The sequence below is a fragment of the Drosophila teissieri genome, chromosome 2L (assembly GCF_016746235.2).
Source record: "Drosophila teissieri strain GT53w chromosome 2L, Prin_Dtei_1.1, whole genome shotgun sequence".
NCBI lineage: Eukaryota > Metazoa > Arthropoda > Insecta > Diptera > Drosophilidae > Drosophila > Drosophila teissieri.
The window spans coordinates 3825258-3949330 of NC_053029.1; the positions used below are offsets into that span (position 1 = coordinate 3825258).

Here is a 124073-nt window from a genome sequence, read left to right on the forward strand (position 1 = left end):
TAAGACCGTAGCTATTTCGGACTGGCCTCAATCAACAGTTGGTTCTAAAAGGGGGGAAATGGGGGGGAGGTGGGTGCTGCCCAAGTACTCGGCTGTTTAGTGGTTTTATGGCAGAAGAGCAGAGATTTGCTCTCGAACAATTTTTTACTATCCCCCCACCACCACAAGCTGCCCGGGTGAACTAATAATCCATGAAATTTCAATTACAAGTCAAAAATTATATCCCCCTCGCTCTAGCTTCATAGCAGCTCTCTCTTTCGAACTCTTATCTAGCCATCTCTCTCGCTCTCTCCCTCTCTCTCTACATCTGGTGTAAGTTGTAATCACTGAGAGCTTTTATGTTGTGCTGGAAAAACTCGGTTACTATATATTTTCGCCGACAATTTGCAGAGTTTTCCAGTTTCCTTTTCTGTTTTCAGCAGGGAAGCGAGTTGGGAAAAGCTCTCTCTCTTTTTGGGGGGGACTCTCACCCAGTTTCTCTTTGGGGGCATCCCCACAGAGAAGTACGCACTCTTCAGGCGAAATCCTCACCGATTTTGGCTATTTTGCATAGAGAAGAAAGCTGTATCTCTTGAACGACCGAAGAGAGAGTGGTGCGGTTTTTGGGGGTGGTGGTGCTGGTGGTGTTGGTGGTGCTGGAGGTGCGGGTGGCTCGGGTGGCTCTGCCGGTCCGGTCTCTTTGGCTTTGGTAGTCGAACAGCGGTTTCAGTTGAATTTCGACTGCCCGACAAGCCAGTCTCTCCATCGCTTTTCTCGCCCGCTCGCGTCGGTCTTTTCTTTGTTCGCATCTCCGCATTTTCCCAGTATCTCGGTATCTCAGCAGTGGTCTCAGTGTCTCAATGTGCCTCCAGTGCCGACAGTTTTCCACCGAAAAATTGTCAAAATAATACAGGAAAAAACGGCGGAAAAGAAGGCAATACATGTAATAAATAAAAAAACCAGCCAAGAAAAGTCAACCGTGAAAATATAAATATAAATTCCTGGCGTCAACTGTCAGCGACAGCGGCATTTTCCAGCACAATGTTGTTTCTGGGCATTCGGCGGCGATTTTAGGTTCGTTATGGGTGCCGTTTTCCCTACTTGCTATTTTACTATTTTACAATATTACAATTTTGCTATTTTGAATATTAAACGCCAAGTGCGAGGACGGACATCGATGGCAATGACGCTGACAGTTTTCACGACCCCCCAGCCGCTTTTCCCCGGGTTTTCCTTTGCCAGCGATTAAGACCAGTCAAAGTTGTTGGCCGTTGCCTGGCTACGTTTACAAGCCAAGAGTCGAGAGATGCCATGCATTATACATAAGCTCTAGTGAGAGGTTTGCACCGCGAAAAATGTTACCAAAAATTTGTCATCACTCTGACAGGTCTCTTACGCACATCAATGGTGTCAAATTAGCCATTTATGCCTTGGCAGTGTGTAGAAAGTTGATTAATATATTTTAAGCCATATCTGCAACTTGCATCTATATTTGCACACCTTACATTCTACACCTACATTCCTACGCTATTTTGTATGTAGCTTACGGCAAAAAAAGAAACTATTTTAACAAGCTAATAAATTACTTGTGTAACTGCCGAGAAGTTTGTCCGTTAACTAGCTTTTACATTTCGGAACTCTGAGAACTTTTTCAAAGTGTAGGGAGAAATACGAGAAAGGTGACCAGAGGGGGTGGGAGAGTGGCCAAAGTGGCGAAACCGAGCGAGAAAGGAGTAAAGTACTAGTAGCTGCTGGTCTCCAACTAGATTAACTGTGAGCCGAGCTTTTATTTTTCAAGTCTTTATTATTAGCCCGGCAATCGGAGTTTGCCTGCCGTGGAAATTGGACACTTCTGCAGCACACTCGTTATATATTAATGACAATTTCCCTGACAAATATTGAATCGATTGTAATGGTTGCTGGCAATGGTAATTGTAACTCGATGCGGTTAGTTAAGGGGTATCTGAATAATTGCGGTGGGCTTTTGGTTTACCGGTTGCTCAGCCGGAAATGTGAAACAGGTCGTATTCGGATTAGATCGAATTGATTGAGATATTGCGCTAATACATAGAAGGTGTGTGCTGTGGAGGTGGAGGTAACATTTTATCCTCACTCAATTTATTCGCATTTTTATGAGAACAAGATATTTTTAGATTATTCTCATAGTAGCTGCGAATGCAGCTGGGTTAGCAACTCCTGCTTTGCCACTGAAATAGATTTAAAATTCAGCAACACGGTTGTATTATGTCTTAGGCACTGGAGAATGAAAAGTTGGATGGCAGGTGCTTAAATTCAACTTTCTTCATCAACTAATCCGAACTTTAACAGCCAAATGCATACACAATTTCCACAGTTTCTGCACACAAAGTTTTTCGCATCCTTATTTATTCATTATTGCGGCAGGGAAAATATAAAAGAGCATATTTAACTTACAGAAGCAGTTTTTCACAAAAGATGCAATTTTACAGTGAACTAAAAATTATAAATATGTAAATGACAACGAACAAAGTTTATTTAACGTTGATATAAAAGGTTCAAAGTGCAATGTTGTTCAAGTAAGTGAAACAATATGCGAAGAACAATGGCAACTGTTTCTGTTCGTGTTTTTTTACCCAAAGTTGCCAATTTTGGTCAGCATGGAAGACCGAAAATCGCTGAATAGCTATAGGTTTACCGGCTTATTCACAAAATACCCAACGAGAGACAACATCAAAGTTTACACAGCACGAAGAGTGACAACCTGACAATTACGCGAAAAACCCATCTAGAACCGCTGATACCAAATGAATGGTGAGGAAAACTTTGGCTTTGGCCCAGCCAAAGTCGCCGTGGAAAAGCCGTCGGAGTTGCTTGAGTTTTCCGTGGCATACTTTCGGGCGAACAGTCCCGTGGGGGGAAAAGCGCGGTGAAAAGTGCTGGCGAAATTGCGGCCATGAATGAGGCAAAATCAGGGTATCCAACGGGTCGAGCCCAGCGTTTAGCGCGATTCTTTGGTTAATTTTTTATGTGATTACCCAGCAGGCAGCTGGCAGGCGGCAGCCTGTAATTGCATTTTAATATTGATGATATATTGATGGCGCGCCCCGCCAACTGGATGGACGTGTGCTCACTTCATTTATGAAATTTACATTTATTTCATTTAGTGACAGGCCACCTTTTCGGTTTTGATTAAAGCGATTCCGCGGGTCACGGAGCCAGCCACCCAGTCAGCCAGTCAGCCATTCAGTCAGAATTCATTTGCATAGTTTGATTTCGCGATTCGCATTTGGCATTTGGCATTCGGTTGCCGAATGTTGACACTAGCCGTCAGCTGGGAAAACAGGCGAAAGGTGAGGTGTTTGTTGAAAATCAATTGAACGGTTAAGTGCCAGGACACTTCACGCGAATTTTCCACTCTCGCTCGCTCTACACTGGCAAACACGTTTTTACAAATAATTGTTGCACTTTAGACTGTGCTTCATATCATGTATTCACAATACTTTATGAATACAGTAGATTAAAATAATTAATGAATATGGTCGACATAGAATTTTAATCCCAAAAATATCTCGAGTTTTTAAACTCCTAAACTTGTAACTCTTCGCACTGTTGTTTCTATTTTTCCGAGTGAGCATTCCATTTCCATTTACAATATTAAATTTGTGTCGAAGGAGTCGTGAGAGCAGAGAACTCGTCCTGTTTCGTCCCTTTTCCTGCTGAACTCCGCACAAAATTTTCCACAGCTCCCCGCCCGCAGACAAATGCATTATTTTTGTTTTTCCCTTTGTTTTTCCCTCCTCCACTCGAATAACAAGTTCATTTCGAGTCCTGTAAACATTGGATTCCATCACAACAAAATTCGTATATGTCAATCGAAAGTATTTCGTTTCATTCCGTCCTGCTGATTCGCCTCAAAAATTGTTTGAAACAATTTTGGGATTCATTTTTTTGTTTTTCCTTTTTTGAGATGAGCTTTTCCCTTTTTTGTGTACAATTGGTTTATCTCAGATTTGTCTATGGATTTCGATTACAGTGAAATGGATATTTTGTGAGGCTGCATCAACAGGACATGCCAATTATTTATTGATTAGATAGATATTAAGATTTATCTTTCAAAAGGGATGCCACAGAGAAAAAAAACCAACAAAAGGGACAAAAGCGTATCAATATCCATGGATTGACCTGTAAGCCCATTGTTGAAACAGTGTTTAAGGCCCTCAGAAAGTCATCGAGTTGAGCGCCCTGACCTTTTCGATTTGCAGCAATTTGCCAGTCGCCGTGGCAGGAAAAAGTTTTTAATTAGTTGAAAGTCATTGGCATAAAGTGCGGATAATTTGCATATTTCTTGAAAATTCACGAAACATTGAATAAGACTCTCGACTAATTTAGTGACTTAAAAAGTTTGAAATTGTTCAGAGTTATGCTAATGAAGACACAGCCTGAAGTTCTCTGTACAATTGCTGAACATTTTCATCTTTCAGCGGATTAACTTTAGATTTCGCTTGTTCAGCTTGATTATGATTCATTTATAAGTTTGAAAATATCTTTTTCACACTGCATAATCTGGCGTTTTGTTATTGATGGATCCATTAAACGCAAATCCTCAAAGCTAATTAAACTAGACGGTTTTCTCATTTACGGTGCTTTACATACTTTGGAATAAATTAGATGAACAAGTGTTTCAACCAATTATTGTCTCTGGTAATTTGTGATTGTATATTGATGAGGAAGTAATGATTTTTAGTAAGTTTACTTTATTTAAATTTATAAGTGTTTTGTTACTTTCCTTTCATTCTTTTAGTAAACCCATTCATTACAGGCAAACATGGACACATTTTCCGTTTGCCTTTCCGCCCAAACCTCTTAAAACTTTCTCGAAAATGGGTCCAAAAGATTCTTTGGCTTTCCTCAAGTATAAATTCTCAACTTTCCTTAAAGCGCTCAAAGCAGCGGACTCCCTGCAGTGTTTAAACCAATTAGTTTGAATAATTTGCCGGCGCTTGTATCATTTATAACCCGAAAACTTCTTAATCAAGCCGCACAAACCACACAAGGGTTTCCCTTGGTTTTCCCCGACTTTCATTTCCCATGGCTTTCCCAGCACTGCTTAATTGTCCCTCGGTGCGTTTTCTTCGCTTTGCCTTGTACTACTGCTCTCCAGAATTTTAGGGTTTAATCCGAAGGAGACTTTTGGGGCTAGGAAATGCGAAGTGCATCTTATCGTAAGCACTAACCAAAACGCATTGACAGCCACTTGATGCTGCGTTTTATTTTCGGTTCCTTCGTTTTGGCCATGGCAGTTTATGGCTTGCAAATCCTTTGTGATTTAGTAGAGTGTCACCCCCTGCAAATCCCTCTCAGCTGTCACATAAACCGATTAAACTTTGAGCAGCTTATGCATTTTGTATCTGTCAGCTATCTCGTATCTGGCAAATGTGCAGCTCTAAGCAGGCAGCGCCAGCAACTCCTTCACGAATGCCCCTAAATCGAATGTATAAACACACACAGCGATGACCATAAATAGAAAATTGAAAGCACTATCGATGGCATCAAAATATTTTGCTTTCAGGCGAGGAATTTGTTTTTTAAGTCTCGGGACTTAAACACTTGTTGAAAACTGAAACAAAAATGTAGCTGCTGCATATCCTAAAAGCTTATTAAAAATCAAAAAATATTATAATCGCCACATGTGTTACTGAGAAAACATATGTAAACTTAAATTACAATTTTAAATATTTTTATTGATAAATATTTTTGTGTTATATTATTTTAGTGCTAGGGATGTTTTCCTTGCTAAACTGTAGAAACAGAATTTCTTCGCCATTATTGGTCGAATATTTATAGCTCAATACTCGAATGTCACTTATTTCAGATTCTCTTGCTTAATGTTTTTGCAATTATCCTTGCCTTGATGACTCCTTTTGGTTGGTATTTTCGCAAAACTTCTTTCATGCGCCTCGCAGGACCGCAAATAAACATGGACAACTTTTCCCTGCGATTTGTTTATTATTTCTCGTTGCTCCTTGAAGCAGCACAACTCATCTCATTGCTGCTGTTCAAGGAGCAGAAGAAAATTTAAAGCATAATAATAAAATAATGGGTATTACACATTTATTGTGCAGCTTGAAAAAGCTTGAACAAAAGCCGCGAAGAACTGAGAACAGCGAGGAAAGTGGAGCAGATGTAAGAATCTGCTAATGTGGGGGCTTAAATGGAACTTCAGTGCGGGAAAAAGCATTTTCACTTGTGCAAGGACAATGGCTTATCTTCTAATTGAAAATTATTAATTTGAACGGCAAGAAAAAGCTTATCTACGCGAAAGTCTATTTAAAGAAAGGGTTATTAAAATGTTTTATTTAGGTGGTTGATATCGATAATAATTTATAGGATATATATGGAAAAACTAAGGTTAATTAAAAATATAAATTCATATTTTCTGAGCCATATGTTACCTTTTTTAATATTATACATTGTATCTACTCGCCATTTGCTTTCACGACCAAAGAGTACAGGAAACTTCAAAGTGCCATTGAAACTTTACCACTTTGTCTACAAGAAATTTCCTTGATTATTTTTCCTTGAGCCCGGGTGCCACTCACTTAATTTATTATTCAATTAAAGCGGCAAAAAGTAAACTTTAATCACAGAGCAGTCATCAGCAAAATACCCCAAAAGACACAGGAACGCACACAGGCGAAGGAACAAAAATGATAAAAATAAATATGGAAAATCGTGTGCCAAGAAAATTGCAGCAAGATTTTCGTGGCCTTTTTTATGCTGATTTTTGGTTTTCGTCTCTGATTTTTCGTTGTTCGTGCAAAAGTTTTTGCAGTTTCTTTTTCCTTATTTTCTTTTTTTAATCGATTAAAAGTGCATGTCAAACTGTGCGTGTGCTCGCATTTTTTTAATGGGCTGCTAAAAACAACAAAACAGCAGTGCGGAGGATATAATAAAAATACAACAACAAGGATGAAAAATAAGCTCGGGCGCATTAACATGAAAATGTGCGATGAAACAGCAGTAGCAACAAACACACCAACAACAAGAACAACAATGAGCGAAAAGCCCAAATGAAAAGCGAAAAAAATTTAAGTGCAGAAAACAAAAAAAAAGAAAGAAAATAACAGATGAGAAGAAAAGCGAAAAAATATGACAAAATTTACGAGCATCGCTCGTTCCTCATATTTTTACATACCAGACGCTCGCTATAAGCCTTGTAAACCCCCCTCCTCCCCCGGGGATACTTCCCAAACAATATTTGCCAGAATATTAGTATAACTTCAAAATTAATTGAAATACTCTAAAAGTTAGTCAACGAATGAATATAAAGGATTTTGTAGAAAAGAAATGGTTTGAAAACGAAGTCAAAATGTAAATTACTAAGTTTAATTTAACTTAAATATATATATATTATATAAATATTAGGGGAAAATAAATGTGGCTTTCCTTATTAACAATTTCGTCTTGAAATCTATCTAGTTTGCTCTACAAAAATTCTGAAAAAACAATAGCCGGATACTATTTTTTCGACCTCGTCTGTGCGTCCCCTGCTCCACTTCTGGCCGCCAACTTTGGTGACGCTTCCTCGTGTGGCTTGTTTTTAGTGCTTTGGCACGTAATGGGGTCGTTCCACAAGCCCGTTCTTCTGCCTCCTGCCGACCACCACCCCCTAACGCCCCCCTCCCCCTCTTGCCCACAAACGCCTTTTGTGTGGCGCCTGTTGTAGTTGTTGTAGTAGTTGTTGTTGTTGTTGGTGGTGCTTGCATGCCGCCTGGTTTTCTTTGGGACTCCTCCAAAAACTCATCGCTTGCCACTTGTGTGCCATGTGACGATGATGAGATGAGCGCCAAGTTGAGTTGAGTTTAACCGGGGCTGAGCTACGAGCCCAGCTCCCCAGAACTAACTGATATGGAAGGGCTGCATAGAGCACTTGGAAAAAAAAGGGAAAACTAAAGATAATGGAGAATGCATAACCTTAAAAGGTGAAAAGAGGTTTTATTACATTGCGAAATTCCTCAAAATAAATTTGAAAGGATTCAGGCAAGTTAATTTTATTGCATAAAATGTTTTAAAAATGTTATGAGAGGAAAGTGATTTTAAGGATGTAAAAAGGTTTATATACATATTTCCCCTTAGTCAGGCCAGTAGAAAGTGTATCTTAAGTTTACTTTCAAGCAAAACAAACTTGATTTTTTCCCGTGTACTTTAGGTAGTAGATGGCGTTCTTCCCGCAAAACTTATGGCTCCTTCCCCTTCCCCATCCTTTTCCCTTCCACGAGCCAACTGTCCGCACTTATCACTTGATGATGATGCCAACTCGGCGGAGTCAAGTTGGAGCTCGGTTGGTTGGTTGGTTGGCTGGATGATTTGGTCCTGGGGTCTGGCGGTACTTGCCTCTGTTTGATGTGATCTGAAGGACCGATTAACGGCATTCAAGAGCCTCCAAACGAAGTCCTTTGGCCGACTTCGTCGCGTACCCCGCCCTCGTCTAACTGCTAACTGCTGCTGGCAGATTTGTGAAAACCACGAAAGCAAATTACGTTGACGACGAGCATCATTTTCCACTTTATTGAATTACCCGCCTCCCGAAAAAGCGGTAAATATGGGGGACAGGATGTGTGCTGGATTTTTCATTGGTCCTGCCCCTGTCCGCAGGACAACGCCAGATAAACAGAATTTCAATTTAAAATAATTTTATATATTTTCCTTGGCAATTTCTCCGCTGCTTCTGCTGGCTTGGCATAATTTTTCGTCTTCGTTTTTAGGAAGGCAATGTCTTTACTTGGCCCCCAGACGTAAAGAAGTTATCAGCATGGCGTTTATGTTTGGAGCTTCAAGGGGGTTGAAGTTTCCCCAGGGGGGGTTGGTAGGTGCTGGATGGTGGGCTGTTTATCCCCATTCGAAAACCGCCTGTCAGTCGGTGAGGCAGTGAGTTTTCCCTGATGCCTTTCATTAGCCGAACGACTGTCGGTCGCTTTGTTTAACTTTTTGTTAGCCCCTTTTGCTGGGCGTCTGTTTGTTTTTTTGTCACAATTTTGATGAGCCCATCACCTACACAAAGCTGGCTGGTCTCTCCTGCGTTTAAGGGCTTCGCACAGTTATATAAATTCACATATATATATATGAATATTTTTCTATGCGCATATATACGTACATCATCATCATTGTAATGCGCGTTTGGGCCACTTTCGCTAGACACCCAACTTTTTGGGGGGACAGTGGAAACGATTTGGGGGTTTTGGATTTTGACAGTTTGCCAAATGTAATGAGGAAACTTGGGTTATTCGATTTGCGGTAATAATAAAGGTCCAAATTACACACAGATGTCTGAAATGAAGCAAGTTCAGCTATTATGTTTGATAATAAGAGGTTACTGATTTCGTTAAAAAATATTTATCTATATAAAAAGTTAGTAGGAAGAAGTTATTCTTTGAAACTAGTTTATTCAATATCAACTATTAAGGATCCTAGCCAACCACTTTGAGCAGAGTTTTTAAATGAAATGCTTGTATCAAAATCCATTCAGCTTTGTTGGAATTATTATTATCTGTTGCGGCTCATATTAACTTTCCGATAAATTGGAGCCACTGTGCCCTGTCAGCCGCATTTCTTTCCCAGTGGGCGCCATTCAAGCTGCGTGCTTAAAAGAGCATTGCCCGCCGGCATTATGTTTTGTGTCAGCACTAAAAGTCGGGGGGGCGGCGGGAAAAAGTGGTGAAAGTGGGTGAAAGGGGGGCGGCTCGGGGAATGCACGTACATTTGTGGGTTAGCAGGCCTTTCATCCTGGCTGCTCCGCTTTCTGCCATCGCAATAAGTTGGCCATGTTGACTATGTCATTTGCTAATTTAGCACAAACTGTTTGAGTCTACTTGGCCTAGCCACACACTGGTTCAACTTGCATTCGCCAAAAGGTCAACAAAGATTGGAGGGGACACAACTCGGACACACACACACACACACACACACACACACATCCCCATCCTGATCGCCAACCTCATCCATTGCAAACGAACATTAATTAAGCAGGCCAACGATGGATGGCAAACAGCTAAAAGGATGTCAGACATGGCACAATGCTGGCCAGCCGAATAATGACCACTCAATTCCATTCATAATTTCCAAGGATGCAGCACTTTTTTCCACTGCTTTTCCCTGCAGCCGTGCAGTAGATTTGGCGTTTTTGTTACCTAGTATTTTTGACACAAGCGAAATCAATTTGTAAAATTTTAGCAAAATTCTCTCGAGAAGATTGATGAGATTCTGGGGAGTGGGCGGTTGGGGGTGGCTGTTCCCATTTTCGTGGCTGCCATTGTGCCCGAGGCAGAAACGGAATCTAAAATCGGTGGCAGCTCTATCAAGGCCCTAATGGCGAGATGTCTGGCTGGGATCCAGACTCCAAGCTCCATGCCTCCATGCCTCATGCCGCATGCCGCATGCTCCGTGCTCCATGCCATCGATGAGCTGACAGAGACTAACGCTTTCTCGTCACACACGTTGACACATTGTTAGTCAAACAAAAGATTTCGCATGCTAATTCGATTCTCCGGTCCAACACAAACACACATCTGGGCTAAGACCCCATTCTTTTTTTTTTATTCGTTTTAGCCACGAGCCTTTTATTTTAGGGAAGCCCAGAAGCCAATAATAAAAATGTTTATGTGGGTTTCCGGGCTCAGCCGCTGACGCTTTTCTATACAGAGCGAAAATATCAAAGGAGCTTAAGCATATATGTTAAGCTAAAGAAAGTAAACAGTAGCAGTTTAAAAATTATTTAAAAATACCTTAGAAGTAACTCGAAACAGATGTGTATTAAACTTTTGAAGTGAAATAAAAATGCTACATACTTTTAGATAGCTCCAACATTAGTTTTAAACTATATTAAGAATTCCGCTGCTCTGATACTTGAGACCAGACTTTTTTTGCAGTGCCATCTTAGCCTAAGCACTGATGTTGATAAAGCCAGGCGCACGACACAGGATATTTGTTGCGAATTTCCCTCGGCCCGCCGGAATGCCTTGTAATTTTCATTGTTTTTAGGCCGGGTCGAAACGAGATGAGACGACGCTTGACTTCCGCCGGGGGTTCATCCCTTTTCCATTTCGCACGCGAGTTGTACGGAAGGAAGTGTCGTTTTTCAGCTAAGAAGGGCTTAACTTTTTCCTTTATGATGCGACTCACGCCTGCCAAAAGAATCAGACACCGCAATTTCCGCATGGCCACCAAATTTTGGTGTGGTTAATTTTTGAGGTCTCAGCACGGTTGGTGCATTAAAAATGTATATTCGGGAATAATATTAATTTGAATGTCTGGCCAACGCCTGGCGGCAAACCTAATTATGCCCGTGATAGGATTTTTGAGTTGGGTTCACGGCTCGTTGGGCACTTGCTCCTCCGATAAGGATAAACCTCGTCTAACCCGATTATTTACGGGGCAGCCCTCCCTTCAAATTGGCTTATTGGGGACAGTGTTTAATGCCATGTACGGTTCAATTCGTAATTTGGCTAAAAACATAAATCCATTAGTCGCCACTGCTGAGTTTTTCTGGGCCATAAAATATGCGCAAACTTACAGAAGGCGCAAGAAGTGTTCGAGTTGAAAAGTTTTCGTTCCTTTTTTTCTTTGGGCAGACTGCAGACTAAATGAAAAAGTATTAATATATCCCTTTGCCGCTGGCTGCATTGCAAATGATTTTGCCCCAGGGAATGCCGAAATTTCTTCGCATTTCGCATACCCACAGCCACACAAAGAGGCACTTATGTACATACATATGAATGTATGTAGTATATATAGGTATACAGATTGTATATCCCAAAAGGAGCCAACAAAAAGACATCAAAATTCGTACCCTTTTCTGGGAAGGCGGCCAAATAAAAGTTGTAAGTGCATATGGCAAAAGAAATGGAAAGAAAGTCGGGTCAGCGTGTTCTGGCAAACAGTTTCACAAAGTTGTTTGTCCCGAAACTTGTTTTGAATTGAAAATGGTACTTCTGATTGTCAAACATATCTCAATATTGTTCGATGTCTGTAAAAGTTTGAATTATTCGATCGGGAAAATGGGTGGCAAGCTACAGTGAAAAGTTTGGCTTCCATGTAAGGTAATCTGTAATGGATGTGAGTTTGTTTTTGAATTACTTATAACTTATAAGCGTACTTCATTTGCAAAGGTTGTTTAGGACCCCTTGAAAGTGCTTTAAATTCGCTGAATTGCAAAATTGTTTTAAGTCCAGTGGTTTGTTAGCCTTTCCACCTGAAACCATTTCCTGCGTCGATATATTACATTTAATCCCAGCTGAGAAGCATTCTATTTTAAATACTTAACTTTTAGCCACCGCGTAAGCTCTTCACGGGACTCCTGCTGTTTTGGCCACGAGCAGAAAACTGTAATTGGAACATGGCCACCACGAAGCTGGCTTCCTCTTATTATCTTCGCTTTTCGCTTGGCGCATTTTATTTACTTCTATTTTTATTTAAGGGTGCTGATGCTGTTTATGGTCTTGCCACTGAATGTTGCTGCTGCCGCTGCTGCTGTTCGCATATTGTCGCGTGTTTATTACAATGCAAAGTGCAAAAAACGGGCAAGAATAAGCAAACTAAAAATGCGAAACCCCGAGGCAATATGATACCCATTATCTGCCGGTTGGGGGCGACAAACCCGAACAGCGTAGAAAAACGCTAGCTGAAAAGTTTAAATAAATTTTATGTGGCCGTTGTCCGCTCTTTTCCCTTTATTTTTTTTTTGCCTCTTTGTTGCGGCTCGCTGATGTTGGCGCATATGTTTAATCAGCAAAGTAAACCGACCCCAGAATGACCCGGCATCCAGTTAAATCTCACCTTCTGGCCGCCCACTGCGCCACGCCCCCTGTAAATAAAAGTTGGCCTTTTTTTTGACACAACCGCACAGACACACGGCGGCAGTTTTTGGTCTCATGCGGGTAGTTACAGTGCGTTTCAATAGTGTAGCACCACTTAGTCACTTAGTCAGGTGCCTAAAAATACCTCTCATTTATACGGATTTTAATTAAATAAAGCTAACAAATAAACTACATTTGCAAACTAGATTTGGGCTTCAGTTATTGAGGATTAACAAATTATATATAATTAATGTTTAATTCACAAAAAACTCAATCAATTTGGTGTAATCCCTTGCGTGTTAATCAATCAGCTTAGACAGCAGTTAAAACATTTAATTAAATAAGCCAACTTCGACTTGATTAAAAGTTAATCCCAAACGGCGGCTGTCAGGTGTCATACAGTTACGAAACGGACTGCATAATTTTGACTGCAGCGTAAAGTTGGTAAAGTCAATGACCAGTTAAGTCAACACTTCGCCAGTCGAGGGCCAAAATGATGGGCGGCGAGTGGGCTCGTATTGAAATCGTTGCCATCATCACCCGGCACTCTCACATTTTAATATTGCATTTTAAAGAACATAAAATTGCTGGCATGACCGAGTCATATTTGTGTCCATGTGGCACAAGGATATTTAAGGATTTTATTGCAACGCACCATCGCAGCAACAAAGGAAAGCCCAAAAAAGCTGTGAAAAGACCAACATCCCACAAAAGAAAGGAAAGTGGGAATCAAATACCTCTTTTTCTTGTATTTTCCTGTACAGGAAAAAACTAGTTTGTTATTTTATAATAATGTTTTCAGGTGAAAAAAAAAGAGTTTTAAATGTAATATACTGTAGGAGAAATGAGAATTGTAAAAAGTTTTTACACGCTGCACTAGTAAAACTTATAGAGTTTCTCACAGCAGCGATATGCAAATTTAAAGGGGTTAAACTATAAATGTAAACTATAACTATAAGCACTTACGCCCGTTTTTTTTTCTGTGTAACCAAGCAGCGTTACGCCGGATAGCATAGGATATCGTAATGTATAGCCTGTTTGCTCTTTGCTACAATGTTGTTAAATTTTATGTTTCCACAGGTAATAGTCGTGTGCGGCATTCCAGGAAAACGTCACCACCCCACCACCCACCACCCTTCGCCCACCTGCTGAGATCCTTTGGAGCGGGTTTTTGATTGATGTTGCTCCTTTTCCTCGACTTCCTTTTCTCGGGAAAGCTTCCGCTCTTGCCGCAATCAATTTAAATGCGCCTCTGTGCATTGTGAGGCGAAATGCGAAAATGCTCGTTGGCCAAATCGCTGGGTGTGCAGCCATAAAACTGGATAACTGGGCCATATGCTGCAGCGCAAAGTTTTCCCAATGCAAAATGCTGCAAGTTTCCCTTTCGGTGCTTTTGTTTTCCAACTCCCCCACGTTCACTTGTTTTCCTACAGATCATTTATCATTTTTATAGCTCCTCGATGGGACATTGGACTAATCTAAATGATACCATCGCTCCTTAATGGAGAAATAGTCAAACAATGAAGACATAAATCAATCAATTTTTTGCGTAAATCGAGGGCTTCTTGAATTTTCCAGGCGATACAAAAAATTCTGTCATTTCTGGTTAAAGTCAACATTGGGATTTGTGTAGGTCCTGAATTTAGGTAACAAATAATTCCGAAGCTCGAAGCTTCAATTAATTCTAAGTTTAAGTTGTATGAAACTTCTTGAAACATTCATAGCTGACATATTTGATGAAGGTCCTTTCAATCACGAGTTTCCTTCTCAGGAAGGTAACTTTTGCGCCCTAATCATGCTGACATATTTCTCAGGAAATTATCTTGTCAAAAACTTTAAAGAGTTATAATTGCAATCAGCGAAAACTCAAAAAGACTATGTTAACAAAATTGGCAAAGTGATCCACTTAAGTATACATTATTGGCCTATAAATAATCAGTAATAAATTCACTACACATTTCGACATGTATTTTCCATATGGCATGACATTGATAAGGGTTCTCGATGTGCAAAATTGACCAAATACTAATTTCGTTGTCATGCCCTACAAAGAGTGCATATTACTTTAGCCATGTGCTGCCAAAAACGACTATTTTAAATATTTAACAGCAAAATCTCTATACACATTCCCCATTGGCAAAACAGCCATAAAAATTTAGAACATTTTTCCAGGTCAATGTGAGCACATGGAGCTGCGCAAATTCCTCGCAATAAGGGACACATTCTTGGAGCAATTTTCAGTTCATTTCCATTGAGGATATTGAATAATTTGAAAAACGCAAATAAAATATGATGGGGCATAAATGTGTTAGACGAAGTGTCGGTCGCAATTTGCCCTAATTCTTCTGCCACAATGACCGCAAAGTTTTCACTTACCCAAGTTCTGTGAGTGCCACGCCCCCACAGTGGGCCAACCGCCCACTCGACCAACATTGCTGGCAGGCAATTGAAATACACGCATTTGAACAACAAATTGAATTATGCATTGCATATGCTCCTTGTTTTGTGTGCTCGTGTGTAGAGTAAACAAATTGATTTTGATTTGATTTATTTATCGACTCCCGCTGGTTCGCTCTCCTCGCTTTTTTCGTACCCACATCGTCTAATTCTCTATCTCCATATTGCTCTGTGACTGTTTGAGGTTTTAGAAAAACTGAAAAAAATATGATATTTCAAAATAAGATATTGAAATATATTTCTATTGATTCCAGTTAATTATAATAATTGGAAATTCTAAATAATTAATGTGCGAAGATCTTTAGAAAATATCCTAAAATCTTACTTATGCTTATTGCTTATTTAATTTTTGAATTATATGTTTTCTTTTTTTTCAGTGGGGGAACTGAGTTTTGCGCTTGGCTTGCGAAAGTAGAGATGGCCCCAAATGGATTCGGTCGGACACTGGCGGCGGCAGCTGCCTAGAAATCCTGGAGAGCTCGCAACCGATACGGAAGCCACAGAAACCGAAACCAAAACCGAAAGAGAGACCGAAAGCGAGACCCCAGACTCGAAAATAATGTGCTGCCGGAGTGGGCACCATTGAAGTTGACAACACTTCGGTGCAGCGGTGGAGCTAAGAGCACAGGGTTAAAAGCAGGAATTTCTTTCGGGGTGGGGGGAGCCGGAGGAGTACAATGGTCATCCAGTGCACATGTGATTGCAACTGCAGTGATAGTAGAGATAACCGGAGCGTTATATCCTGCCTGCTCCCGGGTCGCAGTCAGCCGTACAAGTTGGGCTCCACGTTCGCTGGCGATGATATGGAGCAGCGGATACCGTACTACCGCCGCCTATCGAATACCTCATCGGCGCTCTATGGCAGTTGTCCCCAGTTGTTGCCCAGCAGCAGTAGCACCACCAACAACAACAACAACAACCGTCATTCCTGGCTGAGAATCCCCAAGAATCCGCACGAGAATCCCGAAGCGAATCCCTCAGAGAATCCCTCAGAGCAGCCACGTCAGTACTCTAGTCTGGTGAGGCCCAAGCAACGCAGTCCCGTGCTGTGCAACAAATGCGCCCTGTGACGAAGATACAATCTCAGCTGTGAGCATCCCAAGCAAACTGCCGGGCATCCGGAAAGTGGGAACACTAACGCCCAAACCAAACCAGACAAGGATTCGTCGAACCAGCGATATCTGTGCTACGAGTGTCGTTTCAATAATCAACCGCTGGCCTGGTGGGTCTCATGTCCACGGCTCTCGTATTTACCCGCTGAGCAAACGAAAATGCAGTCCACGGCCACGCCCACACGTCACTGCCACGGAGGCGTTGGCACCCAAACCGCCCATCCCCAAGCCACCAGCACACCACCCACCTTGCCCAGATTCCCGAGCAAACGGCATTGTGACAATTTCGGCAGCTATGCCACATTGCCCACCATTGAGCACCAGATGACCATGCCCATGATGCCCCACTGCAGTCGACACGGTGGTGGTGGCGTCGGTGGTGTAGTGGGTGGTGCAGTGGGTTCTGGCATGGCTGGTGTAATGCCCGCCCCACCGCCGCCCCGCTACGCAAACCCCAATTTAAATGGCTGCTGTTATATGTACAATCCCATGCCACCCGCCCATCAGAGCCACCATCAGCATGACCACCATCATGCGCAGCACCACCCGGTGGCCCAGCACCAGCACCAGCACCACCCCCACCAGTATGCGCCGCAATATTGCCTCTGCGATAATTGGTACCATCAGCCACCGCCGACGCAGCAACAGCAACAGCAGCAGCACCACCAACAAAGGGCCAAGAACGTGTTGGCCAACGGTGGCTGCTATTTTGGTAAGTACACTCATGCAAAATGCACAAGAAAAGGCCATAAATTAGGTTCTAATTGAAAAAGAAAACCCAACAGCTACTTCGGTGGCAAATTTATTTTCCCACTGCCGCCAAGGGAGTAACTTTTAAAAGTCCTGCAGAACTTTCAACACTTGAATTTGGTGCCAAAATAAAATTAATTCTTTATTTTTAATATTACCGGTATAACGAACTAGCAATAGATGAGTTTTCAGTTCGGGTGTACCGCAGCAAAACCAGACCATCATTTAATCATCTCTCAATTGTTTTTCCACCTGCCAGGCTACGAGGCGAATCATCATCCCAGTCTGCATGCCACGCCCCCACATCCCAGCCACATAACCGACGAGGAGGATTCGGCATTTCCCGGACTGGCCGATCGAGAGTTCCACCTGCTGCACCGGAACATTCCGGCACTGCGACGAACCGGCGTGGATACCACACGCATCAGACAGGTGAGCAATGCCGCTGAATGTGGCAAGTGTGCCCAGCAAAAAGGACATGTCAAACAGTAATTGCCAGCCTTTGTCCTGATATTCTTTTTATACTGGAAAAAACTAAGATGATTCTATTAGGCATAGTTAGTTTAGTTTGCAAATATGCTTAATTTATTCATCTTCCTTTATTGCATTTTGGTATAAAAATAAGAGGACTTATAGGGTTGAGTAATTGTAGCATACTTATAAGTAAGTATTAAGGATTATAAGGATTCAGCTGTGATTTTAATATTATTTGACTTTTTAACTTGAGTTTGTAAATATAGAGCAATATTTAATCTATACATTAATAAAATATTTTATACATTTTCCTCTGTGCACTTGCAGTACTTCTATCCCGACGGCGGCTGGGGCTGGATCATCTGCGGAGTGTCCTTTCTGGTCCACATCCTGACCACCGGACTGCAGCTCAGCTACGGCCTTTTGTGGTTCTATGCCGTCCAGTATTTGCATAATACCAGTGGCATAGGTAAGTCATGGAAAAAAGGGGGTGTTGAATCCTTTGGCCAGCTCTTTAATGGGGAACGTGTAATCATGGTAGATGCAGCCCGTTGTTATCTCTCGGTCATTTTCTTGTTTTCCTTCGCATTTGTGGTGCATTCTATTTTCAAGCCCCCCCGTCGAGTAATCAAAATGTTTGTCACTCTGTTTGGGGCCAGAAATGCAAATGTTTGTGAATAATAAATGTTTGTAGGTGTGGGTATTTGCATAAATTTTATTTGCCCATGACAGTGCCAGACATCATTTAAGAACAGTGTGAATATTGTGTATTGCCAAAAGAGTTCGGCACTCTAAAAGCCAACCATAAATCGTAAAAATAAAGTGTTAATACCGTGCCAGCTGTGTGTGCATTGGTTTAGGCGATATATCCGAATGTTGTTTTCCAATTAATTGACTTCGTAATTCATGCCTTTATTTATAAAACATTTTGTTTCGAAAAATCCATTTAAAATACATTCAAAATCCATTCAAAAATCATTCAAAATTCATTCACAATATTTTAAACATATTTTCTTTAACAACTCAAAGTTCATTGCTAGAATGGCCAAGTTAATATTCGAATGATAAGACACAGAACATCTTAAAGTTATGTAATGCAATCGCACTGTCAATTTAATCGATTCAATTAAAAGCTACAACATGAAATTTGATTATGATTTACTAAGAGTAAAGCATGTGTAAACACCAGAATGCCATGTTGCTAATGCGTTCTATTGATTTATGAAATTTAATTTGTTTTAACAAAAGCACCCGCATAATCTTGGAGGTATCAACACCCAGATTTACCTTTGTCGGCGGAACCTTTTCTTGTGACCTTCGTCAAGTTGACTTCTTCGGCGGTTAAGAACATTATCACTCAAGTGCTTAATTTCTGCTTACAGAACTGCTGGGCGCTTTGAGCTGGTCAGTATCCATGGTGGCCACATCGTTTGTGGTGTCGCTGTGCCGCAAACGCTCCATCCGCCTGCTGTCCATCGTGGGTGGACTGGTGATGCCCCTGGGCATATTGTTCACCTCATTTGCCACGGAATTTGGCCAGGTTGTTTTCAGTTATGGTGCGTATAGCCCGGGTGTATGGTTTGTATATAAATAAATAACCTGCCAGATGCCAGTTTGACGGCACCGGAAGTCGCTTATCATTCGCAACCAAGCACTGCGAGAAAAGTTATTGTAAAAATCGCCATATGACTCAAATTATAATACATAAGTTAACCTTTTACAAAAATGCCCAAAAATATGCAACCATTTATTTTAAGCGCTGGGCAAAGCCATGTTTGTAGTTGCACACTTTTAAGCACCTTTCAAAGTATCAAAACTTGTACAGTTGACTTAGTATCGTTAGTATTTTCTCTCAATGTACTGAAAACACCACTCGGATCACTTCCTCAGGCATCGTCTTCGGAGTGGGGGTCGCCATGGTGCGGGAGGCCTCAACCGTGATGCTGGGCAATTACTTTAAGCGGCGCCGTCAATTCGTCGAAATGGTGGCCATGTCCGGCGAGGGAGTTGGCATCGCTTTGTTCTCCGTCATTTTGAAGGAGGGCGTGGGCAAGGCGGGCTGGCGCCTGGGCCTCCAGATTGTCGCTGCTTTGACGGCACTCAGCTTTTTCATGGGCCTAATGTACCGACCCGCCTCCCTCTATCATCCCCAGCGCCGCGCCATCCAGCATCTCAAAAATCAACGCAAAAAGGTGGGAAATTGTGTGTTGTGCAAAGTTTCGGTTTTTTTGATTTGTCACCCTGGCTGCAAACATTTTTCCCCACTTTCAGATGCGGGAGAAGAAGCCGATTCTCAGCCAGGAGGTGGAGAGCACACCGAAGTACTTTTTTCTGGACATATCATCACTGAAATCGGTGACTGTTAAAATTTTACTTATGACCTCCAGCGTGGCCTCCTTTGGCATTTATACACCCATGTTCCTAATGGTGAGTGCTTTTCCTAATTTCTCTAACTTATTGCGTGCATGACTTCCATTATCTAATCTATTCGTGCAAAGATAAAAGCTTTACTGGAGCCGTTTCCTTCTTAAAAAATATGAATAGATAAAATATGCAGTTCGAAAAGTGCGCACTTGTAGCATACTTTCCAGCACCTCATTCAAGGCATAGAGTTAATCATTTGTATCTTTTTATTGAAGCACAAATATCTTAATCTTTTAATCCACAGGCACTCAATGCCGCCGAGCAGGGCTCTGATGTGCAAGAATTGGTTCTGCTGCAGACATTTCTGGGAATTTCCATGGCCCTGGGAGTGGTGATAGCTGGAGCTCTGCTGAGACGTTGTTTTGTGATCAGGCACTTTGTGATCAATACCAAGATTGTCACGCAGGTGCGTTAAAACCATCCAATTAAAGCTATTTACTATGAAAAATGAGCAAATATGTTAATATTGAAGTCTAACCCTATTCCATACTCAACTTAAATGTATTCCCCCCAGCTGTTCCTATCAATTGTGGCCTTGGCTATCCTCTTTCTATCCTTTGTCATGGGCTACACGGGCCTTTGTATACTAAGCTGGTTGTATGGCATTGGCCTGGGCGGCTTTCAATACTCCCTAAAGATTTTGGCACTCGAACGCATCAAGCTGAAACATTTCTCCAAAGCCTGGGGTGAGTGCAGACTTTTAAATATTTAAATTGCGGATTTGACTTTGGGGCTCTTTTCGTTGGCAGGCTTCATTCGGGGTGTTGAGTCAGTTCCTGTGCTGATAAGCGTGCCACTTACCTCGTTTCTGAATGATTACTCCCTGAAATATGGTCGGGCGGGCTATTACATATGCTCGGCGGCGGCTGCCATCTCGGGTATTATCATATTTTTCATCAGCGAGCCGCAGCAGCAGCACCACCAAAACCACCAGCACCACCAGCAGCAGCAGCAGCAACAGTTGCACCATCATTATCAGCAGCGAAATGGTCATTTGGCGACTCCAACGCTGATGCGCCACTCCTCCGCCCGCCAGCATCGCCCCCATTTACCGATGGACTATGGATATGGGGAGTACCCCGCCCCCGATCTCCTCAGTCGCAGCTGCATTAGTCTCAATCAAATGGAGCCCTATCTGCAGACAAACTTCTGCCAAAGGCACATGTTGCAGCAGCAACAGCAGCAGCAGCAGCAACATTCCCACCTGCAGCAGTTGGCCTGTCACAATCTAGATTTGCAGCAGCATCAGGTAATGTTGCACTTGGAGAAACATTCGTTGCAAGTAACAATATATTAATCTCAATAAGTTAATCTTGAAGCTATCTACAAGTGTGTTGTGTAGAAAACTGTACCATACTTCTAGACTCCTTTACGAGCATTCTTTTCTAAAATCAAAACTAAATCATTCTACATTTTATTTTGAATCATGCAGGGGCGTGGAGCCTACCAGCTGGGCCAGGGGAGCATTGGGGCCAAGATGGGCAAGCGCCTGCAGCGAAGTCTGTCCTTCATCCAGCAGCACAGCAACTGCTGCGATGGCCAAATGTACTGCAGTTGGCACAGCACCTACGAGCTGGGCTGTCACAAGAGCAACAAGTGAGTAGACTAGTTGGCAAGGGACCTCTAATCATTCCGACGTGTGCAATGAACCAGCTACCTTTCTATGCAATTGAATGGCAAATCAAAAATCTGTGGGAAATTGTCTGCCAATTTTACATGCTAAGTAGCTATCGACAGCTTACATGAAGTAAATTGCTAAACGTCAAAGGGATTACACCATTTGCGCCAGGAAAAGTATTAAATTAAAGGCAGTGATGCACATGTGCAACAGGAAAGTTGTATGTAAATGGTTTTTAAATCCCAAGTAATATTTATTTTATGTTATTTATCACGTTTTACAAGCGTTTATCGGTATTATCAGGGCTTTAAATTTCACTTACTTAAATTTATTTGCTACATCAGGGCTTTAAATTTCACTTACTTAAATTTATTTGCTACATAAACGAGGTTTAAACGCTAGATTCACTTTATTTTGTGTTATAACCTGGAATGTAATATTCTATGGTTACATTTTACAAGCGCAATTGTAGGAAGATTGAATCAATCTATCGATTCAAAATCGAAGTAGCCAAAACGGAAGCCAACATCTGAATTGAATCGAAAACCAATTAAGAGATTTCCCGCCGAACCAAACAATCAATGGCAATCAGGCTAGAAGCCCTAGGAAGACAATCAATTTGGCGACGTCCTTCGTTGCTCATGCAGGCCGCAAATTTGCCATTTTGCCAATTTGCCACTTTGCCATTTGCGATGCCGGCCTGAGATACTCGTACCATTTTGCCGCACGCCGAAAACAGTGTTGACACTCCGCCTAAACCATGGAAATTGACTTGCCATTTTGCAGGAACCAGCCGGGATCGGCAGACCGTCAGCCATTGATATGCACCTGCAGCAGTCCGAATCGGAATCCGGTCACCTATGGCACTCACGGCCCAACCGGACCACCTGGACCACCCGGACCACCCAGCTCCACCCGCAGCCGCAGTGTTCCAGAGGGTTTATCCACGATGTCGCAGCAGTGTAACTGTCGTCAGGGTCCTGCCTCTGTTCCGGCGCCCACGCGGGAGTTCATCTACGTGCCGCACGCCTACGCCTCCCTGCAAAGGACTCCCCATCGCCATAGCCAGGGTGCGGGGTCGGGAAACTCGGCGTTGCGAAACAATCCACAATGCCGGCTGAAACGATCCCAATCCCTGTGCCGACCCAATGCCGTTCAGTTCGTGGAGCAAATCACCACGTCCGTGTAAGAATACGCTATGTGGCAATAGCACTCGCAGAAAAAGTTGGAGAAAACTCTTGTCTTTCAAAAATACTAGAAACCTATGTATTTCAAAAAAAAAAGGTATCTTATGATTATATAATTCGGGTTTCCAGCTATATCTCGAGAGGTTTATAAACACCTAAAATTATATCTTTAAGTATGCTTTACAGAAAGGTTGTCGTATCTCCCAGAAAGTTCTGGGTTACAAAGCATACTCTTAGACTCCTTTACAAACTGTTTAATTTCTATAAATCACACAATCTGAAAATTACGCAGATTTTTCCACATCTATACTGTCGTGATTAAAAAGGCTTCACTATCACATTCTTCAAGTGTGACCGAAGTCAAGAGAGTAGGGAAAATCGAAGATGCCCCGTAGCAATTGGGTGCTATAAAACTTATATTTTGGTATTAGGCTCCCAGCCACCCACACACACGGCTACGTGAACCGCATGCACAATTTGTCAGATCTCTTCTAGTCTTTTGTCGTAGCTCTATTAGAAATGTAAACTTAAAAACACCAACCAACCAACCAACCGAATGAAGTCCCACAACACCCAAACGAAAAAAAGGAAACTCAATGAATTTTTCAATCCACACTCAACTTTTACACATACGCATGCATAAGCTAGGAATGGAAATTTTACTCATTAGCATATTAATATATTATAGAGATTACGGACAGACGAAAAGCTTTATCTTTGTCTCAAGCAAAAAAGTATTCAACTTGTGGCCAATACATAAATATTTATGAGATAATTCAATCGAGCAGAGAACAGAGACAGACGCAATGAAAACGGAAACAAACAAACTTCTTGAATGGTCCATTTTATGAACGTGCATACAATTTAACCACCGAAAACCGATTACCGATATATACATACATCCATACAAAAGACAATGAATGCCGGCACATGAAGTCGTTCCAATTAAACGACTCTTTTCCCAGAGGAAAACGCTGAAAGGTCCGGAGTGCCGAGTTTTCGTGTCGGCGAACTACTTTATTTTTCAATAACAATTATATATTGCATAATTAAGTGGCATTTAACGGCGGACGACAGCATAAAAATGCAAACCAACTGCCGATGGAAATGAAAATTACCTTCGCCTTATTTTCCAATCGAAATGAGGCATACGAAAACATAATTATTGTCAATATGATAGCCTTCATTTATTGGGCTGAATTTACTTCGTACATGGTCAATATTTTGCAATGGATATCTGGTAGTTTTTCTCACCTGTAAATCCACAATGAAATATTTACTTTTATTTTCACCTTTTGAAATTCACTGAAACTGATAGTTCCATTCCATTTTATTTTCAAGGCGGCATTTTATTTGCATTGTTTTCGATTGGAAACGAACTAAAACAGTTCACAATAAATTTCAAAATAAACGGCATATAAAAAACAGAAAAAATAAAAGAACGCATGCAAAACCAATTTGTAAATCATTAGTAATTCATTCAAATAAAGATCTGCATTTTTAAAAGAGCCAGGTGCATAACAAGCTAAATAGCAGCTCGCATTACAAACCAATTAAAAGCAAATAAAACGTAAAAAGGAAATCGTTAATTCGCCAAACAAAAGAAAAATGGCCAGCGACAAATAAACAGAATAATTAAAATATTTGGAAAGCTTAAAAAACAAATAAACAAGAAAGGACAACATAATAATACAGGAAAACTCATCAGCGGGCGAAAGCTTTCATAAAGCAAATATTAAAATAATCTAGTAAAGTGGCAAACGAAAATAGACAAGACCGACGAATTGCCAAACAAATTTAAACAATATGTTAAAGGAAAACTAAATGCAAATGTCTAACGAAGCGGAAAGCCAATTTATAAAAATTTACAAAACGAATCGAATGAAAATACTTGTATTAAAAACCTTAAAAGAAGCCAAACGAATTTTCCGCATCCCACTTTCTTTGTATATAAATTTCCATTGCTTATTTTTATAATGCACGAACAAATGGACCCAAGTCAAGCCAACTGCCATGAATCGCAATAAAAGAAGAAACGTTTGCATATGTTCAAACGAAGCTATACAATTTTTAAGAAAATTCTTTGCTCTTTCTCGGTCAATAAAATAAAATTAGATATAACTTCGAATCCAACTCTTTTTCGCCAATTGTGTTCAGCGAAAACGATACACTTAGCATTAAATGTTATTACACTCACAAGCATATCTATGTGCCAGAAAAATAAAAAAATACAAGTAAAAATAAAAATAAATAAACTATTTGCAATTTCGCCGGAATAACAAAGAGAACTAACCAACTTAAGGTACAACTTGTAGCTAAAACAATTTTTATCTGATGGAATTTAGATACGTGAAATTTTTCAGCGCAACACCTAAGCGCAGAAACTCATATTTGTAACTCTTTATCATTAGTAGTTTAGTGTGATAAATGTTAATAAAGAACGCATAAACGACAAAAACCCTGTCATTCAATTTCATTCAATTTGTGTCTTCTGCCGTTGAATCGACAAAGACCCAGAAATCGCATAATGTTTGGGTAAGTTGAGCGTTTTAACCCCAAAAACCGGCAGGATTTATGCTTGGCCACAATAAACTTTTCATTTATTACGTGCTAAAATTTAATAAACAGGTTCAACAGCGCCACAGTGTGAATGTCATATTTCATTTATTAATTAATGGCATTAACATAAAGCGTCAATTTGTGCGCCAACGGGATACGATCCATAAAAGAGGCAGCACTCTAAAGCCGAGGCGATTAAAAAGTTTACCCTAGCCAAAGTCAAGACCGACCCTTAATGTTGCATATATTGTGGGCACATAACCCCGGGGGGTCCCCATCACGAAACGTGCCTAGACTGCAAACAGTTGTCCTGGGTAAATCGCCAGACACTCGGCACATATATGACGCATATAGCATACAGCATACAGCATATAGCGTATAGCGTACAGCGTACAGCGCAGCGTCAATGACATGCTCAATTTTTCATGCATTATGCCGGGGCGTCGGGCCACAGTGCGTATGCTTGATATTTGCCTCAATATCAGGCCGAAAGCACATTTAAGCCGCCGTAGCAGGAAAGCCTGAATATTTGCGTAGTAAGCACTGCGACGGCGAGAAACTTCACAGGGCCCATAAGACAATTTGCTGCTAGCTTACTTTCATGCACTGCAAACAATTTTGATGTATAAAAAATGGAATTTTAAAATATTAACATTTTTGAAAGAACATAAAGTTCTCGTATATAGACATTGTTTCATTGTTTCAAATATAATTCTATAATATATGCTCTTAAATTAGACTGTGTTTCTTTGCTGTGTAGACCAACTCATACATATGCACGCCTAGATACACACACACACTAACATTTCGGTTGTGGAAATATAGGCTCGCACTGGGGATGATTTCGTTGGCTTTGGAAGTGTGGACTCCGAGCAAACACCGTGCAACGGAAACTATCGTCGTCTATATTGAGGAAATGGTTGAGGCATTTGGGTCTGGGCATTTCGGGTTACATAACTGATTAAAGATTGGCCTAGCTTATGGGGATATACTCGTACAGATGTGGTGAGTGAGATTGGGCAAGGGCCAACCTCTCATGTCAACTTGTTGACTAAGCAAAGTCAGCCCCATATGAGTTATGATTTACTCAGCTCTTAAGCGGGAAAAACAATGATGCGGGGGAATTGGCGTTCAACGCCTCTTATTTATGTAATGTTGCCAAACAAAATGTATTACGTAGGTCATCCTTACCAAGTGGCGATTCATCTATCAGTAGAAACTAATCTGTTCATACTGCGATAAAACTATCCACTAAGTCAGTAAGCTGGTATTAAATTTAACACTTCAGTTAAAGTGTTCATACATATTAGTCACTTCATACTATTATATGCTTAGCTTGAACTGCAATTTAAGTTAGACCAAAAATGTGACTCAAATGCTGTGGACAACTTTAAGATCATAATAGCCTTAAGTAACCGCACTGAGTTTCATTCTGGTGATTTTACCCTTCCGCCAGATGAATCTCCAAACGTTTTATATATGTCCGAATGCCATAAAACAGACCTAAATTCGTGGTTGCCGTAACTGTTGTAATTTTGTTATGACCCCTGTCCCCTAATTCCCACTCCCCCCAGAAGTATGCCATAGGAAATTTCAGAGTAATTTAGTTGAAATGCTGCAGTGGCGGCAGCTTTGTTTGGCTTTGTTCTTTCATTTTGTGGCAGATATCTCAAGCAAATTAACCTAACTACTGCTAATGCCGGAGCCCAGCACTTCGCCACTCGCACACAAAAACCAATTAAATTCTTCCGCAAAGGCATGAAAGCTTCGTGGCTCCGATTAAAGCTTTCCCGAAGATGATAGCATGGCTCTGCACCGGGAAAATGGCTAAAAGGTTTATACTTATGACAACCTTAATATTTTGAAAGGTTTTAACCATTCGTATCCTTACTCAGACAATCAAGTTATGCACTCAATCATCGTCCATTACCAGCCACTCTGTTGTACTGCCGTTTTATCTTCCCATCTTGGATTTGATTAGTGCTCTTAAGTAAAATTATTTATTGTTCTTTTATAAATATATATATTTACAAATATTCTTAAACAACATTAATGTTCAAGTCATCGAAGTAAAATGGATGTTGTGTTACCGTGTACATTTTGTTAGACATGTTTCTGCCTTAAAGCCAGACATGGCAGCCGTGTGAAGTCAACTTTTGTGGACGCCTCGAACGCGTTCTAAGTGAAATTTAGCCCTTGGCTACGTGACGATGCTGCTGTTCTGTTTCTTCAGTAACTCGCATTTTTTTTTGCCTTCGGTTTCTGCCACCGAAATAGCTGCATGAGGCACAAGGATGTGGCGATGGCGATGACGACGACGATGGCATGTCCTGGCCGACTGTCTGCCTTGTTGACATACGTCCTGCTGGCTTTTTGTGGAGCTGCTTTGCGCAAACGCATGCTCCGTCGCTGCTGCCAACTTCCAGGCGTTTTCATTGTTGCGCTTTTGCAGTCGCAGAATCCGCCGAAAGCCAGAGGACCAAGAAAATCCACTGGACCACCCACCAACCCCCTGAACGCAGCAAATGTTGAACATCTGTTTTATGTTTGCCTCGCTTCCAGCGTGACTCTCTTAAAATTCGTGTGAAAAACTCTTGCGCTCTCGGTGCGTCGGAAAATGCGAATGCTGGCTGAGTTTCAGTTCCAGCATCAGCGCCGTCGAGTGAGGAGCGTGTTTTGGAGACCGGAAAAGCCGTGAAAACTGTCGGGTTACTCAAGCCACGCAGCACACACACACACCCCCAGCCGAAAAAGATGGAGAAAAACCCTGTGAAAAGCAGCCAGCTCAGCGAAATTTAAGAACAATTAACGAGACTCCAGCGTAAACTCGACGAAAAAACATTCACAAATTAAAAGGCAGTGGAAGAACGCCAGCACAAAGCGTCAACTTTGCGTTTTTCCTACGGCTTTTCCATCGTTTTTTGGCCAGCGCGAATATCGATTGCTGACTGCCTTGCATAAGTCCACGAAGATTAGTATACAAACGCAGTGGAAACCGTCTGGATAAGCGATTCAAATGACAACGAAAACAACGCTCCGTACTCGTAGTAATTAAGTTTTTTAATCATCAATATTGAGGACATCATGGAGCAGCTAAAGTTGGAGATTTCAAAGCCTGGCCCAAACAATTGACACGTAAAAAGGGAGGCAGCAAGAAGGATTTCCCTGGATATATATATATATATAGAGAATCTCCTGAGCGTGTGTGTGTGTGTGTGTGTTTGCCCCTGTTTCGCTTTTATTTTCTTTTCCATTTTATTTCCTTTGTTGCCGTTTGAAAATGGATATTGCCTTGCGTGGCACAAACAGAGCATCGTCAACATCAACGACTGGAACTGGTGAGTCCTTGGCATCCCCGGCTCAAAGGCACATAATCACATCTTTTATTCCGCTGGCAAATGAAACAACGACGACCTTTTCATTTACAGGTCTGCATCATGCTGTGTCATTGGGCAACATTGAGGTCTCCACCAAGGTTTGTACTCCCAAGTAGACCACCTCGCCAAAACGCCAAACACAAAACACCACAAAGTGTGCGGCGAGTAAAATTAATTTCTGCCAGGCGTAGGAGGCGCTGTCATAGCGAGTGATTGACACAATTACTTTGCTGCAAATCTGGGGAGCGGGAAAGGACCACTCAGCTACCAGGTGGCTGGGTACATAAGTAGAGCTCAAGACACTAGGATGAAATTAGGGATTTGTCAGGATAAACAAAGTGTAAAGGCAGGGAAGTGAAACAGGAGTACAGAAGCAGGTAAAATAGTCAATTTAAAATTGAAATTGCTAGATTAAATACTTTAGGATTTAGGAGTAAGAAAGTTATAGGCAGATTAGGGAGGTAAACTTGATATACTTTCTACAAACATTGTTTAGTTGTGCAGACTAGGCGTATACGTGATATTATTGTAGAACACATAAAGTATACGACAGGTTGTCCTGTTAAAAGACTACCAAATGATGCAGCTAACATATTTAGTGTTATATTTATCACATAGACCACCTACTCCAGCCACATGGATCGCAGCTACGACTCCGAGGACGAACACACTGGACGCCGAAGACTTCGCCATACGCTCTCCACCGAGCTGCATCCCCACACGTCTGTCTACTCGCGCGGAGATATAAGGGAACAGGTGAAATATTTAAGTACTTTTTACTAATATTTCATATTTATAAAAGTGTGTTATTTCCTAGTACTGCCTCACAGATCGCCAGCTGCACAGCATAGAGCAGCGTCCTAGGCGGGAACGCTTCTTTGGCTGCCTTTCGCGACGCGGTCAAACGCAATCGGGCAGTTTCCTGGGCGGCTGTGTGGGTCGGCGAGTGCCCTCCGATGAGAACTTGGCCGCCTATGCGCCATTTGAAAAATATCCACGGTGGGTGTGACAACATTCCAGCAAAGCCATGGTAACTGAAAGTGTTTTTTGTCCTATTTGACAGCTACCAGAACAGCTACACGGACACACACGAATTGAAAAGTTCCTATTTTCGCCGTCAACCGGCCTCCATTCTGAGCACTGGTAAATCGGGTGAGGCCGATCTGGGTGGGCGTTACACCTGGATTGGACAGCAGCAGGTGACCAACAACAATCCCGACTACCAATCGGACCACAGGTATGGACCGCCTGAAAGGGCGATCGAAAATCGATACAGAAACAGATAACCAAGAACCAAAAAAAAAGAACCCTAATCAAAAACCGTAAAATGCTATGCCAACTGTCGCTTAGATCATGCTTTACTGTCGCACTATCTGTAGTCACTAACTCTCTGTCGCTCGCCAAATTCCTCGACTTTCCCGAATACTATGTATATATATATATTTATATATATTGTTTTGTATAAACATGTAAATCGCTTGCAATGCTTGCCTGAACTTTCCTTTCGATTCATCCATTGCATAAAGCCGCTTTTTGCCTCCAGTTCTTCTCAAACCACTCAAAAAAAAAACCACTGATGAACCACCTACTAGAAATGCTGTATAAAAATACTTTTTCGTGTACTCTTTCGTTATTCATCCACCTGTCCTTCTCTCCTCAAAACCAAAAACGACTATAAAAATCAACCAAAATTTATCAATTGATATTGCCACAATCAAAAACCCCACCAAATACTAAATGAAATGATCAAAATGTGTAAAAAGGGCAACTTGTTGTACAGCACCACTTGAATCCTTTTACCAGGATGTTTTGCTACGGAATTATTATGTCGAGCTTTGCGCTCCACCAAATCCTACACCACCAACATCACACACCAATCAAATCGCTAATCTAAATGTTTGGTATGTAAAGTGATCTAAAATCTAACAAACTACTTAAATAAGATATGTATGCAAAAATATGCAAAAAAAACCAAAAACTTTGATAAAAACAGTGCGCTAATTAAAAACGTTTATTTATGTTATGTGTCTGCACGTGACCAAAAAGCAAAAAACAATCTAGTTGAAAATAAAATAAATAACGAATAAAGAAAATGCTTGAGTGTTGAAAATGCTAAAATATTTGCCAGGAAACTTTGCTTAACATTCCACTAATGTGCTTACTCCACAGCTCGTATCACTGCCCCACATACGCCACGATGCCAACCACACACCACCAGCACCACCACCACCAACAACAGGGCGGAAATGTCAGGTAATTCCTTGCCATAATCCCCTCCAGAAATCGCCTTTCAACCACTCCTTTGTACACAGAACCAAACACGTGAGCTTTGCCAGGTCGCACACACTCACCAGTTTCGACAATGTGAATGCCGGATTCCGATCCTCGGGGCGTTTGAAAACCGCCCGAAGCCAAGAGCGATTAATTGGGGGCAAGAAGCCCATTATTGCCACAGGTTCCATGTACGAAACCCTGCAGCCCCCGCTGCAGGCGCAACAGCTGCAGCAACCGCATCAGATGCAGCCACAACAGAGCTCCACCCTGCCAAAAACTTGGCTGCCACCACCAGTGCAACTGCAGCCATGCCAGCACCACCATGCCCCGATTCACCTGCACCAGCCCATTCCAGGTGAGGATTTAGCCACCCAATTGCCAGCGGGCCCAGGTACGATGAGTGCAGCTCCTATCAGACTAAGTCTTCCCCATACAGCTGATTGTTAGGCACCTCAGGCTCTTAAATCAAATGAAGCTTACTTTATCAGCTTTCTCATTCTTTTGTTCTTATCATAATCACTTATTGCATTACAGACAACATGGTTGGACTGATCATACCACAACCCCTGCCCTTGGCTCTACCACTGCCCAGTCCCGAGGTGCTCATCGTGGAGAAGAAGTTCCGCAATGCCATGAAGACGCAGGCCACTCAAACGGATGCCGCTGCCCGGCGCCAGGGTCAAATTGGCTACAATACCCAGGTCCTGGCCCTGAGTCCCCGGCCACCACATCGCATTAAGGTGGTTTCCCAGGGGGCTCAAACGAACGGCCTGCAGAATGGCAAAAAACTAACGAAAAGCCTCTCCGAAATACCCAATGGCAAGGACGGCACCTCCTCGCATCACTATCAACAGGGGTTAGTTGGGTTTTCTATATATATTTCACTTGAATGTAATGTTCGTTTCCATCCACAGTTCCATATACCCACATGAGATGATCTACCGCACTCAGTCGCAGGATGTGACCCCTTTGCAGACCCTCTCGGATGCCCAGAACAACATCATGTACTACAAGCCGCCACCACCGTTGCTGGATGCCCACAGCTATGGCCTGGGAATGGAGCACCTGAGCCGGACACGTCCCTCGCCATCCGAACAAAGTGTGGAGTACGTGAATGTCAATGCTGCTGCGGTGGCACTGAATGAAAGTTTCGACTACGAGAGCAATAGTTTGCCTAGACGAGCGTGTACCTCGCATACGGATTTCTATTCGAATAGTTTGCCTCGAAGGCACATCAACGAGAGCTCGGATCTGATGATCGATAGTGTTCCGTTGGACTTTAGCCAATCGCATTTATTGCCACCACCAAGTGAGTACTGCAAGAACGACGACGAGGATGTGGAGGAGTACTACGACGAGGAGGAGGATCATCCCCATGAAACGGAGAGCTATAGCTCAGAGGTCTGCATGGAGCAGGCGGCCCAACATCGCCGCATGTCCATGCTGCCCCAGATGATAGACTCCCCATTTCGTCGCGACGATCTGAGGCGCCAATCCATGCCGGTCTATGGTCAAACGGAAAAGCTCATCGATGGTTTTGGTCCCAGGAGCTCTTTTCGCAGGCGCGACAAGGTCAGCTGTTTTCCGGATGAGCCGCCGGCCGTTCAAGAAGTACGCGATGAACAGGAGATATTTATAGATTTTAAGCCGCACATCTCGCCAAAACCGAGTCCCAAGCTGCAGCTGAAGCACCGCAAGCAGCACAAGGCGGAAATCGCCATGAGAAAGATGCAACAGCAACGGATGGCACAGGCGGCAGCATTGACACTGCCCAAGCCCAAGTCACAGCCCGTCGAGGTTGAGGTGAGAAAAGTTGAACATGAGCCCAGCGATGAGGAGGAGGACGAGGACGAAGTGTCCGAGCCCGACGAGGAGGAGGACGGCGAGGAGATCGACGAGGATGAGCACAAGCTGGAGACGGATCTGCAGGAGGACGATGAGCCGCTGTACGAGAACATAACCCCCTGTGGCTGCCGCGTGATCCCTCAGCCAGATGCGGAGGAGATCCAGGACAAGCGCTCGCAGTTCCGCAAGCGCTCCGTCAGCTTGGATGATGACTACGAGGCCAAGGCATCTGAAACTCCAACACCAACTGGCCCAAGGCTGCCATCTACGCCGGCCAGTCCTTGCCGCGATGAGCTGCTGGCCAATGTGTCAACTTATCCTTCCTCAGACTCGCTGGCCAACGACAATACACGCGATCATTCGGATGGCATTTGGAATGAGTCGCAGGTGACCGTCTTGACCGTTGAACAGAGGGACATATCCGATGGCTCCTACAGCTCCAACTTGCTGTTGACGCCCTCTTCGAAGCGAAAGAATCTGCTGCTGCAGCATCAGCAACGAAGCTCAGTGGACACCGATGCCCTGGATTTTGAGGAACAAGTGGGTATATCAAAAACTCTTAGAGGATTTTGATTCTGTAATGTCATCTTCAGAGTCCCACCTATGGCCTACAAACACTGCCGAAGATCATCAAGACGCCCACACCAACCACATCGAGGCCCACTTCCACCCAACCCATGATGCCGCCACCAGCCATCGCTGTAACACCATCTGCAAATCCCATGCTGGACAGCTGCATAAGTTCCCCGCTGCCCAAGAGGAGCATGGTGGCCAGGGGATCGGTTCCGGATGCCCGACAGCTGATGTTCACTGGTGGAGCCGCCAAGCAAAGGTTACTATGGTGTCTCTGATATTCCTCATATTCAGTGTCTGCCCAAAAGTATGCACTGACTTGGGGAAATGCAGCAATTCATATACTAAGTTTTAAAAGCACTTACAATGTGGCCAGGATTTAATGTATTTATTACTCCTTGCCAGACACTCGGATGCCTCGTTCCTGCCCATGGGCGCCAGCGATTACGCGAGGAGTGCAGATATATCGGAGTGCAGCACGAATACAGATGAGTATGCCACCTGCACGGACACCTCGAAACGCACACCAGGTATTAAGACACCGCCGACCACCACCAGTTCATCGTCGACCACACAAGTGCCAGGTTTGGGACCCCCGATCCGATACGTACTCGTACCCGTACTCGTACTCGTGCTGTGTGTGTTCCTGTGTCTGTGTGTAGAACTCTTGCCAAAACATCAAGCATAATCCAATCTTAATCTTGATCCATGAATGAGTGTTAAGATATCAACATCGAATTGTGTTCGTGGCCACCACTCCACCGACATTGCTCCAAAAACCACTGCCACTCTTTCACCGCCTCCTCGCTTATCGCCCTAGTGTTATACAGCCTATAGCTAATACTAGACAGTAGACTCATCTACCTCATCTCAACTTTGTCTGCCTCTCTATCTCTCTCGCCTCCCTAGTTAAATGTTGTTGATGCCTGATCAAATGCCTTGCCCGCAATGCTTTAGCTGTACCTAATACCCCACCTCAAGAATCCCTCTTAACTAAGTGGTAAACCCCTGTTTTATATCGACAGTTTCCACTCAGAGCTCGCAGTTGGAGAAAACGCACGCCGGCAGTTCCTTCGAAAGCGCCAGTTCCCTGTACTCCATGAGGGAGGATCTCCTCCAGCACGACGAGAAGGAGCGGGATAAGCAGTCCACTCTCACCAAGGCTCAACTGAAATCACCCATAGGTTCGGTGGCTGAGCTGACCAGGAAATCGCCATCGCACTCCATCAGTAGTACCACCTCTTCGGGCAGCTGTCCAGTCTCGGGAGCAGCCATCAAATCCCCAGCCAAGGAGAGTCTGCCCCAAACGGTGGCCAGTTCGGGAACGTCGCAGATGAAAGTCAGCTCCGCAGAATGCATACCGACTGGTGTTAAGCCCAAGCCAGATTCCATATCGGAGGATGAGCGCAGCGAGGTGCGGTACTCCTCGTCCGGCTATTACGAGAGTCCCCACGAGGAGGATGACGAGGAGCAGGGCACCAGGAGCAAGGCTCGCCGACTGCGACAGGAAGACGAGCGGAAGAGGCGCAAGACGAGCATGAAGCTGGACATTGAGAAGGAGAACATGCGCGCCCTAACCAGTCCCATTAAGAAGCCCACGGGTTCCAGCAAGATCACATCGCCGGAGCAATCGATTTCTGCCACCTTGGACAACGGCAGCAGTCCCAGCAAAATGAAACGCTTCCGTCCCAAGATACGCAGGCAGCTGCGAAAAAGTTCGCGCGAAGATGTCCTGGCGGCGGCAGCGGTGCGCAGGAGTCGTGCCACGCCCACCATTTTCGGCCTGAGCAGCGGAAGTGGAGACACTGAGTTGCTGCTAGACGCCAGCATGTCAACTGGCGCGCTGGCAGGCACAACCACCACTGCCGTGACATCCGTATCCGCGCCTTCATCCGCATCCAAGCTGCCAACATCGGAGTCCTCAGTGGCCACACAACCGGAGGCAGTGGTCGCCTCATTGCCGGCGAAGAAACCACACAGTTGCGCCACGCCCACATCCCTGCTGTCGCCCAAGATGCCCACAACCAGTGGCACGCAATCGAAGTCCACGTCGGACACGTTTCAGCTGAAGGCCAAGTCCATTGAGTCCTTGCGATCGGTGTCGCCTGGCTCCGATTCCGTGTTCTACAGCGAAGCCGATGGCAATGCGGCCAGTGGCGAGCAGAGTCACTGCCACCATTGCGGCAAGGAGATGGAGGGCAAGCAGCAGAGCAACACCATCAGCGAACTGGCTGGTGACTCCGTCGAGTCCATACCCTACATCGAACAGGACATCGTCAAGCCGCCTTCGGATTTCGCCGACTCCCCGGTGACCACCAAGACCACCCAGCGGTTGTACAAGAAGATGGACAAGCGATTCCGGTCCGAGGAGCGGTACCACGGCGAAAGGGGCAGGCACTACAAGACCAGGCAGGAGAACATTAGGGCAAAGGTGGGGCACTCTTTTATCACACTTTCAGACACCTTAATCAATTAATTTATAAAACCACTTTATCCCACCGTAAATGTTATATTTGAATGATTATTTCTTTGCAGAGCGAGGAGCGTGGACGCATTCCCAGTCTTCCCAATACCCCCGTGCTTCGTCCTGCCGGCTCCAGTCCTTGTGTCCTGCCCGACACGGAGCAGAGTCAGCACGTCATCTATAAGGGACACTACGACGCAGGTCGCTATACACGACTGACCGATGATGACTTGTGGACTCAACTGGACCATCAGTGTTTTGGTGAGTAAAAATAGGGCCATTATATTTAACAAAGTAAATATTATACCTTAGGGGGTAAAGTAAAGTACCAAAGTAAATATTATACCTTATAACTTACAATTTTCCAAAACTAATAGGATTCGACACAGTTGTCTAGTAAAAAGTTCCTACTCAGGGCTTATTATCTCATTGCAAAGGTTTAACTTAAGTATATTCATATGCTCCAAATGAAGATTTATCTTTTTATTCTCTCACTCGCATTGTGGCTTGTGAATATCTTGGCCCTTAAGGATCGTAAGCAGTAGGTGCAAATAACATGTTCTTAGCTATAATTCCTTTTTTTAGCCATTTGCGGTCGGAATCGTAAGGTTAGTAAATGTATAGCGCGGGGAAGGGAATCTCCAGTGTTTTATGGCTATAATCAAACCAGTGATGAGTGTTACAAAATCAAGAATCCCTGTCAAAAGTTCGTCAGAAGATTCGCAACCAAAGAGATTTGTGAGCAGATATGCCAGCAGAAGAAGGCATACAACTAGGAATATACAACTAGGAATATCATGTTTTGTTTTTAACAGAAAAACGATAAATATAATTGTAAAGCTTTGTTTGTGCTGAAATGGTTGCTATTATCAGGATACTTATTCTTTCCATCTTTAGATCGCTCCAGGGAACGTAGAGCTTCAACGGAGTCGGAGAAGGGCTTCCATGCCAAGTACCAAGTGATCCTGCATCGCCTCGTCCAGCGACGCTGCACCCTGGAGATGTACCACCGCCAGAAGCACAACAGCTTTCGTAAGTCCCATGCTCCCACGTGGAGCACCCACTTGGAGCACCCACTTGGAGCACCCACTTGGAGCACCCACTTGGAGCACCCACTTGGAGCACCCTGTTCGAAGAAACAAACAATATTCTAATTTTGGCACAACGTGCGCGCTTTTTGAATGAGAATTTGAGAGAGAGAGAGAGATTTTGGGGGAAAAGCGCCAAGTGGGAGAACTTTAGAGATAATGAATGGCATGGCGCTCCGCATTTTCATGACCGGCACTTGGCATACATCGATATGTGTGTAGAAAATATGTGGCAGACCGAAAAAACAACCCATAGTTTTTTTGGGCTCTATTATCGAGAATAGTTGTGGTGCGTGCTTTGTTGTGTGCCGACCATAAAAAATCCGCAACGCTTCCCGTTCGGTACTTCGGTTTGGGCCAAATGTAAAGAAATAAGTGCGAAATAAGTTTTCGGAATATTTTTTGTAGTATTTACACAATACTCAGGCCAAATGATTGGTGAGTAAACAGTGCAAATCAAACGTAGCCGTTGAGGGTTTTTTCTTTTGCATTTTATTTTTATTTGACCTTTTTGTTTTTTGCATATTACCAAACAGAATTAATAGCGTCCAATTCCACGCCGGATTCGATTAGACGAAAGTTGGAGGAGGTGTTGAAACTGATGCTCCTGGTCTGGGCACGCGAAAGTTTTGTGATATCCAAACTGAGCAGCGGTGCACATGGTAAACGATGTCCGGCTGAAATCCGGAAATAAAATAACACAAATCACTTAAATCTCTCTCTCTCTCTGCCTCTAAAAATAATCCTCCATGCACTAAAAGAAAAATTGTGAGAAAATTATAATATATAAACAGTTTTGCCAGAAAATTATACTTATAAACCTGTTGAAGTAGAAGTATTCTCAGTTTAAACCATATATTAACTTTATTTTTTTCCTAGGCGTGGACAAAACCGTGGTGGTCAAGAGCGATTCCGGTGAATTTGGCTTCCGTATTCACGGCTCCAAGCCCGTGGTAGTGGCCGCCATCGAACCGGAGACTCCGGCGGAGAGCTCTGGCTTGGAAGTGGGCGACATCATCATCTCGGTGAACGGAGTCCAAGTGCTGGACAAGCACCACACCGAGGTGGTGAAGATCGCACACGATGGCTGCGAGAAGCTGGAGCTGCAGGTGGCCAGGACCATTGGGGTGCTAATGCACGAGCAACTGGAGCCGCCAAGTCAGCCCATATTCAGTGGATACCTGTGGCGCCAGAGTGGCCAGGCCAAGGGTGCTCCGAACTCCAAGAAGTGGGTGCGCCGTTGGTTCTCCCTGAGACCCGATAATTGTCTGTACTACTACAAAACTGAAGATGTGAGTATAGAAAACCCTTATTTATATATATGGTTTTTAAATGATTTCTTAATGCCGCAGGACTCTCAACCCGTTGGCGCCATGATCATGGCCAAGCACACTGTGGACCTCTGCCCTGTGGATGTGGGCAAACCCTTCGCCTTCAAAGTGGACGCCGGCGAGGGCATTCCCATGTACGTGGCGGCCGACTCCGATGAGCTGGCAAACAGGTGGCTCCAGTTGCTGCGACAAGCGGCCTCGCAGGACAACCAGTGGCTGGACAAGAGGTTGGGGGACATTGATCTCGGAGACGGCGGTTTAACTGATCCATTCTCTCACATCACTTCCCTCACAGTGCGCGTTGTTTGTACCAGACGCCCAGCAACATTCAGCGGCCCGACTGCTTTGGCTACCTACTCAAATTGGGCTCAAGGTGGTGCGGATGGTCGAAACGCTATTGCGTTCTAAAGGATGCCTGCCTCTATTTTTACCAAGATGCAAATAGCAAGAGTGCATTCGGTGAGTCAAAAAACAATGCGACTGACACGAAAGCAGGTGACTGACTGGCCAGCAATTAATGCCATTTCTCTATTTAGGCATGGCCTGCTTGCACGGCTACAAAGTGGCCTCGATGTCCGCGAATGCATCCGGCAAGAAGAACTCGTTCGAGATTGTGCCACCAGAAACGAAATTGCGTCACTATTTTTTCTGCACCGAAAGCGAAATGGATAAGAAGCGGTACGTCACTTCACATAAATCTCAAAATAGTTTGTTATATTTGTACTATATTCCGCCAACAGCTGGATATCCGCACTGGAATACTCCATTGACCGCTGGATAAAGTCCGGGTAACTAAGGTTAAAGACACGCTCCAGATCGGCTTTGAGCAGCCGACTCAAGCGTCGCAGTTTTAGCTACTTCATGGATTAGATGGGGATGGATGACTTGACTTGATTTGTTCGACACTAGTACGGGTACTACCAAAAACAACACTTAGAACTTAAGCCAAGCAAACCAATTAGTTTTTAGGCATAGGCGATTGCATAGTCCAAGGAATTTAGTCGGTCATTCAAATCGGGTTTAAAACTATTTTGAACAATGCGTACATACACAAATATATACATATACGAGTATAGAGGAATACGATAGGACATTTTTGGTGTGTGTATTCTTGTTATATAGCTTACAACAAATCGCATATATATATATATACAAAACTTATGTTTAGTGAGGTTGTCTTGTCACTTATATACATAGCATATATACATATTTAGCCACAAAACAAATGAGAGAAATGATCGTACAGCAGACCAAATTGATTGTCTAATGTATATAGAATTCGGCTAGGCTAAATCCAAATTCAAATTGAAATTGAAATGATTAGGTATTCAATGGCTCAAATCCAGGCAAAGGCAAGGCAAACGTTTTTTAGATAAATGTCTATTTACAGAAAGGGTAATAAAGTACGAAAAATAGCTCAAGCGAGACCAAAATTCAGATTTATCAGAGTGTAACAGTTCGAAAAGTCATTATCAAAGTGCGAGGAGATTTTCCCATTTTCCATAGCTGCTTCCATCAAAATAAGCACAACATTTTGTGAATAATAGATAACAACGGTTTTCGTCCTTATTGGAAACGATTATTAGTTAGACGCGATTACGATATAGGCCAGGATTAGTTAGCTTTTTGATATGTTGGATTTTTTTAGGAAACATATTCACAAGCACTCACACACACACACACAGACGCACACAGACACATCAACGTTCATAGTAGGTCAAACAATAATACATATAATAGCGATTAATTCGAAATCCAGTAGTTACTTTGTCATATAAAGATATGATCTTTAAAATGCTGATTTCCTGTTTTTTTGGGTCAGTGTTCAAATACCGAGATTGAGTGAGGATGCAACAATTTTGAAGCTTCTTTTCGTTTTTATTAATACGGTAGCGAATATATATATATATAAATATATATTTTATATATTTTAAATAGAGATTTCCAATTCGGCGAGGCGTAAAAAAAACTAGATAATAAATGTATGCATTATGATGATTATATGATATACATAAGAGTCAGCCATTTTATGTTTGTTACTCATCGAGTGGAAAACGAGACAGCAAAAAAAAAAACAAAAGAAAGGAAAAAGAAAACTAAATAAGAGCTTTAATTATTAAATAAAGAATATACCAAGAACAAATGACAAATGTGCCTCTTGCTGACAGCCCGGGGGCATTGAAATGCATCTAAACATCATTAATTTGGCTCAACGATCCCATTCTGATTCTCATTCCCATTTCCATTCCAAATCGGATTCAGATACGGATTCGGTTCCAGGCCCAGCCCAAAAGTATCAAACACAGCACAACAGCAGCTACCTGCTGGGGCCAACGAAGCATTTCGAATGCGATCAATGAACCTGTTGCTTTTGGCCCTCTAGCTACAAACTACCAGTTGAACTCCGAGTTGGCCACATGTTTTACACAAATTTCAAGTAATTTATTTTAAAATCGTAAAGCGATGCAAAATATGCAAGCAGGGAAGCCACTTCAAGCGACGTGCACTCAGAGAAATCATGGTGATGTTGTAGATCACATTACCATGGATATCTAATGCGGGTATACTATATATTTTGAGCCAAACTGCAAGGTAAGAATAAGATATTACTATTCGTAATATTATTTTTAAACAGCATGCTAAGTTCCATTTAAATTTGAGTATAGCGGAAGATGTGAAACAGAGGTAAGGTATTTGTTATTTATTTTTTGTATGTTCTTATTTACCAACGATTATTTTCTAAGTGCAGCAAGAGGGAGCAACAGTTGTTGATGGGGGAAGTCGACGACTAGCATAACAATTCGCTCGCCCTATGAGGCAGCTACCGTTTTTCCGTCTTCTCTTTTCTACCACTTATTTCTGGTCTTCTGACTGCCGCGCTTTGTATCTCCATTTCCACTTACTGTTTTCGCAGTGGCAGCAGCCACAATTTAGTTCCACTGTGCAGCACCACCTTAATTACATGGCTCCGGCTCCGACTCTCTTTTGTTGGGTACTTTTCGGGTTTTTCCTTTTCGGCATCTCGGCATCATTACGACCATGATCATCGCCATCGCCATCGTCATCGTCGTGGCCGAAACGTAACTCCCTCTACTTTTGGACCCTCGCTGATTTTTGGTCTTTTTGTTGCCGTCTTTGCTTTTACCTCTTGACCGCATTGATGCTGCATTACCAGCTGAGGTTGCCAGACTGTTAGGATAGTAACTCTAAGGATTACTGAAGACCTATGAAAGTAGCTATAATCCATAATTTAAACATTTTTTAAATTTTGCTTACGAATTCCGTTGCGTGCCTTCTTTTATAGGGATTAATTACCATTAATAAAAGTCAGTCTGGCGATAACGTGGTTTCTAGACTTATATTGTTTTACGATCCATTTCCATAAATGAATTTTACAACGTGGCTGCTGAAATATTGTACATTTTCCAATTAATCATCGGTGCATACATAAATAATTTTTCCATAATTGGATCATAAATGCAAAAGGTACTAACTAAATATGCCTATTTCCTATTTACTTATCAGTAGAACATTAGAACTTGTCACCATAGGTAAACCCGTGTGAGTAATGCAGTTTATTTCACCCCAAACTTTCCACATAATCGACCACCGTTTAGCAACCCCTTCTGCAAAGAAACCTTATCACCTTGCCTCCCTAATACTGCTTTCTGATTAGTCATTCGTCCAAATGGAAAACCGCAACAAAAGCCGAAGAACAAAATACACCCCCACTAAAAAAAAGAAGGAATAACAATAAACAGGGGACTACCAGAGTTACACCGTCCACCTCCTTTGGCGGGGGAAGCCACCATAACGATCCATGGGCAGCTATCTGGCAACACCCGGGCCAATTGTACCCAACCCTCTCGACCGGGCCCAAAAAAGCAGTCGGTGGTAGTCGGTAGTCGGTCGGTAAACAGGTAGCGCTCTAACTGACAATAACTCGTCGTACGAATGCACGTTCCACGCTCTGCCAGTGCCAGTCTCCATAGAAGTCCGTCTGCAGGTCCATCCGTCCACTTGGCAGCGTGCGACTGGCGGCCGGTTGGGTTGAGTTCGGTTTAATTCCTCTCCTCCACTGAAAGAAATCTAGTCTCTTCTCATTTTAAACCTTAACTTAATATAAAGTTACTAGGTAATAATCTTTATTTTATATATTTATACGATATGATATAAGTATCTGAAATTCCCTTTATATGATGATTATTATTCAGTATCAAAGCATAACTCTTCAGATATTTAGAAATTATTAAACAAAATTTTACCAGTGCACTAAGCTGGTTTTAGTGCTCCTGCTCGCTACTCGTCGCTTGTCTCTTTCTACGTATCTGTATCTGTATCTCAGCCCGCTTCTCTCGATTCTCTCTTTCTCCGTACCTACACATATCTTTCTCCATTCGGGCCCTGTTCTTGGGTTCGTGGCTCAGTCTTCGAGTGTTGATCGTGGCTAACGCACCTGCGCGCGGATCGTTGGTTAGAGTTGTTGGAGAAGTGAACTGCATTGTGAGTGCCTCTCGCTCTATAGCTATCTGTATCTTTCGCCGATGTATCTTATTGACCGCGCTCAGTACGCTAGTGTGCATGTGTGTGTGTGTGAGTGAACTTGTTGCATCGCCAGTTGCCTCGAGAAAAGCGCTTTTCAACTGCAACTGACTCTGTGTGTGGGAAGAGTTTGGGACTACTTGAGGAGCGAATTGGTAGCTGCACTGGCTTCAGCTCCTATTTCAAACAAAATGTAGAAAAACACATTTCAGCTGCCGTGTATCGTATCTCTCGGTTCTCGTTCGGTTTTCAGTTCGTTGTGGTTGAGGTTTCGGTTCGGGTTTTTCATCGTTCGGTTTTCGTATCTGTGAGATACAAATACACCGTGTGTGTGTTTGTGCGCGAGTTGTACGTGGATTTTGGAAGGAAAAAAACTACGTGGTTTGTGGTAGCTGACTGCCGTTGATGCTGCTGCTGCTGCTGCTCCCGTAACCGCCCCCCTGCCGCCCCCTCTGCCCCACCCCCCGGGGCGATCGTGCCGTGATTTGTATCTCAAAATTGTCCCTTAGTGTGCGTGTTTTTTAAATACATTTACTTGAGAGTGCATCGACGAAATACTTGTTTAAATTAAACACAAAAAATCCAACAGATATCTAGAAAATTTCAATAAAATTGGTTTCTCTTAAATTCACAGAAAATTATTAACAGAAGTTTACATACAAATACAACTACGAAAATCAACATACAGTTGAAGTGCCACTTAAATGATATAAATATCTACCTTAAAAACAAAAAACAATGCCAAGCATTTCAGAGCTTACAAACTAGCAAAAAACTAGCAGAAACATATTGAAAAAACCACTTGGATACTTGAGGACGCAAAGATAAAGCCCAGAGAGCCTGGGGCTTTCTTCTGTTTAACCGACAGGTAAGATACCGCCAAGAATGATCACAGCCCTCTCAGAAGAACCAAAAAATTCCACACCACTTATTTTTACTTGTATTATTTTTTTGATTTTTTTTTGTTTGTGGCGTAGGGCTAGCTAATTATTTTGATTATTTTTTTATTTTGGTATTTTTTGCGTTGGCCAAAAAGGCAGCGAGTACAGAAATATAACGAGTACGCAGACAGAGAAGGAGAGAGAAAGATCCCAGATATATCTCAAAACCTGCTCCACAAACAGAAAGAGACGGGGCGAGTAACGCGAAAGAGAGGGCAACAACGTTGGCGGTTGGCGGACTGTCGACCGACAAGCGGCTTCCACTACAACTGCATGTGCCACTGTCATTGCCACTGAACTCAGTGTGGTGCCGCACAGTCCACGGTGGAGTACGACCACCCCCCCATCTCCCCCCTAAACCCACTGCTTCCCCACCATGCTGCACCACCCGCTTGCCCCATTGTTGTTGCTGTGGCGCTCGGTTCGAGTTGGACTCGAAAAACCTTCGCTTGGAATTCTGGGGGTCTCCAATGGGTGCTCTCAGTAAGGGTACTTTGATTGCAAAAGGTGTATACAATATTTAAAATATTATTTTAAATATTTATATCGGTAGTTTTTATAAATCCTATCTAATGCAGAATATTAAGCATCTCGCTAGGTTTCAAATATATATTTCAAAGGCTTTTAAAGAAGAGCCAGTTAAGTATTAGAAAACTTCGACACTTTGACTTTTTTAAATTATTGTTTACTTATTTTGCCAAGGGTATTAAAGGTTTCGGCTTAAAAGTTGAGTATTTTTCACATGTTTTTTTTCATTTCTGTTTCTTTTCTTTGTAAACCAGTTCACTTGTAGCCAGTGCCAGTGGCCAGTGGTCGCACTCGCCGTCTTCCTCGCTCCTTCGCGGCTTGGAATCCGGTTTTTTGGTTTTCTGTTTTCGGTTTTCGGTCGTGGCCGCGGTCTTAACTTGGCTCGATTCAGATTCGTAGCTCGACTGGAGGCTTTAATTGTCCAGAACGTGTGGCCAAAGAGGAAACGCAATTGCCGCAAGCTTCTGTTGGGTTCAGATACCGATTTGGATTCGGATTCAGCCTCAGCCTCAACCTCAGAGCATAATCATCATCATCATCATCGTCATCTACATCTCTTGATTTCTTTTAAATGCTTTACTTTTTCCTTCATTTTTAAGCTTTTTTTTGTAAAACGCCTCCCGCGCTCTCACAGTCTGGGATTTTCTGTTTTTTTTGTTGGTTGCGGTTCTATAAAGTTATTGGCTTTTGTTTCGCCTCAGTGGAGATCTATTTTGGATGTTCATTGTCTTGCTTTATGGGCCATTTGGGCTTGTGTCCAAAAAGACTTTTAGCATAAGAAAAGGGAGTACCATAAAAGTTTATGGCGCTTTACCTCTTTGGGTGGGTTTTCCTCTCCAACTTCGGCCACCAACTATTATTTTTCGGTTGCACCAGCTGCAGTGGTAAATGTTGTTAATTGCCTTGTGGCAGGGAAATAGAAATTAATTAAAATCGTGACAAAATAGTTGATGAATTTAAGTTTGCCATAAAGCGGCAGAACAATACCTCGTTAGGGATCGCCATATACGGTTTTTAAATTGAATTGGCTACATGGACACGCCTCGTTTTGGCACGTGTGTATAATTCACCTGATAGACCAGTTTATTTATTGTTGTTCTGGAACGGGAACTCATTAATTTTGATGGGGAAATTAGATGTTGTCTGGGGAATATGAATTCTTGATTTTATCAACGAAATCAGACAGCGGAAAGGTGATTATGCGTTTACATATTAAGTTTTGGGTTGGGCTCCAAAAGAAATACAACTAATTTGTAGCCAGGATCATGATTTGTGTGCCATTAGCATAATCCAATTGCATTCGGATTAATAAATCATAGTCTTAGTGCTGCTACACCTATTAGCATAAACTCTTCCAATAAATAAGAATCGACCCATTGAAATAATAACACAATAGATTGCCCGGAAAAAGTAGCAATCCCAGTAACAAAAGATCTTAAGAGCTCTATTCAGGGGTCACATTTTTGAATGGATTTGGTACGAATGAAAGCAGCAGCACAATATGCCAACGAAATTATACAGAGATCGGCTTAGCATTCACAGTGGATTACTGCAAGAGGTATTAGAAAGAGTCAAAGTTAAGCCGAAATAATTCAATTTCAGGAGATAACTGTATGCACTTCTGCTAATCCTGAGGAGGTTTTAATTCAATTCTATAAAATATATTTGTATCAGCAAGCAGAGGAATCTGGTTATCTGCAGCTACCCATTTATCATTTAATAATAATCCCTTGGAAATGCTCCGCTCACTGCGAGTGCTCCATCCTTTAATAATAACAAATCTTTGGTCGTTACTTGAAAGCATTTTCAATTTATGCTAACGACATTATCAATCCTGCTGCAGCTGCATTCCCGAACCCATAAAACTTCATTAGCAGTTGTTCCTTTCCAGATTTCCCCGCGAAATTAGCAAAGCTTTTAAATTAATGGCAAGCACACACAGCCACGATGGATGGAGGGGGGGTTCTGAGGAGCGGGGTGCTGGCCAGCACTCCAAATGTGTAAATCTCATGGATATTAATCAAGAAAATTATAGACAAGGCAGCGCAGGAAGATCGCCTGCCTACCTCGGCAGCAAAAAATAGAAAAACTGAAAAAAAAACAGAAAAACAGAAAAACAACAACGCAACTTGTTTTCCACCGAGGGCAATGATTATGCTAGATTTTTAATAGCTTTGACTATAATCTCAGATGCTGCTTGGGCCCGAAAGGGTTTTCAGATTAACGCATGTGAAGTGCAGGCCTCTTCGCTTCGTTTTTATTTTTTTTTTACTCGCTTCTCCTCTTCGACTATAATTATAAGTCTGCGGCGGTTTTTCCTCCTCTCCTTCGCTGTCTTGATTATTAGCTACCTTTACACACACATATGCACACTCAGAGGAAGAAAAAGTATCCCGAAGGGATTAAAAAGTGCCTGGCCAAGAGCATTCCGCACTGCAAAGCCGATCGCGGCGACCCTTTTTCCATACCTTCACCCGTAATACCCATTCTCTTCCGAGTTCCCGCCGGGGAACTCCTCCCACCTCTCCACTTTTCTTCGTCGTCATCTTCTGGCTTGTTTGTTGTTGTTGGCCGGTGTTTTGTAAGCAAACTGAAGTGCATATGGGGGCCCGCTAAGCACTCGGCCCAGAAGATAAGGTCCGAAACGAAGGTTTACTGATAGACGACGTGTGTACCCCAGCCTTTAAAAATGCAGGAGGTATTTCTAGCTGGTGGTCCCTTTTTATCATATGGAAAACTCTTAGCCTCCAGTTAATAGGTCATATAGCACCTATCTGACTAATGCATATGACTTAAAATGATTTTTTCATTCAAAATGTTGTCACTTCTCATTGAGCAACATTCTACTTTCTATAAGTTTAGAGTTTCAAAATAAAATATAGTCGCTTAACTTCTAATAGATGGTGTGTTCGGCTGGGAAAACCTGATATACCCCTTTTCAGCACTTAGGCACTGGGCAGTAAGACGCATGGACATTTCCAACCATCGTAGGCCATCTCATCAGCGGGACAAACTCGCCTCCTCAGCTCTCTGCGTTTTCTATACAAATACTAAATCCGTTTGCCCAGTGGTGTGTCTGTGTGTTTGTATATTTTTCTCTGTATTTTGTATTTTTTTTTTATCAACTGAAACCTTTTCACTCGGCTGGGCCCTGGGTTTCTGCTGGCCTCAGTTGTTTACACACAAAAAGCCAGCAAACGAAGCGATCCCGGACCCAGAAATCCAGGGAAAAGAAGCAAGACGGCTCAAAAAGAAGAGGAGGGAAAAAAGTGGCAGCCAAATTGCTCCTCGATATCTTTTATTTTCCTCCCAGCAGTAGTTGGTCTTCTGGCTCTTTTTATTATATGTACGTTACAGAGAAAGAAACGAGGCTCTAATTGAAGTTGAATTTGTAATACATAAAATAGAAAACTTATAAAAAGTCGGTGCTAATTCTTTTTTATTAACTACCCTCTATATTCAGAATTATAAAATATACTATTTTAAGTAAATCACTTGGAGTGCAACCGAATTTTTCCAGTGCACCTTGCGACGCACACATATTGGAAACTTTAAGCCTTTGGCTTCATTTGCTGGGCAACCGTTTGCGCAAACGTATCTGTGGATCTTTGAGTACGAGTATCTTTGTATCTCCGCATCTGTAAATGTATCTGTAGCTGTATCTGTGCGCACAACTCTCTCTCAATATTTCTACGGCAGTCTACGTGCCGTCGCTTTTGCTGATGATGTCCATTATTTACATGAATTTTATTTGTTTTTCTTATTTGGCTTGACGTTTTCAAAAGTGCCGATGTTTCAAAAAAGATAATGAACGCTGAATTGTACATTGTATGTGCACAGGGTGTGGGGTGAAACGTGTACCCACAGCGGTCGTAAATGCAAAAGTGTGGAAACAAACCCTAGAAAAAGTACCGAGATCGAACAAAAATATATATATACATATGTATATAAATGCCCAAAACGGGTTACACTTTAGTTTTTTTTCGAGGCTACCAGGAATACGTGAGCCCACATTGGTGGGGGGATTATCGGGATCGAAATCGAATGAGGTACTGCGGGCCATCGCTCATCTAAAGCAAAGGTTCCTAAGTTGGGGGATTTATTAGATCAGATAAGTGCTTTATTGAATCCAATATAGATAGACTGCGACAGATTATCAGCGAGGGCAGGAGGAACTTAGATTATAAATACGGTGTGTGCTGCTACCATCAAAAGGTATTGAACTGCAAGAATTATCCAATTACTATCTAATAAACGCGCAGATTAGTGTGGCATGTGCTAGTGATATTTAAATTTATATATAGTGATATTTGATACATTTAGATCAGCTATTTGCCTAATTTCTTAACTGCTCCCTGATATGGAGCGCGATAAGACCTACCCACATTTAACTGCTATTTGAATTAATAATTGGGACCTGCTTATACCTCAACCAGTTGAAATATACGTGGTCCGCAGTGTCATTCCCCCATAACAATGATACACTCATGATCAAGTCATGATCTCAGCTACTTTATAGAGCTAATCTGACAGCGCACTCTCCAGCCAGACAATGCCAAAATAATTTCCATAGATAAGACCCCCACAATGACTAGTCATCCGTACGGATATCTCCAACGGTATCTGCAACAATGGGCGCCTCTTCAAAAAATCTTGGCTTGGCTCTTTTTCTTAACCAACCAATGACGATCACTTCGCTTGTTGTTAGCCGAATGTTAATGTTGCTCTTAATGACGTTGCAGCATTTTGCATTCAAATCAAACGAGACAGCAGAACGATTCTAGCCAAATGATAAGCAAAACTGTCATTGCAACGACAGCGGGGTTATTTTGAAAGCTTTTTTTTCTCGCCTCTGCGCAACTGGTTGTAGATTTAAATGAGGATGGTGCACCGAAAAAAAAGGATGTCGCACTGAAGAAAAATCGCTTTATAAAACTCACGTCTTTGAAGTCACAAAATCATTACTTAAATTATATAGTTATGTATTTAAATGCTATAATAAATATCACTTATATATCTTTGGCTTTCATAAAAGCTAGATCATAAAATATAGAACTGGATATTGAAATGATGCCATTTTTTCTGCTGTGCAAGGCGTTGTGAAGATGGCAGCAAGAAGCGTTTGCAAGATGGGGCCACAAATTTTATGGTCTGCCCATCATTGTGATCATTATTATGTGCATTATTTTGTTATTATCGTGATGATCACGTTCCGGGACCCGCACCCCCTGCCCCTACCCCTCCCCTCTTCTTCTTCTTTCGAGGCACTCAGAAGTCGAGGCTCCTGTTGCGTAAATCCAGTAAGCAGTCGGTCGAGTTCGGTTCGAGTCATTTACCAAAACCGACGGCAACTTGGCTGCCTGCCTCGGTACGAGTGTATCTGTATCTTTGTATCTGTATCTGAGTGTGCCAGGGTATCTGCCGATATGCCATATATCACAGGCACATACATATATTCATATAACTGGCCGAGAGTGTGCTGTGTGTGTTTGTGTGTGTTTATATCGTTACTACTGTGCTGCTTACTCAGTCTCAGAGGTTCGGAGGCAGGTTTTTTTAGACGCACAATCTTATCTAACCTGCGCACTGGAAGCCGAAGCGATCGCGGTGCCAAACTGCGACTCGTTTTCAGTTTAGTTTCACTCGCCGTCGTCGGCAGTCCGCCGCTGATAATAATAAACCAACAATAATAATAAAATTCCTATGGAAAAAACACAGCAACAACCACCTAGGCATAGGGCCATAATGTGATAAACTGTTTGGTTACCCTGTGAAAATATATGTACTGTGATACTAAAACGTTCTCAAGAAAAATATACGGTTCTTCTGTTTTTTTTGGTTGCTAAATCACGTTCACGTGGATAAATTCTGAAAGAACAGCTTTCAAGTGATAATCCTGGGCTATTTGCGAGTTTAATGCCACTAAAGCTGTTTAATTCTGTGATAAGAAGTGCAAAAAGCAAATTTGAAGAAATTCAGTACTAAAAGTGAGTTACAGCCGGTTGAGATAAAGCTATTTATTCTAATCTATATAAAACCAAGATCATGAAAATTGCAATGGCAAGAAAACTGCCTACAGAGAAACTAAGTTACTGGTAAAATATCTGTTTTAAACCAGTTAACGTGGGTTTTAGCATACCCAGCACTACCCTAGGAGCTATAAAGAATACAACGTGGAAATATCTGTTTATTGCACTTGGTTCGCAATTAAGATAAGCCTCCAAAACCGAGAGCCCAATTAACCCAGCACAATCGTGCACTAATTGTTATTTACCACCACCCTTATTTTATTTTCGGCTCTTTCTGTTCTATCCCTATCTCCGGCAGTTCCAACGGAATGTGAAGAGCCCCCGTCCAATAGAATGCCCACGGAAAGCTCATCCAGCGAGATCTCCGGCGGAGGAGGCGGTGCGATACCCATGCTGCGGCCTTCCCGGATGGATCAGTTCATGAACTCGATGGCGGCGGCAGCGGCGGCGGTGGGTGGCGGTGGTCTTCCTGGTGCGGCGGATAGGAATGGCGGAGCCGGAGGATCGGATGGTGGCTCCCAGAATGGCAACGGCGATTCGCGCAACTCATCGGCCAGCCGGATCTCGGCGTATGAAACACAGCTGGCCTATCAGCAGCATTTGGCCGGACTGCATGGACCGCCGCCACCACCGTCGCACCACCGCGAGATCTCTGCCTTTGTGCCGGTCCTGCCCACCGGAAAGGTGCGTCCCGGCAGTAATTCCAATTACGAAATCATTGCCATGATGGCGGACAAGCGCAAGGAGTTGGCTCTAAGGGAGGCGGCTGCGGCAGCGGCCATGTTGGGCCGTGGTCCTGGAGGACCCGGTGGTCCTGGTGTGCCGCCGCCTGGTGTGCTGTATGGACCAGCTGGCGTGCCACCTCCGCCATATCTCACCGGACCGGGTCCATCGCCCACGGGTGCCGGCAGTTTTCCATTTCCCCCCGGCGCCGCCGCAGCAGCTCTATTTCCACCTGGCCTGGGTCCGGGAATGCATGCTGGACTGGATAGACGTCTGCTGCGTGCTCCTGGACGGGCCTCTCGGCCCAAGAAACAATTCATCTGCAAGTTCTGCAATCGACAGTTCACCAAGTCGTACAATCTGCTCATCCACGAGAGGACACACACGGACGAGCGGCCCTATTCCTGTGATATCTGCGGCAAGGCGTTCCGGCGACAGGATCACCTGAGGGATCACAGGTGAGTCGAGGTTGGGGCACATGAAATCACAATCGCAAAAGGGGGCAGTGACTGCTTGGGTAATTGCCATCAGGCCTGCAGACACACTTGGTGCCCTAAGTGTGAACGAATGGCGAATAGTGGAATACCCTCTAAAGGCAATGGATTATTGTTTCATCTGATAATTTGATTTAATGCCTAATAGGAATTTTATACAGGTGTGACAAACGCGTCCAAAAGGGAAAGATCTTTTTTTATTGATTTTAGATATATCGGAGAATCGCCTAAAAAGACCCCTTTTACCATAAGGAATTTTCCTGGAATTTTTCCATCTTTACGACGAGTTTTCCTTTCCAACCCCAACTCAAATAATTTTCCCCCATAAAATGGACCCAAAAACCAGAGCTCCTCTGACGGCCAGTCAAACTCCAACTCGGCCGCAGAGTACAACACAAAGTTAATTAACTCTGTTGGTTTTCCTTTGGGGCTCCTCCACCAGCATTAAAATTGAGGGATGGCCAAGTGGTTGGGGGCTATACATCGGGGTCTGTGTATCCCAGGCAGCAGGTCTCCACCACCATGGCGACTTCAATGTGTCGGCCTGTCCGAGCGTTCTGTCTTTTGATCGTTCGGTATCGGTCCATTTGTCGTTTGTTTGCTTTGCCGCGGGGCTAATTCTTCTTAACTTTTTTGTATTTTTTTTTTACCAGAAACGCGCCGAGCATGGGAGAAGAATCTCGGTGCTTCGGAGGCAGAACCTGTTTTTGGTTTTATATATATTTTTTTGTGTTCACCACCAGCAGCAGCAGCTGCTGCCTCCGATGTGATGCTGAATCTGTGGCTCCGTCGAAGATGGGGACTTTAAGTTTTAACTGAGGCTGCGGCTGCTGCTGCTGCTATCCAACAACAAGTGGACGCCATTGCCAAGATGGCCGCCATAAACATAAAAAATTAATGCAGGCAGATCGCAAGCACGAAAGCTAAATACCCTATCAGTAAAAGGATATAGTTGCTATGGGAAAACTTCAAGACATTGAGTTTAAAGTTAGAATAAAGCCGGGCTTAGTTTCAACTACTAAAACCATAAATTATATTGAAAGAAAAATAAGTAATATGCTAGAGTTTTATATTCTTCATTAATATTTTGCTTGGGTCAGTTGTATCCTTAGTTAGGGTATGCGAAAGCTGTATATCAGTGAGCTTTATCGGTTCAAGTTGAGGTTGCATTTGAGCGGAGATAACTGTCAACCTGGGCTACCAACTGCAGCTACCAGGAAAACGCCCACGCCATAACAATAAAGTCTAATTGTTTCTCCACTTGTATTTGCCCAGGTATATTCACTCCAAGGAGAAACCCTTCAAATGCACGGAATGCGGCAAAGGCTTCTGCCAATCGAGGACCTTGGCCGTCCACAAGATCCTGCACATGGAGGAATCGCCACACAAGTGTCCCGTTTGCAGTCGATCCTTCAATCAGCGCTCCAACCTGAAGACCCATCTGCTCACCCACACGGATCACAAGCCCTACGAGTGCTCGTCGTGCGGCAAAGTTTTCCGCCGGAACTGTGACCTACGACGTCATGCCCTGACCCATGCCGTGGGCGAGGTCAATTCCGGCGACTATGTGGATGTGGGCGAGGAGGACGAGGCCAGGAATTTGAGTGGCGACGAGGAGGATTCGCTGCTGGAGGTGGACTCGCCGCGCCAGTCGCCAGTGCACAACTTGGGCGACTCCGGAGTTGCGGGTGAGAAATCGGAGTCCGAAAGAATGAGACTCAAGCGCAAGGCGGCCATCGATCAGGAGGAAAGCGAAGAGGAGTTCGATGACTTCGACGAGGAGGAGGAACTGCAGGATCTGCCGAGAGTACATGATTTGCCCCGGGAGGAGGACGACGAGTTTGATCCCGAGGACGAGGAGCAGGCAGAGGTGGCACTGGTGGCTCGTTTCCAGGCGAGCAAGGCTGCAGCCACGTCACAACCATCATCATCGTCGGTGGGCAGCAAGCCGGAACGCCAGGGCGTGACCCACTGCCATCATGAGGGCGGTGAAACCTACACAATGCGGCCACATGGCGAGAAACATCAGGAGGAGCCCGGCAACTCTGGCCTTACCAGCCTACCCGTTCCACCATTTGTGCGATATCCTGTACCACCAGGAGCAGCTGCACCACCGCCTGCACCACCCGGGGCTCCACCACCGACCCACCAGCACCCCGGACATCCACACCTACTCCCACCCAACGGCGATCCCTATTTGCCCATTCTGCACGTTCGACGCGACTTGCACCACAAGAGCTTGAACCTTTCGAAGGTGGTGCTCCACCGCCACCACATACACCACCCACTATAATAACCCAACCGGAGTCGGGTAAACCACCCAATCAACCATTGCATTCGCCGCACGAAGCCATGCCCAGTTTTTTGGGCTCGATTCCCATGCGAAAGAGGATTCTTCCGGCGCCGACCTTGGACTTGATGGATCCGCACCACCATCCTGGATTGGGTCAAAGGACCTTCGTGGATAGTCCCAGCATATATGCGCTGAATATGTCGCGACATCCGCCCAGACAACTTTTGGGAAAACCACCGAGTACGGAAACTAGTGGAGCCACCACCGAGAAGGGACCACCAGTGGCACCACCGCCCATAGCACCACCGCCTGCACCACCCAGAAGAACAGGGTTCAGCATTGAGGACATAATGAGACGTTAGAAAGAAACTGCGCAAGAACTAGTAAACTATTCATAAATGGAGGTGAAATCGGAATAGAGAAATAATATAACTTGGGGAACTATTTATCAAAGCTCTTACGGATTTGAAATATCGAAAAGATATCAAATAAATACAGAGCGGTCCAAAATCTTTGTTCTTGTATAACATGTAGAAGATCTTAAGCATCATTTCCGATTTTTCCTAAACTGATCAGCTGAAAATCGTAACCTTTATGACGACAAACAATTATGGTTCCCGATGGTCAAACGAGCGATCTCCGTTTTGGACCCACAAGTACATTAAAATATAATTAGATCTACGTTTTAATACTTTTTAGTACAATGTCTAGGCAAGGCAATAAACCTAAACTAAGTAAGAAAAACAGTTACACCCCTAAGCGATAATTGTAAGCGAAACAAAAAAACTCTGTTGTTGCATTTTATAAAGCTCTTATGCGTTAGGAACTTAGCTTAAATCTGCCCATTTAAATGTTTAAGCCTTTAGTACGAGAGTCTATCGATTAGTGTTTAATGTCATGGCCCAACACTAAGTGTTGCTGTTTGCTGAGTGAATTCCAATTTTTTATTTATGTTTCCTTATCCGGTAAGCTAATCTTAATGAGTAAACAAAATCGTAAATCGATTTTGCTGTAGGGAATAAAATGGTTGAAAGTAAAAGCTAGTGTAAAGCAGAGCATAAACAAAATCAAACTACAAGCAACATTCCAGTTGAACCCTTATGTAATTAGGCTTAAAGTTTAAGAGTTTTGCATTAGTTTATGTAAGCAAACCCATAATTTTCCATGGTCTTCCTTCAATTTTAAATGATTTTATTCAAACCATAGCGAGTTAGTTGATTTCAAATAAAGTATGCATTAATATGGAAAAACCTGTTGCATGCCATTTCTTTGGGTGGGATCTTCAAAGAGCTGAGTATGATATATTTCAGTAACTCTGACCAAGAATCCCAAGGTTCCGCCTCACATCCACTTTACTCAAAAGCACTCTGGGCAGTTGAGTTGAAATTAAGATAGCTAATATCGGAGAGATCGATGTCCAGATTTTTTGCCGCTTGATTGAAAGGAAGGGATCTGCGTGGAGTTATAAAAATCCACTGACTCACTCGCATGTGGCCATCAATCACAGACGGCGGTAATAATACTTCAGGCACGTTTCGAGGTCCCAGCCCCTCCTCCTCCCCCTCCTACTCCCCGACCTCCTAGACACGACAGTTTGCGGTTTGTGGCAACGCCTTTAACATTGACTCAAATCGACGAAAAACCGGTGGATGGGGCTCAAATCAAAGTACACCACTTGAACACGTAGAAAGTTCAATTAAAATGCCACGCAAATTGTCATCACCGCCAGTTGGAGTTGCCCGGCTTCCTGGAATTTCCCCATTGGGCGGAATGGGCGCCCATTTTTTCCCCCACCGATGACATCAATTTTTGGTTCAACTATAAAATAATTCGCGCAAAGCCAAAGAGTTTCTCCGCCAGATGATATCATCTGGGGTCCAGGAAAGCACGTGATTTGTTTGCCAAACTGTGCGTGAGAATGCTCATTTAATGCCCTTATATTCATTAAAAGTTTATGAACTTCATGGAACACGAAGGCTTTTTTGATATCTATTAAACGGCTTAGTATCTTATGTCTAAGGAAATTTTATATTTTAACTAACAATCGTTTTCAATCGTAGTACGCCTTCACTAACCTATCAACCTCAATTGAGAATCAACTCAAATCGAAAAGCAAAACCTACGAGCATCATAGCATATTTTTGTTGCACTATTATAAAGCAAAATGGAAGAATTGTCTATTGAGGAGCAGGACCTGATCAAAAATACCTTCCAAATATTGGACAAGGAGTACGAGGGAGCCATCACCTCGAAGGAACTGGGACTGGTAATCCGCGCATTGGGTCGCCAGCCCAACGAATCGGAGGTTCAGTCCTTGATCAACGAGGTGGATTCCGATGGAAACGGAACCATTTCGGCCCAGGAGTTTTACAGTGTGATTCTGCGCAAGATGCGGGACACCACTAAGGAGGAGGAGCTGCGCGATGCCTTTAACGTTTTCGATAAGGAACGCAATGGGTATTTCTCCGCCACCGAGGTGAGGGCTGTCTTCATGGCACTGGGCGAAAAATTGGAGGACGACGAGCTGGAGGAGATGATACGCGAGTACGATGTGGATCAGGACAATCACATCAATTTCGAGGAGTTTACCAACATGATGACCACGCGTTAGTTTACACGCACACGCACAGTAAATTACAAACATGTTGCAGTTAGTTGAATATTTTAAAGGCTTTTTAAATTACTTTACTACAGAGGAATTTAAATTCTTTCGAACTTTAATTAATATTTTAAAGGCTTATTAAATTACTTTACTACTAAAGACTTTGAATTCTTTCGAACTCGAATAAAAAACGCGCCTAAGACTGCGCACTACGACTGACTAGGTGGCGCTGTCTTAGATCACTTTAGTACCAACTCTAGCCGCAACATCAACTAGCGCCACTGTTATAGAGTCATTTGGGATTATGTAGTTCATGGAGATCATGATGGCACTTCGGTAAGTTAGTACAAAAGAAAAACAAAGTGGCGCCAGTGAGGACACGCACTTTCCTTAATATCCTTTCACTACTTCCACTTATTATTAATTTAGGAAATACAAGGTTCAATAGCATTTATTGTTTAAAATAAAATATATTTAAGGATTTAGAAAACGCATATGTTTTGTATAAAGCGAAAGAAAACGATGTAGTTTCAGATCCCTGAAAGATCTCTATAGCTATGCTGTTATTTCCTAACAGCTTGCTGTTGCCTAACAGAGCCACATTCCACCCACAAGACCGCCGCCTGTTAACCGGTTACCAACAGCAACAGGTCAGTAGTAAAGTAACCAACGCTGTTGTGCGGATCGAACCCGAAGCTTTGGCACTGCCGCTGCATTGGCCACATTTAGCATTTCGGCCAAGGCAACTGAGAGTGGAGTACTGGAGTGCGAACTGGCATTTCAAACGGGCAGTAACCACACAGCTCAGCCGCTCCAAAAAGCTAAAAGCTTTGGGGCCAGATGGGTTTACCTGGCCACTTTGAATGACGACGGGCTCCTCTCTTGTGAACTCAGTGCGCTCTGTGCCGCTCGTCGCGTTCAGCGTTCAGTGTTCAGTTTATTCAGCTTTTCGGCTTTGAGACGGCACTCAGTTCGGTTGAGAAGGTGTTCGATGTTGGACGTGAGCGCTTGATCGGGGAAAATAACGCTTGGCAGTAGTAACTTATTGATCTCAACGGTGCTTTGTTGTTTCTTCTCTTGGCTGTCACGTATACGTACAGTCGGTTCTTCAGAGTGTGAGTGATCGCTGGCTGACCGCGCCTTAAATGCAATAAGCGTCGCCTCGGAAAAGCTAACAAATCGGTATTAAAACGCCCAAAATAATTACTCAAGAGATAAAACCGCATATCTGTGATAAAATAGTGTCTAAATTGATATTTTTCAAGCAAACCTCAAGTGAAAAGCCAAAGCTTTTGGCCAAAAAGTGAGGTTGTGTTGGTGGCACCACCAAAAAAAAGTATTACCAAACACACCAACACTGCGAAACGCCAAGTGGAGTACACAAAGAAAACATACAAGACGCGCATTAAATGACGGCTAAAAGTGATAGGATTCTGGAGCAAAAGAATCGAATTTACGAGTTTGTGCCACTTACAAACTGGTGGTCTATGTGCAAATTGAATTCAACTGAAAACGAACTTAAAACGCTCCCAATTCGGAATGAAGGAGATGCGGTTTTGTGATTCATGATTTTTTGAAAATTAAATTCAATTTACGAGAATTTTACCACCTTCAAGGTTTTTTAGATTTTCCTAATAAAGTTCTGCCTGAAAAGAAAATCAGCGGAGTATAAAGATTGATCCGAAAATTCTGTTAGCTGTTGCTCTGTTTCTTCCCATTTCTGCACGCTTTCTTGGCAGCAACTAATTGCCTCATCTACGGCAATTTTTAGTTTTATTTCTCCTTTTTTTTCGCGTTGGTTTGTGGCCAATAAACTGCAACTGCAACTTTTAAGTTGATGCGTTCAGCGAGCCGCAACGTTGGTTACACTTGTTTAATGCCGCTTTGCTGCCTTTTATCCCCTCCCTATAGACAGGTTGTCCCCTACACTCTAGTTCCTCTCGGAGTTCCGCTGCTACTTCCGTTCTGCATTAGTCATTCGACTGGCAATTGAATATGGAAGCCGATGACGCGTTGCCATTCTGGTTACAACAGGTTGGCTATGAAAACGCGGAAAAAAGTGAATTAAAAGAACATTTTCGCATGCGTAAGAGGAAGTGAGGCATTATCAATCATTTGCCGCAGATAAGGAGAGGCCGAAGAAAGACTACAGGCATTACCGGTGCATTATAAAGTCCCATAGATAAAATGTAACAACAAAGCAACAGGTCTTGTGGAGATATACACATATCTCTCTTCAAAAAACAGGCAATGTTTATTTTTTTCAAAATACGTGTATATTCACTAGAATCTACGATAATAGGAATGCAAGCTTGCTGGTCAAGCTTCATCATCATGATCATCTTCTAGAGAGAAACTATATAAGTAGCAATTCATGTGTGTGGGTAGTCTTAGTCATGCAACGATCATTGAAGCCGGCAAGTGACTAACGAATTCTATATATTTGGGTACATCAAAACAAATTGGACAATTACAAAATCTCAAACGAGCATAAAATTGTTTAGACAATTGGCATTATTCTAACCACATTAGTTGAAAGGGTTGTTGAACTCTTCTCCGCTAGAACGGAAACTAAATTAAATTACTGTAAAATTGGCCGAAAAACAGCTGCACAGCGGGAAAGCCCTTTCACGCCACAAAACCATTCACAGAGAAAACCATTCACTCAATAAAACTAGAACACTGCTTGGGGAATTGAATTTCACAGATTTAGAATGTACAGTGATTGAAGAATTGGCGGAACTAGTTTAAAATATAGTTTAATATTCTTTCTGCAGAACTAATTCTTTTTGATTAACTTTATACTATACCAAAATTATTTTCGTAAATGATCTTTTTGCAGTTAACTTATTCGCAATCTTATCTAATCATTTAATGCATTTATTTGGACTGAAACTTTTTCAAGAACTTGAACTGTAACAGACAGAAATACTTATACTGTACACAACCATTGAGGTTAATGCCATTTTTATCAAAACTCAATCATGGGCCCACTTTTGTTGCGTTCACTTAACTTATGAAAAGCGCAAAAAGCCAAAGCGCATACCAAAACCAAACTAAAGTTAATAAACCCATAAAAAGACAGACAATAAACTTTTGAATGCACTTCGAATGCAGTCACGGCAACCACAAAAACAACATTCAGCGTTGCAGTTGAGTCACATCCATCGACCGTCATATGCCAGATACCAGATACAAGATACAATCCACACACGCACCGTTGCCCCTGCTTCCTCCCCCCCACACCTCAGAACCCCGCCCCATAAAGCTGCTTTGCATATTCGATAAATTTAAAATGTTTGTTATCAAGAATGTTGGCGGTGCACTGAAGAAAACGGACCTTCAATTCGAAGAACTTACTATGTAACAAATCTAGTGCAAATAATATACGAGAATATAATCCATATATATTATTATTATTTTATATTTTATAATTACCAACTTTATATTATATTATTTAGTCAGGTTCTTTTAATGATCCTCACTTTGTAAAATTTCTGCCAGTGTAAAGTGAGGGTGGGGGAAAGTTTTGGTAAAGTCCATAAGCCGAAGGTGGAAATGCTTTCTTCTTTCTTCTTACTACGCACACGTAACCGAAGGAAAATAAAAGAAAACTTGGTGAATAACACGAACTTGCGGTGCGTGCGTCGCTCTCTCTCCCTCAGCCTTTCTCTCTCTCTCTCGCTCTCTCTTGGGGCATGAATGAAGTGCCTCCACATTTACAGTTACTTTACGAAAGTGGGGGAATTCGAACAACAACTCCCCAATATTTAACATATTGTTGTTTGTTTGTCTCATTTCTTTTGTTATTGTTGTTCATCGGCCGCTCTCTTTTGCTCAGCCGTTCTTTCAATCGCTCTGTCTCGCTCTAGCTGTGTGTAATGCAATGTACTAAACCCTCTCGGCTTTTCAGTCGTTGCTAACGGTTCTTTGCGTACGGACGTGTTTTTATGGGAAAATTGGGAAAAGTCAAAACAGAAAATTCTAAAAGCTGATATGTTTATGTGTATGTGTATGTGTGTGTGTTGTGGTAGAAGTTATGTTGTTGTTTTCTGAATCGTTTTTTTTTGGGCCCGTTCACTTGGTGGCTTATCAGAAAAATTTGTTAACAATGAAGCCAACCAAAATTCTCATGTTTCTGTTGGGAAATCTCAAGATATTTCAGATTGGGGTGTTGAAAAAGCAACAATAAATGAAAAATAACAGAAAAGTGCGTTGAAAACAATTAAAACTGTTGAAAGGGTTTACCCTTTTTTCAAAACAAAGCCAAAAAGTGAAACTATAGCAGTGGTTAGAAAATGAAGTTAAAATATTAAATAAATGAATATGAAAAATAAAAATTAAATATACAAAATCAAGTGAATTTGAAATGAATTCTTCAAACAAAACTTCTTTGATTTAAATTATTGTGTAAAAATTGTGTTGAATAAAATCTATGAGAAATATATAATACGCAAAAGCTCAGAAACTATAAACTAATAATAAAATCTATTTGAATTTATGATAAAGGAAGGCCAACTAATTAATTAATATATCCCAACCTTTTCCCTCAGCTGTTAAATAATCACGAAACTGCCATGGCGAATGTGTAATAAAAACCGTTAGTGAAGTAATTAATTGAAAGCAAAAGTAAACCAAATTTAACGACAACGAAAAGTGATACGAAAACGATGCACAAATGAAGCTGCAACGACATAAAACCAACCAAAGCCAGCGGACAAGTAAACCCCACAGGCATCCAAAATGGGCCACCATATGTTTATGGATGGTCGTAACGCTGGCTTTTTCGACCCACTTGGCACGCAGCCAAGAAAGTCGACAGGCAGAGGACTCCAGAGAGGTGGAACTGCTGCAGGATAATGACATCGAGTTCGCCAGTCTCGATGGCGCCACCCAACTTTTGCCAGCCACCCGACATTCCGGCGCAGACGTCACCGTGGCGCCACAGGCTTCAACCCCCTCGATGACGTCATCTGCGTCGTACACGGAGTTGCAAGGCGGCGAAATCCTCAGCGACCGAATCCTGCGGCGCAGCGAGAGTCCTTATTTGGCACGCGACGATATCGAGGTCCTGCGTGGTGCTCGCTTGACCATCGAACCGGGTGTTACCATCGAGTTTGCCCCCACCAAAGGACTCAAAATCAACGGCGTCCTGCAGGCGGTGGTAAGTCGGAAAATCCTAATGGGGAAAATTCATTATGGCACATTCGGAAAGGCGGGCTGTAACTTGAGTATGATTGACAGGGGGAAACCCTAGAACCTTAACTTGGAAAATCCTATTAGGTGCAGCAGTTTTTACATGAAATATATATGTATATAGTATATAAACTGAAAGTTGGTTAAAATTTTACTTGAAGTAAAAGGCATTTATGACGTTTTAGTAAGTTGAGCCTGATTGACTGGGGCTAAACTCAATATAGAGGGTATAAAATGCCTCAGGGTGAAAGGAAAGTGTTTGTATGAAATTAGCTGAGGAAATGGCACTAATTAGAAGCCCTAATGAAATGATATTATTTTGATGAGCTAAGGAAACGACAAATGATATTCATAATGAAGTCTCACATTACAATAATGATATGAAGCATTTATAGGCAGGTTCTAATAGCACAACTTGAGCAATTAATAATAAATAATTATTTGAAACCCGCTTGAGCAAATATTTCTATTCATATAGAGTAACTTCATAGTCTGAAGTAATTTTTCTGCCTTCACCTGTTCGCTATTTGCGAATGATTAAGCGGCACCTGTTGCTATCAGCCGTCGAGGCTGCCCTATGAGTAATCTTGCCAGTGATAAGCACCACGAAAAGCTTCGTACTGAAGTTCCATTGTTGACTTTATGGCAATGATAAGATTACAATTGTCTTATTTACACATCGTTGAAAGGGGGAGATACCGCATTTCGTATGGCAGCGATGAGCGGAATGCATGTGGATGCCATAATACAGTATGTGGTAGGTTAGGACCTGCTCCATCTTTAACCCCACAATTGGGTCAGCCAAGTTCAGTTGACTTCCTCTCAATTATGACGCGCACTTTACATGTTCCGCTCTGCTTCTGAGCTTCTATAGCCACTTAATCAGCGGTCAAGGGGTCACCGGGGGTTAATTAGATTTAAGTGAATGTCGGAGTGGCATAATTGACAATTCCACAGACCGAAAGGGAAATGATTAAATTAGCTTTGTCCAACTCTTAAGCCAATTCTAAGCTCACGATATTTTACACTTTTTTTTATTTTTGGGGATATGCAAAACACAAGTGAGTCAGTCATGGGCTCTCAAGGGTTAAGAGTTCACAGCGCTTTGCTGTTAATTAAATAAAAGTGCTTTGCGACAGTGGGCGACTCTTCGTTTTGGAGATCTGCGTTGCATAGGTGTTAATTGATGCCCCAATTACTTCGAAAATTTCATATACTATATACTTTTCATGTCGCTTTTCATTCGCAAACGAAGGCCAAGTGGCGAGAAGATATCATAATTGAAATAATTGCATGCTACGTGAGAGAAACAGAGTCGCAGTGAAATGGTTGAGCTCAAGAGAAACGCATGACTTATAAAAAAATTATAATTGAAAAAAAACTTTATTTTTTTCTTTAAATTTATATTTATTAGTGTGTATTACATTTAAAATTGCTAATAAATATACCTTCTAGGGCACACCGACCTCCAGAATTGTGCTGAGATCCCAGAGTAACACGGCCAACTACAAGCTGGAGCTGCCCGATGACCAGGAGAAGGGCATTCGACTGGTGGATGGACCCACTCCCGTGGAGGGCAGACTGCAGCTCTTCCACAAGGGTGCATGGCGATCGGTTTGCTCCAACTCCAGAAAGTGAGTAATGCAAACTAAATGCCAAGAATCACTCTCTTAATAAGTTAATATTTTGCCTGAACAGTTGGACTTTGGCGGATTATGGAGTGGCTTGTAAGCAGCTGGGCTACAGAGGCGGCAGATTCTGGAATTGGGTGGAGCGCACACCAGGATATTATCCCCGCCTCCTGTACGAGCAGCCCAAGTGTAGAGGTGGCGAAGGAAGTCTTCAGGATTGCGCCTGGACCTCGCGACAAATGGGAGCTGGTGCCTGTGATTATCACAACGATCTGGGAATCCAGTGCCTGCCCGTCCATTCCGAGACTCTGGGCCATTGGCGTGGCATATACTTCGACAATGCGCCATCCACAAAGGCGCTGGGCAGGGATAACATCGTGTATGCGGCCCAATCGGAGTCACGTCTGAAGTATGTGGACATAATAAGGGCGGGAAATGGCGCAGGATTCAGTGCCAAGTCGGCAGTGGAAGTCCAAGGACTGCCACCGCAAATGGAGCACGTGGTGATCAGTCATTCGGCCTACACGGGATTCAATAGCACACGTCCCTGGGCAGGATTCCAGCTGCAAAATGTCACCGTGCGGAAGTGCAATGGCATTGGCATCTTCGTGAACTCCAGTCAAGGCGCAGTGCAATTGGATGGCTGTTCCATCGTGGATAACGCTGCAGACGGTATCAAGTATGTGGGACACGACTTGAGGGGAACGGAGAGGAAGGATCGTGCCAGCATATATGACTTTTGCACGCTGCCCACGACGTCGGGCCAAACGTATCCCATTTCGCTGTCCTTTACGCAGAAATATTACGCAGGATCTGGCAAGGAGTGTGGCAAGTACTTCTTCACACGACCAGGATATCTGCTCACACTCCATTTTGAGAACTTTGTGCTGATGCAAAACGAAACGGCCACCGTGGAGATCTACGATGGAGCCTCGACAAACGATCGCCTGCTGTTCGAATGGAAGGCCAGGAACTTCACGAGGCCCCAGAGTGTTACCTCAACGAGGGAGAAGATGTTTGTGAGGATACGAGCGGATGCCAGGCAGGAGCTAAATGGTTTCTTCCGCATGACGTCCGGCGACTCGGTGGCCTACGATCTCAAGGTGTCGCAGTCCACGGTGGAGGACAATGGAGGTCGTGGTGTGGCCATCGACAACATAAGATCCAAGCTGCATGTGCACAGTAGTTCCGTCTCCGGAAACGGCCATGTTGCAGGAGTTCATGTGACGAGTGGCGCTGGAGACGTGAACATAACCAGCTCCAACATTAGCTTCAACAATGGCGCTGGTGTTAACATCACCTATTACGGTGGCAATCGGAACATCTCCAGATCGGCCTTGACTGCCAACAAGGGCTATGGCGTGGCCACTTGGCTGAATCAGACATCCGATGTGAACCGCATGGAGTACATTCCTTTTAACCAAACCAGCGTGGTGGAGTACTCGCAGATCGGTGGTAATCTGGAGACTGGAGTATTTCACGGCAACTTCTGTCGCCCCATTTGGGTGAACATCACGGGCAACAGTTTCAACGGCAGTCAACAGAATGATATATTCATTGAATCCTGCTACCAAGCCACTGCCAATGGACGACCCAATATGCAACTTCAGCTAGGACATAATCAGTTCAAATACTCCCAAGCAAACTCCATATATCTGAGCCCAGCTTTGAATCTTCAAGGACGCATCGAGTACAATATGTTCCGCTTTGGGTCCTACGGTTGTTTGTTCATCAACAACGACTACATATATCCGGAGTTTAACTATTTCCCGGTCAAGCTGATCATACAAAGTAACTACTTTATGAGAAACAGCGGAGTGCATGTGGTTTCTCTCGGCTTATCGCCCTACAGCAGAGCGGAAGTACAGTATATACTGTTCACGAGGAACTTTGTGAGGGGTAACAATATTACGGAGGCTTTTGGACCACTAATCGCCGGCTCAGAAGGCAGTGATGGTGCTGGTCGACTGAATCCGCGTTCCCGAGTGGCGGCGCCCGTTGTCGTGGGATCCAGTAATGTTGACGTATTCCGGAACATCCTGCACAATCTGGATTCCATGTACGAAATCGGCTCTCAGCTCACGGATCAAAGTAAGATTATCAACGCCACTTGCAATTGGCTGGGTCACACGGATGAGAACAAGATATACGCTCGGCTCTTCCATCGCAACGATCGCTACAATCTGGCCAAAATAAACTACCTGCCATACCTGTTGCACAGCTCCAATCCAGGCTCCACGGCCATGATCACGGTTTCCACTGTGGTGCCCCGATTTTTCCACGAGGGCAGCGACATCATTGGTGGCGAAGTGGATGGTCAGGACATGGTTCCAGCTGGAACGTATACTGTAACCAAGGACATCAATATCCGACCTGGTGGCAAGCTCATACTCCAGCCAGGTACCACTCTCAAATTCGAGCCCAGTGTGGGAATGATGGTGGCAGGAAAACTGGAAGCCAGAGGACGCAGACCCGATGATATACTCTTCACTTTGAAGCGAGAAACGATAATGGGCGAATCAAATGACACGGAAACCATCGATTTGGATAGCGAAACGGAGGCCATCGATATGGAAACGGAAGCAATACCCTCGGATGGTGTACCGCGAGTTCCAGTTCGATTGGTCGGCGGAACGGGTGCCAATGAGGGAAGACTTCAGGTTTACCTAAAGGGACGATGGGGCACCGTCTGTGATTATGGCTGGAATGTCCTGAATGCAGCGCTGGTTTGCCACCAATTGGGCTACTCCCTGAACCCGCAGGATTGGAGATTACTTCGCTCGCAGTTGCCAAATGCCGGCACTTCCGAGGACATTTTGATGGCCAATGTCAGGTGCACACTTCAGGATCGAGACGTGACCAAGTGCCGCGCGGAATACGAGTTCGAAAACACCTGTAGCCATGAAAACGATGTGGGTCTCAGGTGCTATGAGGGTGCCTGGGCTGGAGTTCGGTTCAGTATGTTGGCCGAAAGGGCGGACCTACAGTATGTCACTGTGGAAAAGGCCGGACTTTTCGACTATACCACCAATGCCTTTAAGCCCGCAGTTCAGATGGATCATGCGCGTCACAATCTGGAAAATGTGAGAATCGTCAACAATCTGCAAGACGGTTTGGGTATTATATATGCCGACATATACGCTGGCAAATCCGTGAACAACATCAAGAACTCAGAGTTCTCTGGCAATAAGGGAAGCGGAATTAGCCTAAAACAACTGGACTTCAGAGTCTCGGGATCCATCATCAAGGACAACAAAGGCAGTGGTGTTTCCCACGATGCAGTGATATCTGCTTTGGATCAGAAGGAAATTGGAGGATGGTTTAACATGGCCACAGATTTCAACTCCTTCGATACAGATTACGATCCTTACCTGTTGCCCCATGAAATAAGCAACATCGACTTGGGGACCTTCGAGCACAAGTACATACGAACTGAAGAGCTACTTGGCCAGAATATCAATCGCAAAATAGTGGTTCAATGTCCAGCTGGTTATGTCATTGGTATACAGCTGTTGAATCCCATACACAATCTGTCCACAGAGAGCATAAACATCCTGAATGCCAGGACAGAGAATATTCGCAGTGATCTGTGGCAAGTTAAGAGAGATCTAAACGTATTCCCAGTTACCAGCAGCAGTTATGGCATTATAATTTACTACGAAAGCGGCTTGCAGGCCTTGGGAGGAGCTGTTTTGATGCTGAGCACAGTCACAGCTCCAGTTCAAAACATTAGGAACCGCATTGTCAGCGGTGCTGTGCCCACTCTAACTATTCGATCAACGAAGATACAAAAAAATCTAAGGGGTATTACGGGCATCTACTACAATCGCTACATAGGCGACAATGGGGAGTATTATTTGCGGAAAGCCAACGAATCAATCAAGCTTATCAACTCTGAGCTTAGCTACAATGAACGAGAGGCTATACTCATCAGGTCACCATTCTGGGATGTGATCTCCAGTAACTTATCAGAGGTTACACTGCACGTCAATGGCTCGCTAATCACCCAAAATGGACTTGGTATACGGCAAATGTCAAAGGATCTGCGGTCGTCGAACAACCTGTTCCATTACGTCATACAGGATACTACAGTTGAGCAGAATACTCATGGCGGTTTTCAGGTAATATTGATGCCTCTATCTTATATTTTCTTTGCAATGTAGCTAAGCTGTATTTTTCCATTTTCAGGTGTCTTTGCCATACGTGTGGCAGTACAACGAAAACTTCACCCATTCGATTTATTTCGGCAACAGCACCTGGCAAAGAAATCGCGACTTCCGCATTTCCGTTTCCGGTCACTATACAGTCTTCAATATAACCTCCAATGTCTTCAGAGAGAATAACTGTCCTGGACCACTGATATCGCTAGATGGAATGGAAAAGCGGCTTCGTTTTGACAACAATCGTTTTGAGTCGAATAACGCCAAGTTTGTGCTGCTCTTCAAGGCGGATTCCCTGAGTGAAATCATTGGACAAGTGCCTGCCAGCATTGAGTTTAACAGCTTCAAAGGAAATAATATTGTGACCATGACCGCAAACTACAGAAATCACTATATGAAGGCGGCCAGAAGGATGCGGAAACAACATAAAATACCCACCGCAGTGATTCGACTGGATGGCGTCCAGAATGTGCGACTGTATCGCAATCTGATAGCAGAAAATGAAATGGACTACAATTTGGTGGCAGGTGTAAGGTCGGCCAGACTGAACAACTACTTTGAGGCAAGGGAGAACTGGTGGGGCACCAAGGATACCGCTTTCATAGAGGCTAAGATATTCGACTTTGACAACTGGAACGATCATGCGGACGTCATATATCAGCCTTTCCTCATCGAAGACAGCTACGATGCCAGTGTTTCTGTGGTGATACCCTTCAATCAGGATCAGGAGATAGACTTGAGCAGCTATAGAGGTGGTAGAGTGTACAAGGACTTGCTGTTGACGAAACAGAGTACCCCCTACTATATATCCTCCGATATAACAGTAATGCCCGGCAAAACTTTGACTATAAACCATGGCGTCACTATGGAATTCGAACCCAACGTGGGTATATTGGTTTTGGGCACCCTAGTGGCCATTGGATACAGGGAATCACCCATCGTGATGAGGCCATTTAGAAATGCCACCAGGGAATCTCTGATCGATGTGCAGCCCAAGAAACGGGCGCTGGAGGATATGAGTGCTCCACTCACCGAATTCGATTCCATAAGACTGTGCACCAGTGCCAGCAACTGCACAGGAGATGCCGATGGATTGTTCGGATTAAATGAGGGATTTCTGGAGTACTTCAATCATACCACTCTGCAGTGGGTTCCCATTTGCGACAGCAGATTCACCGAGCGGAATGCTCAAGTGGTTTGTCGAGAACTGGGCTACGATCCGCTGAATGTTTACTATGGTCATGATCGCAGGATAGAGTTCCACACGAACTCACTGACGCGCATTTGGTCGTGGGTGCAGCCGTTGGAGTGTCGAGGTGACGAGGAGAGAATGGAGGATTGTGCCGAGCGTTTGAATGGTCAACTGTATGGACACCGCCACGAATGCCGTTGGGATGATGCGTTCGTCTTTGTCAGTTGCAATGGCATGGCTGACGATGAAGTTTATTGGGGTGGCATTCGGTTCGCCAACTCCAAGTTCGAGGAAATCCAATATGAACATCGTTTGCACAACACAAGGTCACATGCGAGGTTGCCATTGAGGGAAAGCCAGTTGGAGTTCGTCAGGATCGAACAGGCAGGCATACTGCATAATCACAAAGCAGCTGCCATTCAAGCCATTCACAAGAACCCATCAATCACCTCGGTGAGCATAGAGAACTCGGCTAATCACGGCATAAACATGATTGCTCCCAGTGGCAAACTGAATTTGAATCACCTGAACATCAACAAAACTTTGGGAACCGGCATTAGCATTGTGTCTCTGAGTGGCGAGGGCCGCGATAGCGATGAATCTAGTTTCACGCCCCTGAAGAAGTTGGATCTACCATACAAGCTCTTCTCCCTGGTGGATATATGCGATCCCCAGAAGGTGCTGACCATCGAAGAACGCATGCTGATCTACTACAAATATGATAACAATCCAGTGAACTGCGTGAAGATCTTCACCTCCGCTTTTCGTGCCAAGCCAATCGGTTTCAGACTGCTTCAATCCAATTTGTTCAATCACTCCAAGTTGTATGGCAGAACCGATTTTATCAAGTTGTTCGACGGTGATATCTACAATGTGACTGCCACCTATTTGGGCAAAATCGAATCAGATACGGATAATCAAAGATCCTTCTTCAAGACCAAAGGTCCAACGATGAGTCTCCAGTTGGTGGCCAGTGGTGCTCCCGAAACACATGGTTTCATAGCTGAGGTCGTCACTGTGCCCATTTCCACTTTGGGTCAATGTAAGCTACTTAAATTATCGGAAATATATATTTGGTTTAATCGTAAAATACTTTGCAGATCGCGATGCGTTGCACAACATCACAGATACTCACATCTCAGGTGCGATTAAGGGGGCGGTTACCTACTCTTCTGCCGGCGAGGTCACGCCCACCTTGACTTTGATTGGCAATCGCATAGAAAAGAATTGCCGACAATTGTATGGCAATTTCTCCACCTGCACTTCGGCTCTGAATTTGGATGTGCAGAACATGAACTCATTGTATTTTATGGTAGGTCTGGGTTTTATTCTGTGTCTTCCCAATTTAAAGGCTAACTTTTGCTTATTCTCGTTCTTAGAACAACCTGATAACAGAAAATCAAGGTGGTCTTCGGATTAGAGCCGATTCTCGAGGTTCAGCCACTTCACTTCGAGGCTTTGTCCATCACAATCTCTTTATGAGGAATCGCAATCGTCCAGCTCTGTACGTCGAAGGCAGACAATCCTCGCCGTATCAAGAAGTGGAGCTTTATCGCAACTACTTTGCCCAAAATATGGCTGGCTATGAGGATGTGATAAGATTGTGCCAAGTGGTGTCCAACTTCAGCTACAACTATGTGCACAGCAATGTGGGTGGCAGAATCATGGAGGTTTCTGGCTTCGAAAAGGTGCGATTGCAGATCTATCAGACAACGGCTCACAATGGTTTCTACAGGTAAGTTCCCAAACATCTTTTAAATGATGTGCTTATTATAATAAATATTCGTTTTTAGGAATTTTGCCACTAACTGGATGACCAGGGCGACAATTGTGGCTGGAACAGCGGGGCAGCAATATGTGGACAATATTTTCGAGAACCACGAAAACGACTATGAGCTGCTCACAGTCAACAATTCCATGTAACTACTCCAGTTTTTATTTAATTTATTTAAGATAATATTCACCTTTTTATTATTTGATTATAATTTTTAAACTGTTCCAATTGTTCTGTGCCTGCTCTACTATTCTATTAATGGCAATCTAATTTCTAATTTCATTTCTTCCATTTTCTACAACTTTCCTACCTGTAGTTTGAGTTTTGACTATGAAAACAGGTAAGATGCAAATAAGACCTTTAACCTATTTAAGGTTATTAATATTGTACTTTTCTTAACTAGGACCTTTGAAACCTGGAGCTCTAAGATCGATGCTCGTCACAATTACTGGAGCTATAACAATACCATCTCGGTGCAGTCTCGTATCAGAGATAAGTCAGGTGAGTTTGCACCTAAATCAATATATCTTGTCCGGCTATAGATTTTTTTATTCCTACAGATGATCCTATGCTTCTGGAGGTCCTGGCCGTGCCCTTCCAAATGAACAATGAGACAATACTGGATGGTAAATGTCCTCCCGGTTGGGCACTGGTCCATGACACCTGCTTCATCTATGTGGGAGCTCCCATGACTTTCCACGAAGCTCGAGACTTCTGTCGCTCGGAGAACTCGACAATGCCATTCATACGCACCGATAAGACTACGCTATGGAAGTATTTGCAGAGCCAGATGAGGCACTTGAAATACCCGGATAAGGTTTGGATTCAGGACTATAATCACATAGATCGCTGCACGAGCTTTGTGTTCGGGGAAATCGAAATCGAGGATTGCAACAAGGAGCGCGGTTTCATTTGCGAATCGGATCCCAGGGTAAAAAATCAAGAAATAATAGAATATAAACATTGGTTAGTAACTGTATTTCTTTTCAGGTGATCATTGATCCTTTATCCTGGCGTGCAGACATCTTTGCCATCAGTATTATCTCAGCCTTTGTCCTCGCCATTATATTGCTGATCCTGGTGGCCTTCTGTTGGTTCGCCAAATCAAAGCATCGACACACCCAACGACTCCAGAGGAGGAACAGTATTCGGCAGAGTTTGCGCAGCTTGAACAGCATCGATCCGCAGGGTTCCCTTCGCCGAAGACCCAATTATGTATGATTTGCTTTTGATTTCATTATCCACTGATTTTTATTTGATTATTTTCTTTATTTTTACCTCATTTTATGTTATCCCTATTGGTTCTTCGCTAATCAGAACATGTCCAGCAATGGAACGTTGTCCAAGAGTCAGGACTACAAGCAGATGGTGGCCAATGGTTCCATAGATTCCATGGACAAGAGTGTGCTGAGCTCGGAGGCTGGTAGCTTTGAGGGCTATGAACAGAAGCCCCACTACAACGAGTATGTGAATCAGAATGCCCTGCGACCAGCACAGCCTGCCCAGGATCATCAAAGTCACAAGGTGGCCACCATTTCCAAGGCGAGTGGCCATCGGGCGAGAGCCGCTGCAGCTGCAGCTGCTGCCTTGGAACCCGATGCCTTTGAGTTAAGCTACCGTAACGAAGGATTCCGGGATAACTCCACCTACGGTGGTAACACCCGAGCAAATTCCATTAGTACCAGCGTGGCAGAGGATACGCCAATCATACATCACACAGATCAGGAGATCGATGAGGGTGGCTCCGATTATTATGGAAATGCGAGTACCTTGCCACTGCGAACCGAAGGAGGCACTCCTGCCGGAAGGCGTGGCCAACCAGGCTTGGCCTTCCTTAGCGAACTCAAACAGAATCTGCCCGAGTACCAAAGAAGCTCGCATAGCAGTTTTATGCCCCACCGAAGCAGCGGCGACTCTCTGCCCTTTGATCAAAAGCTAGATCAATTCAACTACTCTACAGAGTCCTCACTGTACCGCCCAGCGCCTGCGGTGCCCAGTAGTCAGCAGGCAACACCAGCGGACATGCGACGTCCGGACTCGTATTATACTGCCGTGAGGAGTAGTAAAGCTCCAGTATCACATTACCGCACACCAAGGCCACTGGCCCAACCACCGGCCGCACCAAATGTGGCGCCCCCGGGTGGACAGGCGCAACGGCGCCCCAAGACGGTTTACCAAACCGCCTCCGAGGAGTCGTCACCAACGACACCGTCACCACTGACCAATCAGTACCACCGCTCCAAGTCGGAGGCTCTACTCGAAACAGATTTCGATGAAGATGGAGGATCGGGTGGTCTGCAGCCACTGCAAACAAACGGACGTAGTCACAGTCAGCCCCTGGAAACGGCCATGTGAAGGGCCGTCATCAATTCCATACTCTAATTTAACACTCACTCCACACATTAAGCCTTTACGGAACTGACTAAATACTAGGACAAATTTGTATTTAATGTTTAGAGTAAGAGTTGCTACTTGAATTAGTAATTGTTTATAAGCTTAGCGTTTTCAGTGATACAGAATACATTTATTTTTTGAATTTTTTTGTTTTCCTGCACTTGATTTTGTCAGTTTCGTTTAGGATAACAGCCACCACAGCTTCGTAGCTTTTAGTTTGCCTTTAAAAATTATAGTATACTTTTTAGAATCGAGATTACGATTGAGAGAGACCAAGAGAGACGAACACGCCCGCCCGTTGTTTTTATTTTTGTGGTAAACTTAAATCATTCCATCCATTAGCTTTAAGTCTACCATTAACTATTGCCGAAACGAATTAGTTCTAAGTTGTTGTATATACACCGAAAATAAAAGAAAACTAATTGAAAAACCATTAAAATCGTGTTATTAACCTGGAAAAAGCACTTGGCGATAGCTGAAGTTTATTTATGACTATTTAAGGCATATTTATGAGCTTAATTATTGAGACAATGGAAACCAAAATCGAAGCCAATGCAATTTACAAAAATGTTTATTATCTGATAATCATATTCTGGGAAGCCATATCAAGGTTTTTAAAGGTCTAATCAACAAAGATATAGAGCACAAAAACGCTATTCGGATTCGCAGAAGAGTATGAATCATTTTTATTTATGAGAGTTTAAAATAATTTAGAAACCCTTCTTGGCCTTATCAACATTTGTGCTCGCTTCATCATATAAGAGGCGTTGGAAATATTATATCCAAATGTATGCCAAAGTATGCCTAGTCCGGATTTGTCTTTGCCATAACGCCCAAACAAGTGGCTAAAATGAAAATAAAATGAAAAAGAAAATAAGAAGTATAACTTTAATCAGTGCTGTCTTTGCTTACCTCGTATGGCAACTGCGGTACCACCAAGCGGCCATAAAATTTTCGGCACAGCTCGGTGTTCCCCAGAAGTCGTTCTGGCGATCTCTGGTGCTGAATTTCATGCCCAGGTGATATTCAAGTGAATCCCCGGCATCCCCAGTCGAATTTCCGGTCGATTCCAGGATGTAGTCGTTGTCCTCGGAACCGATAACGAAGTTATCGTACAACTGGTATCGCTTATCTTCTTCGTAATCCTCCAGAAGAACTAGAAGTTCCTGCGGTTCCGAGGCAGTCATCGCATGCAGCTTATCCATGCCTATAAAGAACTCATTGTTCAGTTGGCCAAATCCCTTCTTGTAGTCCATCCACTCAAGAAAAAAGTTCTGACTTCCATCGTTTCTCCGCGTGATTACCGTCCATCCCCCTCCGTGACTTTCCTGATCACCTCAAAGGGTTCTTCACTGTACTTAGGCACGCGGATGACAAGATTACTCTCCGATGATCCGGCGCAGCTGGTTGGGTATTTGGAAGTGGGCATACAAGAGTCGAATTTCTTGTCTAAACGTTCCAAAATTTCTGCCTGGCGCTTTTGCTCCTCACTGCGATTTCAGATAAGAAATTACTTATTTACCGTATAGCTGCAACTTCCGATTTCAAGGCTGTGAGATTATCACAGATGGATAGTAGAGTACAGAGTTCCTTGCCATTTTGGCTGACTACTGTTCTCAAAAAGAACACAAACAATATTCCGAGACACAACATGTCTTCGCTGCAGCTATTTGTTGACTAAATGAAAATCTTGTTTGCTTTTAAATAAAGTTCCATTATCAAAAATGGTCTTTCTTATCTTAATGGCTGATTCAATAAACGCCTATCATTTCCCCGATCTGTAAAAATTAAGCCGAAAACGGGGGTTTCCCCGTTCTTAGTAGAATACCTAACTTTATTGGCACATAATAAAAAAAATCATTTTGGCTAACTTCAACAATTACATTCGAATTTAACGTCTGCTAGACATTTATTTTTCCACTAACCAAACAGTCGCGGTTCGAGTCTGCGCTAAATGTAAAGCTTAGAACTGTAAAAAACATTTTACATGATAACAGTTATCTGCTTCACTGATAACAGGATAATTTATAATTTATTTACAAATAAATTATTGCACTCTCTTAATTAAATTGTTCTTTTGAAGCTCCAACAGCAATATAATCAAAAGTTATTAAATTTCGATTAATTCCGATTCAATGTGACGTGTCTTAATTTGGATTTGGCATTGAGAACTTAATCGTTTTTTTTCAAAAGAATGTTCATTGGGTAAGCTCTTTATGCAAGGCACGCGCAAAAAAAAAGAAAACTCTTGTTGCTGGAGAGTGTTGCCAGCTCTGAGCGCTAAATTCTATAGGAATGGAAAGAGCTACAAACTATTTGTGTTCTTATGTATGTAACACAGTACTTATATGTAAAAATCTATACTTCTAATAATTTGAGCTTTTAGCTATGAGCATAGCCACATGGATTTCCCTAACAGTATGGAAATGATTGTCAATGAATAAAAGATGATTTTATTATAAATCTAATCGAAAGACTTAAAAAGAAAACTGAAATCTGAAAACTTTTTTTTAATATTTTTCAATGATTTCATAAGCTCCGTAAAACTGCTGGAAAGAAGCCGAGTTGGCAACACTGCTGGCACAGAGCGCGCGTGCTCGCTCTTCGTTTCTTTTTGAGCGCTTGTTTAGTTAGTCAACTCTCCAAAGAACGCGTCGCGTGCTGTTTAATTTCTGTAGTAAGCGCCATTCATCGTTTTTCACTCGCCGCCGCTGGTCCGTTTTTCCGCTGGTTTTCCTGCAATTCCACAATCGAAAAAATCAAATAAATTCAAATCCCTAATAAAATAAACAATTTTGTGATCAAACAAAAGGAAAATCAACATCTACAGAGGGAGACGGAGACGGAGATACGAGAGAGAGAGCGAGCGAATCAAGTAAGTTTTCGACTAACGGTGACTGTGGCAATGTGTGTACGTGCACGCGTGTTTGTGAGGTGAGAGAAAGAGGGTCCTGCTGAAGTTGCAAGTGCTAAATTTAGAACTCAAGCTGAAGGCTGCACCACGACCACCTCTTCTCCACCCACCGCCCACCTACGTCAGACGCTCTCTCCAGTAAACGAAACGAGAGAGAGAGAGCGAGATAGGAAGAACACTTTCGCTGTGTGTGTGTGGTATGAATGGAACAAAAGTACTTAGTCTTGCGAGAGAGCGAGACAGCGAATGTGTACATGTGTTTGTGGCACGTAGACTCGTAGTAAAATTTTCCGCGTAAAATTGAAAGCAAATTGAAAAGCTCACGAGGGAGTTTGCAAATAGTGGCAAAACTTAGAAGGAAGTACTACAAAAAATTAACTCATAGAACATGTGTGTGTACAAAGCGAAGATCTGTAAAACATTCCAAAACGAAAGTAAGAAAATAAGCTGTCAAATTGTAATTGTTTTATTTAAATGCTTTTTTGTTCATAAATAATAGTAACGAATTGCAACCGTTATTGCTCATAATTTATTGTGCTTTCCACACGAACATATTCTTAATTAAACACCACAGTTTGTGAATAAAAAGTTACATGAAGTTTATAAGAAACAATAAATTGAGAAAACTGCCTCGAGCAGCCGAAAAACCAGTTCGTGCGTAGTTTTCCATGTCATGTTTTCCCCATGTTTTCCACATTCGGTGGCGAAAAGCAAGCTCCAAACAATTTCCCATATCATCGTTGCAACTTTTTTGCCGTACTTCCTCACCTCCCCTGCGTTTTCTTCTCTCCCTCTACTCGCCTCTTCTTTTTGCTGCCACACGTTACTACTCATAGACATGAATATATAGGCATATAGTCATTGGAATAGGAACCTGCCCGCTCCAGCTGCTTCTTCTTTCGTCTATAAGTAGCAAGGTGCGCGACAAAATTGTAGTTCGATGGAATGTTATCTGAAAAATACGGCTGCTAATTGGCCTTTGATTGCATTTCCTACTGTTCTGTTGTCAGCTGATCATGATCTTAAGTCTATATTAAGTATGTATTTTGTAAAGAGATTACAGAGGTTATGCCCATGTACAAAACATCATATTAATCGCTAAATACATGTTATTTTAAAAACTTGCATATACACGTGTAAGTGCATAGCCATGGCAATGATTTAATGCTATTTAATCGTGCAGAGCCCTTACAGTTTTGTTCGGCACCTTGTGCTCCGCTGTTGGAGGCACGAGTTGAGCGCGCATGTACAAAAGCAAGCAGCGCTACGTCAGTCCCCCTGCCCCCCCGCCATTTTCCATGGGCGCCCACACGGGCATCATAGCCAGCCACATCCAAAGTGTAGTAAGTGCACTTTGTGAGTGCGGCCAGGGTTGCCAGGCAAGCGCGATTTGCGCAATTGTTGGGTGGGAATGGGCGAGGAATTCAATGAATGGGAAAACAAGCTGCACACAAAAGAAAATCACTCGAAAGAAATGATTTGCAGGGAATGTTAATTTCGCGCAGCTAATTACTACACGCCGATTATCCACAATCAATTACAGTGCACAACTTTTGCAATTAAACAAGTCTTACATTGTTGTGAAATAAGATAGTAGGTCGAATGCAGTTTAAAGCTTATTCAAATAAATATGTAGTTGTTATTTTTTACAATTCAATTTACTATTTAGCTATCTCTGGCTTTAATTGCATTGAAGAGTTCTGCGGCTGGAGATACATTCTGCAACTATGTTTTTTATTATTTTCATTAACATTTACATATATGTACATTTATTTTTATTTTATTGTTTTCATTTACATTTACATATATGTACATTTATTTTAATTACCAAGTTATACCTCAGTTTCAAAAAAAAAAATGAATTTAATTATGCTGCTCAAGTCCCAAATTGAATTAAATTGAGTTCGCCCCGCGTGCATGTGGTAACCCTGGAACTGCAAGAGAATCGTGGGTTGCACGCAGTGGAGAATAGGCTTTGGGCAAGGGGAGTGCGGGCATCTCTCCAGCGCCAGCGCAGAGATTTTGATTTTCAGAGACTTGGAGACACATTGCCACATTGTGGTCGCAATGGCTTTTCAGTTGGAGCGCAACGTTAGCCGGTGACGGGCGGTGGGCTGTAGCGAATATACCCGATATATACCCGATACACACAGTAACACCGTAGTAACCAGCAAAGTCAGCAGGCGTAGGCGGATCCAAAACAGTTGCACAACTGCATTTCGCCAGGAAATTCGAAAATCCCCAATGTGCAGTACTTAAGCTAATGCCGCCGAGTGTTTGAAAACCAATTTCGATGGGTTAAACGGCAGCAAAGAGCCCAGCTTAACCCTTTGGTGGTGCGGTGTGCCTGTTGTTTTTTTTTTATTTGCGGATTTCGCGTCGTCTGGTTGCCGTTGCCGTTCCGTGGCCGTGCCAAAAAAAATCGATAATTCCGTGCTGTATAAGTTACGGCGAAAGGTGCGCGGATATTCCGTTCGGGATTTGAGTTCGGTTCGGGTGATTTGAGGACCACAGCCAAGTGTGCGCGAAAGAGAGTGTGTGGGAGCCGAGAGATTGCAAATCACAATAAAACACTCGAAGCTGCATATTCAAAACTCGAAACGGAGTTTTCTGCACATAAAATAAAATAATTTGTGATCAGTCAGATATCGGAATATTTGGAAAGCATGCTATAATACTCAGAAAACAACTTCTCAAAACCAAAGCCGAAGAGAGAGTGCAGGAACTCTCTCACCGCTACCGTTACTCGCTGACTACGCATTTACAACCGAAGAGAGTGCGAGAGAACGTAAACGTGATTGAAATTTTTGCACAAAAGGGATGCGCCGCTTACGCTTTGCACGAGCGAGCGGAATTGCACGACGAAGCAGCGCGTAAAAATAACAAACAAAAATACATGCGGAGGCGTATAAATAGAAACGGCGTGTAAAGCGCAACGGCACAAAAGTCGGTAGTATGTAGTAATAGTAGCGCGAACAGAAGGCGAAGGCGAAGCACAATTCGAATACGACGTCGACTGCGGCGCCGACTGCGACTGCGGCGTCGTAGTAAGTTTTCTGCACTGTGTGCGTGCGTGTGTGTGTGTGCGCTGCGTGGGTGCATCGTTGTCGTTGTGTGCGTGTGGCATGTGAAACGAATAACAGCCAAAGCAGAAAATCATGATAAAGTTTGTCAGACAGAAAAATCGCGAAAATACACTGAGGGAATCGAAAAATTTTATGCGTAAAAAGGTGCGATTTCTAAAACATACAGTTTATAACTAAGTTAAGTTAGTTAAAGTAGTTAGGGCAGTAAAAAATAGTCTGCTTTTTTTGTAACAAGTGCGAAAAATGAATCTTCAAATCATGAACATATTTTAGTTATTCGAAAGAATGATAATATATTTATTTAATATGATTGATAGTTAATAAATAAAGTTCATTTATTCTCCCGCAGCGTGAATCGAATGACTCTGGCACCGAATCTGATGGTGAACTCCTCGATGTGGAAAACCAACGTCACTTAGACGTGGATATGGAAACTAGTAAGTGATCAACAGCATACACAATGCTAAAGATACATTTAAGAACTATACCGGATACTTGCACTGGTTGCCTTTTGTGTTGTTTAACGATCCAGATAGTTCTATTAAAATATTTTACAATTAATTCTGAAAAACATTTCCTTATTAATTATATCTTTTAATCCATCAGGTGTTGCTGGCCAAAAACCAATAGCTTCTGCAATGATGTGTCACCAGCAGACGTCGTCATCCTGCGCCCATCTCATGTACGACCAGCACAGTTCCGAGGAGGAGTTGGAGGTGATCAACGGGCCGTCCTCGCAGGCGGGTCAGCATCCCGGTACGGCGGCCACGGGCTCATCGTGTGCCTCCCGGATCTCGAATCGCGGATGCACCTCCTCGCTGGACACGGAGGCGCCCTACGAGGAGCGGGCCACCACCTCCAACTCGAAGCGTTCCAGCTCCACGCTGATGGTGGAGAATCGCAAGCGATCGCTGGCCCACAGCTCCGACGATGAGGTGGGTTCCCCTAGTAGTAACACACACAGTATCGAAATCCTTTTCAATCCAATCTTATGATTATAATCCGAAACAGTTGCGCAACTCGCTGGAGCCGATATTGACGCCCGTGAATTTTCGCACATCGCCGCCATTGGAGGCATTCAAGCCAAATCGTAGCCATATGATGTTCCGCTCCACAACGCCACTGATATTATCGGAGGCCCGATGTGGCATCGAAAATATTAAATTATGTGATAATAGTGTAAACGAGGAGAATGGTGACAACGGCGGTGGCGTCGGCGGCGGCGGCGGCGTGGCCAATAGCAGTAAGTGCGCCAAGATTGGTGCAGGGAATGCCAGCGGAACGGGAGTGGCAACCGGCAACGGAAACGGTGGCAACGAGAACGAGCCGAGTGTGATCAAGGCGTGCAGCAGCTCGCTGAAGATGAGCAACAGCAGCCACCACATCTACCAGCCGCAGCCGAAGTATAGTTTCCACTACAACAGCTCGCGGAGCAGTCCGGCCAGCACCACTGGCCTGGATATGGAGGTGCGTTCGGTCAGTCCGCCGGCGAAACTGTTCCACTGCGCCATATCGCCCAGGCGGCGACCCAGTAACAATGCCAGTGGTACAACAATATCACCATCGTCAGCAACATCATCATCAGCCGCCACAACAACAACGACACACAATGCTGCCAATTCCAATTCCGCCGGAAATGCCGCCAATGTCACCGCCGTCGCCACCCAGAGACTGCAGCGACCGCATCGGCCGTGTTTAGATTTTGATAAGATGCAGCAGGTTAGTCTCTAATGCAGAGCACGCTAACACCAGAGCAGCAGCCGGAAAAGGATCGTCGCATTCGGACGGGGAGCAGGATGGTCAACGGAAGGGGGGGCAAATCAAAGACTTTTTATACGAACCAACAACCACAGCAGGTCGCTGAAACTGAAACAGCATGCGGAGGATAACCAGAGATTTTAGGGGCTGGTAAAACACCCAGATTCTGGGAGCAGTTTCAATGATTCAGTTTCGAGGATAAACAGCAGCGGGAAATATCATCAAATCAAATTATATAAATCTAAAGGTAATTCAAATTTTAACGCAAACCAAAAACACAAAGAGACAAACCTAAAATTTACAATAGATGCAGCTATTTTTTCACAATTTTAAACTGAAAAACTGTAACAAAAACTGTAATGAACACAGGAACACGGATCGAAAGTTGAGCAGGATGAACAATAGGATTATAGAAGCTCCGGGGTGTAAAGATCGCAAGTTGATGCAAAAGTGAATAACGCGGGGGGTGTAGAGAGGGAAAATCATATGCCAGCCGTATGATAGAATGGATCACAAGAGTTGATTAAAAATAAGTATAAGGAAAAGCTCTGGGTGTAATGAATTAGATGATAAAAAGCCAGCCAGTGGAAACTGTGAACTGTAAATATTGTATTTGTGTGGTATAAACCAAAAAACTTTTGAAGAATTGGCATGCCATCGATAAGCAGAGAATGCGAAATGTGGGAGTAGAATGTATTTTAATTTTTTTAAAAGCCGACGAAAAAACACTTGTGGTGATGTGGCAGAAGACTCAAACTCGAAAAAAAGAGACAAATTATATTTCTATAAAACGAAGGAAAGCTGAGAAAAGCGGAGGCGGCTAGAGGGAAAGCGGGAAATTTGGGAAATTGGAAAGTATGGACGAGGAAATAGCAAACAGCAAACAATGTGAAGCAACAATAGCAACTGAAATAATATGATATAAACAACAGACAAACTGAACCTTTTGTATGAGAAACGGGGGAGCCGGAAAGCGAAACTGTCGCAGCGACAGTTGAAAAGCAGTAAAATTATGTGTTTAATGTACAACATAAAATAGCAAGCTATTTTATACACAATATTCAATTTATCCACATTTAAGAGAAACGATTAACGAAACCAAAAAGCTGCCATCAACACTCATGCATACGATTAAAGCTCTTTAGTTTCACCAATATGATTGTTGATTGCTTGGTGGTCAGCTAGTAAGCGCAACAACTAAACAACAATTGGCAAATGTTTGCAGGCTCATATGTGTATTAGTAAAGCATAATTACTACCCTTCTTTGTCGCGTATATGAAGAATTTAAACAAACAAAAAGAGTTCACAGCAAGTAAACCCCATATTCAATTCAAGGAAAAACCAAATGAAACGCAAAAACTAACAAACTGAAAACTGAAAACTAAAAACTAAAACCTAAAACCCAGTAATGTGTGCAACCATAGCAAAGCGAAAGTAAAAACGAAACATACTTTTTTAAGTACCATATATATGTAAAAGCAAACAATGAGCGAAATATTCAACGTAATGCTAATTTTAAATCATATTCACTAACGAACGGCAGGCTAAATTTCAGTTAACTCAATGACGATGGCGAGTAGTCAATGGAATCGCAATGTTTCGTATGCTAATTTTTCTCAATAACCAACCATCTCATGCCCACTAAAAACGTTTCACACACCCCACAATCACAATCACAATCAACACTTGAGACACCTAAGACACTCGACACATGGAACCTACCAAAACAGCATAATCCACACCACCAAGACACCAAGAATCTAATGTAATAATAATGCGGGGACTCGAAGCTGGAGGAGGAGTTAGGATCAGGCTGGGAGATGCGAAGTGCAGATATGATATACTGATACTAGGAGTGCAGTTTTCGTAATTTTTAATTAATTAACTAAAAACAAACAAGCAGGCGAGGATGAACAGATAACAGATGATCAGAAGAACAGAATTATATTATATATGTGTAACAAATGGGAGAATCGGAGGATATCATGGACTGAGCGTACATTAAAGCGTGGAAAAGATAGGAAGCTGGTGAAGCAACCAATACTAGGATTTTAGTTTATAAGCTCTAAAGCGATGGTAAGCAAGGAAATTACAGTGAGAGAATAGAACGGGCTAACAAATACGGAAAGCACACACAAATCTATGGAATGTATGGCTGCGGGGCGTTTATGTTGAATATTTTTGAGAAACAAAACAAAAAACATTCAAAAAAAGAAAAAAAAGCGAAAAAAACCAATTATGTTGTAAACAAAAAATACAAAGATTTCATTGCGTTTTGGGCCCCGCTGACAGGCGCCCAAACACTTGTGTTGTACATAGTTACATTATTAATAACAATATATATACTTACTCATTAACAATTAAGTCGACGAACGGTACAAGTGCAAAAAATGAGAGACAGATGTGTGAAAAACAAAAACATTTGAGAAAAAAAACGAATTAAATGAAGATGACAAGATGAAAACATGGAAAATAATAAAGAAATGCTCTGCAATAGAAAAGTTTTTAATTTGCATATTCACTTCGCAGATATCACAAAGGAATTGGGACAGCAGTGCTCTGAGAACTCAAAAAGATACTCCGCCTCAATATCTTAAGTAATGTACAGATTTATTCAAGACTTGACTTTAAACGGGAATTTTCTTAAACTTGAAGCTCCGACACAAGATTTTCTTCTTTCTATAAATACTTACTACGATTATATACAGAACTTGTACAAAAGTGCGTACGATAGACATAGACTTATACTACTTCGAAGAAACCTTGGCACAGCATGGCTATAAGCCCAGGATTTTCTGCCCAGTTTGGTCGCGCATGGCGTCAGACTTATTGTGTTGGATGTTGGTGGCCACCTCGTCATCCTCTTCGATTGGCATTAGTTTGTTGTTCGCGACTGCCTTCTTCTTCTTAGCTTTTTCCGCAGGCGGTTGCGTTGTTCTGCTGGGATCGTGGATGCGTGAATGCCGCTTGAGATCGCCTGAGACGCGGAATTTCTTTTCGCAGATGGAACACTCGTATGGTCGCTCCCCCGTGTGCACTTTAATGTGGCTGAGCAGGTAGGAGCTGGCGCGGAAGGTCTTGTCACAATGTTGGCAAGCGTAGTTCTTCTCCCTGGTGTGAATTCTGCGGTGGACAACCAGCGAGTAACGCCGCGAAAAACTCTTTCCACAAAATTCGCACATGTGCGCCTTCACGTCGCTGTGCCGCGAGATGAAGTGGTACTTTAGGTCACCCCACTGCCGAAACTGAAAGTCGCACTTGTCGCATTTGAAGGGTTTCACGCCGGAATCTGTGGAGGATCAAGGATTAAGGGCTAATCTGTGAAAGATTCTGGCCAACGACTTACGTGTCCTTTCGTGAGCCTTCAGCGCACTCTGCGTGTAGAAGGATCTCTCGCAGCTGTCGCATTTGTGAGATCGCTGCTGATTGTGAGTGTACTGATGGTACTTCAGGGCATTGTACGAGTTGAAATCGCGGTTGCACTTGTCGCAGAAATGCTTCCTCCTCGTCTTGTTCTCTGTCTCCTCGGATAAGCTCGTATCCAAGGCATCCATTTGGAAACTTTCATTCGGCTCTTCAGCGTCGGGATCTCCTTCCTCAAACGACGAAGCTGGTCGGCTATCGGTCATGTCGTCCTCTTCCAACTTGAAGGCCTCATCTAATACTAGAGGGGATCTGCGCAGCTGCTCAATGGAGGAGTTGGCTGGGGGAACTGAGGGAATCGGTGGTGTTTGGCAGGCAGGTGGTGCGACTAACAGGGTTTGCTCATTTGGCTCGCAGGCTTTAGACAGAGTTTTCTCCAGTTTGGCCTCCTCTTGTGGGTCCTCCTTCTCGGGACTAAGAAAATCGAGTGCCATGTGGTCGCTGACATGGGGATTCTCTTTTAGCAGTGGAGTAGCTGGTTCTGAAGACGCTGGCGGCGGCTCCCCTGGCAGCAGAAGCGCCGGAAATGTGATATCCCTGAAGTTGTTATTAAACCAGGGGGCCGTCATTCCACTGGAGGTCAGTTCAAGATCCACCAGTTCATCGCAGGTGTCCTCTATTGACACCTTGTCCACCACATTGCGGATACCCTCGAGCATGTCTTCCGTGTCGCTGAACTCCACGTCGTCCACCACGGGTACAGAATTCGTAGTGCTGTTGGTGTTAACCACCACGGGATTTAGTTTGTCCGTGGGTTGTCCATGCAGCACCATATTCACTCCGACGTTGGCCACATCGTCCACATGGTGACCGATGTTGTGAAAGTTCTCAAAGTTCAGCTGCACATCTTGAAAAACCTGATCCAGTTTCGCCTGCTCCTGTTGCAGCTGTGGCAGCAATATAAGAAATCAGTTTTTATCTTTAAGCTGTAGCCTTATAACGCCAACTAACCTTATCCTGGGCGGACAAGCCACACATGTCCAGGGGTTCCTTTTGCTGGTGCTGAGGATCCTGAACCACCAGACGCTGCTCCAGAACGGTGGGCTCGTAGTGCTGCTTCAGGTGGGCGAAGAAGTCCAATTGGGTGTGCACAGCGTAGCCGCATATTTCACAGCTATAGAGCGCAGAGGGGGTCACATCCTGGACGTGCTTGTGCTGGTGCTCCAGTTCTGGATCTATGTTGCCCTTGAGCTTTCGCGAAATGCGTTTCTTGTGCGGCAGCACCTTGCGGGCGTTCGTGCAGGAGGCGTTGTTGTGCGCATAGAGGAGATCCTCGTCCTCGTGCAGACCCGTGGACACGTCGATGGGCACCGTGGGCTCAATGGCCAGGGCCGGAAAAGTGGGCTGCGTATCCGCCTGGTGGGGCACAACATCGTTTTCCGGCGATGATTTGTTCACAAACTGAAAGATGGTGTTGTGGAAATTGATCTCCGGCGTCAGCGATACCTTTTCCACATAGCCCACACCGCTCTCGGAGTTCCCGGAGCTGGGATTCGTGCTGAGATTCGTGGGTCCTTCGGATTTGTAGGTATGATCTATCAGATCCATGATGAAGTGGTTCGCCAGCAGCGTCTGCAAATTGGTTGGAAACTAGTTAGTGCTTGGGTTTCACTCGACACTTGGTCGCATGCCACTTACATTTTCGATGAACTGCTGGGTGTCCACTTCCTTGCGCTCCATTTTCCTGGAGTTTTTCTTAAATTCATTAAAAGCGAAAAAAACAGATGTTTACGTTTTGTAGCGATATTTGGCCGATAACACACTTATCGTTCACAGTGCTGCAAAGGGTCGCAAGCTATGGCTGTTCAAGCGATAACAGTGCGCAAAAGCAAGCAGTGCGTGCCCTGCTTTGGTGCTGTGGATGAAACCCGCGCAATTTAAACTAAATTCTTATCATTTTAAAATTTTCAAATTAATATTAAACGTTTCTTTTTTAAATTTGATTAGAACCATTATTTTATCTATCAAACCTATAAAATTATTAAACCAATTTTGTACACCCTAAATATTTAAAATAAACTATGTTATAGTTCTTCTGAAAAAACACTCTCAAAACTCAAACATTTGTCCACATTGTAAGAATTTTATTTGATCAAATATACATTTACCTCTAATTTTTGATAACCGTTTAGTACCGCCTTTCTAGTTGCCACAAGTGCTTCAATTCGAAGTGTTTGTTATGATTTATGGTGAATGCCCCTCGAATTGCAGTTCGTGAAACATCAAAGTGCATTTGTTCTCGACGCTGAAAGTTTCCCACCCTCGTGACTTGTCAATCGCATCGCTAAGGTGTTCCTGACGGATTCCTCAAGGGATTCCATTGTTATTGTTATGATTCATGGGAATTCGTGTGCGTAATTATCCGATTTGATCTAAACACCATCGATTGCTATTTATTTTTACACCCATTCTTGGTGAGTCACTGGAGACGAGGAGATCAAAAAGCTGCACAGCCCACGAATCCACAAATTTGTGGATTGTCTAATAATTGTTTATTAAACATTAATAGACCATGGGCGAAGTGCTAAGCAGCCGTCGCTCGTCACATAAAATCGCCGAAAGAGTGTTCATAAAATTTTATGTAGTTTCTGTGGTTAGTCGCCACTTGAAGTCGAGCCTAAAAATACCAGAGGGCAACATATGGATGCTCGCTCCCCCTTGTTCCCCTTTTCACTCCAATTCTACTGGCCTAAGCCCTCTGATCCGTTTACCATAAATATGTTGATATATCACTGAGCAGGATTAGCTTCCTGTTTGCGGCCATATGGAGCAGTTCCGCCGACTTGAGGGGAAATTGGGGGGGAAACGGCTCGGATTATGTGGCACTTCAGAATGTGGAATATATATGAAGTGTTAATTTGTAATGGGAATGTTTATGGCACTGTTTGTTGTGGAACTTTATGTTCCAACCAATTGGTTGGTTTGTGCAGCATGGGGCAATTCCCAGAGGGTGACATTAATTTAGGGGTTTTCAATATGGCGACAGCTTATCATTCAAATTAAAATCTGTGGGGGATTTTTACAATAGAATAAGGTAAAGTTTTCCAAATTTTAATGGGCCATTTTAATAGATATTGAAAAAATTTCTTTTGATTTTATTGGTTATTTTCTTAAAGATCTGTTCCCAAAATCTTCAATGTGGTTTTGTATTTTTTACCCGCTCCTTACTCTTGCAATTGTACTATTATTGTGTGCCATATAAATATTGTTTTTTCATTAGCTGGGAATGCAAATTGTTTGCTTTTTGGCTCACAAATAAGTAACGCCCACCAGCTGCCCACCAGAGCCCTGGATCTAATCCTATAGCTATACCATATAGATAGATAGATAGATGTAGATACAATGCTACCTGACTCTGGCTCTTTGGCTTATTTGCAGTGTGTTTATTTTGCGGGCTACCAAGCAGTTTTTGTTTGTTTTCGGTTTATCGTTTTTATAAATGTTGTACAAATAAATACGAATTTCTTTTTGTGGCTTTCAAATATTTTTCGCAAATATGAAAAGTCAATATTTTGCTTTGGCGAAATAGTAAAAGTATTAACCTGCCTGGCTAAACACGATTGTTATGGTTGGATTCTGGGAACAGCATTTTCACCAGCTACATATGTACATATACTGAGTATATAAGGCATAAAAATGTCTATCATTAGGATTATTTCTTAACTTATAAAAGCTTTTTCAAAACTAAAAGAATATTTCCGCTTGATTTTTCCTACAACCTTGCCTTCAGATCGTTAGAGAAGTTTTGTGTAACGAAACGAGGCAGCAAAAAAGACTGCGGCTGTCAACATTTTGTACATTATTACGTGGTATACAATACATAATGCCATTATTATCATAAGCGTGCTTTTTTGTGGATACAACAAAAGCAGCAGCAAGTAAGTTTCTACACAAAAAATAAAAAAAATACAAAAACACACAGCACAAGCGTAAGGACCTCCACCATCCTGCGCGACTAGAGGCAGGAGGCAGGAAACATGCAAGTGCCCAAGTGCCTTCTTTTGTTCTTCGTCACGTACTGCGGTGCCATGGACCCTCCTCGGCGTCCGCCCCATCGGAAATAACCGAAACCCCATCCCCCATCGGAAACCAGCAAACAAGCAAGTGTAGCAGTAGCATAACCACCTTGCAACAACCACACGGATCCGGCTCGAAGGACCAGGGACCAAGAGCAGGACCAAAACCTACCGCAGACTCGAGTTTTTGCTGCTGCAAAAAAAGGAAGCGGAAAGGAGCCTCATCAAGAGCGGTTCGATCACTGAAGAGAGCTTCAGATACCCTGTAACCCTGAAGGGTATATAGGGTTCTTCGAAATCAACGTATAATCCCATATTCCATTACATAATCTCTACAAACCTGTGCTTTAAAATGTCAATTGAATTTCATAATAAATGGTATTGTAACCATTCTTCTTCCGTTCATGAAATTAGTCTAAGGAAGATATTTCCTATTCCAAACGAATTATTTTCAAGCAGATTTTTTCCCATTTTGTTTGTTCATTGTATTTTGTTGCCACCTCCAGTTTGTCGTCTTGCGGGTGCAAATTATAAAACAAAAGCTGTAAAATGTAGCAAAATGCAAAAACAAACAGAGGCAAGACAAGCGCCACAATTTTACCCTTGGGGTCTTCAAATACCCCACAATTTTCAGCCAAACACCCACATTTTCACCCCCACCGCTTTTCCATTTTGCTGTTGGTGCTGCTGCTGCATAAATATTGTCAATAGCAACAACTACAGACGACAACAACCACAAGAGCTGCGTTTTGGTATTTTGTGTGGCCGGGGGGTTGGGAAATCCCACCCCCCTACGAACTCACTTGCCCCAACGCCCCTGTTTCCTGTCGCATTCCCATTCTTAGCTCACGTTTTTTGTTGCTAACAATTTTGTGCTCATCTCAGCGAAAAATCTGTTGACGCAATTGTCACGTGCTGTTCTCTGGCCGTTTTTTACTTGTATCGCCGTTCGTGTCCTGCCAAAAGGATATATAAGAGAATATAGTTTTCAACACATGTATGGGGGCATTCTTGTCTCGTGCCATTTTTTTTTACCCCGAATCCGAGTTCTTAGCTCCTTGTTAAGTGCAATGCGGCGACGTACAAGTGGCGACAGCCATCTGATTTCCGTAACCTCTCGTAAAAAGGACATTTTGTGCGAGATAATGAGGCATAATGAAGACGTAAGAGACTAGCAACTTTATAATTATAGATTATTGATTAGGACAATATTATTATTCTTGGCGCCTCTAGTGCTCAGGATTAACATCTGATGAAGTAGCCAGTAAAAGTCCTTTTAGAGCTAAGCTACCTAGAAGAGCACAGGTGCTTGTGGTGCACGGAAAACAATATCACACTCCAGTCACCAAACTAATTACGGAAATCTCTCTGCTTTTTGGGGGTTTGCAACTGGGCTGCCCCTTGCAAATAATTTCCATTCACGGAATCGACTCATGTGCTACCCGCTAGGCCTGCACACGCCCTACTCTACCTTTTTGCCAAACTCGATATTTCGACATTTGTGCGCCACGAGAACGCAACGCAAACCGAATTCAAAATCAACCGAAAAGTATATATGAATTTATATTTACTGGCATCGAAAACGATTCCCCGCCTCGCCAAATGCATTTGAATCGCGAATCGAGTGGTGAGCGATAGTTTTCACATGTTTTGTTCGAGCATTAATTCCGTTTAAATGATTTCCGCAACAGATTTGAGCTTTGCACGTAATCAAGTGGAAATGAATTTGACCAACACAAGAGGTTTGTACACACAATTTTTGCAGCCTTTATGTTTGCGGTGTCCCATTAGTTTGATTGTTTCGAAGGCCACTGAGCCGTGAACAAATATCAGAGAAATAAAATCGAAATACCGAAATGAGCTGAATTTGTTTTTTATTTTTTTAAACGAAAGTGCAGATTTTTTGATAGCCGTTTTCAGCAATCGCAACGGGATGTGGCTGAAGATCTTCAGGATATTTCCGCATATTATGCATCGCTATTTGACTCAACTGAAAGTCATTGACCCAGTTACTTTTCAGCTATATTTAATTCATATATTTATATATTTACCATAGAAGGCCATGCTCAAAATAGCTCAAAAACCAACATGCCACTTTAATCGAGGCCAATCCTTGTCAACTGCCCTCAGTTCGACCTTGTAGTGCCAACCAAGCGAGCAAAAAACCAAACATTACAAACACCAAACTTGAGATTTGCTAACCAATCGTGACTGTGACCAAATATCGCGACAGGATCTTCGAAGGACTCCAGCCGAAGGTCAATGTATGGCCACAATTTTGCGTTAGATCCCAAAGTTTCGGCCAATACTGCGTACGGTTAACCAGGAGAGGCCAAAATATGCCATTTACTTTGGCCACACATCGTTCTGCGGCCCAAGGACGAATCTCGGCCCGTCCAAGGACGAGTCTCGGGCAACCGAAGGATACACGAGATACACGAGTTACCAGCAACAGCAGCTGAATTTCGGCCTGCTTGCTGTCGTCGGGCTGTCAAAGTCAGCGGGTGCCGTTCGAGTCCTTTATGCCGGCATCCTTACTCGAGGCTCATCATCACGCAGGCAGGCGCATCCTGCCGCGTGGATCCCCCCCTCTGGCTCTGGATTCCCATTCCTATTCCCGATTCCCGATTCCCGGTCCCGATTTCCTATTCCGATTCCTGGTGCCTCCTCCGGTGCACCGCTGGTGCAAATCGCCGGCATTTAAAACTAACCTTCCGATCGCTGCTGCCGTCCAAGGAATCTGCCAGCGGGCTAAGAGGACAATAGCCGAAGATGGCAAGTCGCTTTCCAAAACCAAAACAGCACCTGAGTTCTGGGCTGGTCCTTTGGGCAAAAAACACCTTTGACTTGTGTCAATTGTGGAAATCCTGCGACGAACTCTTAAGGATGCACGTGGAAATATCCTTAAAAACATCGATGGCTTTCTTTCTTTATTTAAATTACAGTTTGAAATATATTTCTTAGGAATGTAATTCGTGCAATAGTTTTTCCAATTGCAAGGACCAATTATTCCTTGTATTTACTCTAGAACTTGTTCCCAAGTTCCTTCTTCTGGACTCCCTACATTCTATTTCTGCCCATCTTCCTTGTGGTTGCTCCTCACATATTTACCCAATGATAACCAAATATTTTCGATGCCAAGACATTTTCCAATTTGAGGCAATGAAAACATACAAGTCGCTGCCGGCCTTTGATGTTGCACGTTCATCTTCGACTTGCCACGACTCCTTGAGTCCCTTGCCGCATGAAATTTGAGTGAGTCAGTCAGCCTCAAGTGCGTGTCTGCCCATCCATTTTGAATGTTTTCGAATGTGTGTAGATGTTTCGAATCTTTTTTGTAATTAACCGACTTTCGAACACATCGGCGGCACTGCCCACATTTTGTTTCCTTTTCGGTGCGCGATGTTGCCACGTCCACGCCTAAACACTTCACTTGCCGCATGTGTTTCTTGTCCCCAATCCTGGCTGCACTGAAAGAAATATGTATATACATATATAAATATCTATGAAAAACTAATTTTATAATTAAATGTTTCTATGATCAGTGTAACCCATTTTATTGATTGATTATAGTTAGTATTCGAGTCATGTTTGGCAATTATTATATATCGCAGTTTGTTTTTTTGTGGTGTACTCTGCATATTTTCCACCGGCGTATCGGATTTCCCCGATTCAAAAGACATTAGCTCGAAGTTAGGCAGGCGCCTCGAAACGTCAGCGAATTTTGACCGCCTGCGCCTTCGTTTTGTGTTAATGAGAAAGTGTCATCGAATTGACGTCGCGGCAAAAGACCAAACGCATTTTCCCATCTTGTCATTATGTCAACGAGGTGTGATCTGACTTGTGTTTTGTGGCCATAACTCTGGGGGGAAGTTGTGCCGCAGTTGGCGAAGTGAGCCATGAATGGAGCTGACACACTTTCACGTGGCAACGGAAGGAAGTCGTTTAATTGAAAGTGGGGAAATTCGAGCTGGCAAATAGCCAACTGTTAAATAAATTACATCTTGTGTTTGGCAAGAAATACCAAAGTTTGCAGCTAAAAGCGGGAGAAAATATTATTTGAGAGCTATTTTATATATGGCAGAGTAATAATGTAAGTCATAAATATTACATTAATCATATATTTAATGCAGTATGCTTATTTCTCAAGGTGTTTTTTGATCCAACTGCCATTTTGATCCTCGCACCTGAAAGCGAGGCACATTCCGATGCCGAGCTGTCCATAAACCGATCATCTCGCGATCCTTCTCAACCACTGGTCATCAAATTTGCCAGCTGCTAGATCTTCTTTGGGTTTGCCTTTCATATCCTGTTGCTGCATAAATCGAACATAAATTCCTGCTCCTTAGCAGCCCTTGTAAAAGTTAATTGCTGTGTTAACACGTCCAGGCCAAAACACAAAGAGCCCGTCTGCTGCTCATTTCAATAAGGCCCAAAAAAGGAATCGATTTTTAAGACTATTAAAGGCCGAATCCGCTTAGCGGAGCGTCTGCTTTTCTGACTTTTGAATTGCTGTTGTGTTTTTGGTTTGCTGGATTTTTCGGAGGGGTTGGGGCGTTGGTACTAACGATTCCTCAAACATTCTGCACGCGCTGCGATCATTTGTGGTGATTATATATTGTTTGAATTTCTCCTATTGATTGCGTCCACAGTCCAAAGGATCAAGGATCGGCGAGGCATAAATCAAGGACTCCCGCTGCGGAGCATACCCAATCCAGGGTATATTTTCCAAAAGGCGTGGCCCAAAGTCGGTCGAACAGTATTAAAGTCAAAGCCAAAGGCCGAAAACAAGAAATAATTGAGACATTTGTTGGCAGCGGCGGCGGCGGCTGTTTCTTTTTGGTATATTTTCATTTTTTTTTGGTCTACCCGCAATGACAATGTGATAAAATGCAGCTAAAACAATGACATCAAAGTCGGTTTCCGAATTTCTTTTATTTCGTCCATGGGCGACTGCTCCTTGCATTTTTCAGGTGACATCTTATTTCCACCTTTCGGCACGTTTCGAACAATGAGTGTCCTTTTGGTCCTGCTGCTCCTCCCGCTCATCAAAGGATATATGCGGCTACTCTGATCTCTGCCGATCTCGCCTCGATTATGTTGTCACACAAGCATCACAAGATTAGACGAAAATCACGGCGACGATGATAAGGCGATATAGATCAAAGGATCACAGTGGTCGGCTCCTTTTGGCTACTTTATGTGGATTATGTTGTCACATTTGGCACAATCGCTTCAATGCGTTTTCGGGGAACTTGCTACGCGCCAAAGGATATTGTAATCGATATGGGAAGATCACGGCCGAGATCAGTAGGATAATATTTTATTATCGTGGAGGTGAGAAATTTCCCAAAGGTGTCAACGAAACTGTAAACTAACAATGGAATTGGATTATACAAAATCGTAAAAGCTGGTAATGTGGCCCTAAAATAGGTCATAAGTTTATACAATATTAAAGAAGGGAGATAGAAGTTGGTTGGGAGATAAATCTACAAATTTGTAACATAAAAAGAAACAGGATAAAATACAAAAGCATTTATTAATTAGGAGCAAGGAAATGTAAATAATATGTAGGCAGTACAATGAACAAATTAATATAATCTAAGTTAATTAGAATTTCCATATATTTTGTAAAATCAATATCCCCAAAATGCGCAGTTTTTTTTGTACAGTCAAACCCAGATCCTGGCATCTTGATCCAAAAGGAGGATAGAGTGTGGATTGAAAACCGACATGGACATGGTGCAGCTACTAACGAGCAATTATCGCCAGCTCCCAGGCGTTGTTTCCCGATTTCACACGCCCAAAAAGGAATATATATATATATATGTATGTATATATATATATGTATAGAGAGCCTACCCCCTGAGATATCCTCTATAGGGCATCCTCATCACGCATTTGCTACGCTTTGGGGGGGAGTCCCACTGCTGTGGAAACCTGCAAAAGGATATCTCACCCATACTGATGTATCATATGTGGTGCATACACCATGGCAGCTAACGCACACACACACACAGTCTATGCTAGTTGTTGTTAGGACACAATGGATGAAAATATTTTCGTCCTGTTGTCAAATGATTGCATTTAATGTATCGAAATCTGCGTGACGAATCAATTCAGTTCTGGCTAGCAAGCTGGCAAGCTGCAATGGGAAACTGGAAGGCAAATGGTGGTTGGCAACCAGTTGCCCTTTATAATTCGATCAAGATCCTTCCAGGTTTTTATGCATCCTGTCGCCTGGCAATCCCAATGCCAACCGCATGGACAACTTAATCAATAAGTCGCAGTAGTCGCCCCCGAAGGATGCGAAATATATGTTTTTTTTATGTGTGCCTTCGGTGTGGAACTGATCAATTATAGTGGGTGTTGACTGTACGCATGGCTATCCTGGCAGCTCGTTAGGCTATAAAGTTGTCAAAGGAGGTTGCTTACGATCTCCAGCTGTTTCCATATGGGGGAGGCGACTCTACTTAAGTGGAACTTTGACACACATATGGTTGGGAAACAAACTATAATATAGATGCCTTTGCAGAGAGCAGAACATTGGAGGTGGTGGCTCTTGAGAGCGGGGATCTTAATCGCTGGAAATATTAGTTCTGACAACCATATTTATGTTTGCAGTCTTTCAAGGGAATCGCTTTCGATGGGCTTGAAGAGTTCTCATTTTTAATAATTTCTTTTCATTGTTAAAAAGTTTTAATTTGTTGCTTTTGAGATCAATTTGTGTTTATGGCACTTTTACAATTGAGTGTTGCATATATCTCGTACCTGGATGCCAATAAAGTTCGCCCCACTACCTGAAGTGCAGATTTGTATTTGGCAGCAGTAAAAGCGAAACCAGATCGTAAAGGCAATAAAAACTTAAGTCCGGTTTTGTACCTAAGCCAAGTAGCAGGATTCATTCAAAATCTGGGATTGACACCGGACTTATCAATAAACCGAGTCTTATGCAGAAATACCCGAGTGAAAGGACCTGATTAGTGACAGAACTCAGCGAACTCGGCTGCATAAAAAATCACTGCAGATTTGTTCTTTTGGGTGTGCAACGATAGATCGATCATGGCCATTGTGTCGGACCATAAAATCCAGTACATGCTGAATATCCTGTCGACAGGACAATGACTGAAAGGCAAAGTGCGAGGACGAGGACGAAAAGACATCTCGCTGAGCGCGACAAATGCCGAAGACATCCTGCTGATGTCCCAGCCATGTGACAGTCTCCGAGGATCGCTTCGGATCGTTTCGAATCGAATGGGATGGTATGGGATCGCAGCGAGTCCTGTTGACAGCGAGGTGCCTCAAAGGGAATATCGCACATTACGATCAATTATGAGACTCAATGCTCACCCACAGTGGAACGAAAATGGGCGAAAGTCGTGAAGGAGGGAAATCTTGTGGCGTTAATTGAAAATTACATGCACATTGTCTGTGGCCACGGTGTCTACTTGGAATTCGCTTATGCATCTCCTTAGTTTTCCATAGTTTTCTATAGTTTTCCATAGTTTTCTATAGTTTTCCAGCGTTCTCATCCGTTTTTGTGAGCTAATGAGGCAGGCGTAGCGTTTGCCTCGAAGCGTGAAGCTCGCCAAGGAAACGCCTAAGTGTGGTTTTGGCAATGAAACCATAATGTCAAACAGCGTGATCCTGATCGTGTCCTGATCACCCAATCAGCGACCACATGTCCTCGGTCTGCTCCACGCTCGATTATGCTCAAGGTGGTGCGCTCAAGGATCTCAAATCGCAAATCGATTCGCTTTACCACGTTATCTTCCCGGCAGAGGAGCATCAAAGTCAAACGAAAAGTCAGGCAAAGGACCTGAAATTATAACATAGATTAAATATCTTCATCGGTTTTCTCATAATTGCTTTACTTTAATCAATGGCTGTCTACATAGGTAACTAAAAACTCACTTTCCTTAGGTTTTTTCTTGTTTAAAAATATTATTTAGAACCTTTCCCTTCGTATTTTCTTGTTTAAAAATATTATTTAGAGCCTTTCACATATCTCGCACACCTTGCAGCTGATAATCTAATTACCCATTACTCTATACAGCGTTAAAATTTTCCGCAATGTGTGTGTCCAGGATCTGTGGACTTTTCGGGATGGCTTAGGGATTTCACAAATCAATTAGTTTTGTCGCGGCTGTCAAAATTATGCACTCACCAGGGAAAAGTCGAAGTCAAAGTCGGCGAAATGCCTTTCATCTGTACCACCGACTTGCAAAAAAAACTACACAAATTTCCAACTCAATTAGTGGCCCCAGAGCAGCAGCATAAAAAGAGTGGAAAAAAGGGAAGCCGCAAAGGAAAATTTGAGGCGTTCAAATCTTCATTTATCCCTCGCTTAGAAAATAAAAGAAACGCTCTGCAGAAGAAAGAATAGTAACTGAACCTGCCGCCTCGGCAATTGTTAACCGCCTACTTTTTTTTGGACCGCTCTACCTTTCTTTCTCTATCGCCCATAGTGCCGTCTCTGTCGCGCACTTTCAACTCTGCCGACTTCTCTGAGTGCATCATTATCATCGGCAATTGGACTACTGCGTTAAAAGTGCGCTGCCTACTTTTTTTCCCAACTCCTCCATTGTTCACTTACTTTTTTTTTTTGGTTTTGGGCAAAAAAGTAAAATATGAGAAGGGAGCAAATTAATAGACAGTCATTTGGAACATGTGCTGTTGCTGCTTTGATTGTTTTGTCAAGTTGTCTAAGATATCAAACGCACAGTGCCGCCGACAAGTATTCGCCTCCCCATCCATTCATCCATCTGTAATAACCCACAGCGCTGACGTCTTCATTGTGTCTACTTGACTTTCGCCCGATTTATCTGCCTGTATATTTGTTCAATTGTTCTAACAAAACATGCCATAAAAACATAAAACACTACGGACACAAAAACCACTTGTATGTTACTTCCATGTTTTTGTAGCCGGGGTCCAGTCTCGGTCCATTGCCAACCCAATCGAAACCCAAACGAAAAGTCCCGACTTTAAAGTCCATTTCGGTAGCAATGTAAAGTCGGCGACACTTCGTTTGATCCTAAAGGATGTTTGTCCATGTGAGTTGCATGTGTCCTTGAAATCTTCAGCACTGCAATCAGCTCTTAATTCCAAAAAGTATATCCAAGTTTTAGATGAAAAATCTTAGTCTGCAACAAATCATAAGAAATCATTTAAAAAGTCACAATTTTCAATTGGTTATCAAAATAGAATGATAGAGAATCCCTCTGAAGTGAATGCTATCTTAAAATCTGTAGAAGATATTCCTTAAACTCCCAAGCAAATCACCAAAATACGACTTAACTTTCTCGCAACCAAGTTTAAACTCCATCGCCAGCTAACACTGAGCACAAATATTTGACAGATATAATTTTCCAAATCTTACTTATCTTACTTATAATTTTCCAAATCTATTAATCTCCACAAGGATTGCCAGAGATCCACCATTGATTCTGGCGAAGCGCGCCCAGAACTAATTCGCAAATCTGTCGCGAAACTAGAACAAATCCCGGTGCTCGAAGGTTTAACCCCTTCGGATTACCTGAGTCCTGCGTCTTGAGTCCTGCGTCCTGAGTCCTGCGTCCTGAGCTCCATTGAGCTGTTGAAAATCGTGCCGTAAGCCAAAGGCAGGATCTGCCACAGATAATCCCCGGACCACAAAAGCGACCCTTGAACTAGTTTGGGCGGGATTAGGAGCAACTCAAGGAGTTCGTGTCGCAGATTGCCAGCGAAATGCAGAATTCAGCAGAATTCAATGTCAAATGATAAGTGGATCAAAGCACCAATTCAATATTCTAGAATTATTTAATAATCTTTACCATGGTAATTGGTATATTTAATATCCCTGAGATTGTTTCAACTCAAAGTAGGTCATGGCCGAAACACTCTTGGCCATTTCAGGAGTATTTTGCCAAGATATAAATGTCAACCCCATTGAAGTGATTAGAAATGGCCCACTTGTTCAATTACTCTCCGGCTCGCAATCAAAAATCATTATCGAATTGATAAACATCCTGATTAAATTGCGACTCAACGGACTTGTGGTGTTTTTGTTTTTATTGCCGCTTGTTAGTGCAATTAATAGTCAAAACAGCAGAACAGCGAGCGCAAGCGAGACGCACTGAGGGCAACCCCAAAGAGCGACCCTGTTTGGATTGGATGTAATGGATATTTTGACGCCGAAGCAGCAAAAGACTGCAAATAAACATCCACAAGTTCCCAAACAACGTCTACAAACATATATGCGTGTGGAAGGCGAGTGGAACAAAATGGTCACAAAATGGAGGGCGGAGTCTTGTGACGAGGGTTCTAACTGCCCAGCTACCTGCTCGCCATCTCTTTCGCGCACCCCCGAGCGCATAAGCTACCCGTCTCGCTCGGCCTGTGGGCTCTCTTCGTGTAGACTTCGTTCGGGCGACCGGGGGTTGGACTATAAATAGCCCGAGTCGGGGCTGTAGAGAGTCAGTTCAGAGCTAGCATCTCAAGCGCAAACATCTCAAGCGATCCCAAGTCGTGTGTGAGAATCAGAAACCAAAGAGAATCTAAATATATCGAAATTAGAAAAAATGGTGAAAAGTGAAATGGAATTCAAGAGCAACTTCTCCATCGATGCCATCTTGGCCAAGAAACCCAACAACCCCACCACACAACCCATCAAAACCGAACCGGTGCATCAACATCATCATCATCAGTATGTGCATCCGTACTCCAATTCCGATGGCGAGCTCTCGGCTTCCGAGGATTTCGACAGCCCCAGCAGAACCAGCACACCCATGAGCAGTGCCGCCGAGAGTCTATCGTCGCAGAACAATGACAAACTCGATGTGGAGTTCGACGATGAGCTGGAGGATCAACTGGACGAGGACCAGGAGAGCGAGGATGGCAATCCCAGCAAGAAACAGAAAATGTCCGCCGGCAGCGATACCAAGAAGCCACCATACAGCTACAACGCCCTCATCATGATGGCCATTCAGGATAGTCCCGAGCAGCGACTGACTTTGAATGGCATCTATCAGTATCTGATCAATCGATTCCCCTACTTCAAGGCCAACAAGCGGGGCTGGCAGAACTCCATACGCCACAATCTCAGCCTGAACAAGTGCTTCACAAAGATTCCACGCAGCTACGATGATCCCGGCAAGGGCAACTACTGGATCCTGGACCCCTCGGCCGAGGAGGTCTTCATTGGCGAGACCACCGGCAAGCTGAGGCGCAAGAATCCCGGCGCCAGTCGCACTCGCCTCGCCGCCTATCGCCAGGCCATATTCTCGCCCATGATGGCTGCTGCCTCGCCCTACGGAGCACCTGCACCCAACTATGGATATCCGGCTGTGCCATTCGCCGCCGCTGCCGCCGCCGCCTTGTACCAGCGCATGAATCCCGCCGCCTACCAGGCCGCCTATCAGCAGCAGTTGCAGTACCAGCAGGCGCCCCAGGCCCACCACCATCAGGCGCCCCATCCCGCCCAGATGCAGGCCTATCCGCCCCAGCTGAACGCCGAGCTCTTCCAGCGCATGCAGTTCTTTGGCAAGTTCCCATCCAGCTAAATGTTGGCAGTCGGCGCAGCACCAAGCCCAGCGCTTTGGATCAACCCAAACAAACAAAACCCAGGGACAAAAGGGTCGCTTTGGGGCAGAAGCTAGGACTAGTAGGACTTCCTGCTCGCTTGCCCCCCCGTGGAACAAACCCGTGACGTCTAAATGCTGCATTTAGCAATATTCCTTTGGTCATCAGCGCACTGACCGCTTCGCTTCTTCAGCGGGTCCTTCGAGTCGACTTGGAAAGTCGATGGTTACGGCAATGAACTGCAGCAGCCAAATCTGCAGGACTGCTGATCCCGAAAATTGCGGACAACTCTTGCCAGCCGAGGGCCCTTGTAGTTTGCATACCAACTTTTGTACATATGTAATAAGCAAATATAAAAAAATATCAAAAAAATAATAAACAACAAATTTAAAAACACAAATACTCAACTGTTTTCTCATTTTTAAAAACTATTTCGTATTAATAAAATATTTTAGATTATTAGAAGAAGATCCATCACCTCAATTCACACACTTAATAGCACTTTTTCCGTATTATTAACTGCCTTTCTGTGAATATCCATCAGCTGCTGTCGAGCTCACAGTCACATCCCGTAAATATTTACCCAGCTTCCTCCAGCGACTTGCTTTCATCCTGATGACTTAATTAGTTGTTTGCTGTAGCAGGAGCGGCAAACATGAAAATGATTCCCGAAAAAAGGCAGAAAAATGCGAGAGCATGAGGTCCAAAATGAGCCATCACCCATTGACTCGCATTTGTTTGGCTCTTTACATGCCCAGTGACAACTCCAGCTGTGCGAGATGTGCTGGGCACCGCAGGTACTACGATCCCATCCAGTCCACTACGATCCCATCCCAACCGATCCGATCCGATATGATATCCCATAGCCTCGCCGCGGCGATACCATGTACCCCTGAATCCCTGAACCCATGAAACCCAGCCAGGCCATTGTCTAGATCTCTGTGTCCAGCGGGCACACTTCGCTCCCCTGTCCTTCCGCCCAGTCGCAGGCTATTTTTCTTGACTTTTGTTATACAATTTCTCAACTAATATGTGCGCTACACTGGGAAAAAATCTCTAGAGTAGAGATACATTGCAAGCATAAGCAAACATAAGCTAACTTCGAAATTGAAGTGCTTTTTGGGGTTATATGGCTTATGAAACTGAAGAATTCGCGCCCCAGGTTCGAAATAATATTTCTTTTCTGATAAAAAACCAACTAAGCACTTATTTCTCGCAGCGTAAGCCAGGGACTTTCCTAGGTCTCAATTTGAAAGATGAGAACGTTAAGGAAACTGTGGAAAGAAATAGTAAAAAGGGCACCGACTTGGGCGTTGTTTCTGAAATTTCTCAAACACTGTGTTTTCGGCTTCTCAGTGGATGTCTTCATTTTTGAAAAAAATTTCACTTGGTGCGGCGGCTTCTGGTTCTTTGATCACTTGACATGTGTTTGTGTGTGCGTGGCTTAAGTGCGCGTTGGAGTAAAAGATGTGAGAAAAAGGGAGCATCATCAGCATCAACAAGTTTTCCCCTCCAATTTCCCTCCAAGCCGATTGACAGGGAAAAATGCGTATAACAAGCCCAGGCGATATCATAAATACGGCGCTTTTCACTCTTTTTCCTCTTTTTCACTCTTGTCCCCTTTTTCTCTCTTGCTCTTTCACAAACGATTTGTAAACGAAATGATAATTAATATCATCGTTACTAGATTAATCTCCCCACTCCCCATTGATATCTCCCCTTTTTTTCTCCGGCGAGAAGCGATCGGTAGCAATTATCATATTTTGTGTGCCCATTTTTCTTCGATTCAATAATTGTAAATTATTGTGTGTGTGTTGGTAAATCATGTTATTGAAACGATTAGCTGGCAGTTTTATAAGGTGTCAGTTGGAAATCGGGGAAAGGAGTGGGGGATCGCTTGGGTTAAGAGTTGTACAATATCTCAGGTTGTTTGTAATAAACACAAATAGTAGAACACGGTTTAGTTATATAGATATATTTGAGTTCCAGAATATTGCAAATCCCTCTTTTCAGATTATTATTATGATTATGCATTTGTTTCATATAAGGTGGAAACTGAGATTATTATTGGCCCAAAACCCTTCCATTGTTTAGAAAATCTCAGCACCCATGGTTCTGCTCACTTTAGCAGCTCCTGAAGAAGCGCTTTTCTTATGGCCAACATCTCCCATACCATTCCACATCGTGTATGTACATATTTGGGGTTTATGCTCGGCTTAGGCCAGTGCAAGAGTTAAATCGGTTTTGGCCCACGCCTTAAGCCATCGATTCAAATATTTTGCATAGCCATATACATATGTATATCTACTTATACCCATATACGAGTATAGCCAGCAAACTGAATTGTTGTGCCGCAGTTTGGAATCCGCAGATCAGGCGAATGGAACAATTTGCTGGCGGCATTGTTTTATTGGGCTGACCGGCTTAAGTTGGCCTGGTTTGTTATTGAAATAGATCGGATGAGCGCATTATATACTTAACACATCGCATGTGCCCTGGATTCGGATTGAATTCAGAAATCCACTTACCTAAGCCCGGGCCTAGCTCTAAGCTCTAAGTCGCTAAATCAGTCCGAGGGTCTCGGAGGTTTCTTAAACTACATATCACTTTAGAATAGAATTGGGTATACCCGACCACCGACCAGTAATAGTAGAGTAGCACGCGCTCGAGCAAAAGGGAAATGGATGTGAAATTGAAATGGAAATGAGAATGTCTTAGCCAAGTCTATTCTCTTCTATTGGCTTAAGTGCTCGACATGCAATTTACAAAGATAACAAGCAGAAGCAAAGCGGATCTGCCTTACTTATCTTATTACCCGGGTTAAGTGCAGGGATTACGGTGTCGAAAGAGCAACCTCGTAGGTCCTTGTGGTCCTCTGAGTATATACATTCATAGTATACAGTGTACAGAAGGGCTCAACCAGCAGATGCCGAGCACTGATTACCCAGCATGCGTCCTCAGGACTCGCAAAGGATCCTGGCATATAGAGCACATAGTGGCCAGGATGCGTGTGCCGTTTGTTACACTTTTTGTGCATTTAGACTGCTCCTGGGTGCTCCTTCCCAGCTCTAATGATTCAAACCCATCGGCTTAATTCCTGGCCGGGTCTATTTCATAAATATTTTATACATAATCGGCTAGTTTCTCGGCCGCTTTGTTTGCGCAAAGGCTTAAGATCAGCAGTGGTTTTTGGGTACAAGATATTTTATACTTTTGAAGTTCAGATACTATGGATGGGAGCTGTCTTTCTTTGTGAGGTGTCTAACTGATGGAAGAGGTGTGGAAAATGGTTTCGGGATCAGGTAACTTGAAACATTTATGTTGCTGTATGTACTGATACGTGCAGAAATCTAAAATTGGTTCAGTTGCGTAATTGGATCAGCTGAAAACTAACGATGAGAACCGTAACATGTGTTAACCCAGTTCGTTGACAGTAAGTAGTTTGGACCAGCAGCCAAGTTGCCAAGCAAAAATATTGACATTATCGATTGGTTTTAAAATCCACCACATGGCTGCACCATTAGCATTATATATGCATGCAAGCCCACATCAGCAGCAGCGGAATCAAAGAGCCACATGGAGAAGCCCCTCAAGTATTGGGTGTGTCACCTAGGAGCAATGCAAACTGAACCATGTAGAACCCAGAATCGAGCTTAGGTCGAGCCCAACCCATGGAGAACCGAACTGGCGACCATGGAGAACCGAACAGTGACCACAAAATGTGTTTTTAATTGAAACTGATGTGGCTGGCCAGTACGTGGCCAGTGCGCAGTATGGAAGGCTGATGGGTTCAGATGAGGGCAGGGCATTCAAATATTTATTAATACAATAATTGTTAACCCATGGGCAGCGAGTGCGCTCGCTCGCCCAATAATCGAATAATCAAATAATGGCAATACAAATACAGCGAATGGGAAAATATTTGAAAATATTTGAGCGTCAAATGCGCAAAGTAACGAACACACATGTGGGCAGTTTGATGTGGCTCCTTAATTAGTTTCTTTCATTATCTTGGCCTCTCTGTTGACCCGAATTTCAATTAAGTTAATTTACGCCGTCAGTTCTCTGACCCCCCTTTCCCTTCCTCCCTGTAAAGAAGGAACCAATAAACAAATAAATGTATGAATGAACCTAGTACGATGCGTAGTTCCATCAATTGGGAATGGGGCATACACTCGCAATTAAGCAGAAATTATGAATGAGTAATTACGAGTTGCACTTGAACACTCGACCCGTCCAGTTAACACTACTTGCTGTAAAGAAATCCCCCACTCGCAGCGAACGGAAGTGAGTTCATTCCGGGTTGCGATTGGGGTTAAGTTAGCTGCTCTGGATGTTGGGTCCATCTGTGCCAAAGATGCAGAGATATCTGGGGACAAGACAGCTTGCATGATCAGTTGGCATCTGAACTTTTCAATATCGCAGTTGCAAAGCGGAATTGCCCTCTAAATTGCGAGTGCAGATGTCTTGGGGAAAGTGACCCCATATCCGGAACAGTATGTAAGTTAACATGTTAATACACAACTGATTTGGATTTCCTAGAACTGACACGATTAGTTACGGATCTTCATATATAAGAAAGAAATCTGACTTCTTCAGAAGTTTCTTTGGAATAAATTAACTCATAATCCTGGCTGCAAATTTCAACTTGTGATCTCTTTTTTCAAATCCTGCTGACTTTGATTTCTAGCCCATCTCCACGGAGGCTAGCTAATTGCTTCCTAACCACGACTTCACCAAAGATCTGGCTGATGGAATCCCCACTCACTGTGCCTCAGATTTCACACTGATACACACTGTTAATGGTCTGAACACAACCATCAACTCGGCAGACAATCAACAAATTAAGCCGGGCCAAGGGCCACCACTCGGACCTCAATTAAATTGATTTAGATCGGGGAGTGGGGGTATTTGGTGAGCTCTAGTTCCTCAGAAGTCGCCCCGATCGAATGAACTACTTATTCTGAACTGACCGATGTTGTGAAGGAAGCTGAGGAAGCACCAGCATAATCAGGCCATCAAACACACTTCTAAGTGCACTTCTGACCGATCATGTGTGGCAATAAATCCGCAAAAGTACCCGCAAGTTTTCGACTATTATGTTCGAGTCTTATGCGTGACCGCTGACTTTCTATACCCTTGCATGGGGGTATATTGAATAGCGGAAAGTGTATTACAAAAAGGTATTATATTCACAACAAAAAACAAAGGTTCAATAAGTTTATTGATTTACTAACTTTGATTGAATGGAATTCTAGTTCTATTTATAAAACATTTTAATAAATTGTTCTAAATTAATGAGTATAAAATGCCACAAAGCAAATGAGATGTTTTTTGTACGGAATTATGCGTTATAAGCCTCAAATATTATGAAGAGTGATCAAAGCTTCGGTGGCACAAAATAGTTATATTTATTTGATTTGCGGTTGCTTGTTGACGCTTGTTGTTGCTGCCGTTAATTGTTACGCAGTTCATTAACACACATCACAGGGCAGCACATCGCACCACGCCATATAACACCATGCCACAAACGCTCGGGGTTCCGCTCCCCTCGATATGGAACGTATACGTGTGTGTGCATGTGTGTGAGTGAGTGTGCCACCCTCGCGTGGCACACGCGACATTTCCCCCCTCCCGCGCACACCGCCCACGGACACACCACCCCCTCCCACTGACCTTTCCACCAGCGCTAACGATGACATCTAAGCGGTGGCTGCTGTTGCTCTTCGTGTTGCTACACTGAGGGAAAACTTATGATTGGTATGCATCTGCAGCAGCATAAAATAATAGTTTAAATATATAACTTATATTTATATATATATAATATAAGTTATATTTAATATTTATTTAATATTATATAACATATTTAATTTAAAGTGTATCCCCATGTTTCTTGTGCTTACTAATCTCTTTTGGTCACACTGCGCTCCTAAGAGCAAAGAAGTGATGCGGTCACACTGTATTAAACATTATATGTGTATTAAACAAAAGGAAATGAAAGTTGCCTTGTTTTCTGCTTCATTTATAATATTTTTCTCAGTGTAACGCTGCCAGTGGCTTGGTTGCCCTTAACGATGACGCTGACGAGTGTCGCGTTGCCGCTGCCTCAATTTAGTCAGCATTTGTGGGTTGTTAATGTTGTTTGTTGCTGGTGTTGCTGTTGGTGTTGTTGCTGGCTCTGCGTGAGTTTTGGCAGTGTTTCGCTTTTTTCGTTAAATGCGTGTAAATCAGTTTATAACACATTGTCAACAATTATCAAGTGTTAGCCACTGGGAAGGGGTGAGATTTGGGCTTTTTTTACACTTTTTGCGGGTATGCCGGCCGACTTGGTGCGCTACATTGCAGAACTTAAGGAAAATAGTTCTAACTTGGAATATTTTTAAAAATGCAGGAAATTCATATTAGTATATTCTGTTTTATCTTAATTTAAAAACTTTCTTTCAAACCTGTTCCGTTCATCCTGTACTTTGCCATATGGTCAGTTTCTGGCCTTAGATAATCTCACAGAGATAACCTTCATCAGATATTCCTTAAAATCATTTTCCCTGCTCTAGCGCACTTAACAGCCATCGAGGCTGAAAGTTTTCTTTTCGTAAATCCTGGTTTCCGGCTCATCACCCCGATGTTTGGGCAAACCATATGCTCTCTGGCAGCGTGGACCAGTGTGTCCACGGTCCATGGAGCAACCCCCAAAAAAAGGACACCCCCTGCCCAATTTCACCCTTCGCCGTACTCAAGGCAACCTCTAGGACACTCATTTGGCTGTTTATTTGCAAAACGAGGCACACGATAACAGCAACAGCAATAGCAACAAAAGTAACAAGTGTGTCCGAATCCCGGAACTGTCCAAAGACCCGTAAACGTGATTTCAGCAAAATTTGGCCAATTTGTTCGAGCCCCTTTCCCCTTCCGGAAAATCCCCTTCAAAACGCGTCAGAGCGAAAAGCGAGAGGAAAACTCTTTTAAACGCTGTGAACTACGTTCTAAAATGTGTAACATGTTTTAGATACAGAGTCAATGAAAGTAGTGAACACTACAATGAAATTTATGTTAAGCACACTGCTTTTCTGGTTTGTAGCATTATTTATTATTCTAAAAATTCGATGTGCAAAGTTATTTCTAGCAGTGCAGCCTATTTTGTCAACTGTCGAAGAAGCTTCAAACGAAATCAGATGTCACCGTGCCGGTTTAACCCTTTCGCCTTAATCGAGCCAAGGGCCAAAATTGAAAATATTTGCATGGCTAAGCGACGGCGATTAGGGTACGAGCAAGGACATCGCGCAGGACATCGAGCAGGACATCGCGCAGGACATCGAGGAGGACACAGCTTGAGGTCCACGAAATGAGATTAATACGCGCTTAGCTAAGTCCTCGTTCCGAGCCAGGATCGATCTAATCCTTGCTTAACTCTTTCGAAACGGTAGCTGGCATGGGTGTTTGGGCGTAGGTAGGACATTGTAGGATTCCCATTGCCGACTGCGGCCATGTAAACAGACCATATAAACAGCGGAAGCGACGGCCTGTCCTTTCAAAACCCCGCCACTATCCTTATATCCCATCCTTAACCCCTTCAGAAACACCAATCTCGCAGGTAGCCACCGTCCACGAATCTCGGAGCCTTGTTTGCATGGACCGCGCTGATCCGTTGGACAAACAAGCTAATCCTGCGGTTAAACTGCCATTGAGTCGATCAAAATAAGGCATATATAGTTGTATGCATATACCCGGAAGGACTTGCGCGTAGGCGTTTCGCCACGGGGCGTGGCAACTTTACGGCCAAGAACGGGTTGTTCACCGTCGAATTCCCTAAAGGGTTAAGCGTCGCGGATTTATTTCGAGCCAAAATATCAAAAACTTCGTGCTGGAACAAAACTAAATGCCTGCTATAAATCTGGCTGATTAGTAAAGTACTCTCGCCCCCCAAAAAAATCGTAAATGGGTGTGTATACAGAGATCCGATCCCAAAAATCCTGAAATATAAATCCCCTCTTGGTGCGCTGCCATATGAATTTGTCTCCTTTTCGGCGTTTTGATCAATGACAAGTTGGTTTTTTTTTCCGTGGCTCGTTTTTCATGGGTTTTTGTTTGTCCGGGGTAATTACACTCTGTAGTTTCCGGACTACCGATTGTCGGTAGAAGTTCTAAGTCGGTTTGTTTGTTTTGAATTTGTTGATATTTTGAATATTTTCGAAAAGGATTTGGCTGCTATTTAGCTTCTGTGTTCTTAGACGGCATTTCGGAAAGATAAATCGCCGAGAAATAAACATTTTTTATTTATTTGTTTAATCAAATGCGGTGGGATGATTGATTGTTGGTGTCTAAACCAATGTATAGACTTTTAATGTTGATACGCTCTCCTTTTTATTATAATGCTCAATATTATTTTGTGTGGGTTGAATTGAATTTGTGTACAAATATTCAATCCATTTCCATAACAAAGTAAAAAGTGCCTGGATATTAAATAATTAATACTGAATACCACCCTCATATCGTTGAAACATTTTTAGCAGAACACCCTCGGTTTTTATTAGTACTACATCATAATATAATAACATCATTAATAAAATATTAGAAAGTGTCTTCCTCTTTTCGTAATATCTCTATTATGTATTTATAGCAAACGTACAATTTCAAACAGAGAACCCATAATTACCATTGTTTGGTATCCCCTATTATTAAGTTGCCCATCCATTTAGATTCGAAACGCTGTCAATATAGTATGCAAAGCAGCCAAAACAATTACCCAACGCAGAAAATACAATGATAAATACTTTAATTGAAATACTGAGAAAACAATGGGGCTACGAAAAATCAATTGAAAGACTCTTGGGCGCCATTTTGTATTGAATGGGGGGATTATTTGATAGGGAATCGAGGGGGAATGCCCCATTCTCCAACTGAGAGAGCGCATGTCTCCACTCGGCTATCCAATAAGTTGTGGCCACACTCACACACAACCGCAAGCTCGTGTGGAGACCGCACACACGCAGATACAAAGATACAGATACGAGTACACCCCAAACGAGATACCGATACAAACATGGCGTCGTCGTCGTCGTGGTCTTCGGCTTCTTTTTTATGGTTTTCGCTCAGGTAAAACATGTTTTCCTCTCCACCTCATAGACAGAGATACAGTCGTGGTCGTGTGTGTGTGTGTGTCTTTTGGGATCCAATCGCACGACCGACGAGTGCACGCCCCCAATTTGTGAAAACAATTATTATGATTACAGCAATGATTTCGATTTTGAGTTCGGTTCCCTTCGGTTAGGGAGGGGTCACTATATATGTAGGCATATAGTATATGTATAGTTTGTGGCATGTGTTTCGTGGCTCATGCGAATGCTAGCAGCTGCTATGCCACTTTTGCAGGCCTTCTGGAAAATTCCTTCGTGGAAATTGATTGCAGCAAATTACATTTAATTGTCAGATTGTTTTTGATTTGCTTGGCTGTAGAGCAGCATTTTATTGGGTCGAAAGTTTTCAAAACTGTGCCAGATTATACTTAATTGGAGTAAATATTTAATACAAAATATTCAAGTGTATTTGGAAATTATCTGGTAGATCTCTAATTTAACTTTCTTCTTTTTAATTGTATAAACCTTTTTGTATCACTATTAAGCTGCTAGATAAAAAAAACCCATTTATAAGTAGTCTTAATAGTGGGCAGCTGCGAAAAAAGTAATACCTTTTACTGAACAGATCATAAAACTCCCTTCAACTAAATTTGGCTGTTGTAACAAATGATCTTAATGTTGCTACACGGGGAAAATAAATCCAAAATCTGAGCCCACAAATCTCTGTCCATATCTAACGGAATCGCAACCCCCTTTCGCCATCCATAAGTTTGCAAACTCGCCGAAAAATTAACGGGGGCAAATGGCAACTGAAACGATAACTACAACAATAACAACAACGACGACGGTACGGGACACAATTAATAATGGCAACAACTGTGTGTAAAAACAAGAAACACATTAACAGCTGCCGGGATTCAAAAGAGCAAGGGAACAAAAAAGAAACCATAATAATAAGTATACGAAAGACCTAGCGTATCAAAATGCAACCCACAATCCGGAAAAGGGTGACCCACTCTATGAGGAATGGGGTGGACCACATAGCTCTATATCTATGCTCTATACATATGCATGGGTATATATCTGCTTTTGTGTGTGTGTGTGGCGTCGGCGTTTTTCGTGTTTCATGTCAACGGCAATTAGCAAAACGAATGGTAAAATAAATCTGAGCGGGAAAGAGAGCACGCAACGGCGCCGAGTGAGAGAGAGAAGACTTTTCATTCGTTCCACAGCGCTGATTGGTCGGCTGGAGAACCACCCCCGACAACACACCTCAGAAGAGGCAGCTCGAGAAAAAGAAGAAAGAAAACCGGAACGAAGCGACTGCGATTGGGAATTATTGGGAACTCTCGTTTTGTCGTTTTCTCGTTTTTAGTCTACACTGAAAGCCGCAGAGCAACGGACGTGAAATCGTGTATTTTTGTGGGCTGTGTATTGCATCGTCGAGCGTCGGTAAAACTGAACGTCAAGCGAGAGAACTGAACGAATTGACCAATTTGAATCAAATCAAAATCAATTTAAAGCTAATCAAACAAAGCCGTAACAAATAAAATGTATTTAAAGTTCTGACTGTTCTAAATTCTTTCCAAAAACATTAAGAACTTTATGATCCTTAATTGCACACTGCTAAATCGAAGTAAAATCAACACAAATTAAAATTACACACGAAATACCAAGGCCATGTGGAGTTATTAAACCAGCTGACCCCAACATCATGGTGAAGATCGAGGAAGGTCTGCCGTCCAGCGAGATCAGCGCCCACAGTCACCACTTTCAGCACCACCACCACCCACTGCCGCCCACCACCCACCATTCCGCGCTCCAAAGTCCCCATCCCGTCGGCCTGAATCTCACCAATCTAATGAAAATGGCCAGGACACCCCACCTGAAGTCCAGCTTTTCCATTAATGCCATTCTGCCCGAGACGGTGGAGCATCACGACGACGATGAGGACGAGGATGTGGAGAAGAAGTCGCCGGCCAAATTTCCGCCCAACCATAATAACAACAATCTGAATCCGACGAACTGGGGATCATCGGAGGATCATGAGGCGGAAAGCGATCCCGAATCGGATCTCGATGTGACCTCCATGTCACCGGCTCCCGTTGCGAATGCCAACGAAAGCGATCCGGACGAAGTCGACGAGGAGTTCGTGGAGGAGGATATCGAATGCGATGGCGAGACAACCGATGGCGATGCGGAAAACAAATCCAACGATGGCAAGCCGGTGAAGGATAAAAAGGGCAACGAAAAGCCGCCGTACAGCTATAATGCCCTGATCATGATGGCCATTCGCCAGAGTTCCGAGAAGCGTCTAACCCTGAATGGCATCTACGAGTACATCATGACCAATCATCCGTACTACCGGGACAACAAGCAGGGCTGGCAGAACTCCATTCGCCACAACCTGAGCCTGAACAAGTGCTTCGTGAAGGTGCCCCGCCACTACGATGATCCCGGCAAGGGCAACTACTGGATGCTGGATCCCTCGGCGGAGGATGTATTCATTGGCGGATCGACGGGGAAGCTGCGAAGGAGAACCACAGCCGCCTCCCGCTCCCGCCTGGCCGCCTTCAAGAGATCCCTGATAGGACCCATGTTCCCGGGACTGGCTGCCTATCCCCAGTTTGGCCAATTCCTCACCTATCCGCCGACGGCGCCCAGCTTGCTGGCCAGCATGTATCAGCGGTACAATCCCTTTGTGCCGAAGAGTGGACCAGGACATCCGGGCCTGCCACCGGGCTTGCCGGGATTACCCGGACCACCGGGTGGCCCCCAGGGACCGCCGGGACCCCCGCCTCCGCCCTTTGTTGCACCGCCCACGAGCAGTGAGCTCTACCAGCGATTGCAGTACCAACAGCTGTTGCATCAACATGCGGCAGCCGCCGCATTGGCGGCTCATCAAAGGCAACTCTCGGTGGCGGCAGCAACGGCGGCAGCCCAACCACCGCCCAGCCATCACCACCCACACCTGGCGGTGGGTCAGGCGCCCCATTCGCCTGGCGGGGATTCCCCCGGACCCTCGCCACAGCCCCTCATCAAGCCCGTCACCGTGGTCTCCCGCAACAGCTGAAGATTCTGGACAGAAGAATCCAGCGATTCTTGGGCTTGAGGAGCAGCATCTGTAGCTCATAAGTATTCACTGTACATAGATATAGCCGCGACTGAGGCGCTAGACGCTTGTAAATAGTTGAGAACTGGGGGAAATATACGAAAACTAAAGAAAGAACCTAAACTAAAACCAAATTCGGTTAACCGGATTTCATGGAAGCCTTTGCAGAGGAAAACAAAATTTTATTGTAATTCTAAGATAAAAGGTCTAAATCAAAATTAAATATATAAATAGTTTTTGTCACTTTTGTCTAAATAAGAATTCAACTCATAATAAAACAACTCCTTATTAATAACAATAAATTTCTTTGTTACGTTATAAAATAATCCCATCCCATATAGACCTATAGCACCTTGAGAATGTTATAAGTATTCCCTTGAAAACCTGATTTTGAATACCCCTGCAAAGGCTTTTCCCAGCGAGTGTTTCAGAGTTGGTAACTTGTTGTCACATATCCGCGAAATATGTAATATGATTAACGATACTTAAGCGCTGCAGCAAAGAACTAAGCACCATTTAATTTATATATTATTGTATATTTAGACACCCAACGAAGCGATGGAAGCAGAAACCAATTAAAATTATATTGAAATAAAAACTCAAAAACAAAAAGCCACAAACTAATGAGAACTGCGGGGGGGCATGAACAGTGTGTTTGTGTCGGCGGGTGTTAAATTGAACTGCAGCCACCGCTAAATGAATCTGTTGTCGCGACAAACTCGTCGGCAAGCCGACAACAGGAAGTCCTTAATAACCCAGAGGCACGATCATAAATTTATGGTATATGTATAAGTATTTCTATGGGCACGTTGTAAAAGTAGCATCTAATCACATCAAATTTCGGCGGCAGCCGCACAGACGTCAGCAAATTAATAGAAGACTAAATGTTGGAATTTCTACTTTATTTCAATATGAGCTCTCTTTAGAAATATATAGTATAATTGAAAGGAATTTGATAGAGGAATAAACATATTCTCCTAATACTTATATTAAGATTATTGCGCAGTCTTCTAGCCAACTCATATTTATTAGCTGAAATTAAAAGCACGTTCTTCGGCTGACTGCTAATAACCACTCATTTTTCTTAGTCGCCTTAGTCTGGCGCACCTTGACTGCAGTTCGATCTTTGGAGCCGCGATTCACTTGCTCACTCCCATGAGCCAGGTGGTGATTCATCGTTTAGCCCGGGGGGGTTAACAAACTGTGATTGTGCAACTGCAACTGCAAACTGCAACTGCAATTTACGGGGCGTATGCGTGATATTCGCATCCATCTAGACGACAATTGGCGGCTGACATTTCTCAGTTGCACATTTCAATTGAGGCGAAAATCTTAGGCATCAGTTGTTGTGGGGGAATTGGGAATGTTGAGAATGGGAATGCGAATGCGAATGAGATTATCCAATTCACTTAGTTAATACACTCGTACTCGTCGTAAGTATTCCTGCGAACTGCATTTGTTGTTACAGTTTTCAATTGCGTTTTGCCTGCTACTCAATTCCATTCAAGTTGCCAATTATGCGACCATTATTCAATCAAAGTAAATTTATTTGTTTGTCTCTTTTCCACGTAAATCTCTCTTTCGCAGAAGGAGGCCTCTAGAATTTCATTTCATTTCATCTCTTTCAATTTATTCGCCTTGCGCGACGGATTATTGTCTGTATAAACATCTTGAGCGAATTATCCCCATATATTCAGTAGATTCTCGCTCACATACACATGATGTCACAGGCAGTTGACTCAATTAACGCGGGTTTGAGTGTGTCTGAGGCCTAAGTTCAAGAAACTTTATGTCGCAAAGTGCGCCGAGAGTCGCGCTAACTCTGATTTAGATTGAATGTGGCGCCAGTTTGTTGTGGGTTTCGTAATACTCTTGATTAGCCCATTAGACGAGTGGGAGTGTTGCAATTGATGTTCTATGTTCTAGGGCACTTACTTTGAAGCATACTTGCAGTTATGTTTTGAAAGTCTACCATACTTTTATTCCAATCCCCTATTCCCTATTGAAGCTCGTTGGCAACCCACTTATTAACACCTCGGATCCTCAGGTCCTCGGGCAACCACCGCGAGCTACCCACTCAACCCCAAAAAATTTGGTAACCTTTAAAAAGCGAGTAGTAGAAGGAGAGGAGGAGGACATCTGACGGAACCCTGACAGGCCTGGGATCTTTTGTTTGACTTGTGGCATGGCTAAACTGTAATAATTGGATGAGGCGAGACCGATGATCATCAGCATAATGACGAAGGCGCTGTGGAGTTGGGGTCTACGGGATGAATGCGATGATTGTGATGACTGTGATGATTGTGATGATTATGAAGATTATGATGTGTGTGTGTGTGCAGCGCGCAACTGTGACTGGCATGAAGAAATCATTTTATTATTTTCAAAATTATAGCATGCAACATCGATACACAACAAGCCGCAACTAAAGCGGCAAACGTCCGTGGAACAATGGTGGATCAAAGGAGGCGAGAACTGGGGGACTAATGACGATAATTGCACACCTCATATATTGGAGTCCACTCCTATTCACCTGGGCCATAAACACAGGCATTAACACCTGACCCAGGCAGCGACAAAAGTTTTTCTCCACTGCAAATGCACAGCAAATAATTTGTGTACTACTTTCAATTAAAAATGCCTCAATAATGGAACTAATACTACATTTAAAAGCGCCAAAGGTTATCTGAGCAACTTTTGTTATATAACTTTTTAAAATATATATGTTCAGATTTCAACGCAGCTTGTCAGGCATTTTTCGCAGTGTAGGCAAAGGTGTTTTCCCTGCAGCCAGCTCATTGTTATGGTAAACAGTTGCCCATTCCCCCCCCCTCGGCGATTTCCACTCCTTTGCTGACCCGTTCCGCTCTTAATTATAGTCGCAGCTTAATCTGGAGCGGGACAGCTGAAGCTGAGCCCTAACAATTGGGACAATGGGCATTGGAAATGGCTTTATAGGGGGGGAGTACAGTACTTTGTAATGCCGCCAGGTGTGTTGGCCATAATGGGGCATACCCGTACGTTGTTGGCCAAAAAGCGCACAAGAGTTGCCAAACAAATTCTTTTGTTATTTAATTGTAACCAAATTATTTCCACACGCTCTTTCTTCGCCTGCCTCCATTTTCATTTCTACCAACGCCATTGTTCGCGTTAGCCATGTCTGACTGTCGCTGCTTTCGAGCAGATCTTTATCGCCTTAAGTTTACAAATTTTAGTTCCTAATGAGCGATTTTAAGCATTGTAATTCATGACTTTGGCGGCTGCCGCTTTTTATGTGGTTTTATCTTGGCATTTTCTGCATTTTGTATTTTTTTTTTGTACATTGTTGTACATTTTTTCCATGCTCATGATGTTGAGTTGAACTTTTTTTTGGGGGTGTGGTCGCTTTGAGGGCGTGACTTGATGTTTAAGCTCAGTCTGGAAATTGAAATGGCATTAATACTCCTCCATTTTGTGCATTTAAGTTTTGAGGTGGCTGAAAAATACCTCAATATATTAATTACAGGTCGTGAATGGTGTGATGATATTCCATAAATTCAAACAGAGTTCATTGGATTAAATATATACATAATATGGTTTTTTTTACATATTCAGTTTATATAGTAATGTGGCATAATATTTTCTTATTCAATATATATAATAAACATATTTTCAAAAGCTGCTATTGTTTAGTTACCCCTATTGTATGCTACTCCTAGAAGAACTTCATTGTACCAAGATTGGCACTTCAGCGTGATTAACCCAGAAGTAGCAACATGTAATGCCCTCTATTCATTGCAGGCATTTAACCCAACACTTGAAGATCTTATGATCTACTTTTCTATTGAAGGGCAGGCATATTAGACAACAATTGGATCGCTTGATAATCTGCTTTTTGCAACCGCAGCAATTTTACCCGCAAAATATCACCGACTGAATAGCCTCTTCCATTTGCAGGATAACTCACTCCTCGAGGATTATGCCAAAAAAAAAAAGAAAAAATTGCAAGCAGTATCTGAGTTGCTCTATCCAGTTGCTCAATGTTTTCCAACATTTATCTAGGACATCTGCAGCGGAAAAGGTCAAGGTATGTGAAAGCCTACACCTCGCATTCTCAATGGTCTTTGCGTTAATCTGGGCAGCTGGGCAGAAGTTGGCCAATAAGTCCTTGGGTAATACGAGCAGAACACAAAAACAAGTAAGGATAATATTTTCATAGGCAAAACAATTGCGGTTGTGCAAGGAAGTGACTTTACGGTAACGAGAGGCACTTGCAGCTGCCCAAGTATATCCTCAAAATCCCATATCCTTTTTTCGAGTTCGTAATTTCCTGGGAAAGCTTTCGGTGCATTTCGCCAGCCAAAACACTTGAGCACTTAAAAAGGCGCATTAACTCGACTCTGGTTTCCGATTCCGATTCCCATTCCGATTCCTTCGGCCAAATCCAAATATCTGCCGCCTTTGTGCGTGTGTGTGAAACAAAAACGTTTGTTTCAATACGTTGGCTACGTGCATTTTACGGTGTTGGGAAACAGACGAAATGGACTCATTGATTCCAATTGACTGATTTCAATTGAAGTTAAGTGTCTGCCACAGTCGCAGCCGCAAATTCAGTGGCACAACGTCGTCCCAGCCAACAGCCATTTGCTTTTCACATCCAGGTCGAACGGCGTTGCCTTGTTGACTTTGTTTTTAGGTACTCATTGCGGCGATTTGGGTTGATTTTGGGGTATGCGCGCACTGTGGGAACCTTGACTTACTCAGATAAACCAACATAAGTTTTAGGACCTTTGGCAGCTGGACAAATAACTAGTTTGAATCATAACTAGTGGGAACCACCAAACTTCTTCAGGAGATGCATAACAACATATTTCAACTATAATTTAAAGATAAATAAATTTGTAAAATAAAAGCACTGACTAGAGTAATGAAATGTATTACTTACTAACCTATTAAAGCATTATGAACACTTTTCAGCTACACACCCAAATGCTAATGGGTATTTCATAGTCTTATTTGAACCCTTTAATGCATATATCCTTGTTCCTGTTTTGGTCACGGCAGCTGAACTCTGCCCTTTCGTTGGGGGTGACTCCCTGCCCCTTTTTGGGCGATCCCTTCCCTACTCCCTCCCCTACTCCAGTTCCCATTCCGCGCCACAGTCGACCTTGTCAAGTACCTTGTTAGCTGTTGGGCAAATGTGCCACACAAGTGGCTCACATCAGCGGGATCGTACAAAAAAAAAATAAAAGCGAAACGCATCGAGAGCTTCCCAAGAAAACGCCGAGTCAAAGTTGAGAAAACTTCTGCTTCCGTTTAATTGACAATTGAACCCGAGCCCGAACCCGAACCCGTACCCGAATCCGTAGCCGGGAGCGAACTCCTGGAGAATATGTGTACTAATATTGCTGTCCGGCAAAGTCGAGTCATCCCAAGTCATGCGCTTAATTTCCCGTTTAAAACGCCATTCATTCAATTAAGCGAATGAATTTGTGGCACGGCAGACGACAGCAGAAGTTTTGCCTGCAAGAAGACTATCATCATTGTGGTCCGAGATCTCTCGGCTGGAGCTCCAGATCCGATCTGATCGGATCATCAGATCCGAGATCAGATCGTATGGAATCGTATGGGATGGAATGGAATGGGATGGAGCATGCGGGTCTCAGGGGTTCTGGTCTTCCGATCTTTTGTCTGCCCCCGGGGGCTTTCTTCACTAATCAGACGCGGGTCAAAATATTTACCACTTGACCCTATTGATTTAATTAAATAGTTGCAAGACATTCAACTGTTTGTTGGCCGCGCAAAACGAATTCCGTGTGCGCGAGAGAACTCAGCAACAGATACAGAAGCTGCGATCAACTATAAAACTATCTTTCAGATATGCACACATTTCTTTCTCACTTTTGTCTGTGTGTCCGTGTGCTGTCAACACACAGATTCCAAACTGCAGACGTGTTAATTAACGAGACGAGTTAACTAATTGTTGTTAGCAAAATATTTTCGTAATTCGATACTAAACTCGAGTTCCGCTCAACTTGGTTGCTTGTGGGCTTTTGTGTCGAACAGCACAAGACCTCAAGGCGTGGAACAGTGCAACAAAGTGGGAAAAATCTTTGGTAGTCTAAGATAATATTTATGTTATTAAATGCACTTAAATCTTTGACTGACAAAAAGGTAACGTAAAAGGTATAGTAATGTTCTATAGGACATTAAAAGGATTTATGTTATTTAAAACGATGTAGATAGTGTAAACCAATGCCATTCGATTCATCTAAATTATATAATTAAATCTAAAAATTGTTAATATGTTTTTTAATATCCCTTTAGTTTTATATTTAAGGCTTAAACCACTGTTCGTGCTGTTTTCGCTGTTGACTGCCCATGTCGAAACGCTTAACTGCGAGTGGCAATTGGATACCTGGCTGAATCCAAATACGAATCTTAATCTGAATCTGCGAGTCTTTGTGGCCAATGAACACGGCAGCGGCACAACACAAAAACTTGCCAGATACTCATGTTTTATTTGTGCATATCGCGCGCGCGTTTCACTTTGGTACCCTGCTTTTTGTTATCCTTCAAAAAAAAAAGGAGCCACCGATGTCCAAAATCAAAATGGTTTCAGTTCGCCGGGGCAACGCCTAAAATGTTTCATTGTTTTTGTTGTTGGCAAGCGGCGCTTCAACAGATAGATGTGAAGTTTGTTTCCCAAAAACGCAAGTCCATAAATCAAATGCTATAACGTTTAAATATTCATGAGTCAGGACAATGTGTGAACGAGCGCAAGGAGCTGGAGGATCGAAAAGGAGGAGGAATGCAATGCGTAATGTATTAATTTCATTTATGGCCATATTTATTCTCATGACAAGCATGCGACGGGATGGCATGCACTGAAAGAAATTAATGCCGCTAATGAAATGGGTATTTTTGATAACATTCCTAGACATAAATACAATTAGTTTACAGAGTTATGAAGTAAGTTCAATGTTTTCTTACTTATAAACTTGATAGCATATATTTAAAATATTGCTTTAATTTTTAATTACACCAGAAAAATATAAGATAAGCATATACACAATATTTTCAAGCATTTTCTTACCGTGCATAGAGTGCGTAATCTGGAGCGGGCGACATTGCGACATATAAATGACAAGGACACTCCCATATTTAGCACGTCTTAACATATGGGTGAACAATGGCAACTGTGGCCGTGGCCAGGGTGGTGCAAAGGTGGTGCAAAGGTGGTGGTTTCCAATGCCTGATGGATCCGATGTGCGATGCTCGGAGCTCGGAGCACCCTGAAAATCACAATTGCGCGGGTTAAATGAAATGGAGAATGCCATTCCTAATTACGCGTCTGTGTGTGCGGGTATCCTGCGAGTCCTGTGCATCCCGGGCACCCTTTTGAATACATGTATTTCCCTGCCCGGCATTTAGGCTGGGCTGTCATCGCAGCCATTGTTGGCAGCCAGCCGCCGCAGCCGCAGGATGAAGGATGAAGGATGAAGGACGAAGGACGATTTCGTGTTTCTGCCTCGTTTGCCTCATTCGCGATCGCACATCCTGCCCAAACAGCCGTCGCGTCCTTTATTTATTTGTGTTTATAATACAACAAAATCAGCTACGCTTTCGTTACCCCCGGAATATACATATTTATATTTATACACATATTCCATTCCTCCCCGTTCCGAAAAACTGGTCTGCTGGGCTTTCGATTATGACTGCGACTGTGACTGCCATGTCGACGTGATGTTTACATTTATGCATTATTGTTTCCGTATGTCCTGGCTCCTTTCGCCCATAAGTTCCGCACAATCACGCTCATCAGCATTTTTTATATTATTTTTACTTTCTATCAGTTTCTAGTTTAGATCCTGCTGGAGGTGAAAAAGTGGGATTTGCGAGATAATGCAAGCGACAGAGTCAAGTGGGTCATGTCGCAAATAATTGATATTGAAATCATTTATAGATAAGTAAAGTTAGGATAAGTATTTAGCTGAGAGGGACAAATGTCTTCAGCTTGTTGGGTTTAGGAGCAGTATACATATATAAGTATATCGTTTTATATCGAAAAAGATATTAAAAGAGTAATAATTTGTTGCTGAACAACTCAACTGAGTGCCCTACCTTTTGGCTTTGCGTTTTCCACTTGAGTTGCATTCGATACGGTAGCTCGTTCTCTTTCACACCTGCTCTACCTTTCTCTTTCCGCTGGCTTTTAAGTTTCCTTTGATTCCACACAATTGGGAAACACTTTGGACTCGGTGTTTGTGTTTCAGTTGCTGCGCAGCATTGAGATTCAAATAAATAAAATAATATTTGGAATTTCGCACCCCAAGTAAGGCAGTAAGGTAGATGGATATTCACGACGAGGGTTTTGTGGCATTAGTTCGGCTTTATAACTGTTAAGGAGATGCTATTTTTATATATTTTTTTATGACTGTTGTTGCTGTTGTGATTCGCTACGACATTACGGGCACACAAAAAATCGCCGGGGAGAAGTACAAATTGAAATGGAAACCAGACGCCTCGGGCCTCCGGGTTGAGGTCTTAATCTAACCGAAAAGGCAACCCCAAGGGACCAAATCCGAATCCGAATCCGAATCGGAATGGGAATCGTAGGCATATGCAAGTCCCTGTCCATATGTCCTGCTGCAAAATTCATCCCCTGCTCTTTGGTGTATTACACGGATTTATATTACGCTCTATTGACTTCTGTTGCAGCCAAGTGGCCTTACATTCGCCCAATGGAAGTGGGCTTTATTCGTTCCCGCTCAGGGTGTTTACTGTAGTTTCGGGGTGTTTGCCGTAAACGCAGATTAAGACATTAATTTAATTGCCCATCCCGGGTGCAAAAAAAAAAACAAGTAAAGCAAGGAAACAGATCGAAAGTTGGGTGGAAAATGTTTGCCGCCCGTTTAAACATTTGATTTGAGCTGGTATCTGGTAGCTGGGTAGCATGTCGTTGATTTATTCACTGCCATTTCGTGTGGATTTTCCCATGGAAAAGCGAAGGCCAAAGGAGTGGCACTTGATTGGCTTACACTGCCGTTGACTGCTGTTGGCTTTTCAAACAGGTTCCCAAGGAGTTCCACAACAAGTTGACAGAAGTTCTGTGCAGAGAACTTTTCAACTCTGAGTGGCAGAGATGAAGAACGTCTTGAATGTATCATAAGCCTATAATTGGAATACTTATTATTAGTGATAACATACTTAAAACTTAAAATGCGTTTTCTAGTGACAACTAGAGCATTGTACAAATTAAGATGTTCCCTGTCGCTCTGCATATATCAATTCACTATCTTTTTCACTATTTTTCAACGAGTCCAGGCAATGGTCTTGATTTTGCTCACAAATAAATGCGGGAAAAAGCCTTTGAAAAAGAGACTTGGCTTGAAAACGCGGCTTAAACCGCTTCTCGTAAATCGCAACTGCGCAAAGAGGGGAGAGAGAGCCGTTGCCGAGCTTTTGGCTGGGCAAAAAAATGTTAATTAACTTTTCAATCCTTAAATAATGAATGATCAACGCATCCGCGGCGACACGCTGGGTTCCTTTTTATCACTGGCAAAACTGCCGGGAACTCGAAGCCCCTCTGAATAGTCGACGACTCTGCGACTGTGGAACTGTGCGACTGTGCGACTGTGGAAAGGAGCTGCTCTCGGGCTGATATTGGCTTGCATATAATTTATATTCGATTCGATAAATTTATGCGCTGTGTGAGCATGCGCATGCGCCCGCGTTCGCGATCGCGATCTCGATCGCCACTTGGACTACCGACGGTGGAAACGGCAGTCTAGTTTACCTGTCCAGTCCTGCTCCAACTTCCAGATGCCAGATCCCAGATGCCAGATCCTCAGCTCCACAGCTACACAGCTCCACAGTTCCACAGCTCCTTAGTTCCTCTATCGTGTGTCAGCGGGTGACCCGAGTGTTTACACGCAAATTTACACTCTCATTTGTTGCGCGGAAAATTGTGCGCTGCCAAATGAAGATACAAGTAAGCTTACACTGCAAACAATTCAGCTTTAGTTTAAGGCCAACAAAATTTGCATTTCTGAGCTAATACAGAGAGTCTACAAGTTCCTGTCTATACAACTAAAGTTAATCCCTTACCTTAGATAAAAGTATCTTGTACCTTGTATTGCATTTGTTGCAGTGCACTGAGATACAGATACAGGCAGCTTGTGGCCTGCCACTGCTTTGCCATAAATAAAGTTTGCATTATGCGGCACCAGCATTTGGCAGTGCATCCCACAACAGTCGGGGGCAAAATCGGTGGAATCCGCTCGTAGTTGCTTGCAATTATCGCGCACTGTGCTGAGAAATTGGTTTTTGCCACTTCGCACTTTCATCATTTTCAATCAAGTTCAATTTTAATTGAAAATTTTCAAATGCAACCAGCGTACACAAAAACACGCTCCTCACATGCAACATTGTAGTATGGAGTTTTTTTCTTTGGATTTTGGGAAAGGGTCTCTATAAGGTTTCGAAGCTACTGTTGGGGCAGGGTGGAAGTACTACTCGAAGATCATAAATCATACAACATTGTATTGACTAAGTGGAGAAACTAAGTGTAACCATTATTTCTGGCTTCAGATTGGCACATGCTGAAAGCATCATATTAAGCATTATAAGCAGTGATGTAGTGAAAATCAAACACTTAAATAGCTTACTATTAGCTGATTAATTACCTAAGCTATACAATTCAAACAACTCATTTTCAACTGTTAAATATTTACTTGTAGATTAAGCCAGAAAGGGACTCTGTTTATTTTTCGGATTTGACAATTCAAAATAAATCACTTTCCGTTCTCGCACAACTGTTTGCTTTCATAGAACTCAATATATCTTGTCAAATCGCGTCACCAGATCTTGATAAACCTTTGCATTGAGCCGTCGTCTCATTTCCATAGGTAATTTGCATAGTTGTGCCTACAAAAATTAAGCTCGCTGACCGCATTTTTCGCAATGGCCGCAGTTCGCTCCCCTGACAAAGTTGCAAGTTGGGAACGGGTATAAAGGTATAGAGGTATAGGTACTACATATATGAATCAGGCGGATTATAAAACATAATACCCCAGGGAGTAGGGTGTTGTTTTCCAACCTAACGACATGGCTAGCTGTTGTTTTCTGCCGCTTTTGCCGCCATCCTTGGGTAATATATGTAAAAATGTATCGAGTTACGATCGGAGATAAGCTGATGGGCAAATACATATATAATATTTATACGCAAACTTGTTTAAACAAGCGCAGCAGGAAAACAGCAGACAAATGTGCAAAATAACAATAAAAGAAAATCACACACACACACACACGGGCGGAAATTTGTAACGATTTTCTAATTTCGAAGGCAAACAACCCTCTGATCTTCGATTCGCATTCGGCATTGAGCTCAGAATCAGTTTCAGATTCACATTCAGATTCAGATTCCGATTCTGATGGCCTGATTATGTTGTTTCTTTCGAGGATATCTGTTGAAAATCGCTACAAACTTGAAATCGCTTGAAATCGCAACAAACAGAGCGACAGAGACGGGGCATACACCATTAGAAAGAGAGAGAGAGATGGGCTGAGAGGCAGTAAATTGTAACAAAATGCGGATTACTAGTCCCAATCGATGATGATTCCCGCCCCTTTGCCGTGTTCGCATTAATGAGAATATTGTTAAATTAGTCGGCTTTGAAATGTGATATATGTATGCCCAACCACACTGAGCGAGATGGCAGTATGCGCGTGCAAGCGAGAGGGATGTATGTAGTGGTCAGGACCCTCTGCTTGACTTTGCTCAAAAATCGAGCAGCTGTGTCAACCGATCAAAAGGGGTTCAAAGATGCACTGCAAGAAAAAGAGGCTTGGTTCTGGGCTTAACAGGTTCGCGTTGTAGTCTTACTTGTATGAGCAAATCCAATACCTGATTGTTTTAGTTTATCTTATCACATTTATGTTAGAAATATTAATTTTTCCAGTGCTGCAATTGACATTTGTGACTGTAAATGTCATAAAAATATATGAAAACTTCGATTTCTGTTACTTTTTATAGCTTCTTTGTGCAGAGGAAAGACGGCTTAGCATACTAGCATAATAAAGAGGCCAGAAAGCTGCTGTAATAGGCTTACGATAAACATGACACTTGACTTTTGAGCCTTTTGAGCTTCAGGGGGCGAAATCCAGTGTGTAGTGCCCAAATTGCCAGTTGACACTCAATTTGACACATGAGCCCGCAAAACGCTCGCTACTCTCTACTACAGGCCTTCAGCCTTCGACCTCAAGTGCGCTCCATGGTTACTAACTTGGCTAATGATGTGCTCCT

At 43.1% G+C, this 124073-nt stretch overlaps 12 protein-coding genes and 1 long non-coding RNA gene across 18 annotated transcripts; 10 read left to right on the top strand and 3 right to left on the bottom strand.

Moving 5' to 3' along the window:
• The first annotated feature begins 748 nt into the window (after nt 1-748).
• On the top strand, nt 749-23025 carry LOC122625849. Its single transcript, XM_043805881.1, has 13 exons — nt 749-1053; nt 15644-16325; nt 16485-17090; nt 17388-17560; nt 17930-18071; nt 18985-19158; nt 19493-19794; nt 19874-20029; nt 20271-20432; nt 20541-20712; nt 20776-21275; nt 21459-21622; nt 22431-23025. Exons 2-13 carry the CDS (start codon nt 15944-15946, stop codon nt 22831-22833), a joined length of 3336 nt encoding a protein of 1111 aa, XP_043661816.1. The 5' UTR covers nt 749-1053; nt 15644-15943; the 3' UTR covers nt 22834-23025.
• A 5027-nt stretch (nt 23026-28052) lies between these two features.
• LOC122623015 lies at nt 28053-30118 on the top strand. The gene is made up of 5 exons (XM_043801893.1): nt 28053-28728; nt 28819-28865; nt 29386-29523; nt 29585-29766; nt 29831-30118. Exons 1-5 carry the CDS (start codon nt 28671-28673, stop codon nt 30051-30053), a joined length of 648 nt encoding a protein of 215 aa, XP_043657828.1. The 5' UTR covers nt 28053-28670; the 3' UTR covers nt 30054-30118.
• A 193-nt stretch (nt 30119-30311) lies between these two features.
• LOC122622996 lies at nt 30312-40442 on the top strand. Of its 4 annotated transcripts, XM_043801853.1 has the most exons (16): nt 30312-30668; nt 30937-31020; nt 31080-31396; nt 31576-31897; nt 31956-33426; nt 33480-33718; nt 33865-34043; nt 34485-35890; nt 35995-36184; nt 36821-36955; nt 37548-37673; nt 37891-38303; nt 38364-38569; nt 38638-38801; nt 38879-39020; nt 39083-40442. In XM_043801853.1, exons 2-16 carry the CDS (start codon nt 30965-30967, stop codon nt 39132-39134), a joined length of 5418 nt encoding a protein of 1805 aa, XP_043657788.1. In that variant the 5' UTR covers nt 30312-30668; nt 30937-30964; the 3' UTR covers nt 39135-40442. The 4 variants fall into 4 exon arrangements, with proteins under 4 accessions (XP_043657788.1, XP_043657797.1, XP_043657805.1 ...); XM_043801862.1 differs by lacking the exons at nt 30312-30668; nt 30937-31020; nt 31080-31396; ... (4 more) ...; nt 34485-35890; nt 35995-36184 and adding an exon at nt 36361-36464; XM_043801870.1 differs by lacking the exons at nt 30312-30668; nt 30937-31020; nt 31080-31396; ... (4 more) ...; nt 34485-35890; nt 35995-36184 and adding an exon at nt 36637-36757.
• On the top strand, nt 36367-36699 carry LOC122623019. The gene is made up of 2 exons (XM_043801907.1): nt 36367-36457; nt 36509-36699. The coding sequence occupies exons 1-2, from the start codon at nt 36382-36384 to the stop codon at nt 36697-36699; spliced, it is 267 nt and encodes an 88-aa protein (XP_043657842.1). The 5' UTR covers nt 36367-36381.
• A 378-nt stretch (nt 40443-40820) lies between the features above and the next one.
• LOC122626770 lies at nt 40821-41739 on the bottom strand. Its single transcript, XR_006326734.1, has 3 exons — nt 41619-41739; nt 41246-41566; nt 40821-40927 (listed from the first exon to the last, which is right to left on the bottom strand). It is a non-coding gene; the product is annotated as an uncharacterized LOC122626770 (long non-coding RNA).
• A 1038-nt stretch (nt 41740-42777) lies between these two features.
• Nucleotides 42778-55116, top strand: LOC122613058 (protein bowel). Its single transcript, XM_043787073.1, is given in 5 exon segments — nt 42778-42845; nt 43519-43752; nt 50681-51563; nt 52875-53851; nt 53854-55116. Coding segments are annotated over 3 exon segments (2226 nt in total). The 5' UTR covers nt 42778-42845; nt 43519-43752; nt 50681-50715; the 3' UTR covers nt 54255-55116.
• An 834-nt stretch (nt 55117-55950) lies between these two features.
• LOC122626412 (neo-calmodulin) lies at nt 55951-56600 on the top strand. The gene has a single exon (XM_043806664.1). The coding sequence runs from the start codon at nt 56057-56059 to the stop codon at nt 56501-56503; it is 447 nt and encodes a 148-aa protein (XP_043662599.1). The 5' UTR covers nt 55951-56056; the 3' UTR covers nt 56504-56600.
• Nucleotides 56601-57476: 876 nt separating this feature from the next.
• LOC122614977 (protein bark beetle) lies at nt 57477-73239 on the top strand. Its single transcript, XM_043789784.1, has 13 exons — nt 57477-57609; nt 61048-61658; nt 63146-63324; nt 63389-67442; nt 67510-69715; nt 69774-69985; nt 70053-70408; nt 70467-70592; nt 70764-70787; nt 70851-70948; nt 71008-71378; nt 71438-71662; nt 71765-73239. The coding sequence occupies exons 2-13, from the start codon at nt 61173-61175 to the stop codon at nt 72800-72802; spliced, it is 9375 nt and encodes a 3124-aa protein (XP_043645719.1). The 5' UTR covers nt 57477-57609; nt 61048-61172; the 3' UTR covers nt 72803-73239.
• Nucleotides 73240-73395: 156 nt separating this feature from the next.
• LOC122626537 (ryncolin-4-like) lies at nt 73396-74495 on the bottom strand. Of its 2 annotated transcripts, XM_043806835.1 has the most exons (3): nt 74364-74495; nt 73754-74331; nt 73396-73686 (listed from the first exon to the last, which is right to left on the bottom strand). In XM_043806835.1, exons 2-3 carry the CDS (start codon nt 74095-74097, stop codon nt 73542-73544), a joined length of 489 nt encoding a protein of 162 aa, XP_043662770.1. In that variant the 5' UTR covers nt 74098-74331; nt 74364-74495; the 3' UTR covers nt 73396-73541. The 2 variants fall into 2 exon arrangements, with proteins under 2 accessions (XP_043662770.1, XP_043662769.1); XM_043806834.1 differs by having other exon boundaries at nt 73754-74495.
• Nucleotides 74496-75525: 1030 nt separating this feature from the next.
• Nucleotides 75526-82939, top strand: LOC122626148 (probable serine/threonine-protein kinase DDB_G0272282). Of its 2 annotated transcripts, none has more exons than XM_043806297.1 (4): nt 75526-75716; nt 79191-79278; nt 79448-79776; nt 79853-82939. In XM_043806297.1, exons 2-4 carry the CDS (start codon nt 79269-79271, stop codon nt 80570-80572), a joined length of 1059 nt encoding a protein of 352 aa, XP_043662232.1. In that variant the 5' UTR covers nt 75526-75716; nt 79191-79268; the 3' UTR covers nt 80573-82939. The 2 variants fall into 2 exon arrangements, with proteins under 2 accessions (XP_043662232.1, XP_043662233.1); XM_043806298.1 differs by lacking the exon at nt 75526-75716 and adding an exon at nt 77749-78985.
• Nucleotides 82940-83189: 250 nt separating this feature from the next.
• Nucleotides 83190-85785, bottom strand: LOC122622773 (zinc finger imprinted 2). The gene is made up of 4 exons (XM_043801374.1): nt 85662-85785; nt 84975-85595; nt 83947-84910; nt 83190-83889 (listed from the first exon to the last, which is right to left on the bottom strand). The coding sequence occupies exons 1-4, from the start codon at nt 85701-85703 to the stop codon at nt 83378-83380; spliced, it is 2139 nt and encodes a 712-aa protein (XP_043657309.1). The 5' UTR covers nt 85704-85785; the 3' UTR covers nt 83190-83377.
• A 12816-nt stretch (nt 85786-98601) lies between these two features.
• LOC122626268 (fork head domain transcription factor slp1) lies at nt 98602-99913 on the top strand. Its single transcript, XM_043806463.1, has one exon. The coding sequence runs from the start codon at nt 98602-98604 to the stop codon at nt 99580-99582; it is 981 nt and encodes a 326-aa protein (XP_043662398.1). The 3' UTR covers nt 99583-99913.
• A 10476-nt stretch (nt 99914-110389) lies between these two features.
• Nucleotides 110390-111986, top strand: LOC122626166 (fork head domain transcription factor slp2). The gene has a single exon (XM_043806320.1). It carries the CDS (start codon nt 110390-110392, stop codon nt 111746-111748), a length of 1359 nt encoding a protein of 452 aa, XP_043662255.1. The 3' UTR covers nt 111749-111986.
• Nucleotides 111987-124073: the final 12087 nt, after the last annotated feature.

Excerpts from the sequence above, each read along its gene's own strand:
- LOC122623019 (XM_043801907.1), top strand. The coding sequence starts at position 36,382 with ATGCTCCAAATGAAGATTTATCTTTTTATTCTCTCACTCGCATTGTGG. Across the intron at positions 36,458-36,508 it reads TATCTTGGCCCTTAAGGATC|CCATTTGCGGTCGGAATCGT; the intron begins GTAAGCAGTAGG and ends TCCTTTTTTTAG.
- LOC122625849 (XM_043805881.1), top strand. The coding sequence starts at position 15,944 with ATGGTCATCCAGTGCACATGTGATTGCAACTGCAGTGATAGTAGAGAT. Across the intron at positions 16,326-16,484 it reads TCCCGTGCTGTGCAACAAAT|CCTGGTGGGTCTCATGTCCA; the intron begins GCGCCCTGTGAC and ends ATCAACCGCTGG. Across the intron at positions 20,433-20,540 it reads ATACCAAGATTGTCACGCAG|CTGTTCCTATCAATTGTGGC; the intron begins GTGCGTTAAAAC and ends TATTCCCCCCAG.
- LOC122626412 (XM_043806664.1), top strand. The coding sequence starts at position 56,057 with ATGGAAGAATTGTCTATTGAGGAGCAGGACCTGATCAAAAATACCTTC.
- LOC122626537 (XM_043806835.1), bottom strand. The coding sequence starts at position 74,097 with ATGGACTACAAGAAGGGATTTGGCCAACTGAACAATGAGTTCTTTATA. Across the intron at positions 73,687-73,753 it reads TACCGCAGTTGCCATACGAG|CCACTTGTTTGGGCGTTATG; the intron begins GTAAGCAAAGAC and ends TTTTCATTTTAG.
- LOC122622996 (XM_043801853.1), top strand. The coding sequence starts at position 30,965 with ATGCCAACCACACACCACCAGCACCACCACCACCAACAACAGGGCGGA. Across the intron at positions 33,427-33,479 it reads CCCTGGATTTTGAGGAACAA|AGTCCCACCTATGGCCTACA; the intron begins GTGGGTATATCA and ends TGTCATCTTCAG. Across the intron at positions 38,802-38,878 it reads AAATAGCAAGAGTGCATTCG|GCATGGCCTGCTTGCACGGC; the intron begins GTGAGTCAAAAA and ends TTCTCTATTTAG.
- LOC122626148 (XM_043806298.1), top strand. The coding sequence starts at position 78,914 with ATGATAAAGTTTGTCAGACAGAAAAATCGCGAAAATACACTGAGGGAA. Across the intron at positions 79,279-79,447 it reads AGACGTGGATATGGAAACTA|GTGTTGCTGGCCAAAAACCA; the intron begins GTAAGTGATCAA and ends TTAATCCATCAG. Across the intron at positions 79,777-79,852 it reads CCCACAGCTCCGACGATGAG|TTGCGCAACTCGCTGGAGCC; the intron begins GTGGGTTCCCCT and ends AATCCGAAACAG.
- LOC122622773 (XM_043801374.1), bottom strand. The coding sequence starts at position 85,703 with ATGGAGCGCAAGGAAGTGGACACCCAGCAGTTCATCGAAAAT. Across the intron at positions 85,596-85,661 it reads CCCAGCAGTTCATCGAAAAT|ACGCTGCTGGCGAACCACTT; the intron begins GTAAGTGGCATG and ends ACCAATTTGCAG. Across the intron at positions 84,911-84,974 it reads GCTTGTCCGCCCAGGATAAG|CTGCAACAGGAGCAGGCGAA; the intron begins GTTAGTTGGCGT and ends TTGCTGCCACAG.
- LOC122626166 (XM_043806320.1), top strand. The coding sequence starts at position 110,390 with ATGGTGAAGATCGAGGAAGGTCTGCCGTCCAGCGAGATCAGCGCCCAC.
- LOC122614977 (XM_043789784.1), top strand. The coding sequence starts at position 61,173 with ATGAAGCTGCAACGACATAAAACCAACCAAAGCCAGCGGACAAGTAAA. Across the intron at positions 70,788-70,850 it reads AGTTTTGACTATGAAAACAG|GACCTTTGAAACCTGGAGCT; the intron begins GTAAGATGCAAA and ends TTTCTTAACTAG. Across the intron at positions 71,663-71,764 it reads TTCGCCGAAGACCCAATTAT|AACATGTCCAGCAATGGAAC; the intron begins GTATGATTTGCT and ends TTCGCTAATCAG.
- LOC122623015 (XM_043801893.1), top strand. The coding sequence starts at position 28,671 with ATGGATATTGCCTTGCGTGGCACAAACAGAGCATCGTCAACATCAACG. Across the intron at positions 29,524-29,584 it reads GCGGAGATATAAGGGAACAG|TACTGCCTCACAGATCGCCA; the intron begins GTGAAATATTTA and ends GTTATTTCCTAG. Across the intron at positions 29,767-29,830 it reads CCATTTGAAAAATATCCACG|CTACCAGAACAGCTACACGG; the intron begins GTGGGTGTGACA and ends CCTATTTGACAG.
- LOC122626268 (XM_043806463.1), top strand. The coding sequence starts at position 98,602 with ATGGTGAAAAGTGAAATGGAATTCAAGAGCAACTTCTCCATCGATGCC.